The sequence below is a fragment of the Perca fluviatilis genome, chromosome 9 (genome assembly GCF_010015445.1).
Source record: "Perca fluviatilis chromosome 9, GENO_Pfluv_1.0, whole genome shotgun sequence".
In the NCBI taxonomy this organism is placed as follows: Eukaryota; Metazoa; Chordata; class Actinopteri; order Perciformes; family Percidae; genus Perca; species Perca fluviatilis.
The window spans coordinates 36,875,043-37,016,828 of NC_053120.1; the positions used below are offsets into that span (position 1 = coordinate 36,875,043).

General features: G+C 42.8%; 11 protein-coding genes and 1 long non-coding RNA gene across 21 annotated transcripts in view; 7 read left to right on the plus strand and 5 right to left on the minus strand.

Moving 5' to 3' along the window:
* prdx6 (peroxiredoxin 6) overlaps positions 1-512 on the minus strand; it is an 11,571-nt gene extending 11,059 nt beyond the window's left edge. Inside the window, exon 1 of the mRNA XM_039812229.1 lies at positions 243-512. Within this exon, the coding sequence (XP_039668163.1) occupies positions 243-334 (92 nt within the window). The 5' untranslated portion in view covers positions 335-512. The remainder of the gene's footprint in view (positions 1-242) is intronic.
* A 92-nt stretch (positions 513-604) lies between these two features.
* On the plus strand, positions 605-7,351 carry plpp6 (phospholipid phosphatase 6). Its single transcript, XM_039812228.1, has 2 exons — positions 605-1,359; positions 6,037-7,351. The coding sequence occupies exons 1-2, from the start codon at positions 867-869 to the stop codon at positions 6,402-6,404; spliced, it is 861 nt and encodes a 286-aa protein (XP_039668162.1). The 5' UTR covers positions 605-866; the 3' UTR covers positions 6,405-7,351.
* A 7,024-nt stretch (positions 7,352-14,375) lies between these two features.
* LOC120566029 lies at positions 14,376-42,101 on the plus strand. The gene is given in 22 exon segments (XM_039812230.1): positions 14,376-14,505; positions 15,875-16,008; positions 16,218-16,406; positions 16,524-16,689; positions 16,820-16,962; positions 17,111-17,310; positions 17,446-17,679; positions 18,776-18,897; positions 18,983-19,055; positions 19,976-20,045; positions 20,122-20,403; positions 33,469-33,509; positions 34,671-34,803; positions 35,751-35,939; positions 36,676-36,841; positions 37,837-37,979; positions 38,173-38,369; positions 38,740-38,875; positions 39,732-39,951; positions 40,453-40,525; positions 41,555-41,910; positions 41,913-42,101. Coding segments are annotated over 21 exon segments (3,312 nt in total). The 5' UTR covers positions 14,376-14,505; positions 15,875-15,876; the 3' UTR covers positions 41,960-42,101.
* A 5,349-nt stretch (positions 42,102-47,450) lies between these two features.
* LOC120565044 (flavin-containing monooxygenase 5-like) lies at positions 47,451-56,203 on the plus strand. 2 transcript variants are annotated; one of them, XM_039810357.1, is made up of 10 exons: positions 47,451-47,577; positions 48,719-48,882; positions 49,638-49,826; positions 50,039-50,204; positions 50,504-50,646; positions 51,305-51,501; positions 54,272-54,419; positions 54,570-54,777; positions 54,888-54,960; positions 55,067-56,203. In XM_039810357.1, the coding sequence occupies exons 2-10, from the start codon at positions 48,751-48,753 to the stop codon at positions 55,479-55,481; spliced, it is 1,671 nt and encodes a 556-aa protein (XP_039666291.1). In that variant the 5' UTR covers positions 47,451-47,577; positions 48,719-48,750; the 3' UTR covers positions 55,482-56,203. The 2 variants fall into 2 exon arrangements, with proteins under 2 accessions (XP_039666291.1, XP_039666292.1); XM_039810358.1 differs by having other exon boundaries at positions 47,454-47,577; positions 48,742-48,882.
* Positions 56,204-57,612: 1,409 nt separating this feature from the next.
* prrc2c (proline-rich coiled-coil 2C) lies at positions 57,613-83,318 on the plus strand. 6 transcript variants are annotated; one of them, XM_039810351.1, is made up of 34 exons: positions 57,613-57,995; positions 66,089-66,258; positions 66,454-66,628; positions 66,767-66,876; positions 67,196-67,321; positions 67,454-67,752; positions 67,870-67,949; positions 68,435-68,580; positions 68,689-68,776; positions 70,156-70,336; positions 70,440-71,085; positions 71,209-71,381; positions 71,837-72,095; positions 72,223-72,433; positions 72,517-74,976; positions 75,351-75,514; positions 75,639-75,793; positions 75,901-76,330; positions 76,454-76,539; positions 76,624-76,818; positions 76,930-77,190; positions 77,803-77,895; positions 78,001-78,102; positions 78,188-78,359; positions 78,560-78,781; positions 79,009-79,130; positions 79,223-79,431; positions 79,561-79,792; positions 79,907-80,032; positions 80,274-80,468; positions 80,581-80,681; positions 81,053-81,179; positions 81,308-81,550; positions 81,678-83,318. In XM_039810351.1, exons 2-34 carry the CDS (start codon positions 66,144-66,146, stop codon positions 81,933-81,935), a joined length of 8,562 nt encoding a protein of 2,853 aa, XP_039666285.1. In that variant the 5' UTR covers positions 57,613-57,995; positions 66,089-66,143; the 3' UTR covers positions 81,936-83,318. The 6 variants fall into 6 exon arrangements, with proteins under 6 accessions (XP_039666285.1, XP_039666288.1, XP_039666287.1 ...); XM_039810354.1 differs by having other exon boundaries at positions 79,922-80,032; XM_039810353.1 differs by having other exon boundaries at positions 79,018-79,130.
* A 1,152-nt stretch (positions 83,319-84,470) lies between these two features.
* On the minus strand, positions 84,471-94,555 carry myoc (myocilin). The gene is made up of 5 exons (XM_039810359.1): positions 93,789-94,555; positions 90,643-90,708; positions 90,468-90,560; positions 86,212-86,423; positions 84,471-86,123 (listed from the first exon to the last, which is right to left on the minus strand). Exons 1-5 carry the CDS (start codon positions 94,279-94,281, stop codon positions 85,542-85,544), a joined length of 1,446 nt encoding a protein of 481 aa, XP_039666293.1. The 5' UTR covers positions 94,282-94,555; the 3' UTR covers positions 84,471-85,541.
* A 3,830-nt stretch (positions 94,556-98,385) lies between these two features.
* On the minus strand, positions 98,386-109,029 carry vamp4 (vesicle-associated membrane protein 4). Of its 3 annotated transcripts, none has more exons than XM_039810314.1 (9): positions 108,799-109,029; positions 107,119-107,175; positions 105,626-105,727; positions 104,195-104,241; positions 103,959-104,009; positions 102,743-102,843; positions 99,278-99,357; positions 99,099-99,150; positions 98,386-99,010 (listed from the first exon to the last, which is right to left on the minus strand). In XM_039810314.1, the coding sequence occupies exons 2-9, from the start codon at positions 107,119-107,121 to the stop codon at positions 98,985-98,987; spliced, it is 462 nt and encodes a 153-aa protein (XP_039666248.1). In that variant the 5' UTR covers positions 107,122-107,175; positions 108,799-109,029; the 3' UTR covers positions 98,386-98,984. The 3 variants fall into 3 exon arrangements, with proteins under 3 accessions (XP_039666248.1, XP_039666247.1, XP_039666249.1); XM_039810313.1 differs by having other exon boundaries at positions 107,119-107,266; XM_039810315.1 differs by lacking the exon at positions 107,119-107,175.
* On the minus strand, positions 106,613-107,112 carry LOC120565021. Its single transcript, XR_005640181.1, has 2 exons — positions 106,814-107,112; positions 106,613-106,720 (listed from the first exon to the last, which is right to left on the minus strand). It is a non-coding gene; the product is annotated as an uncharacterized LOC120565021 (long non-coding RNA).
* Positions 109,030-110,815: 1,786 nt separating the features above from the next.
* Positions 110,816-111,919, plus strand: rangrf (RAN guanine nucleotide release factor). The gene is made up of 2 exons (XM_039810312.1): positions 110,816-110,964; positions 111,118-111,919. Exon 2 carries the CDS (start codon positions 111,122-111,124, stop codon positions 111,701-111,703), a length of 582 nt encoding a protein of 193 aa, XP_039666246.1. The 5' UTR covers positions 110,816-110,964; positions 111,118-111,121; the 3' UTR covers positions 111,704-111,919.
* A 3,907-nt stretch (positions 111,920-115,826) lies between these two features.
* On the minus strand, positions 115,827-118,021 carry itpa (inosine triphosphatase (nucleoside triphosphate pyrophosphatase)). The gene is made up of 8 exons (XM_039810311.1): positions 117,891-118,021; positions 117,574-117,631; positions 117,415-117,479; positions 117,248-117,321; positions 117,123-117,154; positions 116,915-117,027; positions 116,755-116,831; positions 115,827-116,188 (listed from the first exon to the last, which is right to left on the minus strand). Exons 1-8 carry the CDS (start codon positions 117,951-117,953, stop codon positions 116,053-116,055), a joined length of 618 nt encoding a protein of 205 aa, XP_039666245.1. The 5' UTR covers positions 117,954-118,021; the 3' UTR covers positions 115,827-116,052.
* A 79-nt stretch (positions 118,022-118,100) lies between these two features.
* On the plus strand, positions 118,101-130,104 carry mettl13 (methyltransferase like 13). Its single transcript, XM_039810310.1, has 9 exons — positions 118,101-118,376; positions 119,148-119,420; positions 119,543-120,011; positions 120,127-120,326; positions 120,506-120,695; positions 120,991-121,152; positions 128,532-128,744; positions 129,225-129,356; positions 129,657-130,104. The coding sequence occupies exons 1-9, from the start codon at positions 118,224-118,226 to the stop codon at positions 129,947-129,949; spliced, it is 2,085 nt and encodes a 694-aa protein (XP_039666244.1). The 5' UTR covers positions 118,101-118,223; the 3' UTR covers positions 129,950-130,104.
* A 294-nt stretch (positions 130,105-130,398) lies between these two features.
* dnm3a (dynamin 3a) overlaps positions 130,399-141,786 on the plus strand; it is a 24,148-nt gene continuing 12,760 nt past the window's right edge. The window contains exons 1-13 of one of the 2 annotated variants that reach the window (XM_039810307.1): positions 130,399-131,085; positions 136,902-136,975; positions 137,313-137,462; positions 137,574-137,777; positions 138,004-138,102; positions 139,136-139,296; positions 139,380-139,522; positions 139,627-139,762; positions 139,868-139,935; positions 140,674-140,812; positions 140,910-140,996; positions 141,099-141,169; positions 141,254-141,314. In XM_039810307.1, coding sequence (XP_039666241.1) covers positions 130,925-131,085; positions 136,902-136,975; positions 137,313-137,462; positions 137,574-137,777; positions 138,004-138,102; positions 139,136-139,296; positions 139,380-139,522; positions 139,627-139,762; positions 139,868-139,935; positions 140,674-140,812; positions 140,910-140,996; positions 141,099-141,169; positions 141,254-141,314 — 1,554 coding nt within the window. In that variant the 5' untranslated portion in view covers positions 130,399-130,924. The remainder of the gene's footprint in view (positions 131,086-136,901; positions 136,976-137,312; positions 137,463-137,573; positions 137,778-138,003; positions 138,103-139,135; positions 139,297-139,379; positions 139,523-139,626; positions 139,763-139,867; positions 139,936-140,673; positions 140,813-140,909; positions 140,997-141,098; positions 141,170-141,253; positions 141,315-141,786) is intronic. The other variant, XM_039810308.1, reaches the window with a different exon arrangement.

A 141,786-nucleotide genomic window follows, 5' to 3' on the forward strand; every position in this document is an offset into this window, starting at 1 on the left:
TTGGGATCACGGTCAAGTGATCAGGACTGATGTGTCAGATCATGCGCCCTAGCTTGTAAATTCAGAATTAATCCGTAACGTTACTCAGATCCGCGTTCAAGCTTCTCACACAGGCACGCACACAACCCGCTCCCACGGCTCTATCAAATGCTGCACTGCCTGTTAACATACCGCAATTCAAAACTCCGAATTAAACACATTAGTTACAATGTGATGGCTGTAGAGGAAGCGTGCGCACTTACGAGCTGCCCAGGAAATCGTGGAACTTGATCCTGCCGATGGTGGTGTCGGCCTCGAAGTTGGGGAACTCGTCTCCCAGCAGAAGTCCAGGCATGGTCGGCTCTCCTCTGCAGCTCAGACACTAGAGAATGGACTGGGATAACCGTTACCCGGCTGGCTAGCCTGTATCAAAGAACTTCTAAGATCAGCAGAACGTCATGGCATGGGATGGACCCGGATAGGGGCGGGTTAACTTCATAGAGAGCCGAAGTCACGCCCCTTCCGGTGGACCTCATGGGACCTAAACTAAAAATAAAAAAATATATATATATGATATACATACAAACATATGTATACAAACACACATATTTGTGAAAAAATAACTACTCAATTTACAAAATTATTATTAAATTGTTCTTCTTTTATTCCGCCAATGCAAAAAAAAAAACACAATTTCCCAGGTAGCTTTGCGATTAGAACAACAAAGATGGAGATTCAGCTGTTTCAGGACGTGATATGAATGAGACGTACAACAGATGAACTAAAGGAGCAACAACCCGCGCAGCACTGCAGACAATTCACCACCACTGCGGGTCAACTACATAACGCCTAGCTAAGTGTCTACGTCGGTAGGATTAACCGCTAAAATGCCTTCTCCTAAAGCTAAAAACCCCGTTCGCAGCGGTGGAAGCCCGGTGCTCGGAAGCTCCAACGGCCGCTACGAGTTCATGTCGCTGACGAAGCCGTTGAACCGGTCCTCGCCGTCGCATCTCCTCCAGCGACAGGGCTCCGAGCCGACAACGGCTCGCCTCCGGGCATCGGAGAGCCCCACTCGGCGCCGGGGTTCCAGCTCCTCCACGGGCTCCGCGAGCGGCCAGGGGCTGTCGGAAGAGGACGGTATACGGCTCAATCCTTCCTTCGTCCGCGTAGCGCTCAGCTCGCTTCTCGCCATCGACCTGTGGATGTCCAAGCGGCTGGGGGTGTGTGCCTGCGAGGACTCTTCCTGGGGCAGTGTGCGCCCGTTAATGAAGCTGATAGAGATATCGGGACATGGCATCCCCTGGCTGGCTGGTACCGCCTACTGTCTGTACAAGAGTGACAGTGCTGCAGGACAAGAAGTCATGCTCAACCTTCTCATGGGTAAAACGCTCTGCCATTTATGTCCTTCTTATGTTGCTTTATATTTTATATATATATATATATAAATAAATAATGTATACTTTATTAATACCACAGGGGGAAATTACAATGTTTTCACTCTGTGAATTACATATTACACACAGGACTGAATTACACACATGCTCAGTACCTATACATGCACTAATGGAGAGATGTCAGAGTGGGGGGGGCTGCCCATGGAAAGGCACCCCCACCCCGAGGTACGGTGCCTTGCTCAAGAGCAACTTGGCAGTGCCCAGGAGGTGAACTGGCACCTCTCCAGCTACCAGTCTACCACCATACTTTTGGTCTGTATGGGGACTTGAACCACCCTGCGTCTCCCTCTAGGAGGGAATTAACACATACATATTTACTTGCAAATGCAGACAGGTATCTACGTAATGTTACCAGAGTTTGCTCCCCTCCCCCACCCCCCCTTCTATCAGAACTCACAGGTGATCCCACCTCCCAAGACGTGTTTAGCTTTCCTCCATCAGTGCTGGCAGGTTCTGGCATGTAGGTGACATCTGTAGTTCATTTGTGCCTAAATGCACCTCTGTTTGCAGCAGCTGCTGTAGCCTGCTCCAAATCACCCTGAGTTTGTCTGACTGACACTCTGTGAAACCGCATTTATACCATGATAAAAAGGATGAGGTCAGTTTCAATATTTTGACAAAAGCAAGGCGTAGGCCAGCGCTAGCTGCGATGCAGGTCCATGAGACTTAAAACAAATGTCACACAACTCTTCTCCAGCACATAATGCTTTACACACAACTTGTTTTCTGCTGTCTTGTCTATATTGGGATTGTCTCACCCTGAGTAAAACATGGTGAGCTGAAGAAGAGTTGCGAGACAGGTTTTAACTTGGATGGACTTGCATTGAGCCTCACACGGGCCTGCAATTAATCAGAGGGCGTCTTCTTGGACTGTAGATTGATCTGTAGATTGATTTTATAGATGGTAATGCAGCTTTTACTTGGATTGCGTCAGTTAACAGCCAGTAATCTATTAGGAATTGAAACACATGCTGCATGCCAATAGGCTCCCCACATTTTAACTTTCTTTAATGAAGCCCATAAGTGCACATCCACTTTAAATGCATCAGGATATGCCTATAGTACAGGGCGAGGATTTGTGTCTTTCAGAGGTCTGGTTGTTTTGCCCAGTAACACAAGCCCACAATGGCAGTTTTGCCCAATATAAACTATTGACTTATTTTCTTTGGCTGGGTGGGTGGGTAAATTAATGTTTTTTTTGTTTTTGTTTGCCCTAATCCACCCCTGCTTGCAGTTTCTCTACATCATTTTTAGTTATAACTTCATTTTGTCAGCTTTCACATCAGCTTGTCAGACAGGTGAATGCCTTTTATTGCAGCGTGTGGGGTAATTAAGGTGACAGGTGGCTGGTCAGTAGATATGAGGCAGGTAGAGGCAAGTCTTGCTATATGTGCAGTAGAGGTGTTGAAATTAATCAAATAATTGATGCATCGAATCGTGGACATGGACGATAATCGGCAGGCTCATAATCGATTATTTCTGTTTACAATTTAACGTCGGCCTGCCTAACAACATTTCTGTTTACATATTCTGTTATGTTTTGCACATTCAGGAAGTGCCATGTGCTCAGTGCTGTAGTGTTATGTATCCAATTTATTTACTATTAGAGCACTGCAGAATGTTTTGTTTTTGAAGCTTGAAAAGCTATGAATTAAATATCCTACATGGCTTTAATAGAAAAATGTATTTGACGCATCGTGATATCGAACTGAATCGCTGACATGATAATCGTAATCGAATCAGGAGATCAGTGAAGATTCACACCTTTATTTATTTATTTATTTATTTATATATATATACATACATACATACATACATATACATATATATATATATATATATATATATGTGTGTATATGTGTATGTATATGTATATATATATATATGTCTATATAAGGGTGGTTCAGTCCCAACTGTATGCATGTGCACTACGCTCAGGATGGAGAAGCTGTGAAGAACACTTTATGCACCAGGCTGCAGTTAAAGGCCTGAGACAGCTGCACACTCTAGTTATAAAATACAGCTTTCAACAACATCATTTATTTGACCATTGAGTATCAATACGGAATAAAATGTCAGTTGCGCATATTCATTTTGCTGCAATCCTTTCATTGGACTCCCAGCAGCGATTGGCTCAATGCCACCTGGCTCTTTCATAAATGTTTTAGCACTGCAGCCTATGGGCATCAATTGTGTCAAAAAGATTACAAGTAGAATTTTCTTTATTGCAGCCCTGGAGCGCAGTAAGCAGCGCGCTAGTGGGGCTTTATTTTACATTGAAAAAGCTGTAAAACTGCAAACCACCATTGAATCAAAATAAATCTTTCCTCTTATTTGTGAAAATAGGCATGTGACCCGTTTCACCTCCAACCCTCAAAGAATCGGAATTGAGAATTGATAAGAACTTGAATCGAAAGGAAGAATCGGAATTGGAATCAGTTCAAATCCAAACAATGCCCAACCCTACTGTAGCCCTGAAGAACTGCTAATACAAATCTTTTTATATAAGTCCACTATAGTGGCAATCTGACCACAAAAAAATGCCACTGGAGGGAATTTGAAACCGTTTCCAACGCTAGCTGGTGCAAATAATGAGGTCCGCCATAGTCTTAAGATGAATCCTTTATTTTATAACTGCATTTGAAAACGCGTACAAAAAGACGGACTGTGAAAGATTAAAGGTCCAATGACATGGTGCAGCTCTTTGGATGCTTTTATATAGGCCTTAGTGGTCCCCTAATACTGTATCTGAAGTCTCTTTTATATAGACCTTAGTGGTCCCCTAATACTGTATCTGAAGTCTCTTTTATATAGACCTTAGTGGTCCCCTAATACTGTATCTGAAGTCTCTTTTATATAGACCTTAGTGGTCCCCTAATACTGTATCTGAAGTCTCTTTTATATAGACCTTAGTGGTCCCCTAATACTGTATCTGAAGTCTCTTTTATATAGACCTTAGTGGTCCCCTAATAGTGTATCTGAAGTCTCTTTTATATAGACCTTAGTGGTCCCCTAATACTGTATCTGAAGTCTCTTTCCTGAAATTCAGCCTTGGTGCAGAATTACAGCCACTAGAGCCAGTCCCACAATGAGCTTTCCTTAGTATGTGCCATTTCTGTGTCTGAGGAGGGAGGGGGGGGCAAGGTGGAGGGTGGGGGTGTGGCCTTGACCAACTGCCACTTTGCTCATTTGAAAGCCATGATGTCTCTCTCTCATGGGTGGGCCAAATTCTAAGGGTGGGCAAAGCAGAGAAAGGGGAGTTAACCTTGCTCCTTATGACCTCATAAGGAGAAGATTCCAGATCGGCCCATCTGAGCTTTCATTTTCTCAAAGGCAGAGCAGGATACCCAGGGCTCGGTTTACACCTATCACCATTTCTAGCCACTGGGGGACCATAGGCAGGCTGGGGGGACTCATATTAATGTTAAAAAACCTCATAAAGTTCATGCCATGGGACCTTTTAAAAACAAGCAGATGAGATCTAAAAACATCACTTGCACACAGAGATTGAAAAACTGTTTGGCTTCCCCTGATCCTAATTTTCTCCATCCCCCTCACCTGTGATTCCCTGTTTCTAATCTCCGATTGTGGTAATTAGCGCACATACACACCCAGGTGAACAGGTGACGTAGCGATCAAACCATAACACACACACACACACACACACACACACACACACACACACACACACACACACACACACACACACATACATACACACACACACTATACACGCATGCAGCAAAATTGGCTACAACATCCACTATGCCCAGGTAAGGGGCGGCAGATATAAGCTGCAGTTTTCCTTTAGCACAGTGGACTTATTCTTATTTGTGTGTACTATCCCAATGACAGAATCTAAGCTATAAGGTGACATCATTTTGCTTACAAATCCATCTATGTTTCTCTTGTGATGTAAATCTGTACCAAGGATACAAAGTTAACTGCTGTTATTGCAGTTACAGTACATCCTCTCTTTATGTCTCTTCTTGTTTGCCAATGTGATTATGTTATGTTATGTGATTACACTGCTGTTTCTTCATTAGGGTTGGGTACCGAGACCCGGTGCTAATACGACAACAGTGCCTAAACGACCTGTATCTACTGGACCAAATAGCAATGCGAATTTTGGTGCCGATTAAATGCCTTCTGCGCCGCTCTGATGCTCTGAATCAGACTTTAGAGGCAACAGAAGCATCGCTGCACGTGACGCTAGTTAACACTTCACTTGACAGCAGGTAACGTTAGCCTACCGTTAGCTAGCAGCTGGATTAAACACGGTTAAAATGCTGACAGCTAAACGGTGTAAAGGGTGACTGTATTTTGTAGAGGGTTCCAACAGCGGGACGTTAAGCAGTGTGCAGCTGCCTTTGTCGGAAAAACAACACAGACGGTGCGTTCACTTAAAACTAGTAAGCCTCGTGGTGCATTCAAAGTTATTGTAAAATACCCTTTTCCCTATTACCCTATTTTTTAAGTATCGGTTCAGGCACAGTTTAGGCACCAGCACCGTTTTAAAAGTATCGTTTTAGCAAACTGGTATCGAAAAAAAACAAAACAATACCCAACCCTATTAACACATCTTCCCCTTTATCCCCTCCAGGCCTGCTGTTGGACCTGGTCCTGGTTGCCATTGTTAAGGCAGTGGTGCGTCGGCGTCGGCCAGCACATAACCGCATGGACATGTTTGCCACCTTTTCTGTGGACCGCTACTCGTTCCCTTCAGGCCATGCCACCCGGGCCGCCATGTGTGGGCGCTTCCTGCTGGCTCACCTGGTGCTGGCTGCCCCGCTGAGGGTCCTGGTCCTGCTGTGGGCCAGCCTGGTGGGGCTGAGCCGAGTGATGCTGGGCAGGCACAATGTCACTGACGTGATGTTTGGCTTCTGGATGGGCTATTGCCAGTATAACCTTGTAGAGATGTTGTGGCTCTCACCTCAAACCCTGCAAGGGCTGCTGGGACAGTTAGCTTAATATTAGGGATTGAAGGAGGTCAAGACATGGAGGTTTTAATCTTGATTGTAGGAGCACCTGCACACCTTTTTTGTCTTTTGACTGATATACGTATAGGTGAAATTGTCTTAGAGAAGAGAGCTCTATCAAACACAGCTTTGTTCTGCTGTTATCTGACACTTAAGTTCAAAAGGCTACTTTCCGCCTGTAATAAATAGTACAGGACTTTTAATCAGAATAGACCAGGAGAAATTTGTCCAGATTAACCTGAAGCCACCTCACTCTCACTGCCGGCCAGATTCACTGGAAATGATTTAGGACGTTTTCACACCTGCCTTGTTTAGTTTGGTTGAATCGAAACCTGAAGCGTTTCCTTCCTCTGTGCTGTTGGTTTGGCCAGGTGTGAACACAATAAACACACTGGGTGCAGACCAAAAAAAAAACGGACCAAGACAACCTTGAGGAGGGGTCTCGACCCGATTACAAACTGGTAAGCTTCGGTACGGTTTGTTTGTGGTGAGAACGGGATCCTACCTGGATCAGACCCAGCTATCGGCTGTACTCCGCAAGTTTGAGCTAAACGGCTGCCGTAGTCAGGTGTGCTTTGCCAAACTGTGGCAGTTTGCAATAATTCTCTCACAGAAATATACTGCGATCAAGCTCGCCATCACTCACACTCCGTGGTCTAGATGTGTCTACGTCTCAGCCGCCGCTAAAGTTGGAGACCGACTAGGGCTGCACAATTAATAGCAATTGTATCGAAATCGCATGTGGACTAGTGCAATATCCAAATTGCAGGGGGGCGCAATATTTGTTAATGGCAAAATATGTGTCAAACCATTCTAAAATAAAGTACTGTGGGGCAGCAGAAGTAACCCCGGCCTACAAATCCTATCCTACAGACTAAAGAAAACCTCTTTGTTTGGTACAGATCCTCGCCAAAATCACACTATAATCATTTTAATTTCTGTCAGTGTTAATAATTTTCAATGAAAATGAGAATAATGATACAAAAACGATCATTTCCTCCAATATCGTGAATGATATCGCGATCGCATTGTCAGTCAAAATAATCGCAATTTGATATTTTCCTCATATCGTGCAGCCCTAAGACCACGCTTCGCCGAGCAGAGCAGACGTAGTAACGGCACGCGCAAAACAATGTCTGGAAAATGATTTAAATAAAATAAGCTGGTTTGACCATGGAGATGCGAGAAATAGCCACTAGTCCAAAACACAGGACCTTCCTACAGTATTTACTGTCTTGCTCCCGCCCCAGACACATCTGACCAATAAGAGGAGTGAACGTTCTCGCGTGGTCTGTTGTGATGCATTTTGGTACGCTTGAATTTTCGTCCGTGTTGAAACAAAACCAACCAAGGGGGAAACACTCGCAAGTTTACGAACTCATCAACTGATTCCAACCAGAGCAAACGAACTACAGGTGTGAAAACACCCTTAGGGCCCCATCTAGCACCCAGCGCAGCGCAAAGCCTGACGCAAGTGTCTTTGCTAGTTTAAGACAGACGCAGTTGTCAATATCCCGTCCAGCACCCATGTCGTTGGACACCCATCTTTGCGCCCATGGGCGTGCTGGTCTTACAGGGAGGTGTGTTCAGGTGAATTCTTGGGGTATTGCTATCTTGAGGCAGCGGGAAGTGATCGCGCCATTAACCAACAAAAACCTGGTCTCAAGTCATTAGTGCAGCATTTTATTGTTATTTTAACAGCTCATTAGTAAAATGCACCTAGGCTTGTGCACAGCACACACACTATGCTTGTTACACACACACAGGGGAGCGCAGCAGCACACAAACATGCAAAAGATTACAAATAAAAATATTACGGTGCAAATCCTCCATCATAATAGCAATGCTCCAAGGTCCAAACGTGCCTGGCTTTTAAAGGGAATGGGAGATGACTCTTTGATTGGTTTATTGCATGTTACGCCCAAAACACACCTATGAATTAATGAAGACACTAAGTACAACGCTTTTGAACCATGCGCCCGGCACACAGACCCTTTTTTCCGCCGTCAAACTAGCAAAAGTGGATTTGGACACGCCCTAAACGCACCTGCGCCAGACGCTTCACGTCGTGCGCCTAGGTCGTTAAAATAGGGCCCTTAAACTTTTGTTGGGAAGGAAGTGTTAATTTCAAGAGTCTGAGCTTTCCACTTAAGGATCTGACTTAGATCTAGCCTATCATTTTACACCGCAGAGGAGAGGTTAAATAATTCATATTCACAGATATTTCACAGACAGTTTGCTCACAGTTGTAAGGCCCCTCCGGTTTTGCTCTTGTTTAGGGAGAGAGTTGATTTTGATATTATCATTTCCCCACTCAGCAGTTTACAGTTTATCCCGTTTACCTCCATCCACTTTGAATATTCCCTTTAACAGGGAAAACAACATTTACATGATTTTTGGGCTTAAGGACAGAAATGTCATCATTTTTAAACATACGTTATTGAGAAGTCAGAAGAAGTGTGTGGGAACCCTCTTCTTTAGGCACTGACAGTTTCAAACGGTGTAATGAGGCTGAAGACTGACCCACTGTACAGTACATTTGTCAGTAAGAGGAAGGAAAGCTACATACTGTATAGATTTGAGTCTTAGAGTAGCCGGGTGGTGCATACTATACAGTATCTTTACATCTTCATTGTAAAGTAATAACCGTAACATAACCCGCTACACTGAAGACAAATAATCACGGTTTGGCTCGATGGTAAAGGAATCACAGATTTGCTGTCTTACTGGGGGGGGAGAAACCATGAAAGATTGTAAGTTTACAATACATGGATGCGTCTTTCATTCACAGCAAAAAACTAAGTCCTTCATGACATTACATCCAGATCTTGCTCGATTTCATAAAACCCCCATTATTCGAGACGTTGATGAGTTTTTTGGCAGCATGCCACTAATCTGAGCTCTACAGCCCAGAGCAGGGAGGTGTGTGTGTGTGTGTGTGTGTGTGTGTGTGTGTGTGTGTGTGTGTGTGTGTGTGTGTGTGTGTGTGTGTGTGTGTGTGTGTGTGTGTGTGTGTGTGTGTGTGTGTGTGTGTGTGTGTGTGTGTGTGTGTGTGTGTGTGTGTGTGTGTGTGTGTGTGTGTGTGTGTGTGTGTGTGTGTACATACCTGAAACGGACTCAATCAAAGTTCATACTTGATCACTGCCTCTGACTGAGGATGACATTAGTTGGGGTAGAGATGTACCGATATGAACATTTTAGCCGATAACTGATATTAACATATTAGTGGTATTGACCAATGTTGATAAGATCTGTATAAAACAAGTTTCTATGATAATCATATTTTGTACATAATGAGAAACGTGTAAACACTGTGAATTTTAAAAATGTCTAAAAAGGTCTTTCTTTATTTGCAAAACATTTGGAAAAGCCCATAAATCCTAGGTTTCTCCAGCGCACACTGGCTAGCATGTGGACTGCAGCTGCTGCTGTGTTTAGTTTAGCTGCTTCTGATATTGTTTGTGAACTTCAGGATGGCGGTTCTTCATACGAGGGATCAAATCGGAGATGTTGGAAGGATTTGACACGGCATCCCCCTCGCATTACTTCGACCTTGCAAGTATTGCATACCGCAATTTGCGAGTCTTCTTTTTTCACTGTGAAAAACTTGCTTCGTCTTCAGCATGTAAATCCTGCGCCGCGTCACTAACTCTGCGTGGCAAAAAACAACAACAACAAACATATATACACACGCACACACACACACACACCAGCGCTGCTCTGACACACAATGGCAGCTAGACAGAAACATCGCCTGAAAACATCGCCCGATACCGATATGATTTTAGTTTACGTCATGACTCCACTCCTTAAATCTCAGCCCAAGCAAATTTGGAACTACTGAAACTTTAAGTGAAGTACTTCTGTATACAAACATAAATCCTTAAATAATTTTATTGTCATTTTATGTCATGATACCATTAAATCTCAGCCCAAGCAGATTTAACAGAACTACTGAAACTGTGAAAAGTGAATTTTTCATTGTTTTTTTTAATTGGTTCTTACAGTCAGATGAAGATATGAGGGTGAATAAAACCTTTTTTTTATTATTTTATTTAAATTTCCCACTAATTCTCAGTTAAAAGATTCACAAAGGCAATAATCTGTAAAAGGGATCAACAGCCAGGTGTTGAACTGTTGAGGACTGGTCTTGAATATTAATGTTAGCTACCTTGCTGACTTTGTCTGGTCGTGCATACTAATTCTCACAAGCAGCATGTCTATTGATTAATCCATATCCACACACTGACCCACTGAAAGCATATTGAATGACATGAATATTAAACTTGAAATGACACCAGCGTTCATGATGTTGTGACACAGAGGAGTGTTTGACATTAGCGCCGTCACAGAGGCTGTTGATCCGTACGTAAGCCATTTCAGCATGTGGTTAACGGATTTGTGCCCTGACAGTGTGTTGTCTGTCGCACAGCTGTACCAAATCTGAAGAGCGAATGTAATTTTTTTTTTTGTGTGTGTGTGCAGGTGATGTCATTCAAGCAATATTTTTGCTTATTTGCAACATAACATGAAATCAGAAGATTTGCCTGTGTTCATACATACATGCTTTAATGTTTATTGTCAGATAAGTATCATACAATGTTGTTGAGCAGAATTGCTCACATTTTTCTAAAAAGGCTTGTACTTAATGGACAAATCCAGCGCAAAATGAACCTAGGGGTTAATAACGTGTACAGAGTCGACCATTTTCTGGGATATGTTTTCATGCTAATCGAATGTGACCAGTTTTATCGCAAACCGCTAACTAGCTTATAAAGCTAGTCGTCGGGGCACGGCTAAAGCAAAAAGAAATCGCTATTTCTATACCATTAACAAGGCTCAAAATAGCACCACACTTCCACGGTAGTATAATGAGGGTCCCTACATGTGGTATAGAAATTTCTTTTTACTTTAGCCGTGCCCCGACGACTAGCGTTATAATCTAATTAGCGGTTTGGGATAAAACTGGTCCCATTCAATTAGCATGAAAACAAATCCCAGAGCACGGTCGAACTCGGACACGTGTTATTAACCCCTAGGTTCATTTTGCGCCGGATTTGTCCTTTAAGAGATTTAAAGAAAAGGAAGTGGTGTGCATGTATTATTGTACCTGATCCATTTATTCACTAGATGTGCACAGGTCTCCTCGCTGACTCTTGCTCACTCACACACATCTTGGCACTGCCAGAAACCAGAACAAGTGTACCCTAATTTTTTTTTCAGTCGGTTATAATTTGTCTCTTAATTTTGATTAGGAGTATGATGAGATATGGTGACTTATGCCTTCTGTGTACATGTATGATGTATGAACTATTGTTGAACCATTTCTTACGAACTAACATCATTTAACAGCCTGTTCCCTGATACGCGGGGTCCCCCCATAATAGACTTTCCTTGACCTCTCTCTGCAATAATCGACGATGACCAGCTAGCGAGGTGGTAGCTTCCATTTATTTTTATTTGATTAGCCTTTTATCGCAAATCTCTATATGCTGGACAGTGAACTCTGTGACCAAATGAGTTTTAGCATACTTTTTTGTTGTTTTACATGTTGATATGGTGGCAAGGCAGAGACCTAAGAAAAAGCTGTATGATTACACAATAGATTTTGCACATTCCACATGTCAGCAAATGTCACATTCATTCTTGCACATTGTCAAACATGAAGCCAGCTCCAATATATTTGACTGCACTCAGTTTTGCCTGCTATATATTCTAAATGATATTGTGTGTTTCCTGTATATACCTTATTCTTAATGTGTAGAAATATGCCTGTATGGTCATGTGGTTACACTGTGATATGATCAGTGGATTTGAATGTGCTGCTCAATATTCCCTGAGGGGTTCTTCTTGAATTATTTGATTGTCATGATTTTTAATTAAATGGGGAACAAATTTGAAACTGCTTCATGTTATGATTGATTGATTGATTGATTGATAGATAGATAGATAGATAGATAGATAGATAGATAGAACCATTGTTATTCAGTTACTCATCAGCACTCTTCCAAATTCCTTCCTCTTGATTAGAGGAAAACACAATTTAACTTGGTAGTTGCCTTTTTTTGCGAGGATTACTGTTGTGCTCATAAGTTTATGAACCCATGCTAGAGAGCAGGTTATCCTAGAGATTGGCATGGGGTTCTTTCCATAAAATCATCTCTCAATGCAAATCAAACCAGCTATCAGTCTAACTGAAATAAAACCATGCCAATCTCTAGGTATGGTGAAGGGTATGTGATGATGGGGGGCTATTTTAATTCCAAAGGCCAAGGGAACTTTATCAGGATGCATAGTATCCTGGATCCATGAAATAACTGGCCTTTAAAAATCAAAATCGCCCTGCCTCTATGGGAATTTAACATAGGGGTGTACTTACTTATGCCCCCTGTATTTTAAGGAAGAATATTTATTTATTTACAATACTTATTCATTCACAAAAAAAAAATTGGTGTCCTTAAAGGTTGGATTTTTCCTCATTTTTTAAGGCATTAAGATCAATTTCCAAAAGATGATTTCTTTACTCCTCTTTTTAGTCAACTTTAGCATGGGTGTGTAAACTTATGAGCACAACTGTATGTGCTCAGGCAAAGCTCGTCCCACTTGACATTCACAAGAAACCAACAGGCAAGGATCAAAGTAAGAGGAAAGCTGCTACACTTTATTTAGAATTCTGCTATTTTTTGTGCTATTGTTATTGTTGACTAAATTGGTGAGATGTGTTATATGGCCTAATCATGTGCATATGATTGAACTGCAACATGATAGTGAATCAAACAAATACGTTTTCTAGTTTTTCCAAGTTTTCTTTTTTCTTTGCACATTTTCCATTGCACAGCTTTTGCTCAGAATATTTCATCCAGTGTCCAAGTCATTCTAAAGTTTTAGAGCTCTCAAAGACGTGTAAGATCTGCTCTCCTTTCTACTTCTAGAAACTGAGTAAAAGTTGTGTGACAGAACTGGAGTCTAAGGGTTAATACGTTGATGCATAAGAGTTCAGTAATATTGCTTTATGTTGTATGCAATCAGAAATATGTTTAAAGCAATTATATAATCTAATGCAAACTGGAATGGGAGCTAGTGCCAAGACGTATTGTATTACATCTGATATCTGATCTACCTATGTTCTAGACTGGAGCATTATGAGTCTGTCCTTTATGTCGGTTGAAGGAGCTGTGTGTTTTTCACATTCAGTTCTTGCCAAAGATTTTGTACTTCCAGCATATATTAAGATGTCTTCAGGTAGAACAAGACAATACATAATCAAAACTGGAATTTACATTATCATATTACTGAACTGCCTCATACTTGGCTGGCAGTGGGTGGGACTGAAAGTCACACAACCATAATGATGTACTTAAATCTGATGTCAGCAATGAGTTAAAACATATATTTTCCCTATCGTTGGTGCAGCTCAGTGAAGAATGAAAAAAGACATGGAAATCTAATTTTTTACAATATGGGATGAATTTCCACTGAGACCAACATTACAGCAATGATAAAGCTTAAAGTGTTCATATTATGCTCATTTTCAGGTTCTTAATTGTATTTGAGGTTGTACCAGAATAGGTGTACATGGTTTAATTTTTAAAATACACCATATTTTTGTTGTACTGCACATTGCTGCAGCTCCTCTTTTCACCCTGTGTGTTGAGCTCTCTGTTTTAGCTACAGAGTGAGGCATCGCACTTCTGTTCCATCTTTGTTGGGAGTCGCAAGGGAAAGGGAAAGGGAAAAAGCCAAAAAACATAATATGAGCACTTTAACAATGCATAATGCATTCCCATCTGTGAATAATTGTATAAGTGGAGCAGGTTTTGTGAAGGAAATGTATAATACTAGTTTAAGCTAATTTATTCCTCAGTGTGGTTTGGTGTGCATGTCAATGGTTAACTTTCCCCTTCTTTCTCTTTAACTTCTCTTCAGAGACACTATGTGGAGACATTTCCGCTCCAGGAAACAGGGTTAAAGTCCCTCCCCCTGCGATACTGTTTACCAGATTAGTTGATAAGCAACAGCTCAGTTCATGTGAGTCTAGAGGTTGATAAGCATGTGATCGCAGCTGCCCCCGGACCTGCAATCAGCGTAAGAAGGTGAGAGGATTCTTTCAGACTTCAATAATGCGAGTATTGTGATTGTTCTGCTGGTGGATCCCCTGCCACAAATGCCTCTCTTGACATGCACAATACACATTCTGTAAACTGATCCACTTCCTCAAAGCTTCAGCAATTCCTAAACGTTTTAAACTACTTAAGAGGTACTTGACATTGCTGTTCTTACTGTAAATAAGTGTTACCTGCTTTAGGAAGTTACCAACACTTAAAACTTAGTTGTGTTTTACAAAACTTTTACTCTGTACTAGAGTGTGGAAGTGTAGTGCCACATGAGGCTGATATGTGTACCTCAGACTGAAATATCTTGACAACTATTGTATGGATTGCTGTAAAAATCTGCTGTGGATATTCAAGGTCCCTAGAGAGTAAATTCTAATGACTGAATATCTTCTGACTTTCCTTGTAGCTCCACCAGCAGGTCTTTTTTTCCCCCACGTATTCAAGAAAATAGCTAGTCATGGATGGATGAGCGCTTTTGAACGGACATTCATGGTCCCAAGAAGATATATCCAAGTGACTGTGATGAACTTTTCATCTAGCACCAGCGTGAGGTTGACATTTATGGTTTTGATTGAAATATCCGGACATCCATTGGATGGATTGTCGTGTCTCTAGAGGATAAATTCAAATGCATTTGTTGATGCTATAATTTTTCATCTAGTGTCATAATAAGGTCAAGATTTAAATCTGCCCAATAATTTGGTTGGTGACAACATACCTACAAAACTAATGACATTCCCATTGGTCTCATGCTGTACTTTGTGTTTAGTACTAATTAGCTAACATTAGCATGCTAACAGGCTAAAGCAAGATGGTACCTGTTAATATTACCATTAATATGTGAGCATTGTCACTGTCACTACTAGCATGCTGATCTTAGCATTTACCTAAAAGCACCGCTGTGCCTAAGTATATTTTTTGAGGTTTTTTTTCAAAAATTAAAATTCCTTAACATGAATCCAGCATATTATTAGCAAATATAAATCCCCACTGGTGATAGGCTTGCTGGCCTATAGGTAAGGTAGTCACTAAAGTAGCCACCCACAGATACAAGTAATCCTAAGGATTCACTGTGCCACATGTATGTGTAACATTAAAAGATGATTTATAAAATCCTGCCAACAATTATTATTTTGATAGCTTGGTGTTCTGTGCCGAAAAGTTATGTATAAAGACTTTAGGCCGCCCACATGTTATTGTAGGCCCAGTTTAAAATGCAACTTTATTTTATACGATATATGTAGTAGGGGGTCCCTGCTCCGTCTCTCTTTAAATAAAGGGGTCCGTGGTTTAAAAAACGTTGAAGACCCCTGCTGTAGACTCTTAGTCCTGTTTCCTCACTGTGCAGCAATGGTTCGACGTGTGGCAGTGGTTGGAGCAGGCAGTTCTGGTCTGGCTTGTATCAAGATCTGTGTTGATGAGGGCCTGGAGCCTGTCTGCTTTGAAAGCAGCGATGACATCGGCGGCCTGTGGAAATTTAAGGTGAGTGGGGTCACTGTAAGAGAGTATCCCACATATTAATCATGTTGCCAGTTCTGGATTGGTCTTCTGATGCTGTAGCCTATGGCCAAATAGCTTTCACCTAATCTAGAAAAAATGCAGTTATGTGAACAAATATTTTGTAGCTTGTGCAAACCAATGATTATCGACACAGTAAAATGTCCTCATCAGAGTGGTGTTTGTGTTTACAGGAATCACCTGAGCCAGGGCGATCCAGCATCTATCGCTCCTTGGTGGTCAACACCTCCAAAGAGATGATGTGTTTCAGTGATTTTCCTATGCCTGCTCACTATCCAAACTACATGCACAACTCCCTGCTGCTGCAGTACTTCAGGCTCTATGCTGACCACTTTGACCTGCTCCGATACATTCATTTCCAGGTCGTCAAGCCAGGAGTGTCACTGTCTTTTCACAATTTTTTACGACATGCTATGTAAAGTCAAAGTTTATTAATGCATGTGTGTATGTTTGTGTGAATGTGGACACGCATGCTTTAGACCACTGTAAGGAGTGTTGCACAAAGGCCAGATTTCTCTCTGTCCGGTCAGTGGGACATAGTGACCATTAACGGGGATGGAGAGGAGGAGAGACACGTCTTTGATGCAGTTCTGGTGTGTTCAGGCCACTACACCCATCCAGCCTTACCCCTGTCAGACTTTCCAGGTCGGTAAACAAATAGATTACACTTTTCAAAGATGGAGGAGTAAAGCAGATTGATTTACTGTATATCTGCACATGTTTGCCAGAAATGTTATTAATATTTTTCCTTTGATCTGTTGCACCATCTGTCCAGGTAATGAGACGTTTTCTGGCAAGTGTTTTCACAGCTGTGAATATAAAAATGCAGATGCCTGCAGAGGAAAGAGGGTGGTGGTGGTTGGCATTGGAAATTCTGGAGGAGATATTGCAGTTGAGATCAGCAGATCTGCAGAGATGGTAAGACAGGAGACGATTAGAAAAGCTTCTTTATTGTTTGGCAGAGAACCAAGGGACCTGACCTCTTTCATTGCACTGCACATAGTTACACCAACAGAATAAATGTCCCATGTATTCACATTCAGTCTTCCTTTTTTTTTTTTTACAGACATTTCTCAGCACACGCCAGGGTGCCTGGGTTATGGGCAGGATGTCCACTAATGGTCTTCCCATGGACATGACAGCTATCACCAGGTTCAACAACATCCTCATACGGCTTCTTCCCAACACTCTGGTCAACTGGGCATTAGAGAGAGCGCTGAACCCCCAATTTGACCACAAACTGTATGGCCTGAAGCCCAGACACAGGTGACACATTTTTCACAATCCCAGTGTGAGCATGATGTCAGCTGTGCAAATACAAAGGTGTCATTTTGAATGTGATGTAATATTTGTAGCAATATTTGGTTTGGTTGACTCCTATTCATTTCCTTTCTTCCTCAGACCTTTGGACAAAAAGCCTTTGATCAATGATGACCTTCCTAGTCGAATCCTTCAGGGAGCGCTAGTAATGAAACCCAATCTGAAAGGATTCAAGAACTCCGGAGTTGAATTTGAAGATGGCACTGTGGAGGAGAACATTGACGCTGTGGTCTTCTGTACAGGTTATAATGGAAACTTCCCATTCCTGCCTCCAGCTTTATCTGAGGGGCCTCACAGAGAGTTGACATTGTACAAGTAAGTATACGGGGGATAGAGTTTTGTATACATAGGGGCTGACAACTTTTATTTTGAAAAGAAGGTAGATTTAACCTCAATTACACAATTAGAAACCCAGGCCCTGATTAACTGAGCCAATAAACATCAAATAACACATCTAACTTATGAGTTAGATGAGAAGATAAATAACACACCAATGTCGGTACGGTAAATATGTAGCTGGAGCCCTAGACTATTTAGCTGAGCTGCTGGCGGGCCTAAAGGCCTTTTTACAGTCGCCACAGCCGACCTGCCACGCACCAATGTGACGTCAAAATGACGTAGATCTCGCTGGCGCGCCAGGATTTTAAGTGCGTGACCAGAGGTCGTGCTTGCACTTTTTTTCAGCGGCGCACGACAAAGCGGAAACAGGAAGCATGGACGAGTTCAGGAGCAACCAGATGCCAGGAGTCTCAGAGTGACTGCAAGTCTCTCTTGTAAACTTACTGGGTTAAGATGAGTTCTTTTATGGTGAATGAAATGCTTTTTGCCATTGTTTACCTTTTTCTTCTTCTTCTAGTCCGTAGAAATAGCAAACGTCACACTGGCGAGAGACAGGTCGGCTGCGGAGAGTATAGCTTATGTTAAAGACTATTTCTTGGTCTGGAGCGGTCACTTCTTCGAGTCCTGTCGTCACTGTGAGGTAACCAGGCAACTGGCCGAGACTTCAGGAAGTCACAGTGCCCAGCCTAAACCTAGTCGAGAACATAACCATGGTGTAGAGGTGCTGGTAGGTAGATTGTTTTACCTATGTACACAGCCAGGCTAGCTATTTCCCTGTTCTGATGCTAAGCTAAGCTAAGCTCAGATAATAGGCTGCTGGCTCCAGCTTCATATTTACAGAGAGCCGTATCAATCTTCTCGTTTAACTATTTCCCAAAAATTTTAGAACTATTCCTTTAATAGTTTTATTGAAATGCCTTTTTAAATATAGTTTGACAAATAAATGTATACATTCAGCGTTTCACTGAATACAAAATGACATTCTACATTTTAAAACATTTAAGTTAAATGTATGACAACCAATAATTACTTTTTTTACTAGCATGTAATAAGTCTGATACAAAAATTTCAGGACACTGTTTCCTCCTTGTCTATCACAACCCACACTGGCCGTCATGGGTCTTTTCCAGACGAAGGGACCAATCATGCCTATTGTGGAAATGCAGGCGCGGTGGGCTGTTAAGGTCTTTGCCGGTAAACAATTATGAGCTTAAAAACACACACACACATTCAGGACTGAGGAGCAAAATGTACCAGTTTCTGTGTTTTTATTTTCAAGGTTTGAGCCGTCTTCCATGTAAAGAGAAAATGCTGGAAGTCATTGAGTCTGAGAGGAAGAGAAACATGAAAAGGTACACGCCATCTCCACACTGATGTCCTTTTTATAGTCCTGGCAAATCAGTCATGTTCTTCTGTAGAAAGCAGAATTGTGGAACCTAGGGATTAATAACATATGTGTACCGAGTTGACCATTCTCTGGGATATGTTTTCATGCTAATCGAACGTGACCAGTTTTAGCGCAAACCGCTAATTAGCTTATAAAGCTAGTCGTCGGGGCACGGTAAAGTAAAAAGAAATCTCTATTTCTATACCACTAACAAGGCTCAAAATAGCCCCACACTTCAACGGTAGCATAATGAGGGTCCCTACATGTAAACCGAAGCATTGAGAACTTTGTAAGTGTACAGACAGTTTATTTAAAAGATAGTTTATAAAGACAGGCAGGTGCCATTTTGGGAAAACAGTCATGACCAGTCGAACGACGAACGCCGTGCTACGTGAACTTTCATATGAAATCTCCCATGGTCCGTGGTTTCCCATTGGGTCAATAGGAATTACGTTTATGAAATGTAATTACATGGAAATGCATGATTTATATCTGTTTATTAAAATATATGCACGGCGTTTGTCGTTCGATTGGTCGGACTGTTTTCCCAAGATGGTGCCCGCCTGTATGAAAGGTCTTTCTAAACTATCTTTTTAATAAACAAAGTTCTCAATGCTTCGGTTTACATGAAGGGACCCTCATTATACTACTGTGGAAGTGTGGTGCTATTTTGAGTGGTATAGAAATAGAGATTTCTTTTTACTTTACCGTGCCCCGACGACTAGCTTTATAAGTTTTTAGCGGTTTGCTCTACAACTGGTCACATTCGATTAGCATGAAAACACATCCCAGAGAACGGTCAACTCGGTACACGTGTTATTAACCCCTAGGTTCATTTTGCGCCGGATTTCTCCTTTAAAATATGTCTGCTCCTTATTTTCGCAGCTATGACTGCCCGAGAAAGGCAGCTCTCCAGGTAGACTTCATCCCTTACCTGGATTTCATGGCTGAGCAGGTCAGTCCAGTTCAGCTCTATATAAAATTGTGTTACTTTATGAGACGCAACCATTCTGATAGACTTCCAATCACAGGTCGGGGTTCGCCCTAACTTCCTGAGACTACTACTGAGAGATCCTGTGCTGTGGGTGAGGGTCTTCTTTGGTCCCTGCACTCCTTATCAGTATCGTCTCTCGGGGCCTGGACAGTGGGCCGGAGCCCGTCAGGCTATCCTCACTCAGTGGGAACGGGTGGTTCAGCCATTCAGAACCAGAGTGGTACCAGAACCAGAGAGCAGGCCGTCTGTCCTATTTTCTCCCTGGCTGCTCACATTTGGAGCAGCTGTCACAATAGCTGTCCTTCGGTCTAAAAATGAGATTATTCCAGTGCTGCAGGGTGCAGCCCACTTTCTGGACAGGTGCAAGATTTTTCTGAGGGAGTAACATGATGAAAACTGGGTCCATCTTTAATATCCAAAATGATTTAAGATGCAATGAAAGAGTACTTAGGTCTAAGAAATGCATGTACTGTAATTTATTCTGTTTGTGTTTGGCATGCAGAGGGAGAGAGACAGCCTCCCACTTTTAATGTAGTGTACAAATGTGGTGTATTTAATAATATGGGGTTATAAAATTGTGAAAGTAATTGCAATCTTCTTACAGGTGTGTAAGTTTCAAAGGTCAGTCCATGAAATTGAGGCTTACCGATGCAGAAAAACACTAAATCACAATCACAATAAAAATTTCAACAAAATATGACGAGGTGAAGAACACATGGTTTTTCACAATACGCACAGTGTCAAGGAAAATGTTATGAACAGTCACATGGTTTAGGCAGGTATGGAAAAAAGGAAATAAAATGTGTGTTCATATGCAGAAGTGAAATGAGTAAACCATAACCACTGGGGGTGGAAGGGACTGTGTACTGAAGGAGAAGAGCAATAAATAAGATATGATTTTCTTACCACGGTCAGTATCTTATATCTATAGAAGTACCCTCAAATTGTGTTTTTAGTTTTTATTTAAGTTTATGTTGAATGTTAAATCCAGCTCTGTGTCATGGCAGTGTGTGCAGTTGAAGAGTGGGCTTTCCTCCATGCACTTCCAATCGCACAACACGACAGCAAATGTCACAACAGCTGTCATGAGATTGTGTGATTAATCTAGTTTAGTACTCAGCTGTCTTTTACCAAATTTACACTTTAATATAATCATCCTTGATTAGCTCAAGCAACTTAAAAAAAGCTTTAAAAATATGTACATGCAAATGAACCACTCAAACACAATGGGGTGTGGAAGACAGTCAACACTAGAAAACAGCACACACCTTTCTCCTTCCTTCAGTCCCTGCTCTACATCAGATCAGAGTAAAAGCATTGCTGTCAGCCGCTCTTCCTCTCCAGCATGGTTCACAAGGTGGCAGTGATCAGCGCTGGGATCTCTAGTTGGGGTAGAGATGTACCGATATGAACATTTTAGCCGATAACTGATATTAACATATTAGTGGTATTGACCAATGTTGATAAGATCTGTATAAAACAAGTTTCTATGATAATCATATTTTGTACATAATGAGAAACGTGTAAACACTGTGAATTTTAAAAATGTCTAAAAAGGTCTTTATTTATTTGCAAAACATTTGGAAAACCCCATAAATCCTAGGTTTCTCCAGCGCCCTGACTTTTATGTGGACTGCAGCTGCTGCTGTGTTTAGTTTAGCTGCTTCTGATATTGTTTGTGAACTTCAGGATGGCGGTTCTTCATACGAGGGATCAAATCGGAGATGTTGGAAGGATTTGACACGGCATCCCCCTCGCATTACTTCGACCTTGCAAGTATTGCATACCGCAATTTGCGAGTCTTCTTTTTTCACTGTGAAAAACTTGCTTCGTCTTCAGCATGTAAATCCTGCGCCGTGTCACTAACTCTGCGTGGCAAAAAACAACAACAACACACATATATACACACACACACACACACACACACCAGCGCTGCTCTGACACACAATGGCAGCTAGACAGAAACATCGCCTGAAAACATCGCCCGATACTGATATGATTGCCGATATGTCCCAAGTTTACGTCATGACTCCACTCATTAAATTTCAGCCCAAGCAGATTTGGAACTACTGAAACTTTTTAAGTGAAGTACTTCTGTATACAAACATAAATCCTTGAATTTAATTGTTATTGTCATTTTACGTCATGACCCCATCCATTAAATCTCAGCCCAAGCAGATTTAACAGAACTACTGAAACTGTGAAAAGTGAAATATTTCATTTTTTTGAATTGGTTCTTACAGTCAGATGAAGATATGAGGGTGAATAAAAATCTGTTAGAGACCTGCGGACCTTTGGTGAATATCATCTCCCTCTCTCTCCCACTTTCCTGACTTGATATGTCCTATCAATAAAGTCAATAAAAGCCAAAAACGGATCAATTCAGGTGATGGTTTTGAGAGCTTGCACTGTGAAAACACAACTGAAGCCACCATCTTTGCAAGCACTGTAATCCCTCTCGTCTCACAGACTAGGACAGAAAACATAAATTCTACTAGAATGTGTAACTAGTTATGCACCTCATCATCAGCGCCGTGGCAGCATGTAGTAATCATCTGTTGTGCTGCCAGTGCTCATGGATCAGTGGTCACAGTTTGAAGGTAAACTTGTGTAACCTACTACATGATTAGAGTTAATGAAACTACAGTGCATACATACAGGGTGCCTTGACACGGCCCATTTCAATGTGAGTTCTATGCGACGTACTGTCATCATATCTTAGTTTTGTGAAAATGTATGTGAATGTGAAGAAAGTTCATTGCCATAGTTTCTCATCTACTAGTCTCGCTTTGCCAGACCTTCCTCCACAGCACTGCGGAGGAGGGTCTGGCTAGTCCACACAGCATTCCACGATGGGAGAAAAATGTGCTCTGGTTTATTGGCATTTCTTTAAACCAACCCCATTGTCTTGGGCCGAGCTTAGGCACCAGCAAAAGCCGCGGTGCCGCTGCAAAATAGCCTCGGGAAGGAATTTGTTTTGGTGGAACGTGTACATTGAAAAGTTGTCTTAGTCGTGCAACAGAAAACTAAGATTGGACAGAAAGCTAGCTGTCTGGATTTACCCTGAAGAGATCTGAGGAGCAGTTAACCATAGTCTTCATAAAGCCACCGGATTTTGGAACGCCAACACAAAGAAAGTCCAAGGCAGCGGATATCCAGCCTAAATGAGTGAAATCCGGCGGATTTTTCATCGGAAACTGAGCAATCCCGGAAGTGGAACTTGAAGGATGTAGAGTACTCAACTACTAACTCTGACTTGATCTCACATGACTCACGTCACATTTTTTTTAATTTAAATTTCCCACTAATTCTCAGTTAAAAGATTCACAAAAGCAATAATCTGTAAAAGGGATCAACAGCCAGGTGTTGAACTGTTGAGGACTGGTCTTGAATATTAATGTTAGGTACTGTGCGTGTTAAAAATCCACTAAGTAGACAAAGAGAGGACTTAAAAGTTTAACAAGTATTTATTTAAGTAAAATCATAAGAGCATAAACGTGTACACGGGTCCGAGTTGAGCAGGCACACAGGCTTCTCTCATTAGACTGAATGTTTCTGGCTTACATGAATTCATATATCAGTCTCTAAGAGCATTTTGATTTGTTTATTAAAAGTTGGAGGAGTACCGTGGTTTAGATTTGGCTCCCCTGGTTGGCGCACAGACTGGTCCCAGTCTTTTGGCACACGCCCTCTTCATCAGTTGTTAGACAGACTTTAGCTATGCTGATGGTCAGAGAGAACAATGCGCCGCTGTTGCCTGTCACAGGTTGAGAAGTAACTTATTTTCATGGTCAAACTGATATCAAACTGATATTAACTTCGTTGCTGCACTCTTGTTGCTCTCTGACCACCGTCATACAGTGCTTCTTTCTGCAGTATCCCAGTATCCTTTTCTCATTTTGCCTGACTAAGCTGTCACAGTGCTCTTCCACTAAACACACTAAACACACAATACTATTCAACTATAATTTGTATCCTCATAAAGCATAGCCAGCTTGACTGATTATTTTTTATTTCTTACAGATCCCCCTTTTCACACCTCAGGTGTGAATACTACTAAGCTTAGGATTATATGGCCCTCAAACTGGTAAACAATTGGCCGCACTAGGGGAAGAAGAAGCAAGGTTAATATAGCATAGCATTACATTGGTGATTCACTTCCTTCATTGTCTGAATCAGTCTCATCACCGTCCTCCATCCCCAACAGGGGCATGGAGTACGCTGGAGGAGCATCTTTCTGGGGATCTTTTTTGGTCAGAGCCACATCAATCCATCTGTTCACCAGAGTGCGACAACAAGGGATGCAACAGCATCCACAACACACCAATATGCCCAGAAACACTGCCACGGACGTAAGCATGGAGAGCACAATTGCTTTGTATTTGCCAAAAACGTCCTCCAGCCAACTGGTGATGGGGTTTTCAGCCACACCTGAGTTCTCTGCTAATGCATTGGCTAGAGAGGTCAACCCCTCCAAGGCTCTAGTGATGCTACCATCTGGGGCAGTATTATTGGGAATAAATGTACAACAAGCATCTCCAAACATGTGGCACACACCCCCTTTTTCTGCCAACAACATGTCTAGTGCCATACGGTTAAACCTCGGCTGTGTGACATTGGGAGCGAACAAAGATGTGTTGTAGGTGTACATACAAAACTTCTTAGGTAGGTGTCCCACATTCATGGTAGAGCTGTTGGATTGTGTGATGCAAGTATAGTTACCAGGGTAGGCGACCACTCCTGGAGGCGGTTGTATTGCACGCACTCTGGGATACAGGAGAGACAGGGTCCTGCAGATATCACTTTCCATGGTCACATCACTGTAAAGATTTAACATACAATTATAACCAATAGGGTCGTCCACCGGTGAGAGTGGGAATGGTACTGTCCCCAAATGAGGTCTTGCTTTAGCACAGATAACACAGTCAGACATTTTATGCGTTCTAGCAGTATATTTCAACTTTTTTTAATTTAAATTTCCCACTAATTCTCAGTTAAAAGATTCACAAAAGCAATAATCTGTAAAAGGGATCAACAGCCAGGTGTTGAACTGTTGAGGACTGGTCTTGAATATTAATGTTAGGTACTGTGCGTGTTAAAAATCCACTAAGTAGACAAAGAGAGGACTTAAAAGTTTAACAAGTATTTATTTAAGTAAAATCATAAGAGCATAAACGTGTACACGGGTCCGAGTTGAGCAGGCACACAGGCTTCTCTCATCAGACTGAATTTTTCTGGCTTATACATGAATTCATATATCAGTCTCGAAGAGCATTTTGATTTGTTTATTAAAAGTTGGAGGAGTACCGTGGTTTAGACTTGGCGTCCCCTGGTTGGTGCACAGACTGGTCCCAGTCTTTTGGCACACGCCCTCTTCATCAGTTGTTAGACAGACTTTAGCTATGCTGATGGTCAGAGAGAACAATGCGCCGCTGTTGCCTGTCACAGGTTGAGAAGTAACTTATTTTCATGGTCAAACTGATATCAAACTGATATTAACTTCGTTGCTGCACTCTTGTTGCTCTCTGACCACCGTCATACAGTGCTGCTTTCTGCACGTACAACAGTATCCTTTTCTCATTTTGCCTGACTAAGCAGTGCTCTTCCACTAAACACACTAAACACACAATACTATTCAACTATAATTTGTATCGTCATAAAGCATAGCCAGCTTGACTGATTATTTTTATTTCTTACAGTACCTTGCTGACTTTGTCTGGTCGTGCATACTAATTCTCACAAGCAGCATGTCTATTGATTAATCCATATCCACACACTGACCCACTGAAAGCATATTGAATGACATGAATATTAAACTTGAAATGACACCAGCGTTCATGATGTTGTGACACAGAGGAGTGTTTGACATTAGCGCCGTCACAGAGGCTGTTGATCTGTACGTAAGCCATTTCAGCATGTGGTTAACTGATTTGTGCCCTGACAGTGTGTTGTCTGTCGCACAGCTGTACCAAATCTGAAGAGCGAATGTAATTTTTTTTTTTGTGTGTGCAGATGATGTGTCATTAGAGCAATATTTTTGCTTATTTGCAACATAACATGAAATCAGAAGATTCGCCTGTGTTCATACATACATCCTTTAATGTTTATTGTCAGATAAGTATCATACAATGTTGCTGTTGAGCAGAATTGCTCACATTTTTCTAAAAAGGCTTGTACTTAAAGGACAAATCCGGCGCAAAATGAACCTAGGGGTTAATAACACGTGTACAGAGTCGACCGTTCTCTGGGATATGTTTTCATGCTAATCGAATGTGACCAGTTTTATCGCAAACTGCTAACTAGCTTGTAATGCTAGTCGTCGGGGCACGGCTAAAGTAAAAAGAAATCGCTATTTCTATACCATTAACAAGGCTCAAAATAGCACCACACTTCCACGGTAGCATAATGAGGGTCCCTTCATGTGGTATAGAAATTTCTTTTTACATTAGCCAGTGAAGGCTATTAAAAGCACTTTTCCGGTGATCACTTGCTTTACTGCGCAGCCTCCAACTGACAGAGACAACGTAAATGTGACGTGAACAACCTGTCTGAAAGTTGTAAGTCTTCTGGTAGCTGTGCCAAGAGAAATCTCAATCATTCCCAATCTTACAGAGATGGAGAGCATAGGTATATGTAAGGAGATAACATAGGCACAGGCTAATTATTGATCACTAACATGCTAGTTAACATTAGTAATTAAACTTAAACAGCTAACGTAAGTCGAAACTGCCTGGGAGCTTCTCCTGTACTATACGGTAATTCCTCTACTGTGTGACAGTAAGTCGCTTGGTTATGACACAATCGTTAGCCTATTTTTACAAAAACGTCTGCTACAGAGCCGTAACGTCAGATACAAGGTAATGGAGCCTTTTATAAATTGTCGTGTTTCTTTAGAAATAAACAATGGACAAATAGAGTCTTTATATGCTTCAGATGTAAAGTTATTTGCTCTCAAAGTGATGTCAAAATGAATGCTAGTCAGTGGAATGCTAACGGCAGGTGATCTCTTTGTAGCATCAAAATGGCACCATAGGAGGTTCGAGTTCTGAAGCGAAGTTTATCCCCTTGGGCCTACCTTATTGTAATTATGTGTTAGAGTTCAAACAACTCAATATCATCAAGTTTAGCCTAGCAACGCATTGATGTCACCCATGCAACCACCAAAAATCTAGTTTGTACCAGTTTTGACAGAGTGGCATTGATGACGGAACAGAGACGGAACAGAACAAAGACAAAGCTGTATTGACATTTTCGACAACTGACGTTCTAGCAAGCAAGTTGTTTGACCCACGTTTGAAGCCTTCGGTGAATGAACCGAGTTCAGCCACAAAACGGTAAGTTGGAACTTGGCACTAGTTGCATGCCGTTGCAGTCCCGACTGCTAGCTGAAGTAACTTAGCTTGCAGTATATCACGAAAGTGAGTACACACCTCACATTTTAAGCATATTTTTGCACATGAACAATATCTTAAACAAGAGTTGTTATTTGACTTATGTACTGCTATACTATATGATGTGTATTACCTTACAAGCGAATACTACAAAGCCCCTAGGTGGACTGGGGTCAGTGTGTAAGATAAAACAATGGTAACCAGGTTACGGATATTTTAATGAATAAAAAGTAATGTCTATAATAAAATGCTTGAAAATGATCACTTTTGATGACAATTTGTCAGGCGGACAGACATTTTTTGTATTCAGCAGAGACACTTACATTGGCCGTCTTTATTCACCAAAATCAGCTGAGCGAGATCGGAGAGGTTGTGTTTTATAGTTAATGGGCTGAATGTTCATCGACCCGCTGACTGGAATGGTTTTCTCACAAATGATGAAATCAAGAAGGCACTCATTAATTTACTTCTGGAACACTGGAGCTCTCATGATATGATGGAAGACATCATCCAATTTTCATAGAGGCTGGTCAAGTTTTCAAGCAGTGACGGACTGGCCTTGTGGAATTTGGGCAAATACCAGAAGGGCTGCCCTATTGACCCCTATGGGCCACTACTGATAAAGTTATTTTATGCATGCAGCCGCAAGGTGCGTGGAAAGATTAACTCGGAAGGCAGAGTTACTAATTTCCAAGCTAGGTTGTTGACAAAAATAGGGCCGGTGTGTTGCAAATGCCAGGGCCGTTTCTTGATCCCAGTCCGTCACTGCTTTCAAGATAGAATGCCATGCTGGAGTTATGTCAAAAGAACTTCTACCAGAGATCTCTTCAAAACATGAAGAAACAGATGTGATGGTGATCATTTACATGCAGTATATCCAAACTAAAATGCCTCACATCAGAACAGTTAGAGTCAGAGCAAAAGACTGACATTTTCTTCATCCTCCTTTATTTTGCCAAGTCATCAACTGTCAACATCATCTTTGACATGGGAGATAGACTAATCAACATCAACCAGCTGGCTGAAGATTATTCACAAGAACACATTTCAGCTCTCTTCTGGCCTTGCATGCGTTCACTGGTGCTGACTGCATTTAAGCATTCAAAGGCAAAGGGAAGGTCCATCCAATAAAGATTCTTAATCCGAATTCAAAGTTTATTCAGTGAAGATGAGGAAGAGGAGAAAAATGATGATTGAGAGTTTATATTCTACACTAATACAATACACTAACATGACCAGTCATCAAAGTACAGCATGGATAAGCAGCAAAAAGATCTAAGAACCAAAGAAATTTTTCTATTTTATGTTTGAGCTGTATTTTAATTTCACCATTTGGCTGTAAAGAATGTTTACCTGTACAGGTTACTAATGTTTACTCAATTGAAGGTTGGCTTTTTTTATAACACAGTGCACAATAGAGTCATCTTTATTCCTTGTGTTGCAAGGACTTTGTGGACTTTAATAAATCTCCCATTTGTTTAATTGATTTTGTGTGATTGTTTTTTTCAGGATGTTGATGATGAGGAAGGTTCGTACAATGATGTGCCAGTGGGGATCCTCTGCCGTGAACAGGAAAACATCACTCCACACACGCAGTCCATTCACCACAATGCATCCTCAGTGGGAATCATCTTGGAGGGAAACATTGTGATGGATGTTGAGAGCCTGCCCCAGGCCATGTACATTGTCTTCAGACTTACCTATGCACTGCATCACAACTACCCAAAGTACATGAAGAACACTTGATTTTTTTCAACAGGTACTTCTGAAGGTGGAGGGAAGAGTATGGGCTCTCCATTCAGGTATCTGCTCTCGGTTATTTTTTTCACCCTCCCGTTCTCTCTTCTTTCATTCTCACACACTTTTTAGTTTTTCCATGGACACATTTGGTATTTGTAAATGTTAAGATGCCAGTGTTCAGCAGGGCTGAGTTTTATCTTGCCAGTTTGTCAACCAAATTTGAAGAGGAAAAGTACAATATTGTAATGATTGGAGGTAAAGAGGAAGAGATTTTTTTTTCTTTTCATGCCATCACTGAGGAAACTACATACTAGAAGCCTATTAGGGTATGGCTTTCTTTCTTTTCTTGCTGAAAAAAATACATGTTCAATAAAAAAAATTGGATCAGTGTAATGTTGCAGTTGTATGTATGTATTTTACACAGCTCTATTGATTGAAAGACATATTTTGAGTTTCAGGAGCTAAAAAAGTTAAGTTGGGTCAGTTAGAATATACAATTTAGTTGAATTGGTAATGGAGTAATGCTTACTTGACAAGCTGAGTTAAATAAATGGGTATGGAATGATTGTTTAAACTAAGTATCTTCAGTTACTGTAACTCAGTTATTAGTACATTCAACATACTTAAATGTTCTATTCCATTCTATTATGGGCTCAAGTACATTGAACGTAGTCCACTTCACTTATTCAACTAATGCTTCATTACTTAAAAATGTTAAGGCAACGAGTTACCTTGATTTTTGTAAGTAGATTCTACTTATCCGGGTTTACAGTGTAGGTATGGTGAAAGGTATGTGATGATGTGGGGGGGCTATTTTAATTCCAAAGGCCAAGGAAACTTTATCAGGATGCATAGTATCCTGGATCCATGAAATAACTGGCCTTTAAAAATAAAAATCTGCCTGCCTCTATGGGAATTTAACATAGGGGTGTACTTACTTATGCCCCCTGTATTTTAAGGAAGACTATTTATTTATTTACGATACTTATTAATTAATTAAGTATCCTTAAAGGTTGGATTTTTCCTATTTTTCTTTTAATTAAGGCATTAAGATCAATTTCCAAAAGATGATTTCTTTACTCCTCTTTTTAGTGGGTGTGTAAACTTATGAGCACAACTGTATGTGCTCAGGCAAAGCTCGTCCCACTTGACATACCCAAGAAACCAACAGGCAAGGATCAAAGTAAGAGGAAAGCTGCTACACTTTATTTAGAATTCTGCTATTCTGCTAATTTTTTGTGCTATTGTTGACTAAATTGGTGAGATGTGTTGGCCTATTCATGTTCAGTGCATATGATTAAACTGCAACATGATAGTGAATCAAACAAATATATTTTTCTAGTTTTTCCAAGTTTTTTTCTTTGCACATTTTGCACTGATACAATCACAACACTGAGTCTTTGCACAGATTGCATTGCACAGCTTTTGCTCAGAATATTTCATCCAGTAAGTAATTCTAAAGTTTTAGAGCTCTCAAAGACGTGTAAGATCTGCTCTCCTTTCTACTTCTAGAAACTGAGTAAAAGTTGTGTGACAGAACCGGAGTCTAAGGGTTAATAAGTTGATGCATAAGAGTTCAGTAATATTGCTTTATGTTGTATGCAATCAGAAATATGTTTAAAGCAATTATATAATCTACTGCTAACTGGAATGAGAGCTAGTGCCAAGACGTATTGTATTACATCTGATATCTGATCTACCTATGTTCTAGACTGGAGCATTATGAGTCTGTCCTTTATGTCGGTTGAAGGAGCTGTGTGTTTTTCACATTCAGTTCTTGCCAAAGATGTTGTACTTCCAGCATATATTAAGATGTCTTCAGGTAGAACAAGACAATACATAATCAAAACTGGAATTTACATTATCATATTACTGAACTGCCTCATACTTGGCTGGCAGTGGGTGGGACTGAAAGTTACACAATTATAATGATGTACTTAAATCTGATGTCAGCAATGAGTTAAAACATATATTTTCCCTATCGTTGGTGCAGCTCAGTGAAGAATGAAAAAAGACATGGAAATCAAATTTTTTACAATATGGGATGAATTTCCACTGAGACCAACATTACAGCAATGATAAAGCTTAAAGTGTTCATATTATGCTCATTTTCAGGTTCTTAATTGTATTTGAGGTTGTACCAGAATAGGTGTACATGGTTTAATTTTCAAAATACACCATATTTTTGTTGTACTGCACATTGCTGCAGCTCATCTTTTCACCCTGTGTGTTGAGCTCTCTGTTTTAGCTACAGAGTGAGGCATCGCACTTCTGTTCCATCTTTGGGAGTCGCACATGCGCAGTTGCTAGGTAAGGACTACTAGCCAGTCAGAAGCAGAGAATGAGGGCGTGCCCTGACAGTAGCTAGGTAAGGACTACTAGCCAGTCAGAAGCAGAGTATGAGGGAGTGCCACGCTAGCAGCTAGGTGAGCATTATAACGTGTGTTCCAAAGTGACCCACGTTTGTCTCTGAAGTAAAGGCTCGACTACAATAGAGCTGTTTGGAGCAGTTTGTGAACAGTGTTTTCTGTTGGAGATGGTAAGTCCCTCTGGGGGGGACTTTGGGCTTTTTCACTTTATAAACCTATAACGTGCACAAAAAAGATATATAACACAATAAAGGAAAGGGAAAAAGCCAAAAAGCATAATATGAGCACTTTAACAATGCATACGCATTCCCATCTGTGAATAATTGTATAAGTGGAGCAGGTTTTGTGAAGGAAATGTATAATACTAGTTTAAGCTAATTTATTCCTCAGTGTGGTTTGGTGTGCATGTTGTAAGAAAACTCTAAAAGACGTGTTCGTTTGATTTCTGGAGGAAGGAGAGGCTGGGGTCGAATTGAAAGTTAAGCAAGAGGTTTAATGAAACAACACGATGAAAACGACAGTCAAAACACAATGAAACATAAATATGAAACACTGCCAGCAGTGGACTGAGTTGACATGCCTCCTCTTCAGGAATTACATCAATCAGTCATGCAACATGACAAAACAATACACTGTAAACAGCGGTCTTCAAAATGCTTTCCCTTGCGGGGTCACAGATTGATGCCCCGAATCTTTCTCAGATCACCCATTTATTCCCTACACCTGGGTGTTTCCTCAAATGAAATCTTCCCCTATTGGTCAGATGTCTCTCAGGTTAAGGACACACCTCTGATTTCCAGTTTGCTCCAGGTCACAGACAAAGGTAATTTATCATGGTAGTGCTGATTATATTCAAGTTTACAGAGATACACATTTTCTTTGTTCTAAACAAGTCTGGCCCAACAGGGGGTGGCTCCCCAAAAACAGATACAATAGATCTCCATGTGTGGAGACAAGGAGCTTTCTCCTGTATGCTAAATGACTGATATGACCTGATGATTCTCTAGAAGCTAGAGAAAGTGTGAGCCAGACAAATGCTGATTTGGTGTGGTGTGATGCAATCGGTTGATTCAGTGCTTCCTCCAGCTACAGTGTTCATTCAACTAAAAGTACATTTTTATCAGACATCCCCAATGGTTTAACTTTTTACAACCTAACAATGTCAAAAGTTAACTTTCCCCTTCTTCCCATGGATGTATTAAGAGAACACATGGTGAATTACAACCATTAGGTATATCCATTATTACCATTACAGCTAGCTACATGAGCTCGGCAGAACAATCATGTGAGCGGGCGTGCGCAGTCCCGTGGGTCTGCTCGCGTCCATTATGCGCGTTCATCATTATAAATTTAATAATTCTGGATTCATTTCTAGTGAATGTTAAAAATGTTAAAAACGTGACGTTTTAAACAAGGACCCTTTCAGTGTTCGGGCTGGTAAGTTGATATACCCAGAAACAAATGATCCGCTGAAATATAGACCTTTCTTTCGCCATGTAATGTCTATGTGACCGTTATACCACCGTTATCCGCTAAGCCTATGGAGGCTTTTAGACATGGCGCTCTTCCTCGGGACTTCGCTTCTTTCTCTTTAATTTATTTTCAGAGAAACTATGTGGAGACATTTCCGCTCCAGGAAACAGGGTCAAAGTCCCTCCCCCTGCGATACTGTTTACCAGATTAGTTGATGAGCAACAGCTCAGTTCATGTGAGTTTAGAGGTTGATAAGCATGTGATCGCAGCTGCCCCCGGACCTGCAATCAGCGTAAGAAGGTGAGAGGATTCTTTCAGACTTCAATAATGCGAGTATTGTGATTGTTCTGCTGGTGGATCCCCTGCCACAAATGCCTCTTTTCAATAGCTGTCCTTCTGTCTAAAAATGAGATTATTCCAGTGCTGCAGGGTGCAGCCCACTTTCTGGACAGGTGAGGGACTAACATGATGAAAACTGGGTCCATCTTTAATATCCAAAATGATTTAAGATGCAGTGAAAGAGTACTTAAGTCTAAGAAATGCATGTACTGTAATTTATTCAGTTTGTGTTTGGCATGCAGAGGGAGAGAGACAGCCTCCCACTTTTAATGTAGTGTACAAATGTGGTGTATTTAATAATATGGGGTTATAAAATTGTGAAAGTAATTGCAATCCTCTTACAGGTGTGTCAGTTTCAAAGGTCAGTCCATCATGTAGCATGGAGAACATCCTAAATTGAGGCTTACCGATGCGGAAAAACACAAAATCACAATCACAATAAAAATGTCAACAAAATATGACGAGGTGAAGAAAACATGACGAGCTAGACTAACGTTGACCGGTTTTGGTAGAGTCTTGGAATTACGACTTTACATACTACATGTAGCTACATAGCGGAAACCCTGTTATATTTATATTTATATATATATATATATATAAATAAATAAATAAATAAATAAATAAATAAATAAATAAATAAAATATAACGTGTGTGTTTTATAAACACACCAATTTTATAATAGGCCTACCCATAATACTTTTATAACAGTACCCATAATAATTTGGAGTATTTTTAGTTTTTTCTTTCCTTTTTATTTTTACTGCACAACCTCCCGGCCCCCATTGTGAAAACCTTTGGCCTAGGCTATTTCATTATATTTTATCCAGACAACTCATAGTATTAATTATTACACACACACACACACACACACAAAGAAATACTGAATTAAATAAAAAAATATTATTTGTACGAATTTATGTGTCATTTATCAGATCAGACTCCGTCCCCACCCAAACCCCAGCCGTCAAAATCTCACTCTGAACTCTGTTCAAAACTTGAGAGCCCTGCAGTGCGTTTACAGGATTCGTTTGGACGGTCGGCCCAAACGATGCAAAACATGCCTGTGGACGTTTCCGTGTGGATGGCCCCTCAAGCAACTTAAAAAAAAAAAAAAGCTTTAAAAATATGTATATGCAAATGAACCACTCAAACACAATGGGGTGTGGAAGACAGTCAACACTAGAAAACAGCACACACCTTTCTCCTTCCTTCAGTCCCTGCTCTACATCAGATCAGAGTAAAAGCATTGCTGTCAGCCGCTCTTCCTCTCCAGCATGGTTCACAAGGTGGCAGTGATCGGCGCGGGGATCTCTGGTCTGACCAGCATCAAGGCCTGTTTGGATGAAGGTCTGGAGCCTACCTGCTTTGAGAGCAGCCATGACATTGGAGGTCTATGGAGATTTAAGGTGAGGGGCAATGCTTTCACATAAACGCTTATAAGCTCATATTTTTACTTCTTTTATACCATGCACTGCAATCCTACTTATTTGAGTAGGTTTGTAATGTCAGGCTGTGAAAGAATATGCATGTAAATCGGACATTAAATGAAATAAAATATAACCTCTATGATCCAAGATCTCATGCTGTTGGAAGATTATTTATGCTAAACAATATTGGGTATATATTGACATAAGAGTGCCATAACACTGTCATGAACACATGACACTGTCATGACACATGAACCCTAACTTGTCATGACAAAAACCGAATGACACTTAATATTCTGTATGTTTATGCTATACATTTCCACCAGAAAGATTACAATTATTTTTACTTTGAATTTCAAATATCCTTAAGCAGGGTTCAAAATTAGCACCGTTTACCAGCCAAATGCTGGTGAAATATGCAAGTGGCTGGTAGATTTGCTTCACTCACCAGCCAAAAAACCCAATGGTAATCTATTGAGTGGCTGGTAATATTTGAACATTCACTAGCCATTTTGGCAGGTAGACAAAAAAGTTAATTTTGAAGCCTGTCCTTAAGTCCTAGAGATATGCTATCCGGTGACTGCTCGTGTGGTTGACCGGTTTCCTTGTGGGGTAGTTCTTTAATTTTAAATCTAGTTTCAATTCTAGTTTTTTTCACTCACTTTTGCGCTTTAAGTATTATTTTGTGTATTTATTATATTTTTCTACTTGTCGGAACTACTTATCGTGCTTGTAAATGTCCCAAGGGGATAAATAGTTATTCGAATTGAATTAATAGGTTGAGATATACAACAGGGGAAATGTTTGATACTGTAATGGCCGTATTATCATAAATTTGTTGTGACAGATATTTATTTGACAGATAAGTGAAGAGATAAAAAAGAAAAAAATCTGTCACTATGTGTATTGTCGTTGTCTTTCTGTAGGAGAAGCCAGAGCCTGGACTTGCCAACATCTATCAGTCGGTGGTCATCAACAGCTCCAAAGAGATGATGTCTCTCAGCGACTTCCCCCCTCCAGCTGAGCTCCCCAACAACATGCACCACTCTGAGGTGCTGCTGTACATGCGCCTCTACGCTCAGGCCTTCAAACTGCTGCAACACATCCACTTTAAGGTCAGCGACCTTCAGGCTTGTTTGGGGCGATTGTAAAGGCTGTTTTATGCTTCTGCGTCGAATCGACGGCGTGCCCCCGCAGACCCACGCGAACCCCTCTCCGAGCCCTCCGCCGTAGCGGTGTTTCAAGCAGCCTACTGTGGGGAGTAGCAATATGCTTGACCCTCCGGAAACCACACACCCCCTAGCGTTCTGGCGGTGAAATGCACCGCGATGCAGAGAAACGCGTTCAACCCCGACGCAGAACTCCAAAAGGGTCACACCGCCGTAGGAGCGCCATAGGAGCGCCGGAGTTGACGCAGAAGCATAAAACAGCCTTAAGCTGGGTCCTCTTCTGTATGGAAAAAAGCATGTAGGCCAACCCAACAAGTCACTAACCACAATATCCTTCCACTCATGAAGACTGTAAAAATGGTGGAACTCACAACCTACAAGGGAAATATAGATTCTGGTTATGTCAAATAAACTGGTGAATTGAGACTTTTTATGGGCGTTAATGGTAAAAATTTTATAACACCTGAATTATCTTTTATAAGGACAGGAATACAAAGTGTAGTACCTTTTCAAAAAATATATTTGAATGTATTGACCTGTGTTTTGGGCTTTTAACAGCACTGTCACCCAAATGTAACACTTTCCTGTAAGTCTCTCTCATTTATAAGCAGTATAAAAACATAGAATTTATAACGCATAATTTTATGATCATCTCTTTAATTTGTGTGTGTGTGTGTGTCAGACTACCGTTGTCAGTGTGAGGCAGACCCCAGATTTTGCAGCGACCGGCCAGTGGGAGGTGGAGACAGAGGGGAGAGAGGGTCCCAGGGAGACTCGTGTTTTTGATGCAGTGATGGTTTGTACCGGACACTACACCCAGCCTCACCTGCCCCTCAGCGACTTCCCAGGTACCAGGAATCATTATATACCATATTTTCTTTCAAAATTGAATGAGACACACTGCAGCTGCTGCTACTCCAACTCCGCGAACATTCAGTGCTCTTTAATTGGGGTATGGCTATCAAAATACTGTGTGTGTGTGTGTGTGTCCGTAGGGGCGTGGCTCTACAGGCACACCTGGCTTCCATTTACAATCAAGCTCAGTACAAGAAAAACCGGCAAAACAAAATCCCAGGGAACACGAGACAAATAAATGACAAGACAGCACAGAACACAGACAGACCTTGACAACACCGACCAGCAACAGAAACCTAATGATCCCACACAAGACTAAAACCCCGTTTACACGAAGGGAAGACGCAGATATTTTCCTGCAGTTTGGCCTCTCATTTCCACGAAAACAGTTTTTTTTTTTATCACAGAAAATGATTATTTCTAAAAACTCCAGCCAAAGTGGAGATTTTTGAAATCGTCGTTTGCATGTAAACTGAGACAAACTGAGGTTTAGGTAGCCAAGAGAGAGAAAGAGGACGTGATTGGTTGTGGTTGTTGCTATTGTAGGGATTCTGATTGGCTAACGTGGGCTTGAGCATCTCGTTACACTGCCACCTACAGGTCTGGTGTGCTCTTGATTGCATTGACGGCATATATATACACAGGTACGTGTAAACGGACACTTTTCTGAAAACCGAGAGGTTGAAATGTCCGTTTATGAAAATAGCCGGCCACGTGTAAACGTAGCAAAAGACAGCACCGAGACTAAATACACAGGGTTGACTAGGACTAACAAGGAACAGGTGACACAACGGGTGAAACACATCAGGGCGGGGCAGAACAATCAAACAGGCGGGAAAACACAAGACAGGAAGTAAAAACAGGCAAGACTAGGGAGAAAAGACGGACTTCAAAATAAAACGGGAAACCCTAACAACAGAAACTAACAACTGTGACAGTATTGATACACTATCTTTTTTTTTTTTTTTTTTTTATTATTCCATTTTAGGTGTTGAGACTTTTAAAGGCAGATATTTCCACAGCTGGGAATACCGCAACACTGAGGGTCTGCAGGGTAAAAGAGTGGTGGTGATTGGGATTGGGAACTCTGGAGGCGATATTGCTGTGGATATCAGTAGAGTTGCTCAGAAGGTACACAACTAAACTACATTTTTGTACTTTTGTGTCTTTTTTCAAATCTATCATTGATGTTTCATATTAAACAACTGCTGCCTTTGACTGTAGTCTTTAAGAAATGTGATGCTAAAAAAAAAATAATAATAATAATCTAAAACCTGTGCACATAAATCTTACACCTCTTATGGGCTGCTGACCTGACCTGCAGGTGTACCTCAGTACCAGGAGCGGCGCGTGGGTGGTCGGCCGTGTAGGGCAGAGGGGGCTCCCAGCTGATCTAGTTGGGACTTCTCGAATGGATATGATGAAACAGAAGCTCTTCCCCTCGTGGATTAATAGGATGGTGGAGAAGAAGCTGGACGAAGCATTTGACCACACATTATATGGTCTGAAACCAAAACATGGGTAACTAGATACTTTAGATAAACATCTTTGTTTCGGTATGTGGTCAACGTTTCAGTTAAGACATCATTTATTTATTTTTTTTATATATAAATCTAAGACTCTACATCTATATCCTATATTTAGCTGTGTCCCAAACAGCGATTTTCATTACACCCCATAATATGAAAGAATTGGCACAACATATTGATGATTTTGCTATTAGCGCAGATTTACCAGTGGGGTCACAAAATAAAGTTTGTCCTGCAGGTGGCATCAGAGGAAAGCTTAGAAATGTTCAAAGAAAAAGTCTAAACGACACAATTTTCAGTTGTCTTATGTATCCATTTTATAGTTCTAGCACCCGCATTTAAAAAAAAAAGGTCCTTCACAGATTTTTCGAACAGATCCCTGTGGTGAATGACGACCTGCCAGCTCGGATCATCTCAGGCCGTGTTCAGGTGAAACCAAATGTGAAGGAGTTCCGTGGGTCCAGTGTGGTCTTCGCCGATGGGAGCATCATAGACAAGGTACATATGGCTGTTTCACTTTTAGTGCGAGAAAAACACTTATACAAGCAACATTTCTGTCAATGCTGGATTGTGATATTTTATACATGCATGCAAATCAATCTTCTCTGAAGATGCTGGACTCAGTATACCATACAGCACTAAGATTTGTAACTAATTCTAGTTTTCGTACTCATTACTGTAGCTTGTATGAGAGTGTTGGTTGGCCTTCTTTGCACAATCGCAGGTTGGAGCATTGGTATATTTTTTTCTTTTTAAGGCCATACTGTGTAAACTGCCTCCTTACTTATGTTCTCTCCTGACTCCTAAAGTCTCCACCAGGAAATGTAATCTTCCATCATATGGGCAAATCATGTATGACATTCCCCGTACGCGAACTGCGGTGGAAGTGCCTTTGAAGTTTTTGCACCCTCATCCTGGTATAAATTGCAGAAGCATCTTAAATTAGACTACATACCAACAATGACACAGTTTAAAATTAGGATAAAGGATTATTTGAGTACTAAATGCACATGTGCTGTTACTGAGCGCTGCTGGTGATTATGTTTTCTATTTTTCACTGTACAGTATATTTTAATATGGAACTATTATACTGCTGTCTTAGCCATGACTCCCTTGATAAAGAGATTCTGAATCTCAATGGGATTATTTCCTGGTAAAATAAAGGTTAATAAAATTAGTATTTGTCATATAATATAATGTAATTGTAAATGTCATTTTAGGACTCCCTTTTTGAATTTTGCACACAGTACTTGATTTCCTTACGAATTATGGTTTTAAAGTCAGGTTATATAGAATAAAACCATCACAAATGTTCATCTATAATCTTTAAGTTGCCTGCGTGTGTGTCATACAGGTGGATGTAGTTGTGTTTGCCACAGGCTACAACTACAGCTTCCCCTTCCTGCCCCCAGCTCTGCAGGCTAAAAGTGGTTACAGGCTGCGTCTCTACAAGCATGTGTTCCCTCCGGCACTGACCCAGCCTACTCTGGCAGTGGTGGGCTTCATCCACGGCTTCGGGGCCATCAACCCTCTGGCTGAGATGCAGGCCCGCTGGGCTACAAGAGTGTTCAAAGGTAGCATGCAGCACTCAAACTGACTAGGACTTTATGCTTACACATATGAAATCACTAAGAATGTTAACAATGTTAAGTATGTTTATGACATGTTAAAGCAACGCTATGTAACTTTTTCCTGCTTTGGTCCCCCTACAGGTTAGAAGGGGAATTGTCAATTACATTACATTATGCAAGTTTGCCAGATCGGATTTGGGTAGTGGATCTTTAGTTCGAATGAACTGGACAATGTAATGTAATGGACAATTCCCCTTCCAACCTGTAGGGGGACCCAAGCAGGAAAAGTTGCATAGTGTTGCTTTAAAGAGGACCTGGGGTCTCTAGGATCCGAAATAGAACGTGTGTGTGTGTGTGTGTGTGTGTGTGTGTGTGTGTGTGTGTGTGTGTGTGTGTGTGTGTGTGTGTGTGTGTGTGTGTGTGTGTGTGTGTGTGTGTGTGTGTGTGTGTGTGTGTGTGTGTGTGTGTCAGTCAAGTTGACAGATTTTTATTTTTTTCATGCAGGCTTCACGACCCTCCCCTCAGAAGAGACCATGATGAAGGAAATTGAAAAAGATACAGTAACCATGCACCTGAGGTAGGAAATAAGTGTGAAACTAAATTGCAGATCCATACTAAAATAAGACGAGACAAATAATCCAGCACCACAATTTAGCCATCTAAGACAAGCCATGGAATAGAATAGATGGCGCATCATCCTCTGAGGACGCGCTGTGAAACCTGCCCAAGTAAACCGTCGCATATCAAAAAGCATCAAACATTTGGTAGGCCTGCTTGTCAAAACATCTTGCAACTATACCTACTATCTGACCTGATTTACTGCAGGGCAGGGCCCTGATCTGGTATTTCCTGTAGTTGTAAATTAGTTGTTTTTTGATTAAAGCTTTTTAGTGTGTAACTTTTTTTTATGATAATGAACATCTGTTACATTCAAGCCATCACCAAATGAGTTGATACAAAGTTAATTAAGACTATCAGCTCCACACAACTCTCTCTGGATTTCTCAGTATGGCTGCGTTTAGAAATTGGTGTCGTCCGCGCAGAAACTCATAAAAACAATTTAAAATACAAGAATAAAGGTTACCGTGCAGTATAAGAAAAACAAACATTAAAGAGCAGCTATAGTTAAAAATATCAAAGCAGATAAAATAGGAGATTTAATGGTGCTAGTGTGGGACAATGTATAAGCCGTTGCTCTATACACTCCGTTGCCGTTGCTCTATACACATAAAATGTACTGTACATGTGGTGTTCATATGAGTATACAATCTCTTACCTTTCTCTTTTTTAGTATCACATTATTCATGTTTGCTTTGAAGCTCTTTATTTCAATAAATTCCATATAAAAATAGCTGTTTTGGGGTGCCTGGATAGCTCACCTGGTAGAGTGTGCGCCCCATGTACAAAAGCTCAGTCCTTGTCGCAGTGGCCCCGGGTTCAGCTCCAACCTGCGGCCCTTTACTGCATGTCATTCCCCTTCTCTCTCACCTTTCACATGTTCAGCTGTCCTATATAATAAAGGCCTTAAAATGCCCAATAAAAAAAAATAAAACCGGTGTTTTTTGTTTTCATATATTTTTTTCATTTTTTTGGATCCCTCTGTTAGATATGCCTGCTCAGAGCGGAACCCCCTCCAGGTGGACTACATTCCTTACCTGGACTCTCTGGCAGAGCAGGTGGGGGTTCGGCCAAATATACTGTGGCTCTTCCTGAAGGACCCCAGACTGGCTGTGGAGGTTTTGCTGGGTCCCTGCACTCCTTATCAGTACCGACTGACTGGACCGGGCCAGTGGGCCGGAGCCCGTCAGGCCATTCTCACTCAGTGGGAGCGGGTGCGTCAGCCTTTCAGGACCAGAGTGGTACCAAAACCAGAGACCAGAGCCTCTTCTAGTCGGAGGGTCATAGTGGTTATCTCAGGTTCTGTGCTGCTGTGCTGCATCTACTACAATAAACACCTTCTCTCCTCTTCTCTCCTCCGGCATTCCTCAGATCTCCTGAATACGCTGCATGATTATGTACATTTATGATAACATGATAATGAGGCAGCAGTGAAGCAGCACACTACAACACCGTATCTCAAAGTGCTATAGGCAGAGCATCTTCTTAGACTTTAATGTGACAAATTGAATGAGAAATAAAGTCTTCAAAATCAACGTACTAGTTTTGGCTAAGTCTGTACAGTGTTTGAACATTCTGAATGCATTTGCTTCTTGCCAAATATAGCTTTCTTGGCACCCACTAGAAGGTGTGTACAAGCCACTATTTAATATTGACAGCTGTACATTTGAAAAAACTCTGATCATTATTCCTCTATTACTTAGGAGAGCAAATGTATATAATGCATGGTTACTTGAGTAAAAACACAAACTTTGTTTGATGAAAATAAAACCAAAACTAAATTGTTGTAGTGATTTACAATTACCATTGTCATTTTGCCTTGTAATATAACACAAGGAATCTGTACACTGCTTCATTATAAAGACTTCAAATTAGTAAGTTGTGAATTGTTGCTATTTGCAATTACATTGTAATCACATATATTAAATGGATAAATATTGTCGGATATAACTTCCAGTAATGTGGAATGATTGGCTAAGATGTTCCGTGAGATCATGGAGGATGAGAGATGTGTCAGACGTTTACATAGCCTAGGATATCCAGTTTCACAGATGAAAATATGTTGACTTTTCAGGTCTGCACAACTGAAATAATTGCACCGATGGGCTATACAATTTGATCTAAAAACTAACAAATTAAAACCAGCAGATGGAGACATAAGCACAAAGCACATTTGCTCCCTCAAAGTGTCCTGCTGATTTGTAGTACTGTCTATAAACATTGTAACCACTGACTTTATAACTTCATAAATCAAAATTTTATTCACAGCATCAAATCATAACAAGAGTTATCTTGATACACTTTACAGATAGAGTAGGTCTAGACCACACTGTAATTTACAAAACACCCAACAATTCCAATCAATTCCCCCAAGAGCAAGCATTTAGTGCAACAGGGGCGAGGAAAAACTCCCTTTTAGGCAGAAACCTTGGACAGACCCAGGCTCTTGGTGGGCGGGCATCTGCCAGTGCCAGTTGGGACAAAAAGACACTGATACTAAATCAGTGAGACATTAACAGGAAAAATCTTTTAGATTGGATTATGTCCACAGCACTGTGGAGCTAGGTCTGGCAGTGCGAGACTAGAATACAGATAACAGGAACAGCCTCCTGGTTTAGATTTACTCACGGGTCAAAGTTTCATGTGATGCATGTTCCTGCAAAATCAATGGAGTTACTGTAGGTGTTCTATAGTGTGGCTGTCTGGGGATTATGTGGTTGCTGGTTGCAAGTCTGAATATATTATCTACTGGACTTATTTATGGTCCAAAATAGAGATTGATTGATTGATTGATTAGGCTTTTTTTAAAGATTATTTTTTTGGGCTTTTCCGCTTTTCATTTTGACAGGACAGCTAGGTGAGAAAGGGGAGAGAAGTGTGGGGGGGGAGACATGCAGGAAATTGTTGCGTGCATTTATCAGACCCAAAACCCATGCGGGGTGCCCGGTGCTCGGGATGCCCCGGCTGCTTTGGCGACTCTAGATAACCTCGAACCGATCGCTGGCCCTCGTGGCGACGACGTCTCATTCGAATGGCTGCCCTATAAACTTTCGATGGTACTTTCTGTGCCTACTCATGGTGACCACGGGTAACGGGGAATCAGGGTTCGATTCCGGAGAGGGAACCTAAGAAACTGCTACCACATCCAAGGAAGGCAGCATGCAGGCGCGCAAATTACCCACTCCTGACTCGGGGAGGTAGCCTATAGTTACAAAAAATAACAATACAGGACTCTTTCGAGGCCCTGTAATTGGAATGGGTATACACTTTAAAGGTCCCATGGCATGAACATTTCACTTTATGAGGTTTTTTAACATTAATGTGAGTTCCCCCAGCCTGCCTACGGTCCCCCAGTGGATTAGAAATGGTGCTAGGTGTAAACCGAGCACTGGGTATTGTAAGAAATAAAAATAATCAGTCAAGCTGGCTGTGCTGTATGAGCATACAAATTATAGTTGAATAGTATTGTGTGTTTAGTGTGTTTAGTGGAAGAGCACTGTGACAGCTTAGTCATGAAAAATGAGAAAAGGTTACTTCTCAAAGTTACTTCTCAATCTGTGACAGACAACAGCGGCGCATTGTTCTCTCTGACCATCAGCATAGCTAAAGTCTGTCTAACAACTGATGAAGAGGGCGTGTGCCAAAAGCAACTTGGCCAAAAGACTGGGACCAGTCTGTGCACCAACCAGGGGAGGCTAAGTCTAAACCACGGTACTCCTCCAACTTTTAATAAACAAATCAAAATGCTCATAAAGACTGATATATGAATTCATGTATAAGCCAGAAAATTCAGTCTGATGAGAGAAGCCTGTGTGCCTGCTCAACTCGGACCCGTGTACACGTTTATGCTCTTATGATTTTACTTAAATAAATACTTGTTAAACTTTTAAACCCTCTCCTTGCCTACTTAGTGGATTTTAACACGCACAGTATCCTGCTCTGCCTTTGAGAAAATGAAAGCCCAATATCTTGCTCCTCCATGAGAGAGAGACATCATGACTTTCAAACGAGCAAAGTGGCAGTTGGTCAAGGCCACACCCCCACCCTCCACCCCTCTCTCCTCCTCAGACACAGAAATGGCACATACTGTCGGTACACGATCCGTTCTGCACATGCGCAAGATAATACTGTTTCACCGAGGATACGACCTGCACGATCTGTTCCACGCTAGCCTATGGCTAGCCTCCACCGGGAAGCTAACGTTAGTTTAACTAACAGCTAATTCGGCTAACCGCTAGCTGACAGCTAGATTCAGTCTAAAATAACGTTAAGTCAAACTTAATGGGAAAAGCAGGCTACAGCTAAATTAAGACTTTACAGTAATAACAATAAAGACAAATATTGAGTGATTGTAAATGAGCACAAGTAAAGTAGAACTGACGTAACAGATGTTATATATGTTAACGTTTATTTTGAGGGTCTTCAGATACAGTATTAGGGGACCACTAAGGTCTATATAAAAGAGACTTCAGATACAGTATTAGGGGACCACTAAGGTCTATATAAAAGAGACTTCAGATACAGTATTAGGGGACCACTAAGGCCTATATAAAAGAGACTTCAGATACAGTATTAGGGGACCACTGAGATCTATATAAAAGAGACTTCAGATACAGTATTAGGGGACCACTAAGGTCTATATAAAAGAGACTTCAGATACAGTATTAGGGGACCACCAAGGTCTATATAAAAGATACTTCAGATACAGTATTAGGGGACCACTAAGGCCTATATAAGAGACTTCAGATACACTATTAGGGGACCACTAAGGTCTATATAAAAGAGACTTCAGATACAGTATTAGGGGACCACTAAGGCCTATATAAGAGACTTCAGATACAGTATTAGGGGACAAAAGAGACTTCAGATACAGTATTAGGGGACCACTAAGGTCTACATAAAAGAGACTTTAGATACAGTATTAGGGGACCACTAAGGTCTACATAAAAGAGACTTTAGATACAGTATTAGGGGACCACTAAGGTCTACATAAAAGAGACTTCAGATACAGTATTAGGGGACCACTAAGGCCTATATAAAAGAGACTTCAGATACAGTATTAGGGGACCACTAAGGTCTATATAAAAGAGACTTCAGATACAGTATTAGGGGACCACTAAGGTCTATATAAAAGAGACTTCAGATACAGTATTAGGGGACCACTAAGGTCTATATAAAAGAGACTTCAGATACAGTATTAGGGGACAAAAGAGACTTCAGATACAGTATTAGGGGACCACTAAGGTCTACATAAAAGAGATTTTAGATACAGTATTAGGGGACCACTAAGGTCTACATAAAAGAGACTTTAGATACAGTATTAGGGGACCACTAAGGTCTACATAAAAGAGACTTCAGATACAGTATTAGGGGACCACTAAGGTCTACATAAAAGAGACTTTAGATACAGTATTAGGGGACCACTAAGGCCTATATAAAAGAGACTTCAGATACAGTATTAGGGGACCACTAAGGTCTATATAAAAGAGACTTCAGATACAGTATTAGGGGACAAAAGAGACTTCAGATACAGTATTAGGGGACAAAAGAGACTTCAGATACAGTATTAGGGGACCACTATGTTACGGGGCGAGGGACGTTGAGGACCCAAAATGCAGAGAGAGCAGGCAGGCAGGCAGGAGGACGTTGGAAGTGGAGGATTTAATATAAACAAAAAGCGGCAGTACAAAGACTGGAAAACTCACAAAAATGAACTGACGGGAAAAAACATAGGCAGGGGTACGCTGACGCAGGCACAGACACAAGGCACAGGGAGGAAACACAAGGACATGGCTACAAAACGATCTGACACAAGACACAAAGCGATTCACAGAGGTTAAATACATGAGGTAGGGAGCAAACAAGGAACAGGTGGTAACATCAGGTGAAACACATCAGGGCGGGGCAGGACAATCAACAAAGGCGGGAAAACTCAGGAAGTAAATTGGACAAGACAAAACAGAAAACCAGACTATCACAATAAAACAGGAAACAGGAACACAGACAGAAAACATTACATAAACCAAATGCAAAGCAAAACACCGAAACCATAACACACTAAGGTCTATATAAAAGAGACTTCAGATACAGTATTAGGGGACAAAAGAGACGTCAGATACAGTATTAGGGGACCACTAAGGTCTATATAAAAGAGACTTCAGATACAGTATTAGGGGACCACTAAGGCCTATATAAAAGAGACTTCAGATACAGTATTAGGGGACCACTGAGATCTATATAAAAGAGACTTCAGATACAGTATTAGGGGACCACTAAGGTCTATATAAAAGAGACTTCAGATACAGTATTAGGGGACCACCAAGGTCTATATAAAAGATACTTCAGATACAGTATTAGGGGACCACTAAGGCCTATATAAGAGACTTCAGATACACTATTAGGGGACCACTAAGGTCTATATAAAAGAGACTTCAGATACAGTATTAGGGGACCACTAAGGTCTATATAAAAGAGACTTCAGATACAGTATTAGGGGACCACTAAGGCCTATATAAGAGACTTCAGATACACTATTAGGGGACCACTAAGGTCTATATAAAAGCATCCAAAGAGCACCATGTCATGGGACCTTTAAATCCTTTAACAAGGATCAATTGGAAGTCGGATTCGAACCCTGGACCTCTGCGTCGAGGCATAAACCTCTCAGTAGGCTATATGTGCGCCTGCTCTACCACTGAACTAACCCTGCCACAGCTTAGCTGTTTTTAAACCTAAATAGGCCACTCAGATTCACCATGATGCCGACCCGTGACTGTTAAATGTAGCATACGGTAAGTTGTTTTCGTGCAGAGGCGCTGCAATGTGTGTGTTTGCTTTTCCACCAGAGATACACAACACTGACGCCGCAGTGACTCAAGGGTCACTTTAGGGTAGGGTACTGATAAATGTGCACAATCCGCTCCCTCTCACTGTCTCACTCCGCCCACTGTTCAGTTACTGCTCAGTTCCATGCAGCACGAAAACCTCGCCTCGTTCCTCGATTCCTAAAAGGTAAGAAAATGTACAGTGTGCAGAAAGATCGGAAGTTATGAGCGCACGTATTAGTGCAGCAGTAGGCCTATACTGTAAAAAGAAAAAGAAGAAAAAACTTGGGTCGAGCTAGACCCGAAACTGCTGCTCGGAGATTGTCGTCACCGCCCGTGCAAGAGTCACAATAAACAGTCGGAAAAAGTCGAAGTTTGGTTGCGACGGCAGTTTTTTGGAGGGTTAGCGCAGATCTCCGTCAAAACTAGTAGCTACGTAATAAATGTGCTGAACTTTGATTGTGATAGATCTTTAGCTGTGTCAACATGCCAACTATAATTTGTATACATTATCTGAACGCTGGGAACCTGAAGATTAATCTGCGATGCAGCTCAGTTCTGTGTGTCATGTGTTGTTATTCAAAAATCTGTAAGCATTGTGTTTTGGTTAGGTGCCTATTCTGTTTTGAAAGTTTAACGGGTAGCCTATATATATATATGGGCTTATATATAGGCTTATACATAGGCTATAGGGGCTTAACACTATGGGGCTTATAACACTATGATGGAAGGAGGCCTATATAAGTGAACATTCACGTGCTCATTTATGTCTCATTCGTTGTTGAAGCAATTTTTGGGTTGATACCATTTGTTACACAGATTTGGTGCAACATTAAACCATTTTGATCATAAGAATTGGTAAAAGAATTGTCACAAAAAAAACACCATAGATACAAAAAACACCATAGATACATCCATGCTGTGATTTGGTATCAAAAACTTTTGACATTTGGACATTTCAGCTTTCCAGTCATACCTAATTTATGCCATTCCAAGACATATATAAATATTCAAATACACCATTTGTATTGAAAAAAAACTGCATGAGTCTTAGCATAAAGAGGGCATGTCTGGGGTACCCATTGAATTCATTTTCATTTAGAAATCTTGAGGTAAGAGGTCAAGGAACCCCTATTAAACTGCCCCGTTTATCCCCTTTGGAGCGTTATTTAACCCACTTCCTGTCTAGTTTCATATGATACCAGTATCTCCACTCTGCAGCCTCTTAAAGAAGTAGTGGTGGCGCTCCCCCGGGACTCTAAGGGTTAAAACTAAACTTAGAGGGTGCACTTTATTTCTGATGAAATGACAGATCAAACATTTTTCAGACTGATCTGGTTCATCGTCACAGAGCTGAAGTATGACCCGTCGCGTGGCAGTGATTGGAGGAGGAAGTTCAGGTCTGGCCTGTATCAAGTGCTGTCTGGACGAGGGGCTGGAGCCTGTCTGCTACGAAAGCAGCGATGACATTGGTGGTCTGTGGAGGTTTAAGGTGGGTCACAGTTAGGGTTGCACGAAATTGACAAAATGTGATATTGCGATTGTCGATTATGAATATTGCGATATCAATATTAATTTAGATATTTTTAAACCTATGTAAAATTGCAAAAGTTACGGGAAAACGCATCAAAATAGATTCATAACAAATAAAACAAGTTTTCTTACAACACAAGGTTTATTTCAACTGACGGTCACATTGGACTGGTCCAACATGAATATATAAATAAGGACCATGTCTACAGAACAGGACATGTTCTACTAGTTGGACAGTATAAAATAAATAAATAAAGAGAACAGGACACAACTTTTCTTTCGCTTCTCTGATTCGTTCCTTTATGTTGTCTCTATCAATTTCTTCCCTTACACTGTCACTCTGTTGAAATATACACACACGTGGTACGCTCCGTAGTGTTTGTCACGTGGTTGACCCGTGCCCCTGCGTGCACTAACATGTGCAAGTGGCACAGTAACTGGCCAATGAAATGATGATCATTACAGCGTTTCAAGCGGGCTCTAAATCAAACACAACTAAGCCACACAGCCAACGGACGGGAAGCAGCGCTCCACAAAATATACAAAAGATTGCATACTTTCAAAATAATATTGCGCAACGTGATATTGCGATAACGATATTGAGTCGATATATATCTTGCACCCCTAGTCACAGTACATGCATGTTCTTTTAATTCCACAGTTTGTTTAGTAAGATTAGATGATCATTGGTTGGTGTACTATACTGTATTGCAGGAGAATCCGGAGGCTGACAGGGCCAGCATCTACCACTCTGTCATCATCAACACCTCCAAGGAGATGATGTGTTTCAGTGACTTCCCCATCCCTGCACACTTCCCCAACTACATGCATAACTCCCTCATCATGGACTACTTTCGAATGTATGCCGACCACTTCCAGCTCACCAAGCATATTCGCTTTAATGTAAGGATGCTTCACTGACTTCCTGCCTAGAGTTGGATCCCTCTGTACCTGAAAGGATGCGACATTCTAACCTTAGTTTAAAATGTAAAATGTTGTTTAGTGCAACACAACAAATGGTTGAATGCATAGGAACCAGTTGAAACAACATGTATTAGCTTTTGTACTGTTATCAGCAAACTAATCTTATCTGTTACTGCCTTTCTGTTGTTCAGACCAAAGTCTTGCAGGTGAAGCAGAGATCCGATTTTTCTAAATCGGGCCAGTGGGATGTTGAGACAGAGAACAAGGATGGCAAAAAGGAGAAACATATTTTTGATGCTGTGATGATCTGTATTGGACATCACTGCCACCCCAACATGCCTCTGCATGACTTCCCAGGTACCATTTACAGGCTATACATATCATTCAGTTTACTCATGGACAAGTAGAGAGTGCTCTAGCAATATCAGAATCAACCTTTGACACAGTCTGAACTAGCCTGTAATGGCAACCCGGTGGTTATATAATACTGTATCAATAAAAAGCAGCACTACCCAAAGAGAATAGTGTTGTCAGTATAAAGTCCTCAACCTTGGCCTGAATTTTTTCTCGGGGCAAAGCTGTAAAATACAGAGTCTTCAAAAGTAGAGAGTCTCCTTGTCCAGCAGTCACAAGTCTGTCTTTTTTATTTTTTTTAGGAATTGAGACTTTCAAGGGAAAGTACTTCCACAGCAGAGACTACAAGACTCCTGAGGAGTGGAGGAATAAAAAGGTTGTAGTGATTGGAATAGGAAACTCTGGAGGAGACATAGCAGTGGAACTGAGCAGAGTCACCAAGCAGGTTTGGATGAAATACAGTAGTTACACATTATGCAAGTGATAAAAAAAAATCACAAATGCATTTTGGGTTATGTAACAGAGCCAAAGCGTTTAGGTAAATCCTGTAAAACGAAATCGATTGTACAGATACAACCCTGAGTCCACGTAAAAAAATGAATGCTACATTTCTATATTAAAGGTGCAGTAGGTAAGACTTATAAAAGTAACTTTCTGTCATATTTGCTGAAACTGACCCTATGTTCGAGTAGAACTACATGAAGCAGGTAATTAAAAAAAACAATCTTGCTCATCTGGCACCACCTACAGCCTGTAGTGCGATTTGCAAAAATCCACAGCTCCCTGTTCAGATGCACCAATCAGGGCTGGGGGGGGAGAGGGGGGGGGGGGTGTCTAACTGCGTGTCAATCACTGCTCATGCACACGCATTCATTCTCCCTTGTGGGGGGAGGGGCTTAGGAGACTGTTTTGGGCTTTAGCAGAAAGGGGGGAGGGACTGAGAAGTTGTTCAAATTTTTTGGCTAAGTCCTGGATCTTCGCAATCCTACCTACGGCACCTTTAACATTTCAGATACTTCAATTTAATTTAAAAACTATCAACATTATAGAAGATTTCTAACGTACCAGCATAACGACTGACTACCATGTCTTCTCTTTACCAGGTTTTCCTGAGCACGCGAAGAGGAGCTTGGGTTTTGAACCGAGTTGGGGACAACGGGCTGCCCTTAGATTTGCACTTTAACAGGATGATAAATACTCTGCGGAGCATCCTTCCGTTTGGTGTTGTCTGTGGTCTAGGAGAGAGAATGCTCAACCAAAGATTTGATCACACTCTCTACAATCTTAAGCCAAAGCACAGGTACTGTATTTCTATTTTGGGTTTTTTTGTTTTGTTTTTACAATTCTATCTTTTACAGCTACAGCTATTACATGTCTGACCCAACGGAATTTGCTGTAGATATTCATGGTCCCCAGACAATAGATCTGAACAGCTATGCTGCCCCCTTGACATTTCCTATGCAACCATCAGGACAGGAATTATTTGTGGTTTTCAAACTAGGAGGTCGAAGGTGAGTCAAGCTTAGATCGGGCCCAAAAAATCAAGACTGACCCTGCCCGAGCCCGTGCTCGTTGTGTCCGAGCCCGGCCCGGCCCGACACATTAACTGGAATTATGAGCCTAAGCCCAATTTAAACCTGACTATTTTTTAATACGTGGGCCGTTATAACTGACGTTCTCAACTACAATTCCTACAGAAATCTGTTTAGAATGATCTTAATGAATAATGCAACAAGGACGAAGTATGTCAACTGCGTTGTTTGTTTATTCAGAATTGAATGGATCAGAAATGGATCCGAATGAAGAAACGTACAAAAAAAACTTGACCCTATCTCCCTCATCCAAATAGTGTGGGTAACAGATTAAGGCAGCAACATAATCAAAGCCCTGGAACCATATCACCTAATTAATACTGTCCTTCGCCACGGTCTGCATGCCGACGCACTGGCCGACAACGCGCCGGAACTTGACCCGACTTGACCTGACCCGCGGGCCGGGTCGGGTCAAGTTTGCGCTCGGGCTCGGGCAGAGAATCTAAACTCTTAAGGTGAGGCAAAGGTAAGAGGTAAAATGGACATGTGCATGCTGGTGTTCTAAAATCATCAGGAAGTCAGTTATTTTAGTCTGGTCAGCTTATCAACATGGTCAGCAGCAGCAGCTCATGGAGGCAGTTAAAGGAGAACTCCGGGCAATTTTTACGTTAATCTTGATCGCTATATGTATATGAGTACTGTCGATAGCAAAAAAAACGAGCCGAATCGGCGCTAGCAACACGGAGCTGCTGCAGCTAATGCCGAGAGCTCCCACTCAGCTAAAACGGCAGTTATGGGGACATAAGATAAAGAGTATCTTTGTGCCTCTTAACAGACACAAAATGCAATTAAAATGTCTGTGCAACAAGAACAGGGCCCTTACATGACAGCAAGATGCGTTTAGCAACTTAGCCATTGTTTAAATTCACCTACCCTCTTAGCTGCTAGCTGCCGTCTGGGATGAGTGAGTGTGTTCAGCCAGGCTCCGGTAATAATCATCACGCAGCAGTTCCATGTGTATTTGTAGCATATATATCCATTTTTTTGCTATCGACAGTACTCATATACATATAGCGATCAAGATTAACGTAAAAATTGCCCGGAGTTCTCCTTTAAGGTACTTTTAAAGGTGGTGACACACCACGGAGACGGACGGTCCAGGTCGGGCCGAAGTTGAGCGTCCGTCGCCCTCATTTTGGCAGCGTGTCCCACACCATCGCCAGCTGGCCGGCCACTAAATTTGTCAAATTTAACAACTTAATGTTACATACACACACTTGTGTCACAGCAAAGGAAAGCACATTGCTATCGCCAGATAAGTGACAACTTCGTTCGGCTCATTTTCTGTACCCAGTGTATGGAAAAGGACAAGCTAGCTAACCATCTCCTGGCGTCCGCTGGCGTCCTGGCGGGGAGTGAGGCAGAGTGACCGTAGGCTCTGTGCTGCCACTGGCTGATTTAGGAGGGCAAACGCGATTTTGTTGTACGTGTCATAGCAATGGTGTGTATATAAGGTTTCCATTTTTGAATAACTAATAGATTACTGCTGCTTGCTGGCATGAAGATTTAATTCCTCTCACGCAGGTGCAGAACGTACTGTATGTGGTAGTTGACTGTCGACTGTAGTCTTTGCATTGTGTTCAAGCGCAACTTTTTTTTTGATTATTTTTGGGGCATTTTCAGCCTTTATTTTGATAGGACAGCAGAAGACATGAAAGGGGAGAGAGAGAGAGGGGGGAATGACATGCAGCAAAGGGCCGCAGGTCGGAGTCGAACCCGGGCCCGCTGCGTCAAGGAGCAAACCTCTATATATGGGTGCCCGCTCTACCAACTGAGCTATCCGGGCGCCCAAGCACAACTTTTTGGCCAAGACACAGGCGACTTTTTGGCCAAGACACAGTCGACCTTTGTCTCAATTAGTTCTTTGCTGTTTACCTAGTGTGTCAGCAACTTAATTCAATTCAATTCCAATTCAATTTTATTTATAGTATCAAATCATAACAAGAGTTATCTCAGGACACTTTACAGATAGAGTAGGTCTAGACCACACTATAATTATAAACCTTTAGTACCTGATTGCTGCAATTTGCATAAAAAAAAAATCACTATCTACTACTACTACTACTAAAATCAATACCTAAGTAAATCTAAACACACCGACTAGATACACTTTTTTAGATTTAGTGTGACTTACACTTTTCAAGGATATTATCTACAATGTCAATCACAAATAGTAGTCGTAGCAATCATAGAAAAAAGACACTCATCATAACTTGCCCGAGACTAGTCACAAAAAAAGAATGCCAAATACACAGACAGTTGTCTCCCATAGTTAAACTCAGGCCATAGTTAAACTCAGGCATGGATCATGATTATTCCCCAAATAAAAGTAAGACAATAATAATTAGCATAGCATGTTCATTCTGTACGTCATGCCACTTGTGGTGCTTTAGATTTTTGATCTTGTTTTAATTGAAATGACTGCAGTATTCATCAAATTGTTGTAAGATTACTAACCAGAATGATTATAAATCTCAGGTTGTTCAGCCAACATCCCACAGTGAATGATGAGCTGCCAAACCGCATCCTTTCTGGAACAGTTCAAGTGAAACCCAACATCCGCCGGTTTCAGGGCTCCAGTTTGGAGTTTGATGATGGAAGTGTTGTGGAAGATGTCGACCTGGTGGTAGGTTATTTGTGTCTGTATTTGTGTCTATATACACGCTCACCCACTCACACTTACAGTCTGTCTATTCTTCTGTCCTCCTCAAACCTTCATAGTCAGCAGTATAGTTGGCCTGTAGTGTGTGACTGAGACGAGCCCTCTGTCTTGCAGGTGTTTGCCACAGGTTACAGGTTTTCCTTTCCATTCCTGGCCTCACATGTGCTCTCAGTGTCTGAGAACAAAACATCTCTATACAAGTATGTGTTTCCACCTGAGTTGGACCGCCACACTCTGGCTATCATTGGTCTAGTGCAGCCACTGGGAGCTATTATGCCCATCTCTGAGATGCAGGCCAGATTGGCCACACGTGTCTTTAAAGGTAATACAAGTTATTTAAAAAAATCCTTTTATCATCACTCATTCCTTTTTACAGAAGTATTGTGTGCTAAAGAGGACAACCACTGTGTCACAATGCCTCCTTTCAAACAGGCTGTATCAAGCTTCCCTCAGTGGCTTCCATGCTAAAAGATGCCCAGTGCAAGCAGGAGGAAATGGCTAAACGGTACTGCAGTGGATTTACTCAACCTTGTTACTACTTACATATTTTGGATGTGAAAGGCACCAAATCTTCGTTCGCACAACATGTTGAGTTCCGGTTTCTTTTTCAGGTATGTCACCAGTCAGAGACACACCATCCAGGTCGACTATATCAACTACATGGATGAGCTAGCAGAGCTAGTGGGGGTTCGACCCAGAATCCCCAGGCTGCTGCTGACTGATCCCATGCTGGGACTAAAAGTGATGCTCGGCCCCTGCACGCCTTACCAGTATCGTCTCAGAGGGCCAGGGAAATGGGCTGGAGCCCGTCAGGCCATCTTTACTCAGTGGGAGAGAGTGGTTGAACCCATGCAGACCAGGCCCTGTGATGAGCCCAAACCCAAGAGATCGTTTATGTGGCCTCTGATTCTGTCAGCTGCTGCTGCGGGCTTGGCTGCCTATGTTAACAGGAACAACCTTCCAGCTTTCCTTCAAGATCCCACTGCACTGTTGGACAAGATAAAAGTGCACCTGCCTGCACAGTGATGTGCAATTAATATTTAATTCATATCTGATGTGATTATGACTGTATAATACATACTGACTTTCTGGTAGGATTAATAAACTGCATAGATAGCATAAATCAATAAAAAAAAAATTTAAATAGATATAAATGCCAAAAGTAAAAGTACACAGCTCATTACTGGTTAAATTGCATAAGCAAGCAGCAGCATGTCAACGGTCCAGCTGGTCCATGTGGTCTGCTATTCTGTATAATGTTTGGTAATTTAAACCGAAGCGATGCATTATATTTCATAAGTGTATATGTAAAATCTGTATCTGAAAAGATGTAGTGACTACAGCTGTGATATCAAATATACAACATGTCCCTAATTTCAGTGTAACACCAGACAAAAGGTAAATATTTAAGTATAAGTAGCCAATGTCAAAATTGTACTCAAACACAGTACTTCAGCAAATGTACATTATCTCCAGGCTGAACCTTAAAATAAGATAATGCCTACATTGGTCAATAGCCCACCTAATGGCAGCTTCAGAACCCAGCGGAGGTTGGGCTCGAGAAAACTATATGAAGCGATGTATTGTAGTCCTTTGTGTCTCACTGTGTCATACTGGGATCATGTGATTAAAGATCTCCCTCTGGTTGGTTTTCTTTCTAAAGATGACATGGTAAAATTGTGTGGTAGGGGCCTAAAATCAATACTCAAGACATGAAATTAAAAATAAACAATAACAATGAATATGGAGCAAGAAAAATTTCTATTATTTTTGTGTGTGTGTTTTAATAAAGTAAAATGACTAAAATTAGGAAAGGCAAGCAGGGAAGCAGATAGGCCTACACTAGTACAGAGTCCTGTTCAGCACATTCACTTTATCATCAATAAGTTCATTATTGGCTTTGTCGATATACAAATCTGGACTCCATAACTCTTTAAACTAACCGCAGCTCGTGCTCGTGAATCACCGGCAGACCCCGGAAGAAGAATCGTCCACGCGTGACTCGTTAACATTTGGGTTGCCAGGTTTAGGGAAACCTTTTATATGCATGTTATTTGAGGCATCAACGATTTGACATAGGATGAGGATATATTTTGCTAATTCAGCTGTTTGTGTGGTTGTACACTTCAACACCTCGTTTACCAAACTGTAAATTTAACGTTACATTACCTCGTTTAAATTCATTCAGGCAGACTTATAAACCAAAAGATACCACCACAAGCATGTGCAATATAGTCTAATCATGTCAAAAATTTGCCTACTCCAGCCAACATTGCAGTAGTTTTTATCTAGGCCTACTGTATATAATGTTCATATCTCAATGTTTACAGGAGTGTATTTGCTTGTTATAAAATCACACAGTGATTGTGACTTTATGTAGGCTATGCAGCTTAGTTATCGATTTTAAATGCCTGTTATTTTTACTACTGTAGCTAGGTCTACTTCTGTTTTATTTTTTTACTGTAATCCGTTAAATGTTTGCCATCAACCACAAATGTAACAGAGTACACAACTGGAGAATGGTATCTGTTTAGCGTTAAAGCGTTGATATGCCTATCTCTACATTATCACAATGTAGATCTACATATAATTTAAATGCCATTAATGTCAACCGGTAGTAGCTAAGTGTAAAGAAAGCTAAATCTAGGACCCTTCTCTATGACCATTAAGAATAATGTGTTTGTTTTTATCGCTATAGTGGTGTCTCTGTGTGCGCTTATGTGTTGTTGATGCGTTCTAATGTGGGTCTATATGCACTTTTACCTGTGTCTACTGTGTATGTACTTGTGTTTTTCTCCATGCCATCAACCTGCCAGTTGTCATGATATGGAATAGTGGTTGTGTCATTTTACTTGTCTATGCCTATGTCTTTCTTGTTTTATGTGTAGCCTATTTGTTGTATTGTTGTGTATCTATTGTTTTAAACCATCAACCTGCTATAGGGATTGCAGATGAAAATTAGCCTGTATGGCTAAATCTGGCACATTTACATGTTGGACTCTGTACTCATGTTGATTAATGTGCGTTGTCCCTTTTAAATAAAGAAATCAAAAACAAAATCTATGTTGATGTGCGACTGAGCATCTGCACAGGGGGTTAGTGTTTAAGAGGGGGATATGAGACGATACATCTGGCAACTACAGTCTGCCATCTTTGATTGTGCGACAGGCCGCGGCGCGAGAGGGGCCTCACACAACTGGAGAAACGGTCTGACACGAGATAACGGCTGGGAATAGACACGGAACTACGGCACGACCGCGTACCGGTTCCCACAGTAACGGCCGAACAGACAAGGACAGACTGGCGGCTCGCAACAGCGCAGAAGACGTAAAACAATAGCGGTGCATGTGGAGAGCGGTTTGTTGGCAGTCAACGAGCAAAGTAGCTAACCATCGTTAGCTGAACTGGGTTAGCAGGCTAGCCAGCTTTTGTAATCCGCCGGCTAGACGCATCTTCGTCCACCACAAACCAGGCCGAAACCGGATTTCAAGTCGGGCCGCACAACAGCCAAAAGGACAAAGAAGGCACCGGCGGTGGCAGGTGGGTCTGCATGGCAAGCAAGGAGAAAGCAACGTGTTTTTCCCAGTAGCTGATGTGTTGGTGTTCACATAACGATAGCTGGTTAGCATGCTTTGGCCACTGAAGGGCTGAAAGTGGATGTGATGGCGACTAGTGAGAAACGAAACCATGCTAAGCGATGCAAACTGGCGGCCTGCTCTTTCAGTAGCTCCATGTTTCATGTTTTACATCAAAATATGTGTTGTTGGCTAGATTATAATGTTCACTTTTGTGTACAACTTTTACACAATTAAAGTGTTATTTGAGCCCGGTCTTGAGTTCCGAGCGAAGAGGGCCTCTAACGTTACTTCTCACCGGTATGAGCCACCCAGCCCACCAATAACGTTAGTTTGATTCATGGAGAAGAATGGCCTGCGGACTCCTCAATGCCAGTGATTTACAGAAACAATACGATATTATAATAACACTATTCCTAATTTGGCTCTCATCTCATGGCCTTTTTTTTCTTCTCTAAATGGGTCTGGCGCTGTATCATGTGTCATCTTCTTGATTTTCATGATGTTAACTCTTAGATTAGCACCGTGCTTTCCTTCCCAGTCATGATATCTTGCAGTTCCAACAGATGTCGTCTTAAAAGACCACATTTTTATTCTGTTAGTAGGTACATTCGGGAGGGTTTGGGGTGTGAAAGGCTCCATATTATTCATACTCTATCTGCAGATGTGGAAACCACCTGGGGGATTACTAATAAGCAACGTGGTATTGTTTGATATACATCCATCCCATAGTTAGACAAGGACAAGGGTCTGGATCTGACTAGTTGTACGTAGGCCATTTACATATATCGATTGGTGTAGTCCTTATTGATCGACCAGTCAGGCCCGAGCAGAGATCTTTTGCTATAGATGGAAGAGTCTTTTGTAAGGCTCAAGCAATGGTTTAAAGAAAAGAAAGCAGGCTCATGATTGCTGCGTTGTGATTCTCTTCACAATAAACTGACTTTAACAAGGATGGAGGCCTACACTGAAGTGGTTAGTCCCCTAAAGTGTTTCCATATTTTAAGCTGGCATTTTCCGTAATTGTTTCATTTGTGCCTTGAATACAGTAAGCATTTAAGCATCCAATGAATGAAAACATGGCCACCCTTTGGTTTCTTGTGTGCTTAATGAAATTACCAACAACTCCCAAGGGAGGCTATCTCAGTGGTATTGATGGCCTGGCGTTGGAGAACCACAATAAACTTAAATGGCTTCCAGTCCTAGTATTTTCCATGCTTTTTGTCAGGAGAACCCCCTTGCATTGGCCCTGGTCAAAGTGAAGATTAGTTGGTAGATTCTGAATGCTTGCCAATCAATTCATGGATACAACAATACATTTCTATGTATGGGCCAGGGCCTGTAGTCCATTATCTCAATATAAACGTCCACAGCCCTAGCAGTATACATAGTTAAAATTGCAACCTTTTTCGTTTTATTGATTTAACTTTCGCTATTGTTGTAACTTTGGATAGCATCCCTAAAGATGATTAACATAACATACTCTGCATAGTCACTGAAGACATTTTGGACCAGAGTTCTTCACTGGAGACAGCATTACAATACAAACCAATAGGGACAATAAAATGCAAGCCTGTTCTTTCAGCACCCATCCTTTTAGGCCATCTACATGACTTCTTATTCTGTGGCTTCACTGTTGCGTTAGACAAGTCAGTCCCTTGACCCGATGCAAACAAGACTGGGGTGAATAAGCACTGTACAGGTAAGTCATCTGAGCTGACCCCACAGGTTAAACCTGGAAGTAGATCCTACAATGCAAAATGCATGCCCACCCAAATAAACTGGTTCTTGCTTAGCAGAACCACCTTAATGTGTTTTGATGGATGGACTGTGGTGCAGAAGTAGTTGCAGGGCAGCAGGGTCATGCTGGAGGTCGGGCTGAGCTGAGCCTGGGGAGCATGGATGCTATATCAAGCTTTGGGGCCATTTTTGATTTTTTTTTTTTTAATGCAGTCCCTTTGATACAACTATCTGAAAATACTTCAAAGGACTTCCCTCTTGATCCCAGTGACCATATGTTGATAGTTTTAAAAAATGGAGTCAGGGATTGTACACTGACTGGGGGTGGGTTTTTGGGGTGGGGGGGGGGGGCCCGGGGGGGGGGGGGGGGGTGGTTTTTTGGGGGGGGGGTGGGGGGAGGAGAAAGGGAATTTTTTGGGGGGTGTGTGGAAAAGGGTGTGTGTTTTTTGTTGGGGGGGGGGGGGGCTTTTTTGTGTTTTTTTTTTTTTTTTTTTTTTTTTTTTTTCAGACACATCGTTATACATCCCATATCCCTTTTATCTTGCGCTATTTTGCTCACACTTGACCCCGTCCATCCACCCAACCTCTGCCCCATACTACTTAAGGTGACCATACACGGGAAGAGAATCGTGGCCAATTCTCAGAGGTAAATTATAAGAGATTATTTTTTAATGTGGGGATTTGTAATGGTTCAGTCTTGACACCTCTACCCAGTTGGGGACTCTGATATGAATCCGTCATGTTTAATATAGTCAGTGTGGGTTCTGTGTTATGTCGGAGTCCCAGTCACACATTCTCAATCGCCAAGAGACTATTACTACTTTGCTAGACCCGCTGCAGTGATGCAGTTTACACTGTAGTACTTTATAAATGAAAGTGTTCCTGCTACATTCAAATCATTTTGCCTCCACACCTCTTGTCGAGCATCACTGCTGCACATGACAACATTTTACTAAAAATACTGATTTTATAATGGTGATACGTGTGACCGTTTTTAATTGTCATTTGTTTCTAATAAATTGTGTCTGCTGATGTGTGATCAGTCTGCTCTGGTTCTCTGAAGTGCGCAAGTTTGTGAAACTCTTAGGCCTGTCGCCTCTTGAAATTTTGAAAATCTCCTGTAGTCTGTGCCCAGCTTGAGTGTCTGGTGTAGTAAGAACAATTCTCAGACAGCTGGAGAGTGTATCTGCAGACACTTAAACCTAAGGGTTCATTGACACTACATCAGTCGGTCCGGCGATTTTCTGCAGAGTTATGCGGCGGTGGGAGTTAGGCCTGCACGATAAATCTTTTAAAAATTGCGATCTCGATTCACCCCTGCTAGCGATTTTAATTTTGAAATGACTTGATTTTTTTTTTTTTTTTTTTTTTTTTTTTTCCTCCAATTTATTGAAAGCATTTCACATTAACATGTTCAAGGAGTTCAGATAGAGCCTGCATCGGGGCCATATTTAGTTTAGTGTGTTATGTGTCACTATTTTTGGTAGCCTACTGTACTTAAATGGCCAGTATGTACTTTATTTTCTTTATTCGTTGAAGCCTCTGTTTACAGGCTTGTGGTGATACACTGTGCTATAGGTGCCAAAAAAAAAATCTGTTTGGTACTGCCAATTTGTTTTTTGTTTTTTTCATGGTTCATGTGTGCAATAAACATTAAACTACACAAAAATCGTGGCAGAGAATCGTGATTGATATTTTTCGCCGAATCGTGCAGGCCTAGTGGGAGTGTCCCTTAAATGGTTCTTTTGTATGATGTCCAGTTGTGTTCTTTCCCCCCTCCAATGTAGCACAAGTAGACTTTATATTTCACAATTCTTGTATTATATTATAAGTCAGCTTTATTTCAAGGGACTGCGCCTTGTGCTGGAGCTGGTTGCAGGAAAACCATCAGCTGTTACAGAAACAGTGCCAGTTACCCTTATTTATTATTTTGTGTGGCAGAGATCGAGGCTGTGAGGTTTACGGTTTATTGCATGGGACTGACTCAAAACGGACTGCCAAGTCTTATCGCTGGTGACGTGATTGGCCACAGCAAGATGATGTCCGGTTGCTTTTCTTCAAAAGTTTTATTCGGCGCAACATTGTTTTTTCTTTTTCTTGGAAAAACATTCTTGGAGTTCAACTACTAAGAAGCTGTATTAGCTAGCATCCCTTCTCCTATTAAGAAAAAAATTAATTGCAACCTTGTTTTAATGTCCCAGTTCGGGCTATCATTGAATTTGGCAGTATTTTACATAAAAGGAACCAGGAAGTTGAAGGACTTTACCTTTTTTAAGTGGATGTTTCTTTGCAAGGTGTCCCATTGCCAAGTTGCGGATGGAGCCTGATCACATCAGGGCTGTCAGCTCCCCCAACACACACACACACACACACACACACACACACACACACACACACACACACACACAGTTAATAATAAATGACCTCTGTGTGACTTAGGAAAGAAACTGCAGCCCCAAACATGCTGTCTCTCTGTCCATGGTTTTGCTCACTCTAAGTGTGTGTGTGTGTGTGTGTGTTACTTGCTACCCCTCTGAGTAGCATTCTGTGCACCCCCACCGGTCAGTGTGTCTTGCTTATAGCGGCTTCATACAGCATACAACATTAAACTTGCCGTTTTGTCACTAGGGGTGGGAATCGCACTATATCTCACGATACATGGCTCACGATGCTGATAATATCCGGCACCGCAATTCTGCAATAATATATTGCTAGATGTTCAAGTTTCCCTCAATGTGTTAAGCGCCACCTGGAGGAGCCATGAAGTAGCAACGCTCGGAGCACCGTATTTTATTAATTGAAATATTCATGTTTTGCACCAGCATATCAATTCTTCTATCGCACAAAGGACAGCGATATATTGCTGTATCGATATTTAGTACCACCCCTATTTGTCACTCCTCAAGTTACCTTGAATTTAAAAATAATAATTCTAATGAGTACCCCACAGTAATGTATACCAGCACTGGTATTGGCAGATGCCCTGAGGTTAGTACTAATTGGTATTGGGGAAAGAAAAAGTCAGATCAGAGGGTGCTTGGTTGTCTAGTTTTTAAGGTGTCAACCATGAAGTGCAACTACAACGTTCGAGTCCGGCGGGGATCTTTCTTCCACCACTCACTCACTCACTCACTCACTCACTCATTCTTTACAGTTTCTCATATTCTTTACTGTCAAGTGTCCAGTAAGAAACATTTCATGCAAATTCCTCCTTCCCTTCTCTCTCGGTCACTCTCATTTAAACACAACACACAAACAACGCTTGATGCAGGCTTTGCCCCTTCTAGCTGTCTCAGTCCTTAGTCTGAAAATGCATAAAGCTGACGGTTTGCGGGACATGTCAGGTCCGGGTGGTTTGGTAACTCTCCGAGATGAACAAGACGACGGGCTCAACTGTCTATTATCAACCAAAAAACAGGTCAAGAAGAAAATGTGACAAAACCTTTCCCTTGGGTTCTCAGTCAATGTTCCAAGAGGCCAGTGTGTATTTCCCTGTCTGGAAACCCTCTTATCAGCTGACAGCATGAAACCCAAACATTACGTTGTTGTGTAGAGGTGTAACGAGATCCCGCCCCGCAATATTTAATCGTGACGATATTTCTCGTTGAGTTGAAAAGTTGCATCGTGATGTCTGTACACAAGTGCAGAATTGCATAGGTACTACCGAGGCCGGTTCATGTGAAATCAATCGGTGGCAGATTTCGGAGCGCGAGCTTCTCTGTCCTCTCTGCATGTTTCAGAGAGCGGGGCTCAGCTCTGAAACACACACAGAGGTGCAGTGCAGACGGAGCCAACTATGTCGCCTCTGCAGCTTGTTCAAGTCCCAGTGAGTCACAGAAATGCAGATAAAGTGGTTACACTTTTCAGTACCTCATGCTGACGCTCGCTGCAATATAATATAATGGCCAGGCGAAAGCGGTGAACAGCGGTGCTGTTACACTTCCTCTGGGACAGACGGGCACAACAGTGTTCTCTATTCCCCGGTGGCAACTTTATTTCTATAGAACATTTCAGCAAATGTTCGAAGTAAAATGTAAATACCGAATTTCAGATATCGCTTCTGCTAAACATGTGACTGATACCGTACCCGCCACTTTTAAATCGTTTGTGTGGCAGCATTTTGGATTCCCGGTGGAAACGCCACAGTTATTAGGTCTGAAGAAGTTAGTTATACAGGAGAGAAGCCAGTCATTTGAGTTTGTGGCAAAACCTTTCACAGCCCTTGTTTTTTCCATTTTGTGACTTTCGATTAAATAAAACTAAAGACTATTTTTCCAATCCTATTTCGTCATTGAAGTTTTCGTTAAAATCTTGTTTCGTTTTCGTGAACCCAACGTTGTGTATTGACTCGTGAGCGGAGTGTCTCGTCACACCCCTATTGTTGTAAGAAAGCCTTTATCGGTCCTAACAAGCGGACCAAAAGAGTGCTGATGTCCTCGTAGGCAGCGTCTGCCTGTACAGCTGATGGAGCAGAGCAGAACAAATTCTGGACAATTCTGAGTTTCCCCACTGTTGTGTAATTGATCAGAGAACACATTAACCCAAAATGACTCAAGTCAAAGAGTTAGGGTTGAAAATGTGGGGGTGAACTAGTATCTACAATGCCAGCTGGCAACAGTGTTGAAAAATATTGTATGTATTATGGGTCCCAAGCGTGGTCCCATATGATATGAACAGATTATGCTGGAAAAAGTTGCAACATTACCAAAGAAAAAAAGTGTGTAGTTCTTTTTTTTTATTTTTAAGAATCAGTTTTCTTTATTTGCAATGGTTTCTCAAAAGCATAATACAGTATGTCTTACAATGACATTCCAGGATATTGTTCCCTTTTTCTCACAGAAAGAGTTCTATTTTGGTCTTGGGACCAGAATAGAATATGTTCAGAGTCCCTTCAGCTTGACAGATATCTCACCTAGCTGATGAACAATTCCACATACATAACATTTTGGGTCATTATGACCCCTACTTTGGCACATTATACAAGCTCTCCTTCTAGCTTTATACTTTACATGAGCAGGTGAGTCCATATTCTAAACACATTCAACACCGTATGAAACGTTAGAAGCAAACATGATCAACTGTTTCAAGTAAAGTCAGCCTTTGCTTGTTCTTTTGGCCAAAGTTGGGTAAGGATAACATTAAAGCCATAGCTTCACAAGCCTAAACTGAAACAACTTGAACTGTATTACTCACTGTATTATTTACAAGGAAAATATGGATCGATTCACATGCTAAACATTATGCCAAAAACAATAACGTTGCCTTCAGTGGGGCGTTATTATGGATCCCACGTAACTAGGGCTGCTCCCTCTTAGTCCATTAGTCGACTAATCGGTCGTTTTGGTCTTGGTAAACTTAGATTTCTTTAGTCGATTTAGTCAGGTTTTATGCTTTCTTCATGCTGAATGACTTATTTCCAAGAAACGTAAGAGCACATCTCTGGTAAACACAATAATTAAAGTGGCGCTTTTGCATGACTCTTTGCGGAGAAACTCAGATTTACAGATCTGTCGATTAAATCAACTAATCGATTGGTCGATACAATTGAAGGAGTGTTAGTCGACTAAGAATTTCTTCAATCGAGCACAGCCCTACACGTAACTTCTAGGACCTGAACAAATTGGGTTACGTTACCTTACACAAGCATGGGCGCCTGGCCAATATTAGTGAGTGAATGCTATTGAAGGGCGGATTTTGCCTAGAAGTTGCGTGGGTTCTATAATGACGCGTCAGTAGGCTTTTTTGCTAACTTAACTACCAGAAAAATCCAGCACTTAGACAGCACCTTAGGATACGTGAAACGGGTGATTTAACGTCACCACTCGTTTTACATACGGTTTAGCAACAAAACAATATGCTGAGGTTTCAGTGCCCATAACGCTATTTTCCAAGCCACTGCAGGAGTCATATTTCACATGCCCCGGGTGAGTGTGGTTTCCATGGGAAATTGACATGATTGGCTTTTGTTCCCATTTGCCGCTCTGCCAGAGAAGAAAATGCTGTACTCGCACTGTTTGGTTTTCATGACTTTGCAAGTAATTGACGTCCTATTACTGTTCTAGTTGCTCACCCTCAAAAAGGAGAGAGAGCAGACGACCGTTTGCATAAGGTCAGTGGAGCAGACCGCTCTGCAGAGTTGTAATTGTGACTTTGTGACATTTCAAAAAATTCTGGGTGGATGGAGTAGAAACACTGAATCAGCTTTAGACTCAGGTGTTGTTGAACATCAAAGGTTCAGATATCTGTCATGGTCTCATGTCCAGAGCCAATAGCCTCACTTTTTGGTGTTCGCCTTTTTCTCTCACCCTTGGTCTATAGGAGGCTGGTTCTGGGGGCGAGGCCAAAGGACCAGACTCAATGAGTTTCCAGCGACATGTCCGAGAAGTCAGGGCAGAGCACCAAGGCAAAGGATGGCAAAACAAAGTATGCAACCCTTAGCCTCTTCAACACCTACAAGGGCAAATCTCTGGAAACCCAGAAAACTGCAGGTAAGCCCCCACTATTATTCCCTGTTAGTCTTGTACACTTTTGCATGAAACAACTGAGTGGACTACATTTGCAGTAATTGTAATTGGCTTTTTTTGTTGATCGGCGCAATATAACATAACCTTTTTAAGGGTGATCAAGTGTATTCCCTGACCTTAAAAACCTCGTTGTGCTGTTTTCCTACGTGTTCATCCCAGTGGCTGCTAGACATGGGCTCCAAAGTTTGGGCAAAGTTGCTGCCAGCCGGCGCATGCCCCCTCCGGCCAACCTGCCCAGCCTGAAGGCAGAGAACAAGGGAAACGACCCCAACGTCAACATCGTCCCCAAAGACGGTAGTGGCTGGGCATCTCGACCTGAGGGAGGGGAGGAGAGGTAAGTCGAATAACTTGTGCACGTAATGTGTGTGAACATTAACAGAATAACTGGACGTGTCTTAAGTTAGAGGAGTCCATCATCCACATTTCAAATCATAAGTGTTGTTGGAAAACAGTTCTGTTTTATGTGCCTCAGACAACAGGAGACACCCCCACCCCAGATCAAACCAGCAGTGATCCAGCCACAAGAGCCTTCTATTGGGGGCAGCCGCTCCTGGGCCAACAGCAAGCCAACACAGCTAGACGGTAAATTTGCATTACAGCATTACACCAACTCATAAAACGCAGATTACCTATGGTCCTTCCTGGCATTTATGGAGGCTGTGAACACTATCCAGTATCCTACTTGTGTCCAAACAAAGGCACAATCCTCAATTGGTTTACAGCCCTTAAAACATTACAGTCTGCATGGAATGCAGACCATCTGATCTCTACTAAATGTGATGTTGGGTTGGATGGGTGCTGTACACCATCGAAGAGCGTTTATTGTTTCTCTGCAAGTCACTGTATTATATTTAATTTTGGGATTTCTGTGCATTCATAATAATGTGCTTGTATTGTACAGGAGCTCCTCGTGTGAGCAGCCATTTTCACCAGGAGTTTCCCAGCTTGCAGGCGGCTGGTGAGGTTGAGAAAGGGGACGGTCAAGAAGAGGAGCCTTATGGACCAGGCCCCAGCCTCAGACCTCAAAGTATGGGCCCCACTCAAGCACATAAACATCTTTTCAGTGTTCACTGATTGGTTTCGGTTTGCCTGGTGTTCAGGAACTGCAGGCACTTTCAAGTCAAACAATAAATGTCTCTCCTCCTTCTGTCACGTTTAGATGTTGGCAGTTGGCGAGAGGGTGGAGGCAGGAATTTGATAACTGCACCCAGCCCCTCTGAGATGGACAACAGGGCCCCGGAGGAGGGTAGTACGGGCCCTGGTACCTCTACACCACCAGGGGAAGCTGATGAGCCTGGGCGAAACGTAACCACTGACGTTCAGAGGGAGAAGAGGGATGGTAGGGAGAGATTGCCCCCCTCTGCCCTCCCTCAGGCTAAACTTAATGGGGGGCAGCAGCCTCCTGCCGGGGTGCCAACTCACTTTGACCCTGCTTTCAGGAGCATGATGCCACCCTACGTAAGTCGTAGTTTGCTATTCTGGACAGACCACATTGGCACATCAAAAGCTACAGTATCTAGTTGTAGTGTTTATCTCTTCTTGAGCCTGCGTGATAATTGCTCTTTGTCTTTTTAGATGTTCCACGCCTATCCTCAAATAACTTTGGGCCCAGGACAAGGAAACTTCAGATACCCTGTACCACAAGATGGAGCAAAGTGAGTTCACATCTTAACAGCTAAGCCCTAGAGACTTGGGTTAAAGAAAAATAAGATACATTTTTGATTTTGTATGTAATTGCATCTTTGCAAAAACACAATATACCCTGGAATCCTCCTTGATCATTAAAAACTATTCTACTTTAGAGGCAAACATTTTTTTTTTTTATACACGCTGTATATATATATATATATACCAGCTGATATTAATGATAAGAAATTAACCCAAGTTTCCTAAACAACATATATAAGTTCTCATAAGATCACACAGAAGCACATTGTTCATATCAGTATAAAAAGGATTTTTTTTTTTTATTTTTTTTTTTTTTTTTTTTTCGGTCCATTGCCCGAATTTTGCAAATGTCAGATGCAGGATACACCCCTCATACCGTAGTACCTTGTTGTACCTTGAGTTGAATGCAGGCAATTGTTAATGTACTAGACCAGGTGCCATAATGAACTTTCCTCTCCATTTTTCTCTGTTGGGTTGTCAGGGGTCCTCGTTCAGTACGACCCCAGCAGCATCCCCCTCAGTCCTGGCACCAGGATCCAGACAGACCCTCTATCATCAGCGCAACGGAACTCAAAGAGCTGGACAACTTAGACACTGACACTGATGAGGGCTGGGCAGGTTAGTAGCCATACCTATGAACTTCAGCATTTTAACTAACTGATTTGAAAAAAAGGTCATTGCTCAGTAGTTCTAGTATCCATCAATCCTGTCCCTTCTGCACTCCAGGAGCTCAGATGGAGGTGGACTACACTGAGAAACTAAATTTCAGCGATGATGAGGAAAACCAAGCTGCTAAAGAGAAAAGAGAAAATTGGTGAGTATTTTAATCTACTAAAAAACTAATTTTTTTTTTTTTTTTTTTCCAACACTTGCATTGCCTTGCATTTACTTTAAAGCTTCTGTGCTTCAAATGCCTATGGTATGCCTTGACACATGGCTGACAGTAATGTGACATATGTGATTTGTAGTAAATAGACAAACAAATTGAAAAACAGAGGTAATGGTATAATTCAAATACTAAATGAATTTGACTTGTTTAGGTACAGTTGTGCTCATAAGTTTACACACCCATGCTAAAGTTGACTAGAAAGAGGAATAAAAAAATCATCTCTCAGAAATTGATCTTAATGCCTTAATTAAATAAATTAGGAAAAATACAACCTTTAAGGAATTCAATTTGTTTTGTGAATGAATAATGTATCTTAAATAAATAAATGTTCTTTCTTAAAATACAGGGGGCATAAGTATACATACCCCTATGTTAAATTCCCATAGAGGCAGGCAGTTTTTTTTATTTTTAAAAGGCCAGTTTTTTCATGGATCCAGGATACTATGCATCCTGATAAAGTTCCCTTGGCCTTTGGAATTAAAATAGCCCCACATCATCACATACCCTTCTTAATGCCTTAATTAAGATTGGCATGGTTTTATTTCAGTTAGCCTAATAGCTGGTTTGATTTGCATTGAGAGATGATCTTATGGAAAGTACCCCATGCCAATCTCTAGGTATGGTGAAGGGTATGTGATGATGTGGGGCTATTTTAATTCCAAAGGCCAAGGGAACTTTATCAGGATGCATAGTATCCTGGATCCATGAAATAACTGGCCTATAAAAATCTGCCTGCCTCTATGGGAATTTAACTATTGGGGTGTAGTTATACTTAATATTTATTTACAATACATTATTCATTCACAAAATAAATTGGTGTCCTTTTTAAAAGGTCGGATTTTTCCTCATTTTTTTTAATTAAGGCATTAAGATCAATTTCCAAAAGATGATTTTTTTTTCTTCTTTTTTTTTTATGTCTTTATTCCTCTTTTTAGTCAGCTTTAGCATGGGTATGTAAACTTATTAGCACAACTGTATGTAGTGTGAAACGAAATAAAGAACAGGACAAAATACAACGAACATCCATATATTGCAGATAGAACACACTGTAACACACAAATGGTTATTGCATGGCAGCCTTAGCATTACAGCTGGATGCGGAAGGTGCCAAATAGTTGATACAGAGTAGAAGGATTCAGAATTTAAGAAGTTATCAATGCCAATTTGTGTGCAGTGAGGTTTGATGTGCAGCCTAAGGTTGAAATTAGTAGCTTAGGAGCGCTAGTTAACTAGGGACATTGTCAGTTGGAATAACCTGTGAAGTTTTTTTAGTTTTCCCTTAAATATATGGACATTATTTTCAGGGAGTGGATGGGTAAAGTGGAGCGTATAAGATCTCGGCCACCAGACGGTCAGGAGGGCTGGAAGGAGGGTACTGAGGACCGTGGGGGCAATAAAACCTCATGGGCCGATGGTGATCCCAGAGCGCCATCACCTGGCAGTATGGGGCAGTACAATAAGTCAGCTGCTCCACAGGACTACCAGGTAAAGCTGGATATGCATTACACAAGCCTCCCAGCATGTGTGCACGGTTTATTTTAACAGCAAGGCGATAAGTCTGTATCTAACTAATTTCTCTATTCTCCAGGGTGGCAGTCGCTCTGTTGGTGGCGGAGCTCCACGTGTGACCAAACCACAGGCTGCAGCGGCACCTGGTGCCGACGAGGATCCCGAGGCCTGGCGGCAGAAGCGCAAGAAGCCTCCAGAAATTTCTGAAGCTGTAGAACGAGCGAGACGGCGGAGGGAAGAAGAGGAACGGCGGATGGAAGAACAGCGGCTTGCTGCTTGCGCTGAAAAACTAAAACGTCTCAATGAAAAACACCGCCAGGCGACTGAGGGCAAATCTGCCCTTGCTCAGACCACCAGTGATGAGGCAGGAGCTGCCCAAGAGGAGGAGACCTCATCAGCTCCCGCTCCTGTGTCCAGTCTTGTACCTTCAATCCCAGTTTCACAATCACAGGCCCCAATCGTGCAAGCTCCTCTGCCTGAGAGGGTGGATCTAGACAGGGAGAGGATTGAGCGAGAACCAGAGAGTGTAGAGCCAAGTTTAGAGGAGGAGGTTCACTTGCCTCGTCAGCCCAGCCCCCCCGTCCAGAGACCTGTGGCCGTAGCGCCAGAGCCTCAGAGCGAGGGAGAGAGCTCCGTGGTTGAGGTCAGCCCCCTGATGGAGGAGAACCAGACCGACAGGACAACAGTGCCTATCCGAGACTATTTCAACATAGAGGACAACCGAGGTGAGCTAGCTCGGAGCCATTTTTCTTCAAAGTTGCATGTAAATGATCATTGCATAATTGTGACTGGCTGCTATTCTTTCAGTCATAGATGCCAATACTATTGGTTTTTGTTTTCTTCTGCAGTGGATGAGCCCCACCTGCCTCTGCCTCGCATGGACAGCCCCAGTGGTGAGGAAGTCCCTGTTGCACCACCACAGCTGGAAGGAGAGGCAGCAGCTGCTATGCGTCCCTCTCTCACTTCAGGCTATTCCAAACAGTTTCAAAAATCTTTGCCTCCTCGTTTCCTTAGACAGCAGGTAAGGATGTCCACGTCTGTCCTCTTTAGTTAATAATGGCTGGGATGTTGTTGCTAAAACATAATGTGGGTGTGTCAGGGACTAGTGGGCTAGTTTCTAAACTGAACAAAAAGGGGACTCGATCATGAATATTAATTTTTTTTAAGTTAACATAAGAAGATACACATTTGATGTTAGACATTTCCACAGAAGAAAGTGTGTCCAAACTTTTGACTGGTACTGTACATAAATAGCATTAGCCTATTACTGTGGGCAAAGGTCATGTCACATATTTGCTTGGTTTTAAGCAAATAGTAATCAAAGGTGGCAATTTTTTCAGATCATGCATTATGTACATGTAGTACATTGAGCCATCAGTACGAAATAGACAGCCACCTATGATGTAGGGTATACCATTAAAAACAAATTAGCTTTATTGATCTTTTATTTGTTACTATTCCCTGTTGGTCTTGTAGGAGCAGATGAAGCAGCAACAATGGCAACAACAGCAGCACCAGAGTGGGGGCTCCGTGTCTCCGTCAGGTGGTGGCGGCGTTCCAGCTCCCCAACCGCAGCAGCAGCAACACCGCTCCATGTATCAACCCATTGGCCCGCACCACCAGCACTTGGCCTCCATGGGGTTTGACCCCCGCTGGCTCATGATGCAGTCCTATATGGACCCCCGCATGATGTCAGGACGTCCTCCCATGGACATGCCAACTAACATTCACCCTGGTAGGGAGTTTTTTTGGAATATAAATGGAGAATGTATTATTATTTATTTATTTGTTTTTAATGTACAGACAAGCTGCCAGATGTGCCAGACAACCTGTTTAAAGTCGGTCTGTATTGTCTTCTCCAGGGAGGATGCCTCCTAAGCAGATTGTGCGCAGAGAGCCTGGTGACAACTCAAGCTCCAGCTCTGACTCCTTTGACCATTTGACCCGACCAATTCGTGACCATGGCCTGCCGTCAGACTCACGGATGGTATGGGGATCGGACCCATACCCACAGTCGGAGCCGTTACCATCTGTAACTCCTCCAAAAGGACGAGATGATAACAAGGAGCTGAGGTAAAAAAATTAATAAATGGCAACATAAGAAAAAAAGCTGTTATTTTTTGGCACAAGACATAATAACAATTGTTTCTCTACAGGATGGACTCTGGTTTGGATCTGGACAGGGGTCTTCCAGCTATGTATCCCCAGGACCACAGTACATTGGACTCTCATAAAAGTAACTTCTTCCAGGACCCTACAGAGTCCCTGTCAGTGTTTACCCAGGGCCCAGAGGATGCATCAGGGCCTCTAGACAGGGTCCCTGTAGTCCCAGCCTTTGATCCTGAGGAGCCAGGCTTACCCAGTGGGGAAGAGGTAGAAGCTCTTGGTCAAGCTATGCTCCAGAGGAGTGTCTCCCAGGGCTCTAGCCACTCCCTCAAGCTGGATGAGCCCAGGTTTGATGGGCTACCCCTGGGAACAAAACCACTAGAGCTACAGGACACAGGAGAACGGGCTGATGATAAGCCCCAGAATGAACTCTACCCCCAGGCTGCGGTGACTAGCAACCGAGCTACACCTCCTGCTGATGGATTACACAAACAAGAGAAGCTGCCTCTGCCAGCCCCTAGCAAGCAGAAAGCGGAGCTGCGCTGGGGTGGAAGATCAGGGGCCGGACGCAGAGAAGGACCAGGGGGCGAGAGACCTGTTCGCAGGTCTGGGCCAATAAAGAAGCCTGTCCTAAGGGACATGAAAGAAGAGAGAGAGCAAAGAGAAGAGAGGGAGAAGCGTCACGAGAGAGGGGAAAGAGGAGACCGGTCCAAAAAGGATCAGTCATCCAAAGCTCCTTCTGCAGCTCCTGCTGCTGCTGCTGTGTCTGAGGGCTCCAAACCTCAGGGTGAGGAGAAGAGAGAAGCTGCTGAGGAAACACCGACTGGCCATCAGAGAGTCCGAGACTCCCAGCCTTTATCTGGGGCTCCCACCTCTTCCTCTCAGGAGGAGAAAGCCGACAAACCGCCCAGCAATGACAAACATCTAGAACCCAAACTGCCCTCCAGGAAAGACTCCAATCTTCCTCCACGTGCCTACCGACGAGAGGAGAGAGAGAAGGAACGTGAGAGGGAGAAGGAAATGGACAAGGACAGAGATCGGGACAGAGATAAAGAGTGGCCTGCCGACTCAAGTTTCAAAGCACGTGGTCGAGGGGAGTATTACTCCAGAGGACGGAGCTACCGGGGGACTTACGGTGGCCGAGGCAGGGGGGGTCGTGGTCGAAGCCGGGCGGAGTACAATTACAGAGAGCCCCGATTACGCTCCGATTTGCCTTCCGTTGGAGGTGCTGCCGCCTTTCGCAACAGGGAAGAAAGCGAAACACGCAGCGAGAGCTCAGACTTTGAGGTTATACCAAAACGTAGACGGCGCCGTGGTTCAGACACGGATTCTGAAAGTGAAGGCGGGAGAGAGTCTGCCAGCGATACTGGACCCTCTGACCGTGAGCCCAGCACCAAACCTAGCCGTCCATTGAGACGAGAGCTCCCCGGGGAGGCCCGGTCCGGGCCCCACAAGCCAGGCTTTGGACCTCCTCACATGGGGGAAAGGATTGGACCCAGAGGGGATGACGAAAGCCGACCCAAGCCAGGATTCCTTCCTAAAGGAGAGCCTTCTCGGCGAGGAAGAGGAGGACTGTACAATAGACGAGGTGGAGCAAGGGAACGCGGCGGGCCTCGCTCAGGCCCTCCTAGACGGCCAGGAGCTAGAGAGTCCTCTTCTCAGTGGCCCTGTAAACCCATGGAGACGTTCAGGCCTGAGGACACTGAGTGCACACCAAGATATGATAATCCTCCCGCTGACCGAAGACCCCCCAAGGCTGATGGCAAGAAATTTGGTGATGGTGCTCCTCAGAGTAGTAGAGAAAGGCCTCGTCGGTCCAGACCAGCACGGCCCCCGAGGCAAGATAAACCCCCCCGGTTTAGGCGCTTGAAGGAGCGGGAGGCTGCAGTGTTAGCTAGTGGGGAAACGGCCCCAAGTCCCCCTGTCCCTCTATTCCCAGTGCCTGCTGCTGCTGTCCATAGCTCTGCCCCTGCCCCAAGCTCCCATTCCCATTCCCCAACCCTGTCTAGAGCTCCAGGGGCCCCTGTAACTGTGCCTGCGGAAGTGTCAGCCACTATGCCTGCAACCGACTTGTCCTCTCCTATAGAAGCACCCTTGCCTGAGACCAGCAGCCCCACCATCACTGCAGTCGGTACCAAGTCCCCTGACTTGTCCAACCAGAACTCTTCAGATCAAGCCAATGAGGAATGGGAAACTGCCTCTGAGAGCAGCGACTTCAATGAAAGGAGAGAACGAGAAGAAAGGAAAGGAGCACTGGAGGCCGCTCATGAAGCAGCCAGGGCATCTGCCCCGGCACCTGTAGCCCCTCAGGGCTCTTTGACCCCCAATAAATGCCCTGATGGAGGGGTGACTCAAAAACGTGAAGGGGCTCCTTCAGCCAAGAGAAGTTTCTCAAATCAGAGGCCTACTGAGAGACCGAATCGTAGAGGCAACAGTGGAGCCAAACCAGGCCGGAGCTACGCAGGGGGCAAGGGGGAGAGGAGGGGCGGGGCCAAAGCTGGCCGCAAAGGGTGAGTTTGAACAATCGGCCTTTTGTCTGTTGTTAGGCATTTACTTTGTCTGCTTACATTAGCACTTAGCACAATGAAGTTGACTCAATGAACAGTGTGGTGTAGAATAATACTGCAGGTTTATTCAAACACAATGAACCTTTTGTGTGGCATTCTTCATAATTAGTAGTTGCAGTGCAGAATCTACATATGTCAGTACTGTTAGTATTGCCTGTCTAAATTGGGTTTTAACATCATGTGTCACATCATGTGTCTCAGGCCTCCCTCACCACCACTCACTGTTGTTCTCACAAACATTAAAAAGTGTCACCAAGTCTCTCCTGTTGGGCCTCAATCTTTTTTCTGTCTCCAACATGCGTCTCTGGTACGAACAGCCCTGCAGCCCAGCAGAACTCCGATGGGACAGCACAAACAGCTGGAGGACCGTCCCAAAGGCCTACAAAGGACCAGTCAGGCCGTCGTAAGGATGAAGCCAAACAGGCCGCCAAGAAGCCCAAAGAGAATGCTCTTTCTCAGTTTGATCTTAACAATTATGCCAGTACGTAAACCGTTGAATTCTCAGCTCTTACTGATGAGCCAGGAGCCCATACCTGGCTCTCGCTGCTCTTCACCTATAAACTGAATGTAAACGTCAGGATGTCCTTTTTGTCCCGTCACTGTAGGTGTTGTGATCATTGATGACCACCCAGAGGTCACCACCACGGATGACCCACAGTCCAGCACCAATGATGACGGCTTCACAGAGGTGGTCTCCCGCAAGCAACAAAAACGCCTGCAGGATGAAGAGAAACGGAAAAAGGAAGAGCAAACTACTCAAGTAAGAGGAGGGACAACTTGTGCCACATAGTTAGAAAAAGCCCCGCAATGTAATGCTTTGATGATAATGAGCTATACCTCTTGATGGCTTAAACTGTGCTCCTACAGAACTGGAGTAAAAAAGGCTCTGGTGAGAAGAGCAGGGGAGGCGGAGGAAAGCTGCCACCAAGATTTGCTAAAAAGCAATCATCCCAACAGCAGCAGCAACATCCGCAGCAACATCCGCAGCAGCAACAACCGCAGCAACAGCAGCAACAGGCCTCACAGTCTCAGCCTCCTGTAGCCCCCACATCTCAGGCCCAACAGCAACCCCCTATTTCTGTTCCCCAGCACCCTCACCTTGCCCCCTCCCAGCCTTCTGCATCCCCTCAAACTGTGGAAGGAACAGTGGCTCCACTGCCCTCCATCCCCCCTGCCACTGTGGACTTTACCTCAAAGAGCCTACCCCCCGCACCTACGCAGACACACAGCACTCTGGGTACAGAACTGTGGGAGAACAAGGTAGCGGGCGCCACTGTCCTTCCTGATGTCAAGAAGCGTGAGTGTATAAGTCAATTATTGTTAAAAATGTTTTAAATTTGTCTCGACTCGTGAATCTCATAATGCAGGAATGACTTTATCAGCTAGCTCTTGTCTAATATACGTAACGTGTATATTCCAGTTGGTCCTATCAGCCCTCCCCAGCCACCATCTGTGAGTGCCTGGAACAAACCTCTTACCTCCTTTACTGGCACAGTCTCCTCTGAGGTATGTTGAATAGGTCTGTCTCCCCTTTTGTTGACCGTATGATCCTTTGGCTCCTTGATAAACCATGAAAACATTGTGTTTCAGGGTGGGAAGCCTGGAGCAGAGAGCAGTGCGGAATTGGCAATAGACAGTATTCAGTTTGGTGCGCCATCATCTGCAGGCAGCACCGACAGCGATGGAGTTCCAGCGATGCTAGAAACCGTCTCTGAAAACAAACTACCTGCTCCCAAAGAACAGAGACAGAAACAACCTCGAGCTGGACCAATCAAAACACAGAAGGTAACCTTGGCTGTGGAGGAAACTCGCATTTTCAAACTGTTGTCGAAGAACAACCCTGATTCCCATTAATTGTCGTAGTCATGTAAATGTTTAATCTGTCCTTCTCCCCAGCTTCCTGAAATGGAACCAGTGGAAACCAAGGAGTACAAGCCAGGTCCCATTGGTAAGGAGCGCTCTTTAAAGAACCGCAAGGCCAAAGACGCACGTGGAGGAGAAGGCGAGGGGATCATGGAGGGAGGCGTCCCTGGAGGAGGCGTCAGTAGAGCCACAGACCCCAGTCCTCCCACCAGTGACGCCACAGTACCAGAGCTGGGAGGAGACATCGAGGGCATGATCACAGTCCCGTCAGCGGAGTACAACAGTAACTCTAAGGTACAGCAGTGTCCCATCACCGCACACTCCTACGCTATACTATAAAAATTAACTTTAACATATAAACACTCAGAGCACACACCGTGTGATATTAACCGCCGTTATCACATATTAACGGCGACGATTAGTTAAGTAGACTCTTACGGGTGTGCCATGGAGAAAGGAAAATAAGGCTTTCATGACAACTCCTGCCATAACTTCGATCTTAATAGTTAAACTATAAAGATATATTTGTCCTGCATGGTGTCACACAACAAACTCCACATGTACAATACTCAACGTTATCCTCACAAACACACAAACCAGACAGAATGAAGAAAAGGAATAAATAAAAGTCCACTGCCTCTCTAAAAACAGACATCAAAGCGCAGTGCCACTCACTCAACAGACCTCAGACTGCAGTATCGGCGTCCACCTGCGGGGGGCGTGGGCAGGCTTTCCAACAGGCAGGATCATTTAAAAGGCAACAGCAACTACATTGTGCGTCAGCCCTATTTCTGATACCGTGGCGGCAGATATTTTGGCGTGGCGGGTCGCCATTTCCAAATCAACACAGAGGAAATGCTGAACGCGTTTGTGTGTGTATACTGAGTTTATGTCTTTCCCTCTCAGGAGTCCGTCACTGACTACACCACCCCCTCCTCCTCGCTGGCTGACAGTGTTTCTACAGGAGTGAACAAAATAGAAGAGAGTTTAGTAGCAAATGTGAGTAAACATCCCCCGTACAACTTTCTTTTTTTTAATTTGAAGAGATATGTGCCCTACAGTTGTAATAAATAATAAAAATGGGGTTTTTACGGTGTGTTTCAGGTGGCGCTACCCCACGCGTTGCCTCTTCCTCGACGAGAGGCCCTGCAGCAGAGCTCCAGCCTCAGCACTGTATCTCCTGCAACTGTTGACCTAACACTAAAGGTACACCGAGAAAGTAACGTTGCCTGTCGTGGGCTGTACTAAAAAAAAAAAGTGAAATGTTACCTAAACACTGTTCCCTCCTCAGATGGAATCGGCTCGTAAGGCGTGGGAGAACTCCCCGAGCCTGGAGAAGAATTCTCCAGTCACTTCTTCTTCCTCCCCCATCACCTCCTGCGCATCCTCGTACTCCACCTTCTCCTCAGCCTCCATAGCACAGATCCCTGTGGCTTCGGTTACCCCCAGCACCTCACTGTCAGGTAACAGAACTCCCAATTAACATCTACTGTATATCTCCAACAGTATTGTGTGTTAATGCCTTGTTTGCCCCAACACTGCGCTGACATTCGACCGTACACTGTCTTTCCTGTGTATTTGTTTGTTTTGAGATTTCCCCTTAGTATCCAGGCATTCCATTATGATCGCTTGTATTCACCATGTGTTCATCTCCACCCTGCAGGTTCTGCTACCTATACTACGTCATCCCTCAGCACCAAGACCACCACAGCCTCTGACCCCCCTAACATCTGTAAGGTGAAGCCCCAGCAACTGCAGGGTGGAGGTCTGTCGTCCTCCAGCAGTAGCGCGAGTAGCAGCAGCTTCTCTCAGTTGGGCTGTGTGACTACCCTCCTGCCCCAGCAACAGCAGACCCCACAGGTGTACGTCTCTCAGTCTGCAGCAGGTGAGAGAAACATGGCACTGAACTGAGACGGTAGTTATGTTACACATGTGGGCTGCATTGAAATGATTAAATGGAAAACATACATACATATTCATCTGTTTTTAATCAAATTTGAACACCAACCTTGTTTTGTTGTTTTTTTATATAGCCCTGATATTTAGTTTCAGGTTTGAATAACTGTTCACTTTGTTATTGATCACTAATATGTAAACCCTTTTTATGTTGAGGTTCTGCAGCTCAGATTCCAGCCTTTTACATGGACACTAGCCACCTCTTTAGTAGCCCCCACCCTCGCTTGGCGCCTCCCTCCCTAGCGCAGCAGCAAGGCTTCCAGCCCGGCCTCTCGCAGGTAGGGTTTAAAGTTGGTCAGTAAAATGCTGCAGAAATGTCCTTTTTTATGTTTGAGTTGAAACTACCGGTCTGTGTTTTTCCACCTCAAAGCCGACAGCAGTCCAGCAAATTCCCATCCCTATCTACGCTCCACTGCAAGGTCAGCCGCAACACCAACATCAACACCAACATCAACATCAACACCAGCACCAGCACCAGCATCAGCACCAACACACGCACCAGGCTCAGCTAGGACTCAGCACTGGTCCGCCGGTCTCCCAGCCACAGGACCTGTTCAGCTCCTCACTGCAGCCATACAGGTAACACACAACGGCACATGCATTCAGTTCTCTGCTGCAAAACACAGCTGAAATATACAGCACTGCTGAAGCACCAGTATCCCTATTTTTGAGGTACCATTGTTCACTCATCTGATCATCTGTCCTCAGGTCTCAGCAGGCATTTATGCAGAGCAGCCTGTCGCAGCCCTCCATGATGCTGTCAGGGCCGTCTCTGCACAGCTATCCCGGCGTGCAGGCACCTGAGCTGGGCAAGCCTCAGTCTAATCTGACCTATCAGCAGGCCTCTTCCACCCAGCACATTCCAATTCTGTTTGAGCCGCAGCTCAACCAGCCCTCTGGCATGGGAGGCTCCCAGCTCATTGACACACACCTGCTGCAGGTAGCCAGTCTACTCACAGAAACAATTTCACTTTACCTTACGATCTTGTCTTAACATTTTGCCATGCTGACCACCTGTACTTAATTTATTTTGTATATGTTCCATCTGACATAGTTGTCTTTGGTTCAGGCTCGACAGGGGATGAGTCAGCATTCAAACATGTACTCGGGGCAGGTGCAACAACATGGCCAGAGTAGCTACTATAGCAACACTCAGTCGCCTAGTTCTGCGATGCAACAGGTAACCTACATGCAAACATCATCATAATAATAATAATAATAATAATAATAATAATAATAATAATAATAATAGACACTAAATGTTTATAAACCTTGTAGCTTGTTTTACCAGTCATCAAACTCCCACATTTGTTCAATTTCCAGTGTTGTGAAACCGAAACGTAGCACAATTTTCTGTTAATTGACAAAGTGGTGAATCGTCTGTTGGTATGTAACAGTTCTGTGTCTTAATCTCTCTCCAGGTGACCGTCCCTCTGCCCAGTTCCCAGTTGTCCCTGCCAAACTTTGGCTCGGGTGGAGGCCAGCCCCTCCTGGCGCTGCCTCCCACTCCTCCCCAGGCCCAGCCCCCCAACATCAACCGACAGCCCCCGGTCTCCCAGCCTTACCGAGGCATCATGGGCCCCAACCACAGCATGATGCAGCCTCCGACCAGCAAGGTACTGGATTGTGTGCACGTGTGACTCTGACAAACACAGGCTGATTTGTATTATTTATAGTTATATTTATATTATATAAGTTGTAACCGTTTTTTGTGGTGACACTTTGCAGATGGACATGGATCTGAAACTCTTTGGCAGTGGAATGGATGTGAAGCCCGGAACCCCTCCTATCGGTGCCAGGAGCACTACACCCACCTCCAGCCATTACAGGTACCGCCCATAAGTTCACATACTATCTGGCACACAGGCATGCCTAAAAGCCACACCAAGCAGAACTTTTTGTATTCTATTTTTTTATTTTTAAATGTGAATGTGTATACACAAGCTGCACCTAAAGCTGCCATGTTGTCTTTATTCATGTTTGTGTGTCAAGTGTGGTTAACCCATCACCTGTTATTTATTTTTTTTTGTGACCAATTTTTTTATTGAAGAATGTACAAAATATATATCACATCATGTACACAGTTTTTCTTTTCCTACTCAGCAATGTAACAGAAATAAATTCCTTTGTACCCATCGCCTGTTATTTTGATGCACCTAATACGTGTGATTTTTATGGCTTCCCTCTCGTCTGCCTGCAGGGCCAGCTCCACATCTCCTAGCAGCCAGTCCAGTAAGATCAACAGCATGCTGTACCAGAAGCAGTTTCAGGCTAGCTCAGCTGCCATGAGAATGACCCAGCACTTCCCTGGCCAATTCAACCCACAGGTAGAGCAATGATCATAAAACCTGTTTTTAGATTGTGTTTATATAATGCACTGGTTATTAGCACGACAAGGCAACAATCTATTTCTTATCCTTTTTTTTTCTTTTTTTCTTTTTCCTCTTCATGTCAGATTTTGTCCCAGCCCAACGTCGTCTCTCCTCTGGTTCGACCTCCTCACGTCAACTCGTTTGCTGGAGGTGTCCAGCGCTCTCCCATGGGCCCTCCCATGTCGGCCAACGTGGGCGGTGGTCTCATGCCCCATCCCCGACCTCAGCATCCACAGCACAGCCAGCACGCTCCCCGAGGACCTCCTGGTCCCTCGCTTGCTCCCAGAGGCACCCAGGCGGCTCTGAAGGCCGAACAGGACCTAAAGGTCTGGTTCCCTCTTTTATCTGCCGATTCGGTGCATCGGTTTTATTAACTGGCCAGTTGGATGATGACATCATCTTTCAGGGATAGGCGGGTTGTCTGATTTTGGTATTTGCTCTATCACTCTATAGGCAAAGCAGCGGGCTGAGGTGCTTCAGTCCACTCATAAGTTCTTCTCGGAGCAGCAGCAGCTCAAGGCCCCGCAAGTCAGCAAAGTGTCACGCCTTGATCAGGCGGGGAAACCCCCACTCGACACCTCTGCCCCGAACCACCAGGCGGTGGGCGAGCGCCCCGATTCTGACAAACCCCCCATCTCCATCTCCACGGCCAAGCCCATACGGACTGGCCCCATAAAACCGCAGGCCATCAAACCAGAAGAGGGCAAGTAAAGCGCTGCGGAACCTCTTCAGATGACAATACGATGGACGGAAGACGGGAAGAGAGAGAGTCAAGCCCCATTCACTCAGCCCTGGGGAACAGTGTGTGGGGGGGGGGGGGCAGGACGATGAGTTGATTGTAGTGGTTGCTGAGAGTAGGCACTGTCCTGCGCATACATGATCCTCCTTCCTCTTCTTTCTTCCCCTATCTCGTCCCACTGTAGGTGGCGGCGTTTTGAGTTGAATTCTTCCGTCATATTTAGACGCCGATAAAATGGCTGCACAAGTTGTTCCATACAAATCTACTGAGACGGTAGATAAGAGGAGAGCTGGAAAGAGAAATTTGAAATATTTGCTGCTGAGTTTGCCATTTTTTTTTTTTTTTTATTTTTTTTTTTTATAGCTCTTGATTTCTGTTCCCTTTTTTATTTTTATTCCCCAAATAGGATCATGCATATTATAGGAGAAACCCGTTTTTGGTAATGAAAGAAATCAGTTTTGTTTTTGTAGTCAAAACAATCTTGTTAAGGAGAGGTCATTTTAGTGAAGACAACTTTTTGTTGGCCAATCACCCATCATAACTAATCCAGCGATTTGTGCACATGGAAATGCACCTCATTAACACACACACACACACACACACACACACACACATCTCACTCAACGGTTTCATCCACGGTTACCAGAAATTCATTCGTTTTGTTTTACCAGAATGGAAATGTGAAAATTACAGCAGTCGACTGAAATTATTGATTTATTGATTAGTCTGCCTGTGAGCCTTTGCTCCTGCCTTCTGCTCTCATCTCCCTGCCTGAGAATTGCTGATGTGTTGGGGTGTGTGTGTGTGTATGTGTATGTGTGTGCGGTATAAACGGGGGAAGCTCGTAGCTGGACTCTCCTGTATATTTTAGCCCAAAGGTTAAAGCAGTGCATCGCTGTTGCCGTGGCAGCAGAGTTCAGTTTGGATTCCCAGGATTTACCCCGGATGATGTACGATCACTACATACAGCTGTTCCAGTTGTCGCACACAACCCTCTCACTGCGTCCTCACCCATCCTTTGCTGTCTCACAAACACACACACGTCACTGTAAAGCACCCCGAACCTGCTGCTATTGACTGATATCAGTGCCCTTAGCTAGAGGGAAGCAGGATGGGGCGATTTAGAGGAGGAATAGAAACGGCGAGTTGATTGTTGAAACAGACAACTTTGCGTGCGTGCGTGTGTGTCAACCCTCATGAAAAGAGGGAGAACAAGATGAGAAGCCTCAAGTTCACAAGTGTTTGGGCATAAGGACACCTGTTGTTTTATTGTCATTACTGATGGGAGCCATCAGTGCTGTTTTCTGTCTCTGCCTCGCCGCTGGCTGTCGTCCCGCCCACAATGCTTTTCATCTCGGGGGTGACGAGTGACAAGGGTCCTTCAGAAATGTACAGTAGTATGCACCCTGAGGCAGGGAGGGCGTCCTCCTCACCGCTACCCTAGCCGGGGGAAGAGTCCTTGCTCTAGAGGATGGAAGGAGGGAGGGAGAAAGGGATGGATGAGGGAGGGAGGGTAATGACATTTTTTTTTTTTCTTTTGTTGAACTTGTACAGGGGTTTCATCGCTGTATTAAAATATGTACGGTCTTATTTACATTCTCTTGGTTTGGTTACAGAAACTAATAAAATAATATACTGTTATGTCTTTTCAGTGATGCCTGTTTTGTACTTGAAGCCATCTTCCATAATTCTTTGCTTTTCGTGTTTTGTTTTTTTTTGCTCCACGTCAGAGCCAAATTTGGCATGGATTAGGTCTTACCACTAGGTGTCACTACAACACTTAACAACCAACTTCAGTTGGCATTTCCGAGTGCTGAGATACGGAAAATCTAGTAATGCTGTAATACAAAGTGATTTAATAATGCTCAGTTATTGGCCATTAATAAGAACAATGTTTGTGTTGCCAGGTTTTGGCTGGTGTTTACCCCCCTGATGCAGTACAGGTTTCTAAATGTAGAAACTTGTTGACATTTACATCGGCAGACGTGGTGAATTAGCTCAATTATTGATTACCGATCAGCATTATTACAGGAACCGCAGAAGACTTCATAATTTTTTCTGATGGCTTATTAGAAAGTGATGACTATTTTATTAATCCTTTTTAATTCATGACTTTATTAATGACTCAACAGCCAGAGAGGTTTTTGACAACCTGGCTATCCAGAAGTAATGATGAATGACCTATAATTGATTTATTTATGAAATATTACTTTGCTGTCCTGTGAGAACCATGTTTCTCCAAAAAAGTCCTCTTTCACGAGCCGAGGAAAACGGCCCCAGTTCCAGCTTTGGGACGACACATTTTTATTGATTTTTTTTTTTTTTTTTTTTTTTTTAAGAAAATCCAGTGGATTCATTGTTTTCATTCTCAACATTTTTAATCCCCAAATCTGGAGATGCGTGTTTTTCATTTGTCATTAACCAGTGATGTATATGATTTCTTAACAGTTTATTATTATTTACAGCTTACAAACCCTTTTTAAAGTTGTACAAAGACGTCTCTGAGGTTGTAATTTAGGAAGAAGTTTATTTCACGATTTAGAACAGTAGGTCATCATGTTGACTACAGTGTAGAAGTACATGCAATAATCCATACATGCTGAGTGAGAGAGCAGTTTATTCAATAAAAGATGACTGGTGAAACCCTGTAGGGCGTATAGTACTATTGGGGGGGGTGTTGTGTTGTTAATTGTATGCGTTAATGATCCCACTTAGCTTGTAAAATACAACTATGCTTCATCTTTCAGTCCTCAAATATGTACTATATAGCTTATCAAGGAAACAAAAATTATACATCTGAATTAAAGGCGGTACAAAAATAATTCCTCTAAAAACATTTTTGTGGGCCCTGCCACAGCAAAAGCCCACCCACTGAAGGAAAAAAACCGCACACCTGCGGGGGACACTGTCTTCATGTCGCTTTGGCAGTTAGGCTCTTTAGCACGTTGCTACTGAAGGTGTTGGCTTTATAACTACTAGCACACATTATGCTCTAAAGCAGGGATCTTCAACAGGGGGTCTGGAACCCTTTGGGCACACGTGTCAAACTCGAGGCCCGCGGGCCAAAATCCAGCCCCTTGCTAATTTTGATCCGGCCCCTATCTAAATTTAGGTTCGCAATACATTTTGGCCCACCTACTTTTTGTCACTTTTCAACCTTTTTTCTCTGTCTGGCCCTTGATGTGATTCTCATTTTCTAGTGTGGCACTTAGGGAACTAAGTCACCAAGGTAGCCTTCCACAGATAGTTAATCCTAAGGATTCAGGATTCAGGATAAGGATTAAGGATTAAGGATTTTTTTTTTTTTAAATAATGCCAACAGTCATTTTAAAAGTGTAGTATTCTATGCTCTAAAAAGGTATGTGTAAGGCTTTAGGCTGCTCACACGTTAGGCCCAGCTTAATTTGATACAATAGGCCTATATGTAGAGGGGGGGTCCCCTGCTCCGTCTCTCTTTCAGTTAAGGGGTCCTTGGCCTGGAAAAAAAAACATTGAAGATCCCTGCTCTAAAGCTCTGAGTCTGTGAAGCAGGAACAGGTGAGCAAATGTCACTTTTCACCAGTCACTCACGGGCGGCTTTAGATGGCCGGCTGGCGAGCCAGCCTTAGGTCATAGGACACCATGTGGTAGTTGTCCCAGGCAAACAGCTTCCTCTGAGCCACATTATAGTCGATCATGCTGTTGTAGCGGTACTTGTTCCTAAAGGGGATGGCCACGGACTTCCCCTGGCTGGTTTTAGTGTCATACATGTAGTTGATGATGGTGTCGGGTGCCGTGTAGCTGGCCACGGTGTACAGCTTGCCGCAGATGATGAAGGAGTTGGCCACGGAGTTCTTCCTGATGTTGGTCTCCCAGCTCCTCTTCACCTCCAGACTGTTGGGGTCCAGCTGCGAGATCACAATGGCTCCTTTGGCCTTGCTGGTGGAGTAGACGGCCCACAGCCCCTGCTCGTCCACAGACACGTCGATGTCCGTGTAGCCGCCCCAGGAGTAAGGGAACTGGCCGTGGAAGCCGGCGTGGGGGAGGTCCCGACGGGCTGCGATGCTCTCAGAGGCCAGGTCGAAGCGGATGAGGGAGCGGCTCCGACGTCTCTGGTAATACAGAGAGCCTCGGTACAGAGTGGCTCCGGTGCTCTCCACCAGCTCTGGCAACAGCAGGACCTGGCATGGGAAAACATAAGAAAATAACTAGGAATGATTTTTTTTGGGGCTTATTACCATGAACGAATATCACCCGTGTGACACTGACCTTGGATGGAAAACCTTTAGAGAGTTGTTCCATGTCGTCGTACCCAAACAGCTGCCTGACGTCAGAGCCTATGGTGTCGATGCGCCAGACCATGCTGGGCCCATAAGGGGAGACGGCCTCCGGGTCCTGCATCCAAACCCCATATTTACCCGCTATGCTCTCGGCCTTCCTGTGAGTGACCGGCTCACCGACTGAAACCAACTCCCCACAACCTGCAGAAGGAGAAGAAGAAACATGAGAGAGGGAGTGAGACAAAGATTTGTGAGACACCTTTATCCCTTGTGTGGTCACCAGGACCCGAAGGATAAAACAAGTGTTAATACAGCACCTTAGTGCTCGTTTGTACAGCATTTTGGTCAGCTTCAACTGTGTTTAAATGTGCTCTAGAAACAAACTTTACTTACTTACTTTACAAGAGACAGGGTTTAGAGAGCAATTCTCAACAAAATAAACGGAAGTACATAACCCTTGTGTGGTCCTTCGGGTCACTGGGACCATATAATATCATATAATCATGACCGATCAAATTTGTCTAAAAGCTAGGCGAGAGCTAGAATCCCTATAAGATGCCGTATGCTGACGGTTGCAGGTGGGTTTCCCTATTCTCCACTAACTGGTCTTGTGTCTGTTTCCCCTTCTAATGAGGTTTCCTCTGGCACTGCCCTCTGCAGTTGAGGACTTAGGTTATATTTAGGTGCCACAGATATGCCAGGTTGGGATCAGGTCTAAAGTTGGGGGAACACAACAAGAGGGTTCCACGATCTTAAAGGTCCCATGGCAAGAAAATTTCACTTTGAGTTTTTTTTTCACATTAATGAGTTCCCCCAGCCTGCCTATGGTCCCCCAGTGGCTAGAAATGGTGATAGGTGTAAACTGAGCCCTGGGTATCCTGCTCTGCCTTTGAGAAAATGAAAGCTCAGATGGACCAATCTGGAATCTTTATGTCCTTATGAGGTCATAAGGAGAAAGGTTACCTCCCCTTTCTCTGCTTTGCCCGCCCAGAGAATTTGGCCCACCCATGAGAGAGAGACATCATGGCTTTCAAACAAGCAGAGTGGCAGTTGGTCAAGGCCACACCCCCACCCTCCACCTATATAAAAGAGACTTCAGATACAGTATTAGGAGACCACTAAGGTCTATATAAAAGAGACTTCAGATACAGTATTAGGAGACCACTAAGGTCTATATAAAAGAGACTTCAGATACAGTATTAGGGGACCACTAAGGCCTATATAAAAGAGACTTCAGATACAGTATTAGGGGACCACTAAGGCCTATATAAAAGAGACTTCAGATACAGTATTAGGGGACCACTAAGGCCTATATAAAAGGAAATTCCAGATACAGTATTAGGGGACCACTAAGGCCTATATAAAAGAGACTTCAGATACAGTATTAGGGGACCACTAAGGCCTATATAAAAGAGACTTCAGATACAGTATTAGGGGACCACTAAGGTCTATATAAAAGAGACTTCAGATACAGTATTAGGGGACCACTAAGGCCTATATAAAAGAGACTTCAGATACAGTATTAGGGGACCACTAAGGCCTATATAAAAGAGACTTCAGATACAGTATTAGGAGACCACTAAGGCCTATATAAAAGAGACTTCAGATACAGTATTAGGAGGACCACTAAGGCCTATATAAAAGAGACTTCAGATACAGTATTAGGGGACCACTAAGGTCTATATAAAAGAGACTTCAGATACAGTATTAGGGGACCACTAAGGCCTATATAAAAGAGACTTCAGATACAGTATTAGGGGACCACTAAGGTCTATATAAAAGAGACTTCAGATACAGTATTAGGGGACCACTAAGGCCTATATAAAAGAGACTTCAGATACAGTATTAGGGGACCTACTAAGGCCTATATAAAAGAGACTTCAGATACAGTATTAGGGGGACCACTAAGGCCTATATAAAAGAGAGACTTCAGATACAGTATTAGGGGACCACTAAGGCCTATATAAAAGAGATTTCAGATACAGTATTAGGGGACCACTAAGGCCTATATAAAAGAGACTTCAGATACAGTATTAGGGGACCACTAAGGTCTATATAAAAGAGATTTCAGATACAGTATTAGGGGACCACTAAGGTCTATATAAAAGCATCCAATGTGCACCATGCCATGGGATCCTTAAAAAACAATCGTCCTCAATTCAAATCAAAATCGTTTTTTCCGTCCCGCATCTATAATGATCTCTTATTAATAAGTTCCCCATCGACTGAAAATTATAAACTTAAGTGGGAAGAGGAACTTGGTGTATCCATCCCAGATGATTTATGGAAAGAGAGTCTTGAAAACATACATCATTGTTCAGATAACGCAAGACACTGTCTTGTCCAATTTAAAATTATACATAGGCTTCATTACTCAAAGGAGAAATTACATAACATATACCCAGAGGTGTCACCTAGGTGTGATAAGTGCCACTCTGCCGTAGCAACACTTCTCCATAGTTTCGCTCTATGCCCAAGGGTCCAATTGTTCTGGATCGATATATGTAATATTATGTCTGAGGTCATAAATACTTCAATCAAACCTGAGCCTCTGTTAATCATTCTTGGAATATCGGAGACCTTCAGGAAACTGAGTGTGGCACAACAGCGTTTTCTCTCTTATTGTTTAATAATAGCAAAGAAACTAATCCTCATCTTATGGAAGTGCACAACTGTACCTACCTCTAAGATGTGGTTAGAGGATTTAATTAACACACTTCAAAGGATAAGGTATACGCTGAAAGACAGGCTCAAATTATTCCATAAAACATGGAAACCCTTCATATCATACCTCAAAACTACAAATCCGGTACAACAGTCCACATCCTAGCACACGATATATGACAACTGTTTGGTTTTAGAGTGAAGGTCTCTGCGAGGGAGGGTGGATGGGGTCAAGATACATGGGGAGGGGTTAATCGGGCGGACAGGGGGTCGGGATAGTGTGGTGAATCGTGGTCAGCCTGGTGGTGTTCTTTCAATCATTTTGTGTTGTTACTACTTGTCTTGCTTTGCTTTGTCTTGTTTGTTTATTGTTGTACCACTTTAAGTTTACAGCTTATTTGGTTTTTGAATTAGTTATATAAAAAAAAGACTCTGACTGTATAAATGGAAAGTATGTTAAATCGTATGCTTTAATAAAAAGATGTTTGACAAAATCGTTTTTTCCCAACTTAAGGTGACGTCAGGACACAAGTCACACGTTCAGTAGCACACGTTAAAAGGGGATCTACATAGACACGGCTGAGGGACGATGGAGGTCATCATTTGTCATCATGGAGGCAGACAGCAGGTCTAGAGATGCTGCCTGACGCCTCTGTTGGCCTCAACATCACCATCAGAGCAGCAACTGGGCTACGACTCATCCTGGGCAGGGACTCTCCGCTGTATGTCTTACTGGGAAAACGATAAGGCCGGCTGTATATTTACCACTTCCTAAAATACACCCTTGCTCTCAGGTCCAGGACGTAGCACTGGATTAATGGTTAGATAGGAATAAGTCTTATAAATACACTGATTACCATGCAGCTTCCCTGTGGCGCAGTCTTGCCAGAGATAATATGACTTCACGTGGTGACCGCATGTGTATTTTCAGGATGTCCCAAAACAATCAAACCTGCAGAGAGCCTTTCAGAAGCACAAGCTATGGTGTGGTGTTGGGAAGGGGGGGGAAGGGACAAAACATTTACATTTACGAGACAAAAGTGAAACCCGGGCAGGCCCTCATACCTACGGATTGGCATGACTCTGGTATTCTCGCCCCAAATGCTGCAGTATTAATAGCAGTATTTGCTTTGAGGCTGTCAGTGGGGGGATGGGGGGGGGAGTGTCATGTTTGCCATGTCAGATGGACAGGGGGGGAGGATGGAGATGGAGAAGGGGTGAGTGTAAGCTGCCAGGATGAAGTTTTTAAGTGCCTGACAAACGCGTTGAATGTATTTCCTTACTTAGTCTTCCTCCTCTTCTCTGCCGTTTGCTTTGCGTGTTATATTTACCAACTATCAGTGGAATACCACGAAACTGGCCGCAGGAATGCGTATCACATTTGATGGCGTGCTCGAGCACATGCATGCACGTTGCTGCGAGTATGCATGATACAATAAAAAAAAGAATACAATTTACAAATGATGTCAGGAAAATGCTAAAACATAGCAGTTTGCAAAATCCAGTGGGCTGAAAGATCATACTAAGCCACTCGTATGGTCCTGTAAGGGAGAAATGGACAGGAATAATTCAGACAGAGACCTGTGTTGTCCTCAGATCCATCTGGAGCGGGTACCTCTGTCACCTCGGCCTTCAGCTCCTGGAAGCCTGCGGGTCCAAGCTGCCACTCTGAGTCTGACAGGGAGGGATGGAAACGTGGATTTAGTTGAATAACAAACATCTTAGTGGAGGTGATTCTGCAGAAAAAGTGTCCCACCTCTCAGACTGCTGCTGTCTCCCTGCCGGTTTGGCCTGGTCATCAGGTGAGACATCGGTATAGAACCTAAAACACACACACAGACGCAGAGTTCAGTGATTTCTGTCACACATTTCACATCGCAGCTTACAATAGTTATGAGAGTGTTTGTGTACCCAAACGTGGCTATGGTACTACTGACAGCAGGGATTGTGACAGCAGGAGATAAACACCCCCTGAACAGATTCCCAGCTGCTCCGGAGTCAGGCAGTCGGTAGATTGGCCGAGCATAACACACACACACACACACACACACACACAAACGACATCCATCCCACCCCCCCAGCACTGTCAACTTCACTTCCTCAAAACTTCAAACCAGTCGCTTGGCCCTTCCTCCCCTGTATCACTGTCAGGTATCAGCCTTCTTCCCCTTTATTCATTCCTCCTCTTGTTTCTCCCCATTTACCCCCACCCCCCAACCCTGTCCTTATTTCCCCATTTGGTTCCTTCCTGAAACCATTACTGTGGAAAGTAAACAATGTCAAACAGTGTCTGTAAACTGTATACTCCTCATAGACACGGAGACACAAACTAATGAAAATATAAACTGTATATGTAACGTGTGTGTTTGCTTCCCTGTGTCCATGGGTGGCTGTTTGTACGTGTGTGTGTGTGCGTGTGTGTGTGTGTGTGTGTGTGTGTGTATGTGTGTGTGAGCACGTGCGGCATCCGGCGATTTGACGCGCATAAGTGAGCCCTAATGATGCCGAGAACATTAACGTTAAGTGCTAGCATCTGGAAGCTGATGTTGATTCTCGGCGTTGACGAAGAGGAGCGGGAGGTTGGTAACGGGGCAAATGACGAACACCAGCGACATGGAAAGGTTGCTATGGTAAAGGTGAGGGTTGAGCCCATTTAAAGGTTTGTAAAGAAAAAGGTCAGAGGAGTTTTGAGGTTGTTCCCACAGGACACAGCCATTCATCATCATCACAGGTAAACAGCCACATTCTCTTACTGTCTATTCCCCAGTGTGTGAGTGTGTGTGTGTGTGTGTGTGTGTGTGTGTGTGCCATATTTGCCCTCATATTCTGCCTATTTGTTTGCGAGATCACTGATGCAGAATACCATAAACCTCTCAGACCGGACGGGTCTTAATTTCCCAGAGGAGGCTCAGCCAGAGGAGCCAGCGAGCCTAATCAACCCCCTGCTTACAGAGTTCAGCAGAGCTGTTGGATCTTATTTGTGTCCAGTCCTCCACACAATTCAACTCCCATAATATTGCTGTCATGCAGCATTTTGCGTCAGGGCATTTATATTTCATTCATATTCCTAATTCAGGGCACAGTGTACAATCAACAGAAATTTACATTTGACTCGGAATTAGCCACAATCTGGCCACGTAGTCTCTCTACCTACTGCCCTGATAAGCACATTGATTCAAACATCTTAGGAGTTCATTGGACATTATTTACGACTGCATTTCCTGCTGGGCAAATACCATTATCATATATCAGCTCATATAGTTTGAGAGGCGGTTGTTACTGAAAGTCATAACCACAGCTTGAGTTATAAACTTGTAAAAAGAAAGATTCTGTGAAAGTTACAAACTCTTGGCTTTATTCCCCTCCCTGTGGTTCTGCATGCTGTCCTCTCGCTATGATCTATTCTACATCTGCCTCTCGACCCGAGGGGCCCTCTCTGTGTATTTCAGTCTGCAGGTGCAAACATGAGGAGCTTAACAGATAACCTGAAGTATGCAGAAGATCTCTCCTGATGCAGAGGGAGTAGAGATGTGTCCTGGACGGGGGAGATGGCAGGGAAGGATTTACTGCTGCTGGCAACCTCGGCGTTACAATTAATAGGCTACACACAGAGCCAAGAGGGAAAACAGAGTGATGGCTTTACTAAGAAAAGAAAGGGAGGGGTGGTGGTGACCAACAGGAGATGGTGGGCGAAAGGAAAAGAACAGAGGCTAATTAGACGGTTTGGCCACTGCAAACAAACAGAATACAAGAGAGCTTGCCCTTACTGGCTCCAAGATAACTCCCTAGCTTCGTGCAGCCCCTCTCAGCCTCGGAAGTATAGTGTTCTTGGCCCCCGAGCCCGCCCCCCGCGTTGCCTCCATCCCCACCAGCTCCTGACCCACCAGGTGTCATCAAAAGCCCCGAGATGAGACCCCTGGCACGGAACCACCACTTCCAGAGCGTGCATCACATTTCAGCCCCCCCACCCAGCCAACTTGGCTATTCTCGCCCTGCTCATCGTGCAGAGGGAAACACCAGTAATAAAGACAGCAGGATGTGCTCATAAATACTGAGCTGACCCTCTTTGGCCTGCCACCATCCCCACTAAATGCAGTCAGGGAGCAGAAGCCGAGTGTCTCTCTGCAGACTAATATTAGTCTGGTGGGCAACCAAAACATTAACCACACATATACACATACACACACACACACACACACAAAAGGTACATGCAACATTAGGGTGGACACACACTTTATTCCCCTGTTGTCTTTAAGAGGATTTGTGCAGGAAGAAATGGTGTCAGGAGGAACCTGATCTTTATATATACTTTTATATATATACACCGTATATTTACATCTGTACATAGTAGTTAAAAGTTTATGGTTTACCTTTGTAAGTTTGTTTGTCTATTTCTGTGTATGTACATTAAGAGCAATGGTAACCAGAGTCAAATTCCATGTATTTGTACACATGCTTGGCCAATAAAGCTAATTCTTTGTCAGCTTTTGACAGCTGTTGCTGCAAGCAGTGCACACACACACACACACACACACACACACACGGGACCCATGTGCACTAGAATTTTGTGGGGCTCTGTATGTGCATGGTATTCCATACATAGATGACATTTATGCGTCATCACTTCTCTGCTCCAATTAACCCATCATCCTTCAGTCAGAGTCACAAAATACATATTTTAACAGAAAGACAGCCTGTCTGCAGAAAATGAGGTAATCTAGTTGTGCATCTTAATTGCAATAAGGATAGGGAGGATTTAAACAATATAATAAAACATATTTGCACAATTATTTAAAAACTGGGAATTGATTAAAATAAAAATTTAATAATTTTTTTTTTCTATAATGTCATTTAGCTATGCACATTTTGTGTGCGTGTGGTGGTTTAGAGTGTATTTCTTACCCCCAGCAGGTCCCGTCAGGCCACTGTCCTGCAGAGGGGGGCTTGGTGGCACGATGGGGGCTTGTGGAGGACAGGGTCTGTTCCTCAGCCTCTCCGTCTCCCTCCTCATCTCCTCCATCCTGCGCTGAAGCCCCTCCAACTCTTGCTCCAGACGCTCTTTCTCCCCCTGCAGCAGGCTCCTCTCCCCCGTGGCCCGGTTCAGCGCCTCTTGAAGCCCAGACTGAGCTCTGGCTGCGGCCCCGGCCCCTTGGGGACCCACAGTGTCCCCTCCAGTGAGCCGGGCCACCAGCACCTCCAGGAGGCTGAGTCTAGCCTTTAGGTTCTCCACCTCGGGGCCTCCCATCTGCGGGCAGCTGGCCTCGACAGGGCTGGGTACGCTGAAGGTGTACTGACATCGTCCACTCCGGTCGTTCCCCCTCCACAGAGCAGCTCGGTCCTGTGCGTCACCTCGCAGCAGGAGACCACACATACACAAGGAGAGAAGGAGGAACATGCTGCGGACGGTCCCTCCACACAGACAGATCAGAAGGTTACTTTAAATTCTCTCTCTGAAGAATCACTTTCTTCGTCTTCTTTTATTTGCCAGCTCTCAACTGGAATTCTCCTTTAATCATTTACTCATTCCCCAAATTCCTGGTGGTGCCTTTTCTTTCTTATTTTGTCTTGCTCTTTTCTCAGGTAGCTCTTCTTCTTTTGCTTCTGTCCGCCCCTCTTCTTGTTCTCTGTCTCTCCTCGGTGGACAGGTCGGTAACACTGAGCTCTCCCCAACAGCTCACAGATATTTATACAATCTGGAGGGGAAGGAAGGAGGGAAAGAGGGCAAAGAGAGGAGAGGTGAAAGGGAGGGAGGGGATAAAGGGAGAAAACTGGGGGGGGTAGAGGCTAAGGAGGAGGGAGGGAAAATGAGAAAGAAATAGGATGCTGGTTGTTTTAAGGACAAAAACATCCTATTTTTACACAATTTTTACATATCTGTCTTCTGCAAATGCTGTTTTTATGTATTTAAGGGTCCAACATGACAGCTCTGTCTTTTACATTTGTTTTATTCAACCGCTCCAATGAAATGTATTCATATTCACGTGATTTCAGTCATGTCATTTATTATGTATTCATTCTGTAGAAACATCTTCTGACATGTGTGATGCAGTCCCATGAGTCAAGGGGGATTTGGCTGAGGTTTGGCCCCAGCGTGGCGAGAGAGAGAGCTGGGCCTCATTGGATACAATTACCTCCTGAGGTGCCGGTGTCCCCTTTCATATTGGTAGAGGGGGGGCCAGGACGTGACGCAAGCAGCCGATAAAGGTTTGTCATTACGAAAGGCCGAGGTTACAAGTCGATCGTTGACCAGATACCTGACATAGGCCTACGCTGGGTCCCTTCAGCTGACCTTGGGTCTGTTGTGGACCGCGTGTGGTGTGTTCATGCTGCAGACTCTGCTCACTTCAGTTTTTGAAATTTCTATTTATTACAACATGAGTGAGCTGCCAAGGACCATTCCTCCCCGAGCTCACTTCCTGTCACTGGCCGGGGTGGATCTGACGCAGTCTGCCTCTCTCGTCTCTTTGCTTTAACACACTATCACAGACACGTTCAACTGCTGCCTGCGAGGCTCACTTCTACGGTCATGTGATACAGAAGATGATCTTGTTTATTTTCAGAGAGGTAGGGTGCAAAAGATTTGGAAGTGAGACATTTGCACAGAGATGCACGCAAGGAGGCAGGTGCGCACACACACACACACACACACACCTTCCAATCTCCGCAATCATGGCTTTACAGGTCTCAGCTTACCCTCATATCCTGCCTCTTTGTGTGGGTTCCTAAAATCTGTCCTGGCTCCTATACTTTCTTCTTCTCAGGTCTGCTTACTTTTGTGTATGTTCAGACTTCTTCGTCCATCTCTGCTGACCTCTCAGGCCAACCTGACCCCCAGAAGCTTCACCCCAGGGAGACTCGAGGGCAAAGGGCGCAGAGGGGAAGGATGCATAGCATACTCTTTGAAACACACGCTTCCTCTCGCAGGTTGATGCCAGCCTCGTCTGCTTCCGTCAGTGCTTGTTTACAGGCAGCAGGTGGTACCTGAGACAGTTGTCTCGATTGACGAGGCAAGCCTATGATTGGTTGGACAGATGGACCAATGGGTGAACAGTGTACGGCATGTGTTTAACAGGAAATATCTTAGCAGTGAGAAAGTGGAAAGTGAAACACATGAAACAAAGGAGCGAATACATCATCAAAGAAGGACAACAGAGGAGTGAAGAAAGAAACTCCTGGGAAAGTAGGGGTAAAGACGAGGAGTGTTTAAACACATGAACAATGTTTTATTCACTAAAGTGAGTGGATCAACTGGAAAATGTATTAGCTACTCTGTCTGGCTACTGACACATCCACCTCTCTCTGATCTCCCCACTGGACAGGGTGCGTGTGTGTGACTGACTAATGCTGGTTGGCACATTGTCCGCTCTTCTCTCTCTCTGAGTCAAATTTGCTGTTATATATGACTCAAATAACCGCTGCTATGCCCGGAATCTGAAGTCATCCAGTGTGAGCCCATAACGGAGGACCAAAACATCCTCTGCTGCCAGTGTGGGTGTGTGTATATAGTATTGTGTAACATTTCATTATTTATTTTTGTTTCCCATACAGCTGGACAAAGTCCTGGCCAAAGGCTAAATCAAACCTCCACACTAAAAACCCACTTTGTCAGTGTGACCGGAAAGGAGCTGTAACATTTTACAGCTACTTGTCCAATCAGGACTTTACTACCTTTGATTTAAATGCAATTGAGCAAGACTCAGGGACAATTGAAAGAAAAAAAAAACTTTATTCTTACTCGTGACATCCAATTGACGGTACATTGTAGTGAAATTGCTGCATTTAAACCCTTCCTAAGTGTTAAGAGCAGCGTACAGCTATACGTAGAGAATCTGGGGAGTAACTTGGGGGGTCAGTGTCCTGCTCAGGGTGACTTTGAGTTGCTGCCGGAGGAGCCTGGGATCGAACCACCAATCTTGTGGTTGAGGGGCGATCGCAGGCAGGCTTCTCAGCGCAGCCACATCAACATTAAAACAAGTGCATGAGATGAAATGGCCTCTCTCTCTCTCTCTTCATCCTCAAAGCTGAAATAAAGGCCATCACCCCCCTGCTGTGTGTGCCATTAACTACTGTGAGCTGGAAGACCATCTGCCATAGATCTCATGAAGTAAAAGACCCCCCCCTGGGGGTGGGAATAAATGTAATTCCACCCCCTTAGAAGGGTTGGCCAGTGCTGGCTGAGCGAAGGGGCAGAGCTGTCAGTGTGTGTTTGTGTCTACTGCCCAGACAGGACGAGAGCAGCGGGTCTGTCAGAACAATAACCAGTACGTTTCAACTTTAGTGCCATCTTGGGACTCCACACTGCCAGTAAAGTCACAGAGCAATAAAAAAAAATAAAAAATAAGAAGCTGGGTAATGAGAGGAGATAAAAGAAAGCTCAGGACAAGGATTTCCAAAGAGGTTAAGAGAGAAGGAATGGCATGACGATTAGTTTTTCCCTCTTGACCTCGTTATCTTTCTTTCCATCGACCGATTCAAACTTTTCTGTCCCTACCCTCTGATTGCTCTCTTCATCCTCGCTCTTCTGATTTACTACTCCCAGGAAGACAGCAAGCCAGTTTAAACCAGATGAAACCAGGCCGGTGCCCTTTAAAATCACTTTATTTCAGAGCAAAAATGATCAGTATATCACAGTCTTCCAATGTAACATTAAAGTATTGTACATCATTACAGAATCAATATTTACAGCTAAAATAAATTATATTACAAATCATAAAATGACAATGTAAAGTTCCAATGTATTATACAGTTAATTAATCCAGACAAATGACACCTACGTTCCTTATACAGCTCAACTTTTTTTTTTTTTTTTACTTGCATCGCTTAAATGACCCCTGCTTCAAAGTAATGTAACAGTACAGAGAGACAAACGGCCCCTTCTGTGGCGACGGGAATACCAGCATTCAAACAAGCATCACATTGAGCGACCAGCAGAAATAAGAACTTAATAGAAGAAAGAAAAGACAGAAGCGGCATTAAAACCAAGCAGAACCAATCAGCAGAGTGAGAGACAGTTTAATGTCACTCGCGGGAAAACGTAGGAGCAGCCGTGACCACGCTGACTAAGAGCTCGGCGCAACCCGGGAGGAAGGGGAGAGGGGTTGAAGGGCGGAGGGGCCGAGGACCGAGGAGACGTTCATAACCTGGATGTTTTAGTTTGGCGTGGTCCTGCTGTACGGTACAACAAGCTATCAAGAGGCAAACGGAAACGGAAAGCGAGGATTTATGGAGCCGAATAAAGTTAGAAAGCAGCATGTTGTCTAAAAAGATGACCTTCCTTTTATCGGCCCTTTTCCAATCATCTGTACTGATGAGGAAACATACCTGATCACTGAATCCTTTATGATGATTTAAAAATAAAATAAATAAATAATGCCACCTTTGACCATACAGATGAACCTCAGATGTCATCATTGTGTTGAACAATGAAATGTGCTTGTGTTCACAAAACGTTCCCTATGAACGCTCTCGTGCTCAGGCGGTGAGAAGACGGCACACGTGGAATCATGGGTGGACATCTGAAGTTCACTGGCTAAATGTTAAAGCCCCCTTTATATGAGGCTGCTGCAGCAGATTCAGAGCAGCTAGACTAAGAGAGACAGTTGGAGTGGATTCCCTGCCTTTACAGTATCTATATCTATATGATGTAATGTGCAGGACCCGGGGTGTCCTTGTTGTCAAGGCAAAGACGGGGCCCTACATGTGATATGTTATCATGGCATGGAGCACTCCTTCACATTGACTAGAGGGCTTGAGAGTCAGCGTCTTCTCCCAAACGGCATTAAAAATATCCCAAGTCTCCTGTATCCCCTTTCTGTAGCTTCAAAGCAGGGATCAAACCCGAGCCTTAGTACTGATCTAGCAGCAGATTTACGTGGAAGTACCAATGATGAGATCTGTACTAAGGGCAAGTTGAGGCCAGATCTTTGAGGGTGCACACGCTGACACTGAGGAGGGTGTGGGAGGCTGGCTGGCGCCCCCTGGCTGGAGTGGAGGACTGTGTGCAAAGGAGAGAGAGAGAGAGAGAGAGAGAGAGAGAGAGAGAGAGAGAGAGAGAGGAAGAGGAAGCGGAGGGTTCTCCCCCATCCCGCTCGCCAGACACTAGCGATATCGCAGGATCACCGGAACTGAAAGAAGAGAAAGAATATTCAACGACAAGTTCCGCACATCGCGTACGTATTTGACCTGCGCTCGTGTGTTTGGTCTAATACTCACTGATGATAATGAGCAGGAGAGCAACGACTACCAAGGCAATGATCATCTTCATCTGTGGAAGAAACAACACACAGTAAACACATTCCTCATTACACTGGATGCCTCAAACCGCGAGCGGATGACGAGACGCGGTGTAGGTGTCGCACGCTTCGACACAGATAAAACAGATGACGGCCCACCTTCATGTCTCTCCACCACATCCTCCTGTGCAGCTGTTTGGCTCGGCTACTGAAGGCAGACGCGTTGTCCGATAGGCTCTCTGGGACATGACGTGACCGCAGCACAGATGAGGACACGTGAGGAGGAAAACGAAATGGAGAAGAGAGAGAGAAAGAGAAAAAAAAAACATCTGTTAATCACCACGTAAACAATAACCCGGCTATTGTTCTGACTTTGATGTTGGATCGGGTAACTCAAAACAGCCTTGGCTCTGTGTCGTGCATGTGAAGTTACAGCGTGTCAAGAGTTATGTAAGCCGTGGATCTGCTGGTGAGATCGTCTACTGACAGTTTTTAGAATTGGCATTAAATGGCCAACGACTTGCCGAACGTGTACACGACGGAGCTAAAATGCATTTCACACATCCTCAAACTTCCTCCCTTCTGTCCTTGTCGTGATATTCCTCTCCTGAATGCACGCCCACGCTGCTCTCTGGCTCTTTCTCTCTGTTGTGAACTTGATGTTTATGCGTGTCAACAGGAAAGTTACAGCTCCCTAGCGTGCAGCGCTGTGCTTGTCAAAAGCCCGTGTCCCTCTCTGCGTCTGTCATGCGTCTGCCGTTTCCATGTGTGCCTGTTAACGTCGCTACTACAAAGACAAGCGCTCAGACGAGGCTGCCGAGAAGGTGCTCGTTAACTTTAAAGAATTATACAACAGGTTACCTGAACATGGATCAGAGAGTAAACTGCGCACGTACAATCACAGGATATTATATTGCTCACGTAAAGACAACACACGCTGCAGAGACACGCCAACCAGACACACACGCAGACCCCCATGTGCGCAAAGACTCGTGCAAACGCGCACAAATGTGTTCCAGATGTGCGTCACTGTCTTGGTTGGCTGGTCGGCGTGACAGAGAGAAGCAGTTATATAACATCTGTGTGGATGTCATGATGAGGCTTACGCAGTAGACAAGACAAGAGACCCACTTCAGCCTCTTCTTTTCAGCTATAGAGCAGAAGAAGAAGACATGTGCGTGTCTTGCTGAAAGCTTTGCATGTGTGTGAAGTTGAGTAACGGAACGAGTTAAACACATTCCACACACCTGCTTGATAAACCCAGAGTGAAAAAAAAAAAAGAGTGGGGCTGTGTGAATGAGAGCGTGAAGCCGGCCACAAGCTTTCAGACATACACCTGGTAAAACGCTAAACCTGGACATATTAACACTTTTAAAGTGTACTGAGCGCATTTGGTGTGCAGTGGTGGCCTAGGGGTTAAGGAGGTGAGCTTGCGACCGGGAGGTGTTGGGTCTTTGTAAATTATAGTGTGGTCTAGACCTACTCTTAGTGATAGACCGATTTGATCGGCCGGCCGATATATCGGGCCGATATTTGCGTTTTTACATGTATCGGCACCAGCCGATAATTTTTTCCTGGCATTATTTACAGACAGGCGTCTGGCAGGCTTCCAGCACCATGGCAGTCTTAAATTACAAATCAAGCACTTTGTTTCAATGGCTACTTTTCAGGTTTATTGTTTTCTTAAATTATTTAAATGTGTTGACAAAGGACATTTTGTGATGACCTGATTATATATATATGTCTTATAGCAATGCATCATCAAGGCTGTGTTGTAGATGTTGATGAAAGCCTTGTACCCTTGCACAGTTAACCATATGCAGGGCACCCATCCATATGATGCACAGTGCACGCATAATTTGGGTGATATGAATGTAAGATGATTGCAGAAGTGACACTGATCTCTGTTTTTGTTAAAATCCCAGAGCAGATTCCGAAAACAAATCCAGTGTGGCAGGGTTTACATTTTTATGATGTAAATTGAGGGAGCAAAAGCAGCATCGGCTCCAAATATCGGCTCAAGAAAATCGGCAGCCCGTATCGGCATCAGCACTAAATAATCCATATCGGTCGATCCCTCCCTACTATATCTGTAAAGTGTCTTGAGATAACTCTTGTTATGATTTGATACTATTAATAAAATTGAATTGAGGTCGTCAGTTCAATCCCCAGACCCACAGGATAAAATCTGGGTGGGGAAAGTGAAAGAGTAGTGTTTTGTCCCTCCATCATCACCATCACTGAGGTGCCCTTGAGCAAGGCCCTTAACCCCAACCCAGTGGCCAGCAGATCAGACTGTGGTTGTACCGGGCAGCTTCCAGATATAATAATAATAATAATAAATTGAATTTATATAGCGCTTTTCATGGACTCAAAGTCGCTTTACAGGGCAGGGTAGATTATAAAAACATAACAAAACAAAACGAGCAAACAAAACAAGTAGAACAAAACAAGATACAGATGAAAAAGGGAGGGGGGCAGGTGGACTATGGGTAGGCTGAGGTGAAGAGATGGGTCTTGAGGCGGGACTGGAAGATGGTGAGGGACTCAGAGGTGCGGATCTCTTGGGGGAGGGAGTTCCAGAGCCTGGGAGCTGCTCTGGAGAAGGCTCTGTCCCCAAAACAGCGCAGGTTGGACTTTTGGATGGAGAGGAGACCGGCTGAGGTGGATCTGAGGGACCGTGAGGGTTGGTAAGGGGAGAGGAGGTCAGTGAGGTATGAGGGGGCCAGATGGTGGAGGGCTTTATAGGTGAGGACCAGGATTTTATGAATGTGGAACTGTGTGAATGTGACAGGTCGTCATTGCAAATGAGAAGCTGTTCTCACTCGACTTACCTGGATAAATAAAGGTTTAAAAAAAAAAAAATGTTTTTAGATGTGAACACCCACTACGACAAAGTTAATGTTTTGTAGATTCTTCTAACTAACGTATGTGACTTTTATTACATATTTCTGCAAGGTTTAATGTAGAACTGCAACGGTTAGTCAATCAATTGATTAGTTGATTGGCTATCATATCTGCCTATTAATAATCAAATAATCGTTTCAGTCATTTTTTTATGCACAAAATGGTGCTTCCAGCTTTTCAAATGTCAGGATTTGATGAATTTCTTGGTCATACATTCTAGTAAATTGAATATCTTTGAGTTTTGGACTGTTGGTCAGACAAAACAAGACATATGGAGACATCCCTCTGGAAAAATTCTAACAGCATTTTTCCCTTTTTCTTACAATTTGGCAAGAGTTATTTGTAGCCCTAGTTTAATGCAACTGCTTTAATTTAACAGATTGACAAAGAAACTGTAAATGTAGCACATCCAATCAGTCAGTACACTTTGGGCAAAGCCTCGAAATATGAATGTGGCCGATAATTTGCCTAATCTTACTTGAATTGGGGATTTCTTATTTGCAAATGCCCAAATAAGTCTACATACAGTGAGGACAACAATCCTCAGAGCCATGTGCAAACCATCAGTGAGCTACCTGCGGAAACTAACCATTAAAACAAACAAGACTGATAAAACATTCCCCGTAGAGTTTGTGTTAACTTCATTTTACTTCGTAAATCAACTAAACACACATATTTTGTGGACATGAAAACCCGCGCTGTCCCGGTGTGACTCACCCGACTTGTCCTGCAGGTCGTCGAGCCGCTCGCCTCTCTCTATCACCTTGGAGATGTTCTCCTGCATCACATCGATCACCTCATCAACCTGCGACTGCACCCTGAGGTCACCGATGGTGTGAGACAAAGCATCAGAAATCACAGACATGAATCAGAAATGATAAAAAGGTAGGATTTATCAAGGACTGGTCTTTTCTTTTTTTGTGGTAACCCACCACCGCATAGAGCACCTGTGTTCCTGACAATATCCTCTTCTCTATATCTATGGACTTCCAGTCCAGTTGGCAGGCAATAAAAAGCCTGTCAGATGGTTTTCAGCCTCACGGTGATGTGCCCTGCACCTGTTTAGTGTCCGCTCAAATCCTCGCTTTATTCACGGTACTCATACCTGAGCATGGCATGACTAGTCCAGATTACCCTTTAGCCCCTCTTATTTCAAAGTCCTTCTTGGCAATCCCTCCTGGAGCGATGCAGGGTCAGTGGGAGGGAGGACATTGGCAAAGAAATGAAAAGGCCAAGAGGCCCATAAGGGAGATACAAGACAATGGAAAGGAAATTTGTTTTCTCTAACAACTGGTCACATTTTCCAGCATCATTACACTGATTGTCTCAGACAAGGAACTGCAGTGAATTATCAGCCTTGGACTTCAGCTTGATTGCACATTGAAGACGGTAATACTAAACATGCAAAACCACAGCCAAAGCAACACACACCATCAGGAACTGGGGGACATAAAGATGCATGGGCTGCTACAAACACACACATAAACCCACTGTGAGGACCTGACCTTAGGGGTTCGGGGTCCGACAGACACAGAGGTGAAGAGCCTGGGCAATGTGCACACAACATTCCTGGAATGTGTAATGATGGCCTCTAGTTTCAACAATGACAAACACGTAATGTGTGAACAGAGCGTGGAGAAACAACTCTGGGTGCCAGACTGTCTCAACAATGGCCCTGTCTGTCCCCAGGCCGTCTCTGACTGGAGGTTAATGTGGAAACAGACTGCAGTGGGACTGGGGGGGCGTCTTGGGAATGTTACATAATAACCTGCACATGGCAGCCTCTCTTACACAATCCACTATAAACCGGCAGCTTCTGGTAAACATGACGAGCCACAGTTGCATAACACCAACACCAAAACTTTAGATGAAAATGGCGACACTCCTCTGACCTCTGGCATTTAGTTGTTATGAGGGATGGGTTCTTACTTACTGCTTGAATTTGTCATTCTGAGGTCCAAATCTGGGTCCCGTGGGTCCTCTCCTGGAAAACAAAAAAGTTCCCAAATGAATGTGTGTTTAATGAATTTTCAGCTGGAAGAACTTATTTTGCTGTTGATTTCATGTACTCTGCTGTAGCAATCCATATTACTGGGTTAATACTACTTTAAATAGATTTGATTTGTTTATAATATGCTCAGTGCCTGAATAGAATATAAACAAACTCACAAAAAGAAATCTTCCTCCTCATCAGAGTCATCCTCCAGTAGGTTCCTCTGTAAAAGAGGAAAAGGTCAGAGGTCAGATATTGAATGCCTATGTTTAAATGATTTCAGATCTGGTCCAGAAACAAGTGTCAGTCGAAAGGCACACCCAAACTGGTGTTGCTGATACAGAGATATGAAACTGAGGGGGCCAGATAGCTGCTGTAATCATCAACAGATGGTTTTTTCCTGTCTCTACTCTGAGGGCAGATAAACCAAAAATATACTGCTATTAAAGGGCACTTACATTGTGATGACTTACTAAAAAAGAAAAGACTGATGTTTCTGTGCTATCACAACCATGTCTGAACCACTGATGGCTTTAAAGCGCCCTGTGTAAAATGCTATTCACGGAGAATTAGTGAGGACAGCTGGAGGAGGATTGCACCAGGTAGACAGCAAAAGTCTGTTTCTTATTGGATTGCAGACAGGAGGGACTATATTACTTGCTAATGGGAAAGAAGAATGTTCTAAGGAAAGCGGGAAACGTTGCATCCGTACAGCATGTTGTTCCATGAGTTTAGGAGCAGCATTCATTACATTTGAATTACAGTATACAGAAGTAGTTTAGGTTAAATGTAAAAAGAAATTCAGTCATGGTCATCGCCTAACAATCATGACAACATGCCACTACAAAGAGCTAAGAGAAGGAATATCCATGGATGTCCTGTAATGTCGACAGCTGCAAGCCAATGCTGCGCCAATATAGACATTTTCTTTTCTTGTAAATACACTGTCATCTGGAAAAACGCTGAGGGAATGGAGGCCATTTGATGATAAAGAACTTTATAAGTCGCACAAACACTCTCCTTCTGTACAAAGTCTTTCTTTCTTTCTTTCTCTTTCTTTCCCCTAACTAGGATAGGAGACATACAGGAGAATTGGTAGTTATTATCAGAGGGCAGGAGATAGAGCACTAAAGGGAAGGCATGGAAGGTGGAAGGGAGCAATTTCGTATGCAAGTATTCCCTTAAGCTTTTGCTTTGATCCCAGGTCAACAACACAATAGCAAACAGGATTAGACGGAGAAGTAGAGGACTGAGTAAAGTAAAGAATCAGGGGGAGGACAGGGAAGGTGGAGGTGGGTGGGAGGGGGGATGATCACTTTGATGAGAACCAGACATTTGGCTACAGGAGTTTCTTCATTTTATTACCTCCTTCAAAAGGGCTGCTCTCTTTTGTGCATTCTCTCACTTTTCCTTCAGTTTTTTTCCAGTAAAACTAATTGAATGGATTGCAGCAAATTCTGCATCATCTATCAACATCTTCTTTTGACTATGATGGACATTTCAAATGAAACCTTATCCTGATTGCAACACGCTGACTCTGTCAATTTCTAAATAACATAAACAGCTTTATAACCCAAACACCGCCACTCCCTCCATCTGTGTCTCACCCTCTCGCTGCGAATGGATCCCGTGACCTCGTCATCATTGAGGTGTCGTTTAAACTTGGGGGGCATGTTGTCCTCAGGTTGCTCCTCCCGATCTGGCTCCCTCTGTAGGACAGGATGAGAAGGAAGATCATGACAGGATGGACAGTGTTCGCCACCCCTGCACCAAGCCACAATGGTCCTCCTGCTGCTCATGAGTGTCACACATGGCTGGCTGCTAAATCAGAGTACTCCAATATTGGTGGGCAGAAGTGAGTGATTTGACGTGCAGGCATAACCACCCCCAGGTTCTGACAGGGAGCAGAACATGGAGAACAAAGCATGAAGTGTTGCATGAACAGAGTGAGACCCTTAAAGTGCTCATATTATGCTTTTTGGCTTTTTCCCTTTCCTTTATTGCGTTATCTATCTTTTTTGTGCACGTTATAGGTTTACAAAGTGAAAAAGCCCAAAGTCCACCCCAAAGGCACTTACAATCTTCCAGAGAAAACACTGTTCACCAACTGCTCCAAACAGCTCTATTGTAGTCCAGCCTTTACTTCAGAGACAAACGTGGCCACTTTATAACACATGTTATAATGCTCGCCTAGCTGCTAGCGTAGCACGCCCTCATACTCTGCTTCTGACTGGCTAGTAGTCCTTACCTAGCTACTGCGCATGTGCGACTCCCAGCAAAGATGGAACAGAAGTGAGAGGTCTCACTCTGTAGCTAAGACAGAGAGCTCAACACACAGGGTGAAAAGAGGAGCTGCAGCAATGTGCAGTACAACAAAAATATGGTGTTTTTTGAAAATTAAACCATGTAAAACTATTCTGATATAACCGATAAATACAATTATGAACCTGAAAATTAGCATAATATGAGCACTTTAAACTAAGTCGCTCAGTAATGATTGCATTAATGAGACCGGTCATGGTGGTCAATCTGAGGAGGCCTCTAGTCCCAACACCTTCTGGCAAACAGCCTGACTTCATTTTTAGTCGCAGAGCTGATTTCATTCGTTTCCACTGCATTCTAATATTTACCTCTGGAACATGTTAAGAAAGTGGTTCTTCCATTATGCCGACTGACTGTGAAATACTGTTCCTCTCCTATGCCTTGCCAGTAAACAAAGAAATAAGAAATATTAAGATATGCTATTTAGATGTCTTAATTCTTAATATTTCTTGTGTGCGTATGCAATGCCTCACCAGTTATGAAAGGAAATGTCATCAGTGCTCTGTGTGCCCTTGGGTGAAAAACACAACCATCTCAGATGTGGAAAACATGCTGTTTTTCCAATTATACCCCCACAAGTCCATGTTTAGGTGTTACTTGTTCCAAACACTGTAACAGTGCTACCAAAACACAACGGTGCCTCAATAGTGCCTCTGTGAGACTGAACTAAACAACATGTGATCCTAAAGTCCTTCTGAAACTATCGAGGGGAAAAACACAGCAGTCTCACACATACACACACACACCGCCTCTCTCAATCCAACAATACAACTTATACCATTGAATCCAGTTCAGTCTGACACTGTGGCTTTCTCAGCAGCGTCCTTTTCTGGCACTGCGATTGGAAAAAGGCCTTTCAGTAGCCAGGAGAGGAGAGGAACTTTCCAGTAAACAGAGGTGAAGAGAAGCAGGGGACAGGGCTCGCTCTGAAGCAGCGACAGCGTGAAGAGACACAGAAAGAGAAAGAGGAGAAGCCAACTCTAACATGTTAGGGTTTCAGAAGGAAGACATCTAATCTATTTCCAGAGATTCATTTTAAAAGGTGCAATCTAGGCCTGCACGATAAATCGTAAAAAAATTAATAAATCACAATCTCCATTCACCCCTGTTCACGATTGAATTTTGAAATGACTTCGAGCTTGTGACCGGGAGGTCGTCAGTTCAATCCCCAGACCGACAGGATAAAATCTGGGTGGGGAAAGTGAAAGAGAAAGAGCAGCACTTGTCCCTCCCTCATTACCACCACTGAGGTGCCCTTGAGCAAAGCCCTTAACCTCCATCCGCTCCAGTGGAGCTGCTCAGTGGCCAGCAGATCAGACTGTGGTTGTACTGGGCTATGAAGCAGGTATGAATGTGTAACTGTGTGAATGTGATCAGGGCGTTCCTGCAAAAGAGAGGTTGCCTTTCAGTGAACCTTCCCTGAATAAATAAAGGTTTAAAAAATATATATAATAATAATAATAATAATAATAATATTGACATGTTTTAATTATGTAAAGACATGTTCAAGGAGTTCAGATAGAGCCTGTATCAGGGCCATATTTAGTTCAATGTGTTATACAGTATGCCACTATTTTTGGTAGCCTACTGTACCAGTATGGCCAGTATTTTCTTTATTCATTGAAGCCTCTATGTTTACAGGCTTGTGGTGATACGCAATGTGCTTTAGGTGCCAAAAAAAATCTATGTTTGGTACTGCCAATTTATTTGGTTTTGTCATGGTTCATGTGTGCAATAAACATTACACTTCGTAAGAAACAAAATCGTGGCAGAGAATCAATTTTAAGCTAAAAAGAAATCGTGATTCATATTTTTTCCTGAATCGTGCAGGCCTAGAAAGCAGTATTGGCTTAATATCAAAGTTGTGATTTATGACAAAAAATAAATATTACAGACAGTGTGATGTCAGGTTTGGACAACAGAACTGGGGAAATTGCATCATATTAACCACAAGAGAGGACTGTCGATTGTTACTTATCATAATGAATATATGGATTGCAATTAGTTTTCCTTAGAGGAAAAAAAAGACGTTGCGTTCATTGAGTCAAGTAACGTTACAGTTATTTTTTAAATATTTTTACTACTAATGTAATGGCTTAGCTAGAGGTTCAAACAAGGGCTCTACAAAGGAGCCAGTTCTGAAATGACACTGACATCGCAGGAGGACAGCTGGTATTAGCTAGCTAATCACAGGCGGTGACAACTTTAGCTGGTTGAGCTGTTGGTTAGCACGATACAATGTAAGTACGTCAGAATATCGTTGTCTACCAAACTTTGACCATTGTATTAGCTACTACACCACAATATTTAAGGTCGACCGGGACTAATATAGACGCCAACACAACTAGCTACTAGCTAATTTAGCTAGTTCAGACAGGCCGCTTGGTTCATTGACAAAATGTATCTACATAGCTAAGCTAAGCTAAGCTAAACTACGGATGCTAACGTGGCTAGCTACCTGCTGTTTCCCCACAAGATCCGATGCTCGATGCTGGCGAACACAAGCACACAGACACTCAGGTACGAATCCGGGGCTTTCAGGGTTCGAGGTGGCTTTACAGTTTTGTCACTTTCATTTCAAATGCTGTCCAGGCGACGAGACAGGATCATCATAATGGATGCTAACGCTCCGCTTGTCTTTTCCTCCGTCTGAATCAGCTGACCAGGAAATGAACACAAACATCTGGAGGAGGAGAGGGACCGCTGCAGATGTTTGGTACTCGTCTTTTATTAATTTATTTTTTTAACAATTGTACAGCAAATATATCAATTCCTCATAGTAATATACAGCTCTTTGTCACTTTTCTAAATAAATGCATAAATGTCCCTCTTCTTTTTACTTTATCTGAATTTAGATTGAGATTTTATGCTACTTTTTACTTTTACTCTTATAAGTTACACGTCAGAAGGAAATATTGTACTTTTTACAACAACAAATGTATTTGGCAGCTATACTGCTAATTAAGATTTTTACAAAATATAAGTGTATAAAATAAAATTCATATTTTTGTAAAGTAAATTACCCAACAGTATATTAAGTAAATAAAATGTGCTTCAACTCAGCCAATTACAAGAGTACTTAAGTATTATGATATACAGTATATTAACATACCACTCACAGGAGCCATTGTTCTATATACGTTTGTTTCTGGTCTTTTGTCATTTTACTGAAGTAAAATTTAAACGGACTTTTACTTGGAATGCCGTATGTTTACACTGTTGTACGTAAATTTCCTTTTCCTTTAGTGTTAAATATTTTAATAATAATTTCACCACCAGTTTAGGGTGCATGCACTGGTTTAGTCTACGTGATACGCAGGTATACGCATTATACCCACTAAGAAATTTCCAGGATTTCCATATATACCCACTTAAAAATGTGCAATGATACGCAACAACATATTTATGTGACATAACTTTCACTTCAGATATTTGTATTCACAAATTCGGGGTCTAGTAATGTGACAGCAAACTAAACTAACACTGCAGAACATGCAGAGAGACTTTTCTCATCTTTCATCGACCCGCTCCTCGCTGAGCACAGTGCGTAGTAGTGACAGGGCCCAATGCTCCGCCTACACTAACACCAGTATCCTCCCTTCACTGCACATATAAGACAAATATAAGTAGCCTATTTTATTTTGTCCTCGTTGCTTTGGGGTCAACTTTTGTGATCTAGGCTCAGGTCCATGATGTGAAAGCCCCCTTACTGTTTTATATTCCATTATATTGTTGATATAAGATGTCATCTGTGTTTTCCTTCTTATAGGATAAATAAAGGTATTCCCACCATAAATTGGTGCATAAAAGTGTATCAGAATGAAGGATATTAGTCTTTGACGCTCAAAATAACCCTGGGGGAGGACACCCAGACCCCACACTTTTGATATGCCCCAAAAAAAAAAAGTGGTACAGTATACCCACTATAATACTTTAGACCAGAGATCTTCAACAGGGGGTCCGGGACCCCTAGGGGGTCCTCAGAGTCACTGCAGGGGGGCCTCTAAATTATTATCCAAAAGGTTTTTTCATAAATTAAAATGTCTTAACATAATTCTAACATATTATTAGCAAATATAAATCACCACTGATGATAGACTCACTGGCCTATAGGTAAGGTAGTCACTAAGATAGCCATCTCCAGATACAGTTAACTAAGATTATTGTGCCACATGTATGTTTAACATTAAAAGATGATTTATAAAATCATGCCAACATTATTGTTTTAATAGCTTGGTATTCTATGCAAAAAGATATATATATATATATATATATATATATATATATATATATATATATATATATATATATATATATATATATATATATATATATATATATATATATGCTTCAGGTCGCCTACACCTTATTGTAGGCCCAGTTTAATATGCAACTTAATTTCATACATAATATGTAGTAGGGGTTCCATGCTCCGTCTCTCTTTTAGTTAAGGGGTCCTTGGTTTAAAAAACTTTGAAGACCCCTGCTTTAGACTACACCACTGGGTGCATGTCATGTCTCGCCTGTAGATGGCAGCAGTGCGCATGACATGCGTCTAACGGGCCTAAAATGTAACGAGAAGAAGAAGAGAAACTTTTTACCGGAAGAGAGTTCTGGCTAGCTGGTAAGCTATCTGTTTACCACTTTACCACGCTTCATTTATAGATATATATTATTACGTTTTCATGTTATGTTTTTAAGCAGACGGCGTTTTTGTAACTTCACGTAGTTAAAAAAGAAGTGTCTCTGTATTCGTTGCTGTTCACGGTCTTCCCAGAGAGATGCAGGGTGCCGGAGGCTGCGCCGGTCAGTCTCATCCTCTGTTCGGAGGAGCACTGTCAGCCTTCCTCCCTCACAGCGCCAAAGACACCAGCGAGCTGAGGGAGATCCCGGACAACCAGGAGGTGTTTGCCCACGAACACACCGACCAGAGCCTGATCGTGGAGCTGGTGGAGTACCAGGATCAGGTGGCGGACCAAGACGCTGCCAGGTATCACTTTGAAGACATCGCAGGCAGCAACAAAGCTTTGGAGCCAGGTGCTTTCGAAGTGACCGGTGTCGCGCCTCTGTCCAAATCCGAGCTGTCCCTGTCAGACTGCAGCTCTGCCTGGATGCTGACTGGCACACAGCGTGTATCCAAATTCAACGAGGAAGCGAGGAATACAGTGACCCTTCACCTGGGTCTGTTCCGTCTGCCACAGTTCTCCACAGATGTCCTGATATCCTTCAACGACCCGCAGAGGATCAGCCCCGAGAGCAGCAGTGCTGCCTCAGCGGAGACACACAGAGAGCCATGGACGGTGCAGGACTTCCAGCGCTTGTTGCAGACTCTGACCCTGCACAACCCAGGCCTGTTTGGGTAGAACAACTGCTGCTTTCTCAGGCACGGGACCCTTTGTCTCAGGCACGTTTAAACATAGTAGGACTGTCACTGCCATGACACACATACTCTGTTCTGCCTTTTGATGTTGACTTTTTTTTCTACTTTGTTGTCTCTGACATTTAAAGTTAAATGAAAACCAAACATTTCATGATATGATGATAGTTGTGTCATAATAAATGTGTGTGGATGGAACATCTTGGACCATTTCATTATTTTTGGATCACCTGATTAACATTTATTTGTAGGTTAAGTATGCTCTAAAAGTAGCCTGTGCTGTGTGGAGTCCACCTTTTTAGATCGGATTAACATGATCACATTAATGTTATTTTTAAGGCACGTCTGACCTGAGAGAAATGTGAGATTTGAGACATAACGTCACAGACATGCAAATTTACCGCTTCTCAGTTTCCCACCACATTCCCCTTCTACTACTCACTCAAGCCTCTCTTCTTTTATTTTACTCGGCCACCATCCTTGTGTGTGTTTTTATGCTTCGATAGAAACCTCTAACAGAGTAGAGCCTTGCCAGTATCTGTAATGCAGAAACCACCCCTTACAGACCATTATATATTTCCTTACTAACACTGAATTTGTGCTACTCTAATGCTCTAACCTCCATATTTGTGCAATGGCAAATGTCAAAGTGGAGGTCAGAAGGTTAAAGGTGCATTGAGGTAGCCCCGCTCCGCCCTCCTACGTACTTCCGCTCAACTTTCATTTACCTTCAGTACTAATGAAGTGTACGAGAGTCTGGTAGGACCAGGTTAGAATTGAGGTTCCACATGTAAACTCCCTCTGGAGCAGTTAAAAGGCAGTTCATGTCCATAGAGTCTTCAGTGGGACCTGAGTTTGGTCATAAACAGTAAAAGAATTTAGAGAAAGAATCCCAGCAGGAATATGCATTAGGACAACGGTTTTCATCATTCTCTGCAGTGGCCTCATGGTGGAATAATTAATTAGCCTGAACCTTGAAAAACATTGGAACATGTTCATTCAAGGCTGACTTTGGTGAAGCACAAAATTTATAGAATGGAAATTGATCCTCATTATTTGTTGCTATGAGACCAAACCCGAGTTAAGGCTTTTACTCAGTTACAAGTTCTGTTATTTGAGGAAAAAATGTTTTGACTTTAGTCAGCTGTTAAATAAAAGTCACCACAGAGAGGGAATTCAGGTAGTTTTTTAACACAACAAATAAGAGGAAGTACAGTCTGTCTCCCCAAAGCCACATCAAGCCCTTCTTATCCTCTGGTGCATTCACGAAGGATTAAGATCTCATAAAGTCAGGCATCTTTTCCTCTCAGTGATCCCAGTAGCACATTCCTTCATTAACCACAACATCTAAACTAACACAAAAGCTAAGCCTCCTCCTGACTACCTCGGATAAACATGCTTGGTTCTCTTTTGTTTTCGGAAAAAATCCTGTCTTTCAGGGCTGTTGAGGGTTTTGGAACACAGCACCTGACTTAAAGGTCATGCCAGGAGACAATTTCCGAGACATGAGAAGACTTGAAACTTTTTCCATTACTAAAGAGTGGGTACTGGGTTACTATAGTGCAGTAGTCTCAAACATTTTGCCTGGTGATGCAGAGTGGTTTAACAAAAGAATGATTGTCTCTTTCTAGATTGTTTCATTTCAGTCAATTATCAGAGGAGAATCATTAGAGGCAGAGGTACAATTAGGCATTTTATCATTATAAAACATGTTTTCCTGTTCCATGAATTTTTTTATGGCCCTACAACCTTTTACACAACCATCTTTGGTGTCCGAATAGACAGGCAGAGAGGGCAAAAAGCTAACTTGTGCACTCTCGTATCTCCTGAGGATTGCTGTGTCTAAAACTACTTTGTAATAGTTGGATACATTAAATATGTAATTGCGTGGTAGGCTACCAGTGTCAGACCTCTTGGTTTTGTAAATTTCAGGAAAAAAATCCTGAATAAAGTGGCCATGGTAGAATTTATTGGGATTCCCTCCATTACAATACTCAGTATACAGGGGGACAAAAGTGTGTTCCTTAAGTGCTGCAGTGTACACAATACCAAGAGATACAATAAAAAAAAGCCACACACAAAAACGGCAAAGCGCAAGTAAATTGAGTAAAGTTTGATGAATAAAAAGTGCCGTCACTCATGTAAAGATGTCCCTAGTTTCATTAAAACCAGTTACAAATTCTCATGGAAAAATATGTACATAAAAAATAAGCCTCTGTTGGCTTGGGAACCACAATTTCATCACAATAATCTGGCTGCAAAAGATTCAATTTAAGCGAAACAAATAATCCTGTTTTTTTAATTGATCAGACAAATTTAGGTCATATTGATGTGATGTAATGTCATGTCATATCGTGTCTTATCTAAACTGTGACTATATGTATCATATTAATATGTTCATTTTAGCCAGTTTTGGTAGTTAGTTTAAACTGGGGCATGTGGTACTGTTCCAGACATCACGAGGATGTCTGCTGTTTACCCCAATGTTGTACAAAGGAGGGATTGCCTTTAGAAGAATGACTACAGGATAAGCTGCTGCAAGAATAGAGTTCAATGAAACAACACCATGTGTTTTTACAACAATTCCATCTCCTTCTTTTTTAAGATTATTTTTTGGGCATTTTCAGCCTTTATTCTGATAGGACAGCAGAAGACATGAAAAGAGAGAGAGAGCAGTAACGACATACAGCAAAGGGCCACAGGCCAGAGTCGAACCCGGGCCCACTGCGTCAAGGAGTACACCTCTACACATGGGCGCCTGCTCTACCAACTGAGCTATCCAGGTGCCTCCAGCTCCTTCTTAGCTGACTTTTTATTCTCCAAAATGCATACTGAATGGGCAGTAGCTAGGGGGCCCCATTGAATGCTGCAGCACTGACAGTAACTGTGTTGACTTTGAGTCGCAGAGGAAAAGAGGGAAAAGGAGGGATGCCTTCACAGCCATGTCTTTAACCTCCAGTGACCTGAAGTCTGGCTCACATCTTACATGTCCTGTTAAAAAACTTGGCTGACAGGTGAACTGACAGTGAAAAGTTTCCCTGATGAAGAAGCATACAGCTTTCTTGCTCCTTCTTCCAACAACTTGCTACTTCCTGGTGCCAAACAAACCTGGAGGTCTAAGCAAACAGAGTGGTCCAGTCATTTTGTTTGGTTTTAATTATTTTTGGGGTTTTCTGCCTTTAATTTTTGGACAGCTAGGTGAGAAATGGGGAAGACATGCAAATCGTCACAAGTCGGATTTGAACCCTGGACCTCTGCTTCAAGGCATAAACCTCTCAGTACACATGCACCTGCGCTACCACTGATCCAACCCGGCCACAATGGTCCAGTCTTTTAACGACGTACAGCAGCTTTTTTCTAACCTTACAAGCCAGACCCAGAGATTTTGCAAATTACAATTTGCTGCCACTAGGGTGCATCTAGATTTCTAGGCTAGCTTTTTTCTCAAGAAGTGTCACTTTTACTTGCTTAGTATCGTTATCGATAACCAGGCGCAAACATTTTCTTGTACACAGCTTCATAGAATATAAATAAATGAGGAGTGAGGAGTAAATGAAGTATGCAAAAAAAGCCATTCAATCTGTGTTGAAGAAAGTAGATGAAATATTTGATAAAACACAGCCCTATTGGTTGTTCCTGTCTCCTGGTGGTCTCATGCAGGATGTGTGTATTTGTGCATGTGTGACATTTTCAGTACATCTGGGAGGCATCAGTCACCAGTGTGTGCGTTTCTGCTCAGAGACCTCCAGCTCCAGGGTCATTTATTACCTAAACACCCCCTGTTATCACTGTTGTGTTAACTCCTCCTCCTCCTCCTCCCCCTCAGTTTTATCACCCACTCCAGCAGCCAGTCTCAGAGCGGTCTGCTGCTCTCATCAGGATCCCGAAGCTCCCTGTTTTTCTTTTAATAATTCATGCTCATCTCCACGTCTACTTTTGTCTTGGCAGGCAAAAACTCTACAGGTCGTCTTTGAGTATCCACTGTGAAACAAAGAGACAATTCTTGCAACAATTTCTGCTATCTTCCCATATTATCTGGAAGACATAATTTGACATGCTCATTTCCTACCACTGACACAAGGAAATCTTCACCAAGAATAACAGAGGGAATTTGTTGAAAAATAAGTTTATTAAAAAATAAACAGTTTCCACTGCAGATTCTACATGTAGACATTGTGATCACAAATTTGTTATCTTGCCATACGTTTGTGACCCAACAATAAAACACGTCTTAGTAATGAGGAGTATCCTCTGCTGATCAAGTCTAATGACTTGAGGTTTGAGGTTTGATACATTGTGCAGATTCAGAACCTGAAGTGAGCCTAAAATGATTCTTTAATCCTCCTGCTTCTTCTTCTTCTTGCCCTGTGGTGAGGTATCGTTGGTTTGAGAGAAGTGCTCAGACATAGCAGCGAGCGCCCGGTAGCGGTGCGAGATAGTGTTCTTCACCTCTTTGGGCAGTTCAGCATAGCTGAAGATGAAAGGGAAGTAGTTAAAGTCAGAATGGATACGTGTTCATGTTTGGCACAATAGTGATAAATTATCTCTAATGCACAGCATAAAGTGAAAACCATGATGATGCTTTTTTTTTTTACACTAATCTGCAATGTTCAACAAATTTTTAAATGGGACGTTACATGTGTTTACCGCTGGCTCCCCCTTGTGGTATGAACAAGAAATTTGAAACAGTCTTTGCTTGAGAAGCAGTGGCAGCAAAAACTGTCCTGTCCCATTAGTAGTGTCCTCGGGAGTGTCCCGGGACAGTCAGACACTGTCCTGTGACACCCAGACTCTTTCCTGTGACTCCATGACTGTCCCGGGACAGTCAGACACTGTCCTGTACACTGTCCTGGGACTCCAATGACTGTCCTGGGACAGTCAGACACTGTGTTGTGACACCCAGACACTGTCCGGTGAGTCACAGGACACTCCTCAGGACACTACTGACAGGACAGTCGGGACAGTGTCTGACTGTCCCGGGACACTCCTCAGGAAACCACTAACAGTTATTGCTAGCACTGCTGCTGCTTTTCTTACGTTTTGTCATATCCTTCTGGCTGGAAACAGGGATCCCATCCAAAGTCTCGAGGCCCCCTGGGTTCCACGATGTGTCCCTTGAAATACCAAGAGGAAAAGAGTGAATGGAAAATAAAACACAAACATGCAAACACTGAGGCAGTTTGAGAGAGACCCTTACCTCTGTTTTCCCTCTAAAGAGCTGCACTGGCTCATCTTTCCCAGCAGAGAAAGCAAAGGTGCAGAGAGCCCATGCTGATTTATCTTCAAACCCAGCTAGGAGTTTGTACAAGCCTACAACAAAAATGTAAAAAAAGATTAGAAATGCCATATTCTCTTTTTCTACCCAACTCTAAATATCTCTCTTAAAATATCTCAGTAGTACTTACCTTCTGGCTTGAGTTTATCCAGGAACCATTTTCTACAAAAACAAGAGTTTAGTTTAGTTGTAATTACTGTTCATTACTACTATCAAAGATAAAATGGCTCAACAGACGTGGAAGTTGTTACTAACATGTATGGTCCAGGAAGGCCTCCCAACGCCTTGAAACACAGACAGGTGTCCTCCACTATGACTGGCCCATCAATCTGAGGGTGTAAAACAAGCAATGCATCAGTTTCATTCATCCATCCATCCATCATGTACATACAGAATATTTACTTGCATGACAGTACAGTTACCTGCCGTGCAGCCTCCTTACACTTCTGTATGGAAATTTCATCTGGCTCCCCTTGGTATTCAGGCACTAGAGACAAGAATAGTGTGTTATTGTTAGTGTCGGTGTGCAATGATTTAAAGGGACTATTTATTCTACTGGTGGTCTCTGTTCTGATACTTACAGTCAATCTTTTTTGACACTAGTTTGTAGGGAAACCTATCTCCCAGGATCTGAATGACCTGATGGACGTGACCAAAGTGAGAGTCAACCACAGAATCTAGCAGGACTGATTTTTGTCAAATGAAAACACGAGATTTCTGTATTAAATTACAGCTCATGCTCACTGTCTATGTTTAGCTATAGCACTGTCTGGAACAGCATAAAGGCAATAGGCCTACGTGTAGTCGAAGTATGCTGCCCGAAACGACTAGCTAAGACAAGACAAGCACGAACGTGAACATAGAATGTAAATGAAATGTACATTTTTTTGACTCTCACCTCTTCGAGTTTTTTCGCGTTTCCAGTCACGAAGACCACAGACCTTCCAGCAGGCACAGCCATGTTGAATGACAGCCCGGAGGACTAACAATATCGGACCGAACACTTCCGGCTGAGCAACTGCCAATGAAAGCAGCTCTAAGGGCCACAGCGAATCACAGCGTACTGCGTAACCCAGCCTTCACACAAAGCCTCCAATCAGCGAGCTGTACTGCCAGCAATGTTGTCCGGCTTTAAGAGTTGCGTGCCATGTGCAGAAGTGGCTGATAGTAGCAGACTCTGTCACGGTAAACTGAAGCGTTTTTAGACTATCGTAAGCGCTGCAGCCGAAAAATGAGTCTTTTACCTCGCACTGCCGAGGAGTTCAGCTCCGCAGAGTACTGGGAAAGATTTTTTAAGAAGCGCGGAGAGAAGGCTTTTGAATGGTATGGAGACTACAACAAACTCTGCGGCGTGCTGCATAAATACATCAAAGTCAAAGATAAGGTAAAAATAACTTGTTTAGCAAGCTATGTACAGGTATGGCGATACACAACATATATAGAATTGCCGTCAAAACAACATAAACAAATGTTATTTGCATAATATTACTATTCATTCACTTCCTGCTAATATGTATACCAGTGTATAGCTAAAGTACATTTCTTTCCTTATCCATTTAGGGTTATTTCCATAATAATACACACAGTATTTTCTGTCTCAGTGGTGGAGAAGTATTCAGATGCCAAATACTCCCATTACAAGAAAAGATCCTGCATTCAAGATCTTACTGAAGTAAAAGTACTGTGGATCAGCATGATGGTACATTAAATATCAAAAGCTAAAGCACTCATTATACAAAAAAACAGCCCCTGTGAGTATTTCATTGGATAGCTAATATGTAATTAATGTGCATTTTACTGCTCAAGATTTTAAAGGTGAAGCCCATTTTATATACCTCAAGAACCTTTGGCTAGTTACATTTACAAAGAAGCATCATATTTACGAAGTGCATCATGTGTTTTGCATATTCAATTTAAATCTGCAATTTAACCAGCAACTATAGCTGTCAAATAGAGGTGTAAAAAGTCCAATGTTTTCCAATTAAATGTAGTGGATTATAAGTCTAATATAGCATGAAATGGAAATATTAAATAAAGCACAAGTGCCTCGAAACTGTACTTACGGTACTTTCGTAAATGTGCTTACTTACTTTCCACCTCTGCAAAAATCAATACAGATTAATTAACGGTGTATTGTTGTGTTTCTGCCTCGCAGGTGTTGGTGGTCGGTTGTGGTAACTCTGAGCTGAGTGAACAGATGTTTGATGTTGGCTACAAACATCTTACTAATATTGACATCAGTGAGACAGTGGTGACCCACATGAACCAGAGAAACGCTGAGCGCCGGCCAGGCCTGACCTTCCAGCAGGTGGATGCTACACAAACGCCATATGAGGAGGCTAGCTACCAGGCTGCTCTGGACAAGGGCACACTGGATGCCATGGCGTCAGAAGAAGAAGGAGCACTGGCCAGGAACATGCTCACTGAGGTAAGAAAACCAAAGGGTCAGGGTGTGCGCGCAGACCATATTATTTTTTTTTTTCCTCACTCGGTAGACTTCTCGACACATGTCTGTGCATTCTCGTCACAGCAGTGTTCTTGTGTCTGCAGGTGGGCCGTGTGCTAAGTGTCGGCGGCCGGTACGTCTGTGTGACGTTGGCTCAGGAGAGCGTGATCAAGTTGGCCGTGGAGCACTTTGTTCAGCTGGGCTGGGCTGTGAGGCTCCACTGCTTGCAGGAGGAACTGGGAAAAGAAGAGGACTCCTTTGCTCTGCCAGTCTTTGTTCTGGTCTGCACCAAGTTTCGTCAGCCTATGCCCATGCCTATTCTGGAGCTGTGCCTTGGGGAAGAGGGAGCCCCTACTCGTCTCCCACAGGTAGCTGACTTGTTGTCTGCTGTAAGGGATCATCAGGCTTACTCTGTCTTAAGAAAGAGACTCCGTACAAGCACAGACGCCAGCTCGAACCCCTCACTCACTCTCTGCCACGCCAAGACTGGCCTCCCCAGATACTCTCTGACAGTACAAGATTGTCCCCCAGGTGCCAAGGTGCCAAGATCAAACCCGTTTGCTATTTTTATTGGTGAGCTCTCCCGTTATCTCATCATGTGTTTGCCTTCTCATGTTAAGTCACAGTGGTTGGGTTTTGCCCTTCTTTAATGATTACTCCCCCCCCCCCCCTCTGCTTATTTTGTCAGTGCCTCAAGGCAGTGAGACAGCTTGGCTCTACAGCTCCAGTGAGGGGCGAAGGCAGCTGGCAGCCAGTGCTAACTTTCGGCGCCTGGTTATTGCGGCAATGCACAGGAATCAGGAGTACACAGACATGCAGGCTGTCCAGTCAGAACTCTCACCAGTGGTGATGGACCTGGCTCCCCCGGGTATGCCAACAAACCAGCAGGTACACACACACACACACACACACACACACACACACACACACACACACACACACACACACACACACACACACACACACACACACAATCCTTTTTAGATATTTTCTTTTGTGCAATAAAACATTTTCTGTTGCGAAAATGTGCATCAGTGTATTCATTTGAGTTCTCTGTCCCTATTCAGGTGCCGTTTCTGTCCGTTGGAGGGGACCTGGGTTGGCGAGAGGAGGTCAGCAGGGGTGTGAGTGAGCTGAGCGGGGAGTACTGTGTGGAGAATGTCAAAGGAGAAGACGGAGAGCTGTATCGGAGACTCGTTTTCCTGTCTAATGTTGCCCTCGTCCAATCAGAGAGCCGTCTTGTCCCTTCAAATACTCGTCAGTTATTTTCCCTTCTTTATTGTAATTAGTTATGCTCACATTTTCCTTATAATAAATACCAAATTAAGCAAAACCAATGATGCATATACAGTACATTTCCAATTAAATGAATGGACACCCATCAAACTAAGAAGCTAAATAAGAAATATAATCAAAAAATAAAATGGCACAATAAATGGGGAAACAATGAAACAAACAATAAAAAGGAAAAATATTACAATAGTTTGTTTAGTTATAGTATATAATGTGTTATTGGATTATTATAAATGAATGAATATTTATTTCCCTGCAGCATCAAGTCATAAGAAGAAAAAAAAGAAGATGAAACCAACAGATGCTGCTGCAACATCTTCCACCTCTCTGTCAGTGGACAGCGGCTTCCTCTGCTGCGCTCACCATGAGGTTATGGTGGCGGGCCTTGCTATGCTAGGGGTGGGCACGCCACAGAACAAAGGTCAGTTGGGCTTATGGTGTTGTCATTTATACATATGTTTATTTGGGTTGTGGTTTATTGTCTATTTTGTTGTTGCAAACCCCGATTCAAATGAAGTTGGGACGTCGTGCAAAACGTAAATAAAATCAAAATACGATGATTTTCAAATCCTTTTCAACCTATATTCAATGGAATGCACTACAAAGACACGCTATTTAATGTTCAAACTTTGTGCAAATATTCACTAATTTTTTATTTGATGCCTGCAACATGTTCCAAAAAAGCTAGGACAGGGGCATGTTTACCGCTGTGTTAAATAACCTTTCCTTTTAACAACACTCAGTAAGGGTTTGGGAACTGAGGACACTGATTGTTGAAGCTTTGTCGGTGGAATTCTTTCCCATTCTGGCTTGATGTACGACTTCAGTTCCTCAACAGTCAGGCAGAATGTGGCTTAGTGCATTGTCTTGCTTAAATTAGCAGGGGCGTTCCCTGAAAAAGACTTTCCTTCGATGACAGCATATGTTGCTCCAAAACCTGCATGTACCTTTCAGCATTAATGGTGCCTTCACAGATGTGCAAGTTAGAGCTGTAATCGGGCCTTAAAAGTTAGGCCCGACAACAAATTCACTAAATATCTAACGGACCACACTGATTTGTTCTTAGAAATAAATGATAGTAGTGGAACTGATCCAAGAACTGTGTGGGATACTTACAAGGCTTATATGAGGGGTATGATTATATCATATACAAGCCAGAAAAAAAAGAGCGAGCTGCCAAACAACTTGCGATAGAAAATAAAATAAAACAGCTAGAGGAAGCCTACTATATAACAAAGTCAGATGCAACCCTTATTGAACTAAAATCAGCTAGATCAGTCTTACATAATCTGGTAACGGCTAGCCAAGATTGCTCCTGCAAAGTCATACATATCAGCCATTGTTGATGAAAATAATCAAAGACAAATTAATAACCGTCAAATTGAAAGCTTTAAAAGATTTTATGCAAATGTATATAGTTCAGAGATTGATATGAAGAGGCTCAAGGCAGGGGACTTTTTAGATCATTTATGTATTCCACATCTAACAGAGGAACAGTCAAAGTTTTTGGAATCTCCTATTTCCATTTTGGAAATAGATGAAGCTATCTCCTCACTGCAATCAGGAAAATGTCCCGGAGAGGATGGTTTTCCAGTTGAGTTCTATAAAATGATGAAAGGTAAAATTGATAACCTGCTCCTAAGAGTTTTTAATAAATCATTTGAGGACTCAAAACTTCCTGAATCTATGTATAGAGCCAATATAACATTAAAGGAATATTTCACCGCTGGAAAGCTGAATATATCTTTAAATTGGGTCACTTATGTAGTAGAAATGTGAAAAAAAAATTGAAATTGGTGCCTTCTATGCCGAGAAAAGCCAGAAAATGTGTTTTGGTCTTATATAGATGAAAAACACCAAATCCCAGAATGCACCTGCTTCGTTGCTTTGAGTCCACTCCCAAGCCACGCCTACCGCTTGACAGACCAACAGAGGCATTCAACTCAACTCAAGCGTGTTTTATTGTCATTTCAACCATATACACGAAACAACGTTTCATCGTGACTCAAGTGGTGTTACACATTTAACATATATAAAAACGACATTATATAAAAACGACATACGAAACAGGCTACATTTAGTACACACACTTTATAGGCTCCGTAAAGTTCAGCTAACGTATACTAGCATCAGCGCTTGGTGGGCTGTAAACACCGAGCATAAACACAGCCGTGAATTAGTGTGTAATGTAGAATGGTCGGCATTTAACAGTCACAAACTCCACCAGCAGTTAGCAGTTAAATGGATACAAATCACCACATTTCTGCGCCACTCGGTGTTAACACAGCCCACCTCTTTTACCTGGCGACAGAGCATCTCTAGCTCGGAGGGCTAGCAGGCCTGGTAGCTGGACAGTCCGGTACACTATTCAGGCAGGTTTCCACAACAACAAAAACACGGCAGTCTCAGAACTCACGTTGGGAGTGTTATTGAAGTTGGATGTAGTCCAGTTTGTGGTCTAAATGAGCGGACACTTGCAAGCAGGATCCGTAAAGTTCAGCTAACACATACTAGCATTGGTGTAGCTAAACACAGAGTATAATTAGCCGTGAATTAGCGTGGAATGTCGAATGGTCGGCATTTAACAGTCACAAGCTCCACCAGCAGTTAGCAGTAGCTAGTTGGATTTTATTTCTACACCAGTCCGTTTAACACAGCCCACCTCCACGGGCCGGCGAGAGCAGCCTGGTAGCTGGATAGTCCCGGTTCCGGTACACTGTTGTTGAAGGAGGATGTAGTCCAGCTTGTTGTTTAATGAGCAGACACTTGCAAGCAGGATGGCTGGGACAGGTGGACAGCTAGCGTTAGCTTTCCACCTAGCCGATGAGGATGTCCCCTAGCCGGCTAGCGGCATTGAGCGACACCGCTGGTCTCCGTGCAGGCGAAGCTCACGTAGTGTGCCGGAAATGGCCGTTGTAATAACGTTTCCTCCACATTCTCCGATCTGTACCGATGTATCCCGGTGGTAAACACGTCCGGTAGTTTGAATGCAGATAATTGTTGTAAATGTTTTCTGCTGAAAACCGAAAAGCCTGTTTAGCGAAAATTCAAGATGGCTGACAGTCGTTTTCATCGAATACCTCGGCCAGACTCGGCAGTCCAACCCCGGTATGTTAAAAACATACGGAAGTAGATCCTACTACTGGCTGTAGTCCTTTGCCTCTGGCCTGCGTTCGGCTGACGCAAAAATCGTCATTTTACGTCATCGGAAGATTTTTTCCAGGCCCCAAATGCAGAGATCTCTCGTCTCAGGGGGACATGAGGGAGGGAAGCACGGTCATTCAGAAATACTATCGGGTTTCTACTGATACAAAGCTGAATGCTAAATCGGTGAAGTATCCCTTTAATAGCAAAGAAAAAAAGAAACCCAGAGTTATGCTCCTCATATAGACCCATTAGCCTCCTCAACGTGGACAACAAAATACTCTCTAAGATACTGGCTTTCAGGTTAGAGAAGGTTGTAACCTCAATTGTGGCTGCAGACCAGACTGGATTTATTAAGGGTCGAAACTCTTACCATAACACAAGACGTCTGTTTCATATTATTCATTACCTTAACACCTCTAAGACGCCGGGTGTTATTGTTTCTATGGATGCTGAAAAGGCGTTTGATAGAATTGAGTGGGAATATATGTTTGATGTTATGAAGAGATTTGGTTTTGGCTCAGGTTTTATGGGCTGGATCAGACTGCTATATAAAGAACCTAAAGCTTCAGTTCTGACTAATGGTCTGCTGTCCACTCCATTTAAAGTGACAAGGGGCACGGCTCAAGGAAGCCCGCTGTCCCCCGTTCTGTTTGCTCTGGCGATCGAGCCACTGGCGTTGGCTATCAGGCAAAACCCAGATATTCAGGGTGTAACGTTTGGCTTGAAACAACATCAAATTCTTTTGTATGCTGATAATATCCTTATGACACTAACAAACCCTTCTGAATCACTAGCAGCCTTGACTGAATGTATTAAAGAATTTGGCCCAATATTTGGATATAAAGTACATTTTGATAAGTCAGAAATATTGACTTTGGACAATGACATAAATACTGAACCAAACTACATTCAGCCATTCTGTTGGGCTCCATCTGGGTTTAAGTATTTAGGAATTAAGGTCACGTCCCAAATTAACCAGCTATATCAAGAAAATATGAATCCCTTGATTAAAAGTCTCAAAGAAACGCTGATAAGATGGAAGAGTCTCCCAGTATCATTTCTTGGCAGAATCAACCTTATTAAGATGACAGTCCTCCCAAAAATACTATATCCCACATCAATGCTGTTTATGAATCTAACTACAAGTGACATTACAACTATAAACAAAGCAATGTCAGACTTTATTTGGAATGGCAGGAAGCCTAAAATTAAATTAGTGGTATTACAGCTTCCTAAAGAGGAAGGTGGATGGGGCTTACCAAATATAGAATACTATATACTATCCATACAAGCCAGGATTATCTCTTCGTGGGTGAATGAAGGGACTCCCCTTGGTTTGATATAGAGGCAGTTTGTAAACCCTTCTCTCCTGTGAACTTGCTGGGTAAAAGCCAGAAAGAACTACCACACAGTGCTAAAAACAACCTTCTGATAACAAATGTATTGTGGGCTTGGAGAAAACATGCTAAAATATTTCATAATACTCAGCCTTTCAGTCTTATCACAACACTGACTGATAATCCTGAGCTTTCGCCACATGGAATGGGCCCACATTTTACATCTTGGCAAAAAGCAGGTGTTGTTAGAATCTTTGACCTCTTCGAGAATGGAAGATTCAAAACCTTTGAATCACTGAAAGCTCAGTACCATATTTCAAACAAAGATTTCTACAAATATTTACAGGTCAGACACTTTGTGTATAAGAAGAGCAACTCACTGGAAACTAGGGCTGCTCCCTCTTAGTCGATTAGTCGACTAATTGGTCGTTTTGGTCTTAGTCATCTTAGATTTCTTTAGTCGATTAGTCATGTTTGATGCTTTTTTCACGCTGAATGACTTATTTCCAAGAAACGTACGAGCACATCTCTGGTAAACACAAGAATTAAAGTGGTGCTTTTGCATGACTCTTTGCGGAGAGACTCAGATTTACAGATCTGTCGATTAAATCAACTAATCGATTAGTCGATACAATTGAATGAGTGTTAATCGACTAAGAATTTCTTCAATCGAGCACAGCCCTACTGGAAACCCCACATGATTTGCATCCAGTAGACCGATTTCTCCTTAATTATAAGCAGCACAAGCATTTCCTATCTAAGTTCTATTATGAGATGTTAAGTTTTAACCTATGTAAACTTACAGGTTTAAGAACATTATGGTGTACTTTGCTGAATTGTGCAATAGGTAATGATGAGTGGGATGAGATAGTGCGATTGCCTTCCAAAATTTTGATTTGTAACAAATATTAAGAGCTGCAATATAATATTTTGCATCAGGTCTACATAACACCATATATCTATAGTAAGTATACAACTAGAGCCTCACCAAATTGTCCTAAATGTAAATCTCACGTAGGTACCAGGCTGAATTGTTTGTGGGAATGCAACAAATTACAAATGTTTTGGAAGGCGGTATGCACAGATGTCAGTACAGCAATAGGTCAGCAGGTATCAGTAGAACCACTTCTTTGCTTGCTTGGGAAGGTTCCTGTCTCTCTTAAAAAAGATGGAGATGTGATTCAGTCACTTGTAATGCTATCTAGGAAAGCCATAATGATCAGGTGGGTCAGTGATGACCCTCCTACTGTTTCCATGTGGAAATCTCTTATTTCAGAGGCTGTGACTTTGGAAAAACTTGGACACTACATCAAGAAAAGACCTCATATCTTTTTTTCATAAATGGAAGAGACCATTGGCACTTCTGGGAATGGACTATAATCTGGATTTGAATGGATAGACAATATAATGGACAGTTGACACATTTCTGTTTACTACACAAACCGGTCTTGTAGCGCTGATGTTTATTTGTTTGTTTGTGCTTTTTTCAGTCAAAAAATATATTTAAAAAAAATATATATAAAACAAAAAGTTAGGCCAGAGCCAGACAGAATTCGGCCCAAGCCCGACAAGTACATTTTGATTTGACAGCTTTTTAAAAGCCGGAACCCGTTTACAGCCCGACATTATTCAAATGTGCGCACGCACACAGCCACTGGCTCATTATTCTCATTATGCACATGTTCAAAAGTTTTCCACAACTCAGACTTTGCTTTCTTTGCCGGTGCACCAAAACTTATTTGAAATGTGGACTCGTCCGACCACAGCACACTTTTCAACTTTGCGTCAGTCTAGCTCAGATGAGCTCGGGCCCAGAGAAGCCGGCGGCGTTTCTGGGTGGTGTTGATATATGGCTTTCGCTTTGCACGGTAGAGTTTTAACTTGCACATGTAGATGTAGCGACGAACTGTGTTAACTGACGATGGTTTTCCTGAAGTGTTCCTGAGCCCATGTGGTAATATCTTTTACATAATGGTGTGATTTTAATGCAGTGCCGCCTGACGGATCAAAGGTCACAGACATCCAATGTTGGTTTTCGGCCTTGCCGCTTACGTGCAGAGATTTCTCCAGATTCTCTGGATCTTTTGATGATATTATGGTCTGTAGATGATGATATCCCTAAATTCCTGGCATTGGTACGTTGAAAAACGTTGTTCTTAAAGCGCCCATATTATGCTCATTTTCAGGTTCATAACTGTATTTTAAGGTTGTACCAGAATAGGTTTACATGGTTTAATTTTCAAAAAACACCATATTTTTGTTGTACTGCACAGCTCTCTCTCACTGCTGTAGATCCTCTTTTCACCTGGTTTCTGTTTTAGCTACAGAGTGAGACCTCTTTTCATCTTCTTCTTCTGTACTATCTTTGATTGCACTCGCACATGCTCAGTAGCTCAGATGTAGAGCATGTCAGCTAGCTAACTCTAGAGACAGTAAAAGAAAGCCTGTTTCTCCAACTTTGGTCAGTTACAAGGCAGGATTAGCTGGGAGACTTCTAAATGAGGGCACAAATGTAAGTAGTTCTTTTGTAGATTATGGTGAACTTGTGTGTGTTGTAGCAGTGCTTTGCTATTGAGAACGACGTAGCATGCTAGCGTTAGCATTAGCGTTAGCATGCTAATGCTAACGGTTAGCATGCTAACGAGCTAACGGTTGTGGTTAGCCAGCTCATTTCGGACTGTGACGTCAAAGTCCGAGCCGATTTTGAACAGCTCACTAGGAGACTGAAAGCAGGACACATTCAGAAACCGTATCTCACTCAAAACAGCATGGATGGATTTTTTTCAAAGTTTGTATGTGTGTGGAAGCACCAGAGACACAAAAGAACACCCCAAATCCCAGAAAAAGTGATTTTTTTCATAATATGGGCACTTTAAACTGTTGGACTATTTGCTCACGCAGTTGTTCACAAAGTGGTGAACCTCGCCCCATACTTGTTTGTGAACTATTGAGCCTTTTGGGGATGCTCCTTTTATACCCATGTCATGACCAATTAACCTTCTCCTCTGTGGAATGTTCCAAACGGGTGTTTCTTGAGCATTCCTCAGCTTTCCCAGTCTGTTGTTGCCCATGTCCCAGCTTTTTTGGAAAGTGTTGCAGGCAGTTGTATGTTTTGTATAAAAAATAAAAGTAAAAAATTGTTAATCACAAAAAAAACTAAAACAGGTCAGTTCCCACCTGTTTTAACAGTCTTGTTGAGGTTGTAGAGGTGGATGGCGGGAGGAAATCTAGACTAAACAGCCACAGCGTTGCAGCGTGTTCCCACTTCATTGAGCTTTACCTGTGATGTTTTCATCCCCTCTGTCTCCCTTCTTAGATGTCCCGGTGTCAGTGCTCCTGGTGGGGCTTGGTGGGGGAGGCCTGCCTCAGTTTCTACGGGACTTTGTGCCCGGTGTTACTGTCGAGGTTGTGGAACTGGATCCTGTCGTGATGCAAGTGGCAAAGGAATGCTTCGGGTTTCGACCAGATGATCGCTTGACTGTCACTCTTGGGGACGGCCTCGAACGCATCTGTGCCCTGGAGAAAGAAGGTTAGTGAAGGAGGAGGAGTCGAGGAGGGAGCCGTTAAAAGTAAAGGCCGTTTTATGCTTCTGTGTCGAATCAACGGCGTACCCCCCGCAGACCCCTCTGCGTCTACGCCGGACTCTACGCAGTAGCCTGATGCGCACCTTTCGAAAAATGCAACTACACGTCGCCCGGCCGTGGCTTGGTAGCGTGGCATTTCCCCCCCCCCGACTCATTTCCTGGTTCTCCTTCTCCATAAACAACATAAAATCAAGGAGAGGGTTAACTTTTCCTGCTACAGATTTCCCACCGTGGTCCGAAAGTACGGGGGAGACACTGTCGGTACTCGCTCCAGAGCACAGGTATAAACATCAGGCCACTTACGTAGGCTACGGCGAAAGCTCTGCGTGGAGCCTCCGCAGAACCATAAAACAAGCTTAAGCCTATGCCAGTGAATACTGTATATTACCTAAGAAGTGACTGGCTTTTTTTTTTCCCCTCTGTAGGTGGTCGTTTGTTTGATGCCATCATGTTCGATGTAGACAATAAAGATAGTACTATGGGTATGAGCTGTCCTCCTGCTGCCTTTGTAGAAACCTTGATCCTGCAGAAAGTCTACAGCCTTCTAACCCCCAGAGGTACAGTATTTTTAACAAGACTTCTCTCCATCTGGTGGCATCTGTTTTCTATTGAATAATGACACATGAATTGGCTTACTTAAAAAAAATAAAATTTGTAATAGGCACATTAAGAAACTGTAAATAATCAAAAAGCTGTTTATTGGTCTCATTACACATGTAAAACATCTTCATTTTTGTATGGAATATTTCACCATAGTTGTGTTTCATCTACATGTTCTCTTTGTCTGTCTGTCTGCCTGTCTGCCTGTCTGCCTGTCTGTCTGTCTGTCTGTCTGTATCTCCCTGCCATTGGACCAGGTGTATTCATACTGAACCTCGTGTGTCGTGACTCAGCCTTGAGGAACAGCGTGTTGGAGCGTCTGAGCACCGTGTTTCCCACCATCCTCTCTAGAAAGATTGAAGGGGAGGTCAACGAGGTCCTTCTTTGCTCTCGTGGAGAAAATGAGACATCGGACGCTGTTCGCATCCTTCCATCCCTGAACCAAGCAGCCAAAAGCCTGCAGAGCGCACTGTGCTCTAACAGGACTGGAACCAAGAGCAGCCCACATATAGACATTGCAGAGTTGTTAAAAGAACTGAAAGTAGAGTAAATGTATTTGGGACCAGAGGGGGATGGGGTTTATAATAATCATGAGTCATACTGGAATATGAGAGTAATTGCTTTGACTTTGCCATTCAGTGCGACGTAATTAAAAGTATTGATGTACAACATCTACAATCACAAGTAAAGAATATTTTATCTCAATGTGGTGCTTTGACAAAATTATTATTGTTGCATTATTATTGTTGCATTATTTCACAATTAAATGTAACCTTCACTTTCTCTTTCACATGCTTCGGTTTTCCAGTGTACTACACGGTGCTCACTCCCTCATTGCCAAAGAATGCAGCAGTGTTATTTACAGTAGATGAATCTTACTCTCTGGTTCTAGTTGCAGTGTTTATAGGGCTGCAGCGGAGCCCTACCCACACTAGATGCGTAGGACTTTAAATAGCTGTCGCCTAGAGGAGTGAATGTTTGCTTGGTGCCCTGATAAATCACAGTACTTTCATTATTGGCTATGAAGTTTATCTGTCTTCTGCATAAGGGGATTGCCGAGTGATTGCCGCGCATGCGCAAAACTTGATTCCGTTAGCTGTCAGAGCAGAATGTTTTCCTCCCAGTCCATGGACCAAACTTAGCGCAGCGACAAGCGGCTAGCTTCGAAAATGTATCCAGCGGAGAACGGCATACTGCGAACATTCGGAGTTTTAAAACAACAAAAATGTCTATAGCGAACTGTTTTCGGAAACTTGAGCTCTGTGAGTACGAACTTGGACACTACTGTCGAAACCACACTTAGGGTAACGTATCAGCTGCTAAAGTTAACTACGGAGCTTTGTAAAGTTGGCACCGTCCTTCAGGAAGATTATTATTTTTAGGTTTTGTACATATCAGTGATGAAAATGGCATACTTGTAAGTAACCATTAATTATGGTAGCTACTCTAACGACGGGTGTAGTGTAGAACCGGAGTAAAACAGGATTTAAAGGAGCTGGGCGGGTAGCCCGGCTGCTCCGTTGCGATGGGCAACCGCGGGATGGAGGATCTGATCCCGCTGGTCAACCGGCTTCAAGATGCCCTGAGCAGCGTGGGCCAGAGCTGCAGCCTCTACCTGCCGCAGATCGCTGTGGTGGGCGGCCAGAGCGCAGGCAAGAGCTCCGTGCTGGAAAACTTTGTGGGCAGGTAAGACACAAATGAACTCTATAGCTAAATGAACTGTAGGCTACAGCAAGCAACATGATCAACTTACACAACCCTTGTTAACTGTACTTACTCTAGGTAGTTAGATAGATGGATAGATAGATACTTTATTCATTCCGAGGAAAATTTAGGCATCCAGTAGCTTAGACACTACATAACACAACAAACACACATACACACATAGCTATATCTCACATACATAAAAATTACTCAGAAATGTAATGAGTTAACAATTTGTGACGTGATTACAAAGGTCTGGTATGGACTGACCACGTGATGCAATGACCATGATAAGGTGCTATGGTAAAGTGTGTGCAATGGTGGTAGTGCAAAAGAGAACAGTGCATTGATTGAACAGTGCAATAGCTTATTATTAAATATTAACTATGACTATGAAAAGACGAGAATGTAAACCTAATAGAATTGCTTGACAAACAAGAAAAGAAATAATATACACTACCGGTCAAAAGTTTTAGAACACCCCAATTTTTCTAGTTTTTTATTGAAATGTTAGCAGTTCAAGTCCAATGAATAGCTTGAAATGGTACAAAGGTAAGTGGTAAACTGCCTGAGGTTAAAAAAAAAGGGTTACCCAAAACTGAAAAATAATGTACATTTCAGAATTTTACAAAAAGGCCTTTTTCAGGGAACAAGAAATGGGTTAACAACGTAAAGCTGTTCTGCAGCAATGGAGGTTGATCGAGCTTTGAAAGTGGTGCTACCAATTCCCACAGGTGTTCCAACTTGTCTGGATTACTTACAACCCCCTCGGTTTGTATAAAAGTATTGTTGGAACACACTGTGGTACCATACCCTCGTGAGCATTATTTGAACAGTATTGTACTGCAGAAAGTAGTGTGTTGCTATAAAAATGACGGGAAAAAGGCAATTAACAATGGAAGAGAGACAGACCATCATAACACTTAAGAATGTTGGTCTTTCCTACAGAGAAACTGCAAAGAAAGTCAAGGTGTCAGTGAGTACAGTATTCTTCACCATCAAAAGGCACTTAGAAACTGGGCGGAAACTCTAACAGGAAGAGGTCTGGCAGACCCAAAGCCACAACAGAATCAGAAGACAAGTTTCTGAGAGTCAACAGCTTGTGTGATAGGCGGCTCACAGGACAACAGCTTCAAGCATAGCTTAATAGTGGTCGTAATAAGCAAGTCTAAGTTTCAACTGTAAAGAGAAGACTTCGAGCTGCAGGTTTGATAGGTCGAGTTGCAGCAAGAAAGCCATTGCTAAGACGTCAGAATAAGAAAAAGAGGCTTGCCCCGGCCAAGAAACACTGCCAATGGACTACTGAAGACTGGAAGAAGGTGCTATGGACTGATGAATCAAAATTTGAAATATTCGGTTCATCACGCAGGGTTTTTGTACGCCGTCGATTAGGCAAAAGGATGGTTCCTCAGTGTGTGACATCAACTGTCAAACATGGAGGAGGAAGCGTGATGGTCTGGGGCTGTTTTGCTGGATCCAGGGTCGGTGATTTGTACAGAGTGAAAGGCACCCTGAACCAAGACGGCTACCAGAGCATTTTGCAGCGCCATGCAGTACCCTCTGGTATGTGCCTAGTTGGTCAGGGGTTCATCCTACAGCAGGGGTCTCAAACTCAATTTACCTGGGGGCCGCTCGAGGTAGAGTGTGGGTCAGGCTGGGCCGCATCACGTATTCAACAAAAGTTCTTATATAAATCTTGTTGGCTCAATAGACATTTTTTAAGATTGGCGACCCGGTTCTTTCTCTCATCTCCCTGGTATTTTGTATACTCCTCAGCATGTCTAGTTGAGTAATGACGTCTGATGTTATATTCCTTATACACCTCAACTTTCTCTGTGCACATGAGACATGTAGGGGTGCCCCTGTGCTTGATAACAAAATATTCTGTCTCCCACTTTCACTGAAATTGCCTGAGCTCGTCGCCAACCTTACTCTTCAGGGCACGTTTTGAGAGAGACATGACTGGAACTGGGTGAAGACATATTTTCTGTTACTCGGAACACGGGTCAACCAAGTGACCAACGTTGATACTACCCCAGGTACTTCGCGGTTGGCTAGCTTGACAACCGTTGACAACAAACGCCGCAGGAAGCTGTCACGAGACTAGCTATGGTAGCCCGTAAGTGATCAAAAAATAAATAAATAAAAGCGTGGCAAGCGCGGCACACGCAAGGACTCAGCAGAAAGGTGCGTTTCAGATCAACGCGCGGGCCGTACTGACACTAAACATTTGATATCACCTTCGGGGGCAGACAAAATATCATCCCGCGGGCCTCAATTGGCCCCAGGGCCGCGAGTTTGAGACCCATGTCCTACAGTAAGATAATGACCCAAAACATAAGTCCAAGCTATGCCGGAACTACCTTAGGAAAAAAGACCAAGATGGTAAGCTTAAAAACATGGAGTGGCCAGCACAGTCACCAGACTTAAACCCCATTGAGCTGGTTTGGGATGAACTGGACAGAAAAGTGAAAGCAAAGCAACCTACAAGTGCCACACATTTATGGGAACTTCTGCAACAGAGTTGGGAAGAACTTTCTGAAGAATATTTGATTTCCATTGTAGAAAGAATGCCAGGAGTGTGTTCAGCTGTTATATCTGCCAAAGGGAGCTACTTTGATGGGTCAAAAATTTAGAATACATTTTGGTTTTGATTCCATGATTTATTTTTTAACTTAAATTGTTCATTTGTTCTATTCTTTCATTTCAGAGTACAATAAGACATTGAACTGCATGAATTTCAATAAAAACCTGGAAAAATTGGGGTGTTCTAAAACTTTTGACCAGTAGTGTAATTTAAGAACAATATGTAACAGGGAATAAGTTATAAGTTATGAATTGTTAGTGGCTTTGTTGATATTGATTGAATTAATGAATTAATAATTTGGTTTTCCAGGTTGTAAATCATCCCTTTGGTACCTGTCCTGGACCAAAATCCATCAACAAGAAGCAGCGTATATATCTTTAGATCGCATGGCTTTTAGAAAGCTATCAGTTCACATTTATAAATGCATTTCTACCAAATACAAATAATAAACATCTGCCAACAGTATTTTTCAACCTGGCAATCCAGTAAGTGATTACTAAACATTAATAAAGTCATTAGTTTCCACTTATAAACCCACTTCTTTTGAACAGCACCCATAAATGACCAAGACTGTAACCAAGATATTAGGGGTGGGGGAAAAAATCGATACAGCATAGTATCGTGATATTTTTCGTGGCAATACTGTATCGATACACAGACGCCAAGTATCGATCTTTTATGACATGTGTTGGTCAGTCTGTCTGCTTGACAATCTCATTTTGCAGCAATAAAATTGAAGTGAGATGAACAGACAGAGAAATTTATCTTTTTAGATAAAACAAATGTTGACAAAATTTTCCTTTGGGGACATCATTTGAAATTGGGAAAAATTTGAAGTTGGACAAAAAGGTAATACATTGCCATATATATCGCAGAATATTGCAATATGTTTAAAATCGCAATAATATCTTATCGTGACATGGGTATCGTGATGATATCGTATCGTGAGGCCTCTGGTGATTCCCACCCCTACAAGATATGTATAAATGTCTCTTAAGTCACCCTAAATGACTGAATGCCTTGAAAGACAATGCTATTAGAAAGTGTTATCAAAAAATCCATTGTGCAATTTGACTAGTCCTGGCTAATTTTTAATAAAATATGAATTTGTAATGCTAAAAGTCCAGTCATGGGAGATGCTTAATGCTTTTTTTGGGATAGTTTTTCCTTATCCGATGCGAGGGTCAAAGGTAAGAGGGTGTTATGTGCTGTACAGATTGTAAAACCCTCTGAGGCTAATTTTAATTTGTGATATTGGGCTATAATGAAATGGACTTGACTTGACAAAGATCTGTGTTCCACTGTATGGATACCAGGACTTCAGGCAGTTAGTCAATTAATGCAGAGCTGAAATCACTGTTTTCATATAGGACTGTCTCCACCCAGCACTAGCGTGTAGGTCTGAAGTGGTGGATGCCAGAGGTGGCAGTGTTGGTATGACAGTAGCCAGTGTAGCACCTTATCTCACTGCAGGCTGTGTAGGTGTCGAGGAAGGGGAGGAGGTTAACATGGCTCCTGAAAACGTAATGGAATCAGCATTCTTTTTAATTAATGTACAGTACACGATGCGTTCCTAACCAAAACTGAGCTCAACAGAGCTTTGTTGAATTTACATCTTATTCTGACCTTTAACAGACTTCAAGGGCCTTAAAATAATGCAGACTAATCATGATTACCAGTGTCGTCTTACTTGCATTTCATCTTTACCCATACAGGGTAAAGATGAAATGCAAGTAAGACGATTCAGTTCGTGAGGAGGAGAATAAGTGCTTCCATCCTGTCAGAAAAGAATGCTGGTGAGTAAGTGAGTCATTTCCGAGTTTCAAGACAGTGGAGCTCTGTTAAGTAAAGGAGGCGTATGTATTGTCCACATGAGTGTATGTATTGTCCACAGGGGTGTGTGTATTGTCCACAGCAGTGGAAGGTGTGGCATTGCCAGAAACTATAGGACACTATTAATGCTTGCTTTCCTGATTGTGTGTAATGATATTTTCACACACGGCTCAGTTCTTTGTCTCTGCTATGATTATGTTATTACACCCCTTTTGTGGGGGACGGTGCCAGCTATTTCATCTGGGACAGGATGCAGTAAAACAAACTTCCTGAATTTGATTTTAATAGGAAGGAGGAGGATATTTTCCTGTGCATTTGGTTTCCTTATAGTCAACACTATATTTAGCTTTTAGTCTTTATATATCCGTTAGGGCTGATCATATGGCAAAGCTTTTCTTAGCCTTCCTGACAGAGTTGCTGATGTTTTGGATATGGCATCTGAAATACAACCGATATACAGCTGACTGTTAGTGCTCACGATTAGGGGTGTGCAAAAAAATCTATTCACATTCGAATCGCAATTCAGGCTCTACCGATTCAAAATTGATTCATAGAATTCCAAAAATCTATTCATATTTTTAATTAAAAAAAATATATATATATTTTTTTTAAATTCTATGTCTACTGCAATCACATGGGGAAAGTAACTACATTTACATACTGTGAATAATTTTTTGAATCGAGCGAACGATTTTTGAGTTGGGTATGGCTGCAGCCTGGAGACCTCTCATGCCCTCCCAGCTTGGTGCTGTCCGCGGTGCGAGCTGCGAATTTTTCAAAAGCTTGCGCCTGGTCCGCTATGTTTTCGTACGGTGTTTTGGATGTTTTTGAACTAAACAGTAAGGCAATCATGCTAATGAATACAATTATTTTTTCAGCAGATGTCTTGGATTGAACTAGCAAAGTTTTGTGTTTATATGGGTGGGTGGGATTTATTCAGTTTGGGAAATCCCACGGTCTCTAAATTGTCTGGCTGGCTAAACAAGGAGGGACCCATCTGCTAGCGATAGGGGCCGAGACTAAGTGAGCTACATGGATAAATATGCACCAAACAAGCCACTTTGAAATGTTGCTGTTCTCATGAATACAAAAGTATTCCCCTCTAGACTAAAAAAAATTGGATGATCCTCCCGTCAACAAAGAATAAAAAGACATGACCCTCCCCTATTTTCCTCCGGTAGGCCATTCCATAAATACCGAACGGTCCGTAATGGTCTTATCTGTGCATTTACAATATGTAAAGTCATTTAACTGGTGCGTGTCAAGCTAATGTTTCAGATTAAGATGCAAGATTGCATTGACATCGAATGTAGTGGCAGTGTGTGTGTCTGTGTGTGTTTATGTATCCTTCTCCAATTTAGTCTTTCTTCCCAAACAGAGACTTCCTTCCACGGGGTTCGGGAATTGTCACTCGCAGACCTTTAATCCTCCAGCTGCTTAGTGCTAACACTGGTAGGTAAGACACACATCATAGTCACTCATGCAGGCTGGAAAGTGTTATTCTTAAGCTGCCACCAGATGGCAGTATGATATTTTACAATGGCTGAGCCCGACTGGTGGGACAGTGCTGGAATTGTCATGGAGTCCAACCCGCAGCTCTTTGCTGCATTTCATCCCCTACCCCCCCTCTCTCTCCCCCCTTCCTGACTTCAGCTATCCTATCTATTAAAGGCCAAAAAAATAATCTTTAAAAACAAAACGTGGTATTCCAACATCCTCTAAAATTATGATGAATCAATCATTGTTTAACTGATGATTCCCCCCCCTGCTCATTGTGTGTTTTTTTCAGAGTACGGTGAATTTTTCCATTGCAAGGGAAAGAAGTTCACAGACTTTGAGGAGATCCGCAAAGAGATCGAGGCAGAGACACGCAGACTCACAGGATCCAATAAAGGCATCTCCCCTGTCCCCATCAACCTACGGATTTATTCACCACACGGTAACGCACTGTGTACTCGTGTGTGTTCAGTGTGACATATCCGTTCAAGGTCAATTTCTCGGACATATGTATGACCTGTGTGTTTATTTCTACTCTTCTGTGTGTTTGCAGTGCTGAACCTGACTCTTGTGGACCTGCCTGGCATCACCAAGGTGCCTGTAGGCGACCAGCCGGCAGACATAGAGTACCAGATACGAGACATGATCATGCAGTTCATCTGTAAGGAAAACTGTCTCATCCTGGCTGTCACGCCAGCTAACACTGACCTGGCCAACTCTGATGCACTCAAACTGGCCAAAGATGTTGACCCACAGGGTAAGCCCTGGGTGGGCATTTAAAGTCTGTGGGGTTTCATTATGTCCTGAGAATAAGGCTCTACACACTAATGTCTTCATAGGGATAAATGATCACATTATTACATAAAATATATGAATGTCTAAAAGGTTGAAAGGGGTTTCCATATATTATTCATACTTCCACAGGTTATGAATTCCCATTTGGAGGCTATAACAATTTCCTCTTTTCTTCCTCTTCTTTTCAGGCCAGCGCACAATTGGTGTAATCACTAAGCTGGACCTGATGGATGAAGGAACAGACGCCCGGAACATTCTAGAGAACAGGTTGCTTCCCCTGCGCAGAGGTGTGCCGCTTGTGTTTATGGGCAAACAGTATGTGTGTGTGTGTGTGTGTGTGTGTGTGTGTGTGTGTGTGTGTGTGTGTGTGTGTGTGTGTGTGTGTGTGTGTGTGTGTGTTTGTGTATTTGTGTGTGCACGTGCTTTTGTGTGTTGAGCCACCTAGCTGTAATACAGTCACGCTGCACCCAGTGGAGGCTCTTTGTAAAGGACTGACATTAGGATTGTGTCTGTAATCAGCAGCCAGAGGCTCCGTCTCGGTCAAGCTCTCATTCCCTCTATTCTTTTTCCTCTTCCTCTCTGTCTGACTCTGTCTTTCTGTGTCCCTTGTTCACCATCTTTCTGTTTATCCATGTGCAGTATGCAGTATCTCTTTAACTTGTGCCATGTGTTGAAAGACGGTTATGCACTTTGAATAACATCACAGCAGTACTATTGAGTCTATACTATTGTGTGTATGTCTGGACAATTGTTCTTGTGTGTATGAATAGCTAGTAAATCTGTGTGTGTGTGTGTGTGTGTGTGTGTTTGTGTGTGTGTGTGTGTGTGTGTGTGTGTGTGTGTGTGTGTGTGTGTGTGTGTGTGTGTGTGTGTGTGTGTGTGTGTGTGTGTGTGTGTGTGTGTGTGTGTGTGTGTGTAAGAGCCTGAGTAAAGCACCACCAGGTGCTGGCCCCTTCATGCTTCTCCTACAGTGCTAATGCATTAACCATGGAAGCCCTACTAGCAGCCTAGAGCTGAAGCATTAGATAAGGAGCCTGGCGGTATTACATCTATTACTGTGCTAAATAGTGGATTTGGCCCGCTTTATATCACATGCTTTGCTGTTGAACAAACATATTTATTTCCTACTTGTATGCTACAGTCTCTTAATGGAACAAATGGCGGGCTGGGAAGAGTTCCCAAGGACACGTCAGAAAATGCAAGGCCAATCTGTCTAACATCAGAGTCCTTGATTCTTCCTTCCTCTTGTCGCACATTGTCGTCCTTACAATGGTCACATGCTGTTCGTTTCCCTTCTCATCTCTTCCCCCGCCTCCCCAGGTTACATAGGGGTGGTGAACCGCAGTCAGAAGGACATTGATGGGAAAAAGGATATTAAGGCAGCCCTTCTTGCAGAGAAGAAGTTCTTCCTTTCCCACCCGGCCTACAAACACATGGCTGAAAGCATGGGCACCCCATATTTACAAAGAATACTTAACCAGGTTAAAAATTCACACACACACACACACACACACACCTAGAGAAGTAAATACATTGTATTGTTTCTCATTATGTTTGTTTGCAGCAACTGACAAACCACATCCGGGACACTCTGCCAGCCTTCCGTACTCATCTGCAGGGCCAGCTTCAGGACTTGAATAAAGAGGCTGAAAAATGCAAACAGTTCAGTCCTGATGACCCTGGACAGAGAACCAAGACACTGCTACAGTCAGTCAGTCAGTCATTCTGGAAGTGTCTGTTTGTACTCATTTGTTGTCTTTTAAATTGTTGGTATGTCAGGGTTTCTCCTGGTCTGTGTTTCTGTCTCCCAGGTCAGTTCAGCGCTTGGCTGTGGACTTTGAGAAGCTAATCGAGGGCTCGGGCGACAGAGTAGACACCGTTAATCTGTCAGGAGGTGCCAGGATCAACCGAATCTTCCATGAGCGTTTCCCCAATGAACTGGTCAAGGTGTGTGTGTGTGTGTGTGTGTAATTCTTAATATGAATTTTGTTTGTCTTTGTGCATAGGTAGTGTGCTCAACGCTGACTGACTGTGTACCGTGTTTGTCTTCAGATTGAATTGGATGAGAGAAAGCTGCGGCGGGAGATCAACTATGCCATCAGAAACATCCATGGTGTTAGGTGTAGTAGAACAGTGGTTCTCAAACTTCTTTTCAATAATGTACCCCTTTTGAAATTGTTTCTTTACGCCAAGTACCCCCTGACCAGCGCTAATCATTTTTGGTAGAAAAAAAAAGTCTCTATAAATAGGAACAGTACAGCGCTGTCAGCGATAGATTTACTAAACAACAGCCTTGTAACTGAAAAAAAAACCATTTAAATGCTATGAGAAAAGGAGACCAAAACTGTAAAAAAAAAAAAGACAAAACCTTGGAAAAAGATGGTAGAAAGGAAGTAAGGCAAGAGTAGGTCAAAAATAGTATCAAAAACTTCAAAAACAGTGACATAACTTAGAAAAAAGCGAGAAACTTATAAATAGAAAGACAGTAGAAGGAAGGAAGGCAAGAATAGGTCCAAAGAAGGCGACACAAATGTCACATTTTTGGAAGGAAAAAAAAAAGTCTACATAGAGAGGAACAATGTTCTGGACAACAGCCTTGTAACTATTAAACATTTTGTTAAATATCTCACGTACCCCCCTGCAGTCCTCCAAAGTACCCCTAGGGGTACACGTACCCCCATTTGAGAAACACTGTAGTAGAGTGTTCTGAGCAAATGCAAAGTGTCAAATGTTGTCACGTAATGTAATCATTTACAATTTTTCTGTTACCGACATGTTTTGATCACTGCAGCCAATCTACCTTTTTTTTATTTATTTTTTTATTGCTTTCCCCCCCATCTGCCTCTCTTTCCCTATAGGACGGGTCTGTTCACTCCTGATATGGCCTTTGAAGCCATAGTCAAAAAACAGATATCAAGGCTAAAGGGGCCGTGTATTCAATTTGTAGACACGGTCAGTCAAGAACTAATCTCCACTGTGTACCAGTGTATCAACAAGGTATAAATGTGTGTGTGTGGCATGTGCGATGAACTGTACATTTTGGGGTGTCAAAACTGTCTCATGTCTTACTTCTGGTCTGTTTGCCCCTCTATAGCTCAGTTCCTTTCCCAAACTGCAAGATGAGACCGAGAGAATTGTAACCGCTGAAATACGAGAGCAAGAGAGCAAATGCAAAGATCAGGTCATTCACACACAGCTGGACATTGCATTTAGTTTTAGATAACTCTACTGGATTATTAAGTGTTGTGTGTTTCTCTAGTTAATGAATGTCTGCTCTATTCAGATCGTGTTGCTCATTGACATACAGCTTGCCTACATAAATACCAAACATGAAGATTTCATTGGCTTCACTAAGTGAGTAACCTCATCAGTTTTAAACTATAACGTTAACTATAAATTCTAATAGAGTAAATAACATTAGCTCTACCTCTCTGTCAGCGCCCAGCAGATGTACAACCAAAGCAACAAGAAGACTGCTGCAGGGATGGCAGGAAACCACGTAAGACTTTTAATAGCACTGCATTTATATACTGTATATGTCCATGCTAACCAAGGGGCGCTTGAGACGGCGATGGCAACATACGGACTCAGTGGGCCAGCTCATTGGTCCCTTCACTTTGGTCAAAGTGAATATCTCAACAACTATTTAATAAATTGCCATTACATGTGATTAGAAAAACCACTCATGATCCCCAGAGGATGCATCAAAATTACTATCTACAGTAGTTGTCACCAGAAAGTTTAACTGCCAACTAAATACCACAAGATATCCCAACATCTCATACCATAAAGATTCTCGCTTTAGCCCCATCACCCTTATTCCATGGACATACACTTTTTGTCTTGTTTACCCTCCTTCCTATTCAGAATCATCTTTGTCAATTTTAAGCAAAACCAACATGAGTATGTGCATGACAGTGTGCTCTTCTGAACTTATATTTGCAGGTGTAAACTCTCAAAAATGTTACTTT

Coding starts and splice junctions, on each gene's coding strand:
- plpp6 (XM_039812228.1), top strand. CDS start 867: ATGCCTTCTCCTAAAGCTAAAAACCCCGTTCGCAGCGGTGGAAGCCCG. Junction 1,360..6,036: donor CATGCTCAACCTTCTCATGG/GTAAAACGCTCT, acceptor TATCCCCTCCAG/GCCTGCTGTTGGACCTGGTC.
- prrc2c (XM_039810351.1), top strand. CDS start 66,144: ATGTCCGAGAAGTCAGGGCAGAGCACCAAGGCAAAGGATGGCAAAACA. Junction 72,434..72,516: donor GATGATAACAAGGAGCTGAG/GTAAAAAAATTA, acceptor GTTTCTCTACAG/GATGGACTCTGGTTTGGATC. Junction 77,191..77,802: donor AGTACAACAGTAACTCTAAG/GTACAGCAGTGT, acceptor TTTCCCTCTCAG/GAGTCCGTCACTGACTACAC.
- vamp4 (XM_039810314.1), bottom strand. Junction 104,242..105,625: donor GATCCATTCGCAGCGAGAGG/GTGAGACACAGA, acceptor CCTCTTTTACAG/AGGAACCTACTGGAGGATGA. Junction 104,010..104,194: donor GAGGAGGAAGATTTCTTTTT/GTGAGTTTGTTT, acceptor TTTGTTTTCCAG/GAGAGGACCCACGGGACCCA.
- itpa (XM_039810311.1), bottom strand. CDS start 117,953: ATGGCTGTGCCTGCTGGAAGGTCTGTGGTCTTCGTGACTGGAAACGCG. Junction 117,632..117,890: donor ACGCGAAAAAACTCGAAGAG/GTGAGAGTCAAA, acceptor CACGTCCATCAG/GTCATTCAGATCCTGGGAGA. Junction 117,028..117,122: donor GGATAAACTCAAGCCAGAAG/GTAAGTACTACT, acceptor TTTTTGTTGTAG/GCTTGTACAAACTCCTAGCT.
- myoc (XM_039810359.1), bottom strand. CDS start 94,281: ATGTTCCTCCTTCTCTCCTTGTGTATGTGTGGTCTCCTGCTGCGAGGT. Junction 90,709..93,788: donor CCTGACGGGACCTGCTGGGG/GTAAGAAATACA, acceptor TGTGTGTTTTAG/GTTCTATACCGATGTCTCAC. Junction 86,124..86,211: donor CTAAAGGTTTTCCATCCAAG/GTCAGTGTCACA, acceptor TTCCCATGCCAG/GTCCTGCTGTTGCCAGAGCT.
- rangrf (XM_039810312.1), top strand. CDS start 111,122: ATGCAGGGTGCCGGAGGCTGCGCCGGTCAGTCTCATCCTCTGTTCGGA.
- mettl13 (XM_039810310.1), top strand. CDS start 118,224: ATGAGTCTTTTACCTCGCACTGCCGAGGAGTTCAGCTCCGCAGAGTAC. Junction 120,696..120,990: donor TCTTGTCCCTTCAAATACTC/GTCAGTTATTTT, acceptor ATTTCCCTGCAG/CATCAAGTCATAAGAAGAAA. Junction 128,745..129,224: donor CTGTGCCCTGGAGAAAGAAG/GTTAGTGAAGGA, acceptor TCCCCTCTGTAG/GTGGTCGTTTGTTTGATGCC.
- LOC120565044 (XM_039810357.1), top strand. CDS start 48,751: ATGACCCGTCGCGTGGCAGTGATTGGAGGAGGAAGTTCAGGTCTGGCC. Junction 54,420..54,569: donor TGGAAGATGTCGACCTGGTG/GTAGGTTATTTG, acceptor TCTGTCTTGCAG/GTGTTTGCCACAGGTTACAG. Junction 54,778..54,887: donor GGCCACACGTGTCTTTAAAG/GTAATACAAGTT, acceptor CCTTTCAAACAG/GCTGTATCAAGCTTCCCTCA.